The 103,060-nt window shown below is 53.3% G+C and overlaps 1 protein-coding gene across 6 annotated transcripts; it reads left to right on the top strand.

Annotated features, from left to right (window-relative positions):
* The first annotated feature begins 6,715 nt into the window (after window positions 1-6,715).
* Window positions 6,716-80,730, top strand: MGAT5B (alpha-1,6-mannosylglycoprotein 6-beta-N-acetylglucosaminyltransferase B). Of its 6 annotated transcripts, none has more exons than XM_049812785.1 (18): window positions 6,716-6,749; window positions 6,947-7,004; window positions 13,604-13,716; window positions 33,311-33,455; window positions 44,993-45,105; window positions 46,465-46,538; window positions 47,978-48,148; window positions 49,003-49,167; window positions 49,832-50,001; window positions 60,506-60,637; window positions 61,553-61,686; window positions 62,401-62,537; window positions 65,159-65,314; window positions 66,031-66,177; window positions 67,772-67,888; window positions 74,862-74,936; window positions 75,442-75,716; window positions 76,887-80,730. In XM_049812785.1, exons 2-18 carry the CDS (start codon window positions 6,967-6,969, stop codon window positions 77,083-77,085), a joined length of 2,361 nt encoding a protein of 786 aa, XP_049668742.1. In that variant the 5' UTR covers window positions 6,716-6,749; window positions 6,947-6,966; the 3' UTR covers window positions 77,086-80,730. The 6 variants fall into 6 exon arrangements, with proteins under 6 accessions (XP_049668742.1, XP_049668741.1, XP_049668740.1 ...); XM_049812784.1 differs by lacking the exon at window positions 6,716-6,749 and adding an exon at window positions 6,807-6,864; XM_049812783.1 differs by lacking the exon at window positions 6,716-6,749 and adding an exon at window positions 6,842-6,860.
* The last annotated feature ends 22,330 nt before the right edge of the window (window positions 80,731-103,060 follow it).

Here is a 103,060-nt window from a genome sequence, read left to right as displayed (position 1 = left end):
TCCTCAGTGGGATGGCTGGGGGGGCACTGGTGGCCCCTGGACACCCCCCATCTGGGGAGGCAGCACTTGCTGCAGGAGCTCAGTATAACATGCTAATAAGCCTGGGAGGCTCCTCCAGCCTATTTTTCTTGCGGACTTGCCTGCACGATGTTCTTTCGATACTAATTCAATGGCTGAGCAACAGAGTGTCCTCCCAGGACCGCACCGGACTGGAAAACGCTGCTCAGCTGAGTGTGACAGCAAGGCAGAGGAGGAGGCAAACCTGAACTGGCAGCTCTGAGAAGTCTGCCCAGCAAAGGGACAGATCCAGCCCTCGGGTCTGACTTTTTTTTTTTTTTTGGAGGTGTCTGGATCCAACTCTGAATGTGCCGCCTTGTCCCTTTCCCGGTGGGGGATCTCTGGGGAGGGTGCGGGGGCGGGGGGGGAGTTAGCCTCAAATAACCTCACTCAAAGGGAGGATGCTTTCTTCCCCTTGGGAGCTGTGTTCAGCATCTTTCACCCTGCCCTGCTGCTCCCATTTACCCTGGGCTTGGTCCCTTCTTTGTGTCCTCTTCCCTGCCTGGACTTGAGCTGGGCAGAGCTGCCTGCAGCTGGGTTCCCCAAGGGTGTCGGGAGTTTCCCCCACGGGAATGGCAGCCCCGTTAATGCACTGCACCGATACAAACACATCTCAGTAATCTGCTGTACAGCTCTCCCTCGCTCTTTAATTTTTAATTGCTGCTCTTGTTTCCTCTGGGCATCTCCCTTTGCAGCAGGGCAGTCGGGAAACCTTTCTGACTGATAAAGCTGGTTCAGGCTTTCCTCTTACCTCTTGCATTTTCTTCTTGGTGAAGCCAGGGTTGTTGCTGGTTTTAATTAACACAGCAAGAAAAATGCACTAATTTCTTTCTCCAAGAAGCGAAAGGGAAATTCAGCTTCCCTTCTGCTCTCAAAACACATAATCCTATTGGGAGCTGAGAAGCGATCCTCACCTCTGTTATTTTTGCTTTGCCGTAAGTGAATTAGCAGCTAATGGAAGTGAAGGATTCACAGTGCTGACAGTCTTGCAAGGGCAGGAGCTTCCCAAATTCCCCATGCAAGGCTGTGCTGACACTGCCCCTTGCTGACGGGAGCTGTAGGATCCCATGTTTTACACCTGACCTGGCTGTGCACCTCCAGCAGGTACCCGAGCTCTATGTTTTGTGCTACGCTACCAGCACCATGGGCTGCATGCAGCACTCTGTGGCAATGGCAGCCGCAGCCTGGCAAGGGTTGCAATTCTCCTCCTGCTCCCTAAGAGTCACGGAGTGATCCGGCCAGCTGGGAGAGCCCCGCCTGACTGCTGAGGGCTGCAACCAGCCTCTAACCCTGCCCGATCTGTGCCCTGGGGATGCTGCTGGCTCTGACCTTTAAGCAGTGCAGAAGTGCTGTACATCACCGCGGGGCTCCCAGCTGCTGCCCCAGGGAACGAAGTGGGCAGAGATCAGCATCTGCCTGGGGTTACATCGCACCCCACGGAGACCTCAGCCATGCAGACAGCCCCAGGGACCTGAGAACAGCCCCAGGGACCCTTGCAGTGGGTAAACCCCACTCCGGGCTATCAGCAGGCACGCTCTCACAGCTGCCTTTTAGCTGAGCAGTGCTTCTGGTTTTCAAGCTTTGAAGGGAAACGTTGCATCCTCTGGAGGCTGCAGTCACAGAGACTCTAAGCCAGCAGATGAGTCTTCAACACCCGCGGCTTTGGCGCTCTGGCAGCCGCAAGGCCATCCGTGCTGCTTGCTGCTGGAGATGTCCCATCAGCCATGGTCCTTCCCAGTTTCCCTTGGTCCCTTTCAGCAGTCTTGGGGACTTGTGGGGCTCCTGAGCATCCTGTGCATGAGAATGCAAAGGTGGCTTTAGGACACTGCCATCCCCCCTCCAAACGCTGACATATGAGCAAATTTAGGGCTGATTTTGCTGCCGCTGGGAATAGGCAGAAAGCCTCGATGCACTGCAGGGGCAGAGCAGGGCTGCCTGCACGGGCATTGCAGCCCGACGGTGCCTGCGGGAGCCCCCGGTATGGTGAGAGCACATCGCGGTGCTGGCAGGCAGCTCTGTGTCGGCGAGGCGGCTGGTGATGCTCGCCGGCTTGAGAGATCGGTACCAGGCTCAAAGCCTTTCTGCCTTGTTGCTACAGAGATGGACAGAGGCGTGAATGCAGTAATTGAGGCTGAGCCAGTGATGGAGTTAAGTTGTTTTATATCAATAAAGAGCACTTTGTACCCAGCAATGTCGCTTGAGGGGGACGGAGAAGTTACTGTGACTAAGTGATCTTACGCCCAAAGCATTTGGGCATTGCGGCTCCTGCAATCAAATTATATTTCTTATCTCAAGGGCAAACTTGTATGCGGGGAGAACTTGAGAAAGTAGCTTGTCGTAGCACATTACAACTCGGTGGTTTGCTGTGATTCTCCTCCTCTGTGATCATTATTTTTCCATGAAGACCCAGTAGTTTGAGGCTTGAGAGGAGGCTCCAAGAAGGAACATGGCCAGAGTCTGAGCCTCAGGCTTTCGAAAGCATTGAAGAGGGGTCCTGGACTGGAGTGGGGACTCTCTGGAGGCTCCTGGGGTGGCTTTGGAGCCCCGGCAGCACTCAGGCATTGCTCACCAAAAGTCAACATAAACGCTGTCACTGTGACTTGTCTGGAGCTGCCCACGGCTACGCTGCCTGCAGCTGAGCAGTGATGACTGTCAGTCTGTGCCCTTTACAGGAATATGATATTTTAAGCTTTGTCTACAGTGGTTTACAGCCCACCTTGCATTTATAACCCCTTTTCTCCAGTTGTGGTGGTCTAAACCATCATGTTCTGCCCAGGGATGGCTGGGTTAGGGTAATATAGTTACTCAAGATCGATTGAAAATTCCTGAGGTCTTTTGCTGGGCCAGTGGTGCAGGGTGAGTCCTGGCTGCCGGAGGATGCGCCGGTGTCGGAGCTGGAACTGTGGCTCTGCCCTGGGTTATGGGCAGGACTGTGGAGGTGGCTGCCTGGAGCCCGTACCGGAGATGCTCCATGTCCACTTCTGGCTGGGCAGGGGCTCTAACTGGTGGAAAACTGGTTTCTTTCGCACCAGCCAGCTGCTGAGTTGGTTCTCTCCATTCCTGGCTGCCGCCTGAATTGTAGTAATAACAAACATACGTGTGTGTGTGTGTGTGTGTACACGTATAACTTCAGCATATTGATTTTTGGGGCCATTGCTTCTCAGCTGCCGAAGAAGATAATTCACCGCTTTATTACCATCCTTGGATTTTAGATCCATCCCTCTAAACAGACAGTGAACTGGTAGTTAATTAAGCTTTCGTTTTGAGCAGCAGCACAGGGGAGGGACTGTCTGCTGCAGCGCTTCTCCTGAGGGACGAGGGCCCCGGGGGACAGCGAACGCCACGTTCCCGTCCGTGGGGTGACGGATCCTGCACGGGACGGTATTGACAGGAGTTGAGAGCAGCAGAGGTAACAACCCTGCCTGGCTCCCCGGCCAGCACTGCGAGTGCAATCGCTGCTCCCAGCACCCTCCCAGGCTGTGCATATGGGACATGCCTTTCCCCATCTCCGGACAATCCCTCTCCCACGTGGCCTTGTGGATTTGGGATGAGGCTGGATGTTCTGTAACGAGAGGCAGGAGACCTGCAGCAAGGGGAGCAGCCGGCTCTGGTGGCCTCCCTCCCTGCCTCCCTCGCCTGGCCGTGGAAGTGTGCCTGCACGTCAGGGTTCCCCCACTAATTGCCGGGTTTATGGGGTTTTGCACATTGCTAATGGGGCTGTTACAACATCACTAATGCCTGTGTGCTGCCGTGCAGGGTAATGGAGAGTTGCTGGCTAATGTGCTGGCTGGAGCCAAAATAAAAGCTTATTGAATGGAGATTGCCAAAAGCAGATTTCTGCATTTGATTTTATTTTATATTTTTTGCTGGCTGGTGCTGCAGCGGGCACTTGGAGGAAGCCAAGGTGACTGAGCTGCCTTCTGCCTGCTTGAGAAATGGCCAGGCCCCTGGGGGGCTGTTTCCAGCCCGGGGTCAGCCCTGAAAGGAGGCATGGGGGGCACCACCTCCTCCCCGCTCCCTTCTCCCCCCGATGACCCTCACCCCTAAGTCATACAAAATTAATGTGTCGTGCCTCACCATACCCCAGCCTTTTTTCTGCTGTGATGCTGCTGCCATTGGCCTCAGGGAAGAGCTGCCACTTGGCACGACCCAGAGCTTGTGGGATGCGCAGAGGGACCTCGGCACTACCCTTACGGAGGTGAGAGATGGGGTCTCATCCCACAGCAAAATTCACCCCACGCTGGAACTCTTGTAGCCCCCTGCTCTGCACTCCCCACGATGGGATGCTCCGTTTTCCTCCCAACCTCTTGGGAAGGCACAGCCGGCTCCCGACATGCGGGAGGCAGTGATTTGGCTGCTCCGTTGGCCACTTCGTGTTGTGTGTTTACATGCATCAGGAAGGTTTCCAGCCCCATCGTGCTGAGGTGGTCTGAGAGCGAAAGGCTCTCCCTCCCACTGCCGGCTGGAGCGGTGCTCTGGAGAGAGGCAAGTGGGGAAACACCAGGTTTGAAGGTGGTTTTACAGCTTAGATGGGGACTAAGGCTCTCCTGTCAGAGGAGCAGGAGCTGGGAATGGAGGGAGCAGGCAGGAGCAAGGAGATCAGGGTGGCAGGATCCTCACAGCGCTTTCATTAGTCTGCTGCTTCCCTCCTTGCCCAAAGGCCAAGTTAAGAAAACCGGGTTGTTTTTCCAGAGAAAGCCACACCAGAAGACTCCCAACTGCACCTAAAATGGCAAGGACCGAGGCACCCCAGGTGGCATTAGGTGTCTGTCCCACCCAGGGGGTCCGCATGGTCGTGTCCATAAGGTCCCCACAGGACGGGCTTCGGGGAAGGGTGTCCTTGCCAAGATGTTTGGGCTGCCTGTACTGAAGATCAGGGAGAGCTGATCTAAGGGTTTGAATTTGGCTTGACAGCGCTGACTGCTGGTTCTGAGGCACGCTTTCTGCAGGTCCTCAGTCTGTGTCCGTCTGCCTCAGCCCGGTATTACCCTGCTCAGACCTGGTGTGGCAATGACTCCTTCCCTGTCTCCTGCCCATGAAAAGTGTGGATGAACTCAAAAATCCTTTTGTATTTATGAAACCCTAAAGGATATGCTTTTTCTTCTCACTTCTTGGCAAAAAGTGCTGTTTCGTGGGGAGAAATTGCTGTTTTGTGGAAAATTTCCAGCTGTCTTTCGTCTCTGAGCCTGCCGGTGGCTGATGCTGTTGCAGCATATGCTACCTGGAGCTCTGCTGACCGAAGCCACCCCTGGTTCACATCAGGGAGAAGGAAGCAGAGTAAGTGCCTGGGATCCCTATGGAAATTGGAGTTACGGTATCACAACAGTCATAATACGGCATTTCCTCTTTGTCGGCCTCATGGGAAAACAGGATTCTGCACAAGCAAAGCAGCCCACAATTAGTTTATAAAAGAGGGAGTGCTTGGCTGCTTGGTGCTGGGAGGGCGTTGTAATTGCATAGCACTCGCGGAGGAGATGGTTGGGCCATGCTGGGTTGGTGGGGTTGGAGGAACGTTTCTCTCCTGGGAAGCAAGCAGGATGGAGAAGAGCTGAGAAAGACCATGGGAGGAGAGCATCCCACCATGGGGAAGGCAAAGGGGCAGCTTTCTCCCAGTGTCACCCTATGCTTTACGGTGCCCATGGTGGTATCAAAAGCAGAGAGGGATGGCCAGCCATGGGGCCAGCATGGCGTGAGGGGGCCATGTTTGCACAAGAGCCCCCCCCCCCAACAGCCTGGTCCTGTCCCGGAGCCTGGCCAAACTTGCACACCAAGGACGACGGTCTCCTTCCAGCTCTTTGCAATTTTGTGCTCGCCCCGCAGGGCGATGCATCCCCTCCCTCACCGCTGGTGGGGTGCACCCGTGCCGGCTGGGTGCCCTCGAGTGAGGGGCTGGAAATGGGGTGCCTCTGGGTACATTTGGCTCCTTTAATTCCCAGGCTCTGGGAGGCTTTTTGTGCCTGTCACCTTTCACACGTGAGCCGGGAACACCTCTGCTGAGCTTAGCAGCTTCTCCTCCTGCCCTCAGCTCTCACGGCCCCTTCTTTGTCTTCCCAAGGACGCTTCCCTGCCTCCCTGCCCCGGCCCCTCCAAGCCATCCCGGTCCTTTCGGCAGCACCCAGGGGTGCCTGGGGGCATTGGGAAGCCACATGGTGAGCCTTGACCGTGACCCCCTGAAAGAAAACAGGGTGATGGCGAAGCAAAGCCGCAGGCTGGTGCTCTCAGAGCCAGACTCCAGCCCCCCCTTTTCCCCAGAAGCGAGGCATGCCCAGCTCCTCGCAGCCCCCCAAAACCAAACAGCACCCGCGGGGTGGCCTTTCGGGTTTAACACCCCCCCTTTTCCCAACAAGGGCCATCCCCGGCTCCCAAAGTCACCACGGCGGGGGACCCTCACCTACCCCGGGATGCGGCCGTCCTCCCCCCCCCAAATACCTCCCGACCTCCCCCACCTTCGGGGGCAACCCCCGGGAATAACGTGTTCGTGTCCCCCCCCCGCCGCTCCGGAGCCGGGTTGCCGCTAGATGGCACGCCGGGCCCGGCGCAGCCCCTCCGCGGGGCGGTGCGGGGCGGAGCTGCCTCCGCGGGGCTGCGCGGAGCGGCGCGGGGCAGGGCGCGGTGCGGGGCGCGGTGCGGTGCCCCCCGTACGGGCTGCGCGGGAGCGGAGCGGCGATGGGCTCGGCCGGCAGCGGGTTGGGGTAGGGGGTAGGGCGGGCGGGGAGGTGCTCCGCGCCCCCGCTCCGCACCCCCCGCCATGCGCCCCCGCGGAACCCCGCGCTCCGCCCGCTGAGCCCCCGCTCGCTGCCTCGGTGGGTGGGTGGGTGCGTGGGGAGGGGGGAGTGCGGGGGCCGCCCCCTCCCCGCTCCCCCCCCGTAACTTTGAACGATGATCACAGTCAACGCGGATGGGAAGATAATGGTCAGAAGATGCCTCGTCACCTTGAGACCCTTTAGGTAAAGTTGGCATTTTCTTGCCCCTCTTCCCCCCCCAGCCTTGCCTTGGCCCCTGCGGGGTGGGAAGCGGTTGTGGGAGCACAGTTTGCGGGGGGGGGGGGGGGGGGGGGGGCTGCAGCTCGCCGTGGAGGGGGATTGAGCCCGGATTAGGATGTCAGGGATCCAGGCAAGTTTGCCCGCAGGTCAGCGTGCCGGTTAATTATAGGGCTGTTGGCCGCTGTCTTTTTTAATACCTTTCTCCCAGATGTTGGTACTCGGGGGGGGGGTGGGGGGGGGGGGAATCAGTTCCTCTGGTTTAAATCTGCTGGTGCTGATGGGGATTTTGAAACCCACCCTGAACTGGCAGAGGGGCTGGGGTTGATATCCGAGCCTGAAACCCCCCGGCTCCAGCATGCCCGTGCCCACCTATCGCTTTTTTCCCCTTGGTGTAACTCTCCCCAATTTTGCCTCCATGCATTCCCTTCCCCTCTCCAGTCCTTGCTCTCCGGCTTCCTTATTTCACCGGAGATGCGCTTTGGTTGCTCCCAGGCTTGAGACACATGGGAGATGTCAGTAATTGCTTGTTTTTTCTACGGGCAGAGGGATCAAAAACCCACGGAAGGGGAAAGTGCCCGGGGCCAAAGCACAGCGTGGGGTGAGCCCAGCCCGGCGGTTGCCAGTGCTCCCCACTGTGGGGGCTGGGGATCACCTGGGATCATCGGACGGATCTGCCTTTTTGTTTAGCCCAGGCTACCGCCTGGACCTGGAAGGGAGGACGGGGCTCGTGCTTGCGCCGCTTGCTTGCGCTCAGGTTTGGAGATGTTGTCAGCCTCTCCCCGGGAGCTGCCTGGCTCTGCGCTGCTTGTCTGGAGGGATTCCTGCTGCTGGATCCCATGGCGGTGCCCTGGGGCTGGGGAACTTGGCCAAGGGGATGTCGGAAAGCGGTGGCGGAGCAGGGGCATGAGGGTGCCCACGGCTTGGGCTTTCTCCGAGCGTGGGACGGGGAATGACTGTGAGAGAGGTAGGAAGGACACGTGCACCCCAGGGGTATGCTCTTAGCTTGGCTATTCGCTTTCTTCAGTGGGTTTGAAGTCCGTAGTGAGGAAGTGACTGGCCTGAGCATCCCTGTCCCCGGTGCCTGGGGCATCACCCCTAGGGCAGGGGAAGCCCATCTTCAGCAGTGACCTGGGATCAGGCTGGGGGAGCACAGGGAGTGAGTCGCAGGGTGCTCACAAAGTCCCACTGGAGATAAGGATGTGTGCGGATGAGGGGTTTGTGGTGGCTGGAAGGTCCCTGGTGTCTGTAGCAGTGCACCTGCGCCGTCCTGTCTGTGTGCCTTGGGGTGGCTTCTGCTTTCAAACCAGTGCAGACCAGTACGGATGCCACTGGAACCAGCGGGGTTGCCCTGTTGTTAATCAGTCAGGCTTTCTCTCTGTAAGACGAGAATTTCCCAAGACCCTCTCCTAGCTGTCCCGCAGTGTCCAGCTCTGCATCCCCTCTACATTGGTGTCATGCTGAGCGTGACCCCTCCATGTCATGGTCCTGTGTCACCTTGCTCCCAGCCCAGTGTGGGCAAGCGTTGGCACTGCCCTGCTCCAGCCGTAACCTGGTGCAAATCGGCACTGCTCCCCTAAAATCGACACCCCGCATTCTCAGCTGATGTGAATCAGGGGTGATCTAGGGGAGTGGGAGAAGATACTGGCAATCAGGATGGGTCCTGTAAATCGGGTGCTCATTGCTGGCTGGGCAAAGCCTTGGTGCTCTAGGGAAGCCCATGTTGTGATCCCCTGCCTGGTGTAGACTCCTGGCAGCGGTGCCATCAGCAAACAGCGAGCAGGAAACCTGACCCTTTGCACCAAAACATTTCATTAACCACACTCCAGACATGCTTAGCAAAGCAATGCAAAGCCGTGAGCTGTGAAAGTGCCTGCAGCAAATGGGAAGGGGAGAGAGAACAAATCAGCGTAGAAATGATTTGTAGAAATGTCCAAGGATGGCTCTGACTTCATCTCAGTAGCAAAGGGTGTTTCATTTGTGACAGCACCGGATTCGGGCAAGAATTCACTGTGGAGCCCTGGTCCAGGTAGCCCAGCTCTTGGTTTTGCAGAACGTGGGGAGTTCAGGCAAGTTTGCCAGCTGGAAACCAAAGCCAGGCTTTCTGTGTGTCTCTAACATTGGCCTGTAAGAGAATTCACTCTGGTCCCCTTGATAGAGGACGGTTCCCATGGCTGAGCATCATTTCGACAGCGCCGTGATGGTGTTGGGCTCTGAGCAAAACAAGGTTTGAAGGAGAGGGAGCATTTTTTTATTAGCCCAACTGCTGCTGCTGTTAGAAATTGTGGCTCAGCTTTTGGGTTGAGGAGACTTGGGTGTTGAAAACTTGTCTAATAAAAGATGTTACCTGCCTCTGTAGCCCTTGGTTTCCCCATGCACCTGTGTAATATTCCCCCTGTGGCTCCCAGCTGGGTGATACAGCAGCACGGACAGACAGTCCCAGTGTCACAGCCCCGTCCCGCTGGGTGCTGCTGGCCTTCCTCCCCTCATCACTTCCCAACTCATCGCTCAGACCCCCCTGGCCACATCCAGCTTTAAGTTCCATGCGCCGAAGTCTGCAATGACTGGGGCATCACTTCCAATTTTCACTAAAGACTCGGAGAATTTGGCTTCCTTCTCTTTTGGGCACCAAGCCAGAACCCAGAACTGTGAACATTTCGGTTTGGGGAGGATGTGGAGAGGGACTTGGCACCAGAACCGTGCCCGGGCAATGAATTAAACGTGACGTTGGGTGACAGGCAAAGCCACCATGCAGAGTAGGTGCTACTTCATCATTGGAGCTCCATGGTCTTCAGTGAGTTAGACTTGATTTTGGGGGCAGAGGACCCACTGCATTTGATAGACAATTTGGAAGGTCGGGGGTCTGGTATGTTTTGCCTACTTCATGGTATTTGTTTTCTGCATAAGGAGTTTCTGCTCACTAAGGCTGGGCTAAGCATTTTTATTCACCTGGGGAAGGTTGGCACAAAGTAAAAGGGATGGGGTCCTCAGGTTGAGAGCTCCCTGCTCCCTGGAGCACTGCTGCTGGGCTGGATCCACTTCTCTCCTAAGCATATACATTCCAGTTAGGCTCTGATCCCTGTTTTTTAAGGGAAAAAGCATCCCGCGCCTCCCCTACTCTCTCTGTAATCCAGTCAAAATGAAGAAGATTTTGTCTCCTAATAAGATGCTAAAGCACAGATCACCTTTGTGTCTTTTTCCTTCCTTCCTCTTTTTCTTTCCTTCCTCTTTTTCTTTCTTCTCGGTGTTTAACCATCGCTCCTTGCCAGAGTATAATTATGAAGATTAAAATGCGTAAACAAGGTCTTGCATAGTGATGAAGATACTGACAATAGGAGGGGTGAGAAGGAAGAGCAGGATCAGATCTGATTATTTAATCAGGTGATGCTTTGTTAAAATGCCCCTTGCGGAAGGGGGCAGCTGGCAGCTGGGTGGGTTTTGTACCATGACGGGCTCCCAGGGAGGACCCTCCGTCACCGAGCATGGCTGGGCTTTGACCTCCTCCTCCAGCTTGTGCCTTCTCCGCTGTGCTGTTGTCCTCTCCTCCCAGGGAGGTGCCATGGCAGACAGTGGTTCCCCCCCCCCCCAAGGACAAGTTCAGCCCTCCGAGCTGCAGCTGGGTGCTGCAATCCCCTCTGTTGTGTTTCCGAGAGCCTCTTCCAGACCCACCGCTGCACTGTGTGGCTCAGCACGGGATGTGATAATGGGAACGGACTAATGTCCCTGAATCACCCTCTCTCCGAGCAATTTATGGGACACCACGTTGCTTCACAGCATCAGGGATGCTCTGCTGCCTCCACAATCACCTCCCTGCTGGAGCTGGACCACGGCTCTCTGGAAACCATTCTCTGAGGTCTGCTTTGGGAGAGGGGCTGAGGTCCGTAGTCATCTTTGCGTGCAAATGCGGCAGCTCAATGGTTCATCAGCATCTCCTGGGGAGGGAATGGCTGTGCTCTGCTGGTGGCTGTTTGTAGGGCACGCCAGCCATGCCTATAGCCAGGCCTTTAGGGGTGGGAGTCTGGATTAGCCAAGTGCACGACTCTTTTTAGAGCTTGTTTAAACTCCTTTCCACCCCCCAGGGCAGGCTTATTCAGAAATAAAAGGGACTTGAACTGCTTCACTCCCAGAGTACCTACACAAACTCAGGCAGTTTTATTGATGCACTTGAGCATCCCCTCTCCCAGGTGGGTCTGCTCTCCCAGCACCTGGCTGTGGGTCTCCAAAAGGGTTAGAGAGCTTTGTGCTGGTGTTCAGTGTTCTGCTGGCAGAGCTTGTTAATGCTAATGAGCCCAGGGTGTTGCTCTTTCTCTTGATTAGGCTGGAGATGGGAAGGGGATGGGGGAGCTGCACAGTGCTGCCGGTCCAGAGCTTGTGGCCAGGTGATGCTGATCTCCTGGAACCCAGCTGGGGATGGGGCAGGGCTGATCCGTGGGGGGGGGGGGATGGATGGGGGTTAGATGCCCCTCTGCGGTGGGTAGGGCTGATACTTCTCAGAGCAGGCAGAGGAAACCCTTTGCTCTTGAGCTGCCCGATGCTGAGAACAAATCTGCCCTGTGACTGGGGCTCAGGTGTGCATTGGCTGTGTGAGAGCAGTGTTGGACCTGGTGGGATGGAGGTAGGGAGCTCGTGGCGTCCTGTGAACGTGCCATGTCTTGCCTGGGAGCCTTTCCAGGCAGGGCAAGCCTGGCCGTGCCATGCTGGGACAGTGGAGATCTGCCCTGGGAGCTCCTCCAGTAGATCTCCCCAGGGAAGCCCAGTCCTTCTTGAGCTGCTTGACACCGTACTTCAGCTCTCCACAGCATCTCCTGTAGCTAACAAGTGCTTTGAAGCAAGTTACTTTATTTGCCAGCCCTTTCTAGCAACAGATAATTGCAATGCTGGCGTGTTGTAGCCCAGACTTAATGGCTGGTTCCTAATCCTCTGCCTCTTAACTACACAATAATGATTAGATGGAGGGCTGTGGTGTTCCTTTCCAAGTCTTTCTCTGGAAAAGCCTGGTTTTGGTGTTGGGTGGCTGTGCTGTGTTTCTGTGTGCAGCTCCTGAGCCCTGTGGATAATGGTGTGAACTTGTAAAGGAAAGTTACTGGTTCCTGTCCTCTGTGGTTTGCTTCCCTTCAGCTCGCGGATGCTGAGAGGCAGAAATGCCAGCGGGCACCACTAAGGGCTTGCTCAGCTCCCTATCCCACATAGGATTTGTCTGTTTGAAGACAAGCCTGTTGTTTCACAAGGCTGGCTGACAGTTGTCTTTTCTGCTTCTCCTCCTTGAAATTTTCCTTGGGTTTGGCCAGCTGAGATCCCCGGTACAGCCGTGGCTCTGGGAGCTGTCGTAAGCGGCATGCGGCAGCGGCTCTGCTGGGGCTTTGCCCGTGCATCTGTTGGAGGATGCTGCACCTCCACGGAGACTCGGAGGCGGTGGCAGCATCTCTGAGCGGTGGAAAGAGGTCAGGCGTCCGTCCCTTGGCGCAGCGTGCTCTGCTTGCACATTGGAGAGACGGGAAGGCTTGGCTTTATGCTGCCTGGTGCACAATAACCCTCCTGCTTGCACAGAGCTCCTGCCTTCAGCCTTTTTACCCCCCCCAAAAAAGTTACTGGCCTGAATAGGAGCAGCGCTGAGAGCTCCTGCCTCTCTCGCAGCTGCAGGTGACCACAAGCTCACTGGGAGCGACGTGCGGGTCGGCATCCTGCCCGGTGTGTCCCCGCGGGAGCTGCTTTCCTGCCAGTCTGGATGACCAAAGCGGCGATGGGATGGTCCCAGGCTACCGTGTGTGCCGCCAGCGTGGGTCCCTCCTCGTCCTGCTGTGCACAAGGCTGCCCGCACTGCACAGGCAATGCTGGACACAATGGCAAATACCGGTGGCCTAGTTACAGGGGGAACAAAAGACCTTTTTTTTTTTTTTAAAAAAAAAAAAAAAGGTGTTGGGGTTTTTTTTTGGGTTTTTTTGTTTTGTTTTTTTTTTTAGATCCTTTGGGAGGAAGGGAAGGTACAAGGTCTCTCTTTTCTCTGGACTCTCCCCTCTCTTTTCTCTGGACTCTCCCAGGAGGAAAATGGCTATTGTTTATTGTAGTGGTTCCTGCGGTCTGGGTTACTGGGTTGGATCTAGTGGAGCATCGTAAGGGCAGTTGTGGCCTGGCTCAGCTTTCTCACCGCAAGTCCTCTGCTCCCTCTCAAGGCCTGCCTGTCAAAGCAGGCTGTGGGGATTTCGGAGGGTGTTCTCAGGCAAAACCCACCTGCTCAGTGCCAGGGTTTGGGCAGAAGCATCTTGGGGCTCTTCATGAAGCACATGTGGGTCTGGCCGTGCTCGGGGTGAGGTACTGGTGTGCCCTCGCAGGGCTGGGGCTGCAGAGATGCTCCTTGCCCAGGCTGGATGGGGTGAGCCCTGGGGATGGAGCAGTTGGGAAGGAGGCAGGGGTTGTCCCAGCTGTCTCTTCCAGACATCCCAAAACAAAGTGGCTCCTGCTGCTGTGCAGAGGGGTTACCCCAGGGGTGGCGAAGGGTGGTGGGGCTTTCGCAGGAGTGAGCTGGTTCCTCGTCACACCTTGTTACAGCTCTGCTTTCCCTCCCGCAGGATATTTGTGCTGGGCATTGGATTTTTCACCTTGTGCTTCCTAATGACGTCGCTGGGAGGGCAGTTCTCAGCCAAGCGCCTGGGGGACTCGCCCTTCACCATCCGGACCGAAGGTAAGCACGGCTCTGTGCCCATCCTGTCCCTCGTGCTGCTTGATGGCCCCCAAACGTGTGGTCCAACCGAGCTGACAAGCGCCAGGGATGCAGGGAGGGTGGTGTTCGGATGCCTCCATTCCCAGGCTCCCTACTGACCTGTTTCAGGGACGTCAGGATGGCTCAGGAAAATATTGGCCCTTCTTGCTGTGGCATGGGGCACTTTGCAGCCATGTGGCTAAAACTTGGCTGTGCTATCTCTGATATCCAGAGGTGTACAGGCACAGTGGCGACGTGTGTGCTGGAGTGTGGATGCTGGCCCTGGCTCACAGCAGAGGGATGGGAAAATGCTGGTGACTGGGGCTGACGGGATTAGACCTTCAGCTGCTGGTGGTGGTGTGGGTTGCATGGGCTGCACCCAGTCTAATGCGCTGAGGATTTGGCTCAGGTGCTTGGAGGGCTCAGTCGTTTTGGGCAGTTTTGCTCTGCAGGGAGTGGAAATTGTTCCTTAGGGACAGGGAAATAAAAGGCCTTTGTGGTTTCGTGGAGGTACTGAAATGTAGGAGAGAAATATTGGATTTTTAGCAAACGTGCTTTATGTCACCTTTTTTAAAACACCTTTTTTGGCAACACGTGCAGTCAGCTCGGGAGACAGCTTCCATGGTGGGAGGGTCATATCCTGCTCTTGCTCTGGGAGGACACTGCTGCACTGAATTGAGCTTTGCCCTTACTTTTCCTCTACGATCCCAGCCTGGAACAGCACGACTGAATTGCACAGAGGGAAATGTCTAGCTTGAACTCTGGTGAGCAGGGTGAGATAGGCTTGGTCAGGCCACCTCCTCCATACCAAAGGCGTGGAGGGATTTGAGCTCCCCAGCCTCACCTGGAATGTGATTTTTGGGCATTAAATCCTTTTCTTGTGGTGCTGGAAGAAGTGCGAGTTGTTTTCCTACAGAAGGAGAGGACTAAATTGGTGGTTTCCAGAAGCTGGATGGTGCTTGTAAACTGCTTAGTTGACTTTCAGAGAGATTAATGGGCAGCCTGCAGCAGCTGGCTTTGTTTTCTCCCCCGTGGATGGAGCACATGGCGGCTGGCGTTTCTCCCCCTGTGCTCCCCTAATTGTTCCCATCATCAACTCCATTAAGCCCCTTCTCCAAGGGACTGGTGTTTGCCTGGCTGACCTCAGCCTGAGCCGGAGCAGGTTGCAGGATCACTGCCTTTTGGTATTTTCTGCATGTTTTACCACGGTCAGGGTACCTGCCCCTGCAAGGAGGGTGGGTGCTGTGGTCATGTCCCTGTCCCCATGCCAAGTGCAGCTCCCAGGATGGCTGGTGAGTGAAGCCTGGTTATAGGGGACTTCTTTCTTCTCGGGATGAGAAGCGGCATGTGAGAAGTGCGGGCAGAAGCCCCTGGACCACCGCTTTCTCCAAACTTGGCTTTTGAGGAGGTGGGTCCCAAAAAGGTTTGGAATAAAAAGTGTCACTTGTTACAGCTGCTCCGTGTCCCGGGAGAGTCCCAGTGTCCCCTGGGTGCTTGCAGAGAGCTAGAAGAAAGGCAAAGAGGGAGTAATTAATTGTGGGACCAGCCTGAGCTGAGAGGTGGCACAGGTTGTGCTGCAAACAGCAGCGAAGGTTTCCAGAAACCTGCAGAAGCCCTTGGTCCCACCCCAAAGGGCTCTCTAAAGTTGTGTTGAAACGATGGCAAAAAGACAATTATCCAGCTTCTTTATCCCCTTTCTGGATGCCTTGGAGTGGAATAGCTTTCCTCATCCTTATTCTTGTCATCAATTTAACCCAAATCTGTAAGTCCATGGATTCCCATCCTTGCGTGTCTCTTGTTTACTGGGCACAATGTCAGTGCAGTCCTGGAGCTGGATCAAAAAACCCCTCCTTTTTCAGGCTCTTGTACCTCTCAGTCCTCCATGCTTACTGCTTTAGGCGATCAAATCGAGATGTGTAAATGGGTTCACCTTCCTGCATCTGAGCTCGTGGTGGGTGCCCTTGGCTGAGCAAGCGCCTGCCTTGCTGGCTGGGAGCGATGCCCGCTGCTTCGCTCCGAGGGTCTGGATGTTGCTTCTGGTAATGGCTGGTTGGTCTCATTTAAAGAAGAAAAAAGATTTATGACCTAGGTCCTCTAATTTCACAAGCTTTTGGTCTCTTAGGTCTGTAACTGGCTAAGGCAAGTCCTGCTTTGTTAGAAAGCTCAGAAATGCAATGTAAAACCATTCTATTCTTTTTTTATTTATTAGATGGATTTGCCAAACAACATATTGCTTCCAGATGAATTGCTGCCGATTTGGCTGTTGTGTTTCTTGTTGGGGAAGATTTGGTTCATTCGTGGTCTCGCACACCGTTTTGAAACATGAAGCATCCTCTTCTGTTTCTGGAGGAAGGATGCTGTTTTGGAAGAGGGTTATATTCTTTGTCCCCCAGACTTGGCAGGCATGACACGAGAGGCATTTTCTAGCTCTTTAACACTGGTTTCAGCCTGTTGGGATTCAGCCTTTCCTGTGATATTGGTACGTAGGGACTGGCAGTCCTGCCTGGTGATGTAGCTGTTCTCAGCAGGGCTCCCTGCACACAGCTACACGGGGTGAGAAACCCTGAAAGCAGAGTGGGACCAAGACCTCAGGGCATGTACAAGACTGGAGCTGGAGAGGAGCTGGCCAATGTCACTGCAGAGCCCTCTGTCACCTTTGAGAAGTTGTGGCTCTTGGGAGAGGCTCTGATGGCTGGTAAGCCCAACTATCGCACCCATGGAAGAAAGCAGGAGGGACGATGCATGCTGGGCAACCTCACTGGTGCCACTGGGAGATGGGGAGCCAAAGCCTCCAGGAAGCTGGCGAGGTGGGGAAACTCCATCCTTGGAAACTTTCAAAACATATCTGGCTGACTGTGGCAGTGGGCAGCTCGGTCTGACCCCCAGGTCTGCTCTGCTTGGAGCAGGAGGTTGGGGAAGGGACTCCAGAGGTCCCTCCTGGCTGGGGTGATGCTGAGCTCCCGTGGAGGAGCGCTGGATGCACGTCGAAGCTGGTGTGGGTTGGTGGGAGCAGCAGTGGATATGCTTCTTAATAGTGCTGCATCGTCTCAATAGGTCTGTTTGAATAACAAACTGGTGTCTAATTAACATGCGTTATGGATCCTGAGGAAACCCGAGAAATATCGCTGGTCGTTATCATTGCTGTTAAGTGCACAATGCTGGTCTGAAGACAAGCTCAAAGGAGCAGGTTAATTTTGCTGGGCTGATTAGCTCTTGACGTGAGTAATGGTGGGAATCGGGCCAGTATTCACACAAAGCTGGACAGGTTCAGGGCCATTGGCTTTGGAGGAGTTATTGGGTGCATGGCTTCAGGTTTGCCGTGCATGAAAGCCTGGGCTTGAATATCTCCCTGGACCGGGCTCCCAGCATGAAACCCTCTGGAGCACACTGGTGATCCCGCCTGGGGAAGGAGCCTGGTCCCTGCTGCTGCCCCCTCTCTGCATAGGCTCATCGAAGTGTTGGGTTTAATGGGCCCTTTTGAGCATTATTCATTAATTGATTAATTTTGCATTGCAAGCTGGCAGCATCCTCTCTCCGTACGCTCTGGGTGTGGGCTGCTTTACCAGCATAGCCGGTATATTTAGTTGGGTACGTTTGTGGCTAGCGAGTGTCCGCTCCTGCGGTCCTTCCTGGGGGTGATCCTGGTTTTTGTGGCTGTTTGCTCTGGTCCTTGTTTCCACGTGTGCCACCAGGCTCAGCAGCGATGCTGTGCAAGTGAAGCTGCCCGTGCACTCAAATGCCTGCAGGGTTGGGGTGGCCGCAAAGAGCCAGGGAGCATCAAGCCCAGCACCCGAGCACTTACAAATCATTTGCATTGGAGAAATCCTGTCGGGTTGTGAATAAGTGGTAAAACTCACAGTTTGTGGTCCAGTCTAGGCTGGGGTTGTTCCTCTTTCTCCCTGGGTGTGCTGACCAGCCCAGCATTGAACCTCGGATATTGCAATCCAAGGGGAAGCTTATGAAAATGCCCAAGACTTGCCCAGAGCTTTCTTGGCTTCTGAACTGTGCTAGCAGCTGATCAAAACCAAAATGAAGATAGATGTGAGGCAGGAGCATGAAAAGGAGAAATGGATAATGTCACAGTCCAAAAGTTAATCCCATTTTTAATTTTATTTTTGTATGTGAATCCTCTTCTCAGAGGCTCTCTCCAAAAGCCAAATTTCTCGGTGTGTGCCAGAAATCATTCCTCAGATGGATTCTCTGCTTGGTGATTCGATGCAGCAGAGGCTTTGCGTCTTAACAATAAATAAAAAAAAAACCTTCTGAAATGCAAGTTATTTTATCCTAATCCGCTGCTGTCAAGTAAACACAGACAAAGGTTCCTTTGTTTTGAAATGGCCACCGCGAGAATTTGTTCTACACACAAAGATCTAGATAAAAAAAGAGAACAGACAAGTCTATAAATTTTGAATGTGGGAGACGTTTTGGGAAGGGCTCTAGAGTTGAGAGATTGAGTTTTCTGTGCCCACTTCTCTCCTTCTTAGAATTTAAACTGTTTGGATTTTTTTTCCAAGCATCCTTCTTTCAGTTTTGTTTTAGTGCTGGAGTCAAGCTCTCTTGGGGCAGGGGGCTGATCCTGAAAAAGCACCAGAATCTTTAATTGTGGTGGTGGTGGTGGTGTGGCTATGGAGGGATTTGGCAGCAGTCCCTCTGCCTGCAGCTGTGCCCCAGTCCGGTTTCGGCGGTGATGTACATCCCACTGGTGGAGCTTGCTGCTGCAGGGGATTAGTGGAGGAAAATAGGTTATTAAGTGTTAAAACGTGATTAGATGTGGCTGGAATATTGCCTGCAACTGCTGTAGCTAGTTTAAAAAATGGCAAGACTTCTCATTTCTCCTGCTGTTGATTCCTGTCTGGTAGGGTACGAGGTGCTGGAAGAATTTGCTGCAGTCTCAGGGGATGTGTAGGACAGGTCCTGATGTCCCAAAATGGCTGGAGCTGAGCTCTGCCCTTGCTGCGGGCTTCTGATCCTTGCAAGAGGGCTCTGATTTAATTTCAGCTGACCTTGGTGGTACTTTGATACAAGTGCTTTGAGTGGTTCATCTAGATAGAGGTATCTCGGTGCTTGGGGTCTGTCTGCTGCAACAGCAGTTCTCGTGCTGAGGTCCTTCAATCTCGACGCCTTTGGGAAGTGGGGGTTTGCTGAGCACTGGAGTTGTGTGTTTACTGTTCCCATAACTGTCTTTTCAACCCGTTTTCAAGTGTTTCCTGCCTGGATTGGTGCTCAGCTTGAGAGCTCAACACCTGCCTTTTTCCACCCCAAAATGAGCTCCCAGCAGCATCTCCAGCTGGTTTCCTGTTGGTGACCACAATCCTGTGTTGTTCCCTCAGCTGCTTTGGAAACAGGATCAGTGGAGACAGGGGACAAAGGAAAGACAAAAGTGGGGGAGAGCTGATTTTAGAGCACAAGCTGGAAAATGCAAGGAAGCAGGGGTGAAACGTCCTCGGCAAGGCTGTTGCACCTTGTCCTAGGTGTTTTGGGGTCTGATCTCCTCGGGGCTGCAGGCTATGAACCCTTGTGGTGGGTTGACCCTGGCTGGATGCCAGGTGCCCACCAAAGCCATTCTATCACTCCCCCCTCCTCAGCTGGACAGGGAAGAGAAAATATAACAAAGGGCTCGTGGGTTGAGATAAGGACGGGAGAGATCACTCGCCAATTACCGTCACGGGCAAAACAGACTCAGCTTGGGGAAAATTAACTCAATTTATTACAAATCAACCAGAGTAGGGTAATGAGAAATAAAACCAAATCTCAGAACACCTGCCCTCCACCCCTCCCTTCTTCCCCGGCATGACTTCACTCCCGGATTCTCTACCAACCTTCCCACCCCCCCCAGCGGCGCAGGGGGACAGGGAATAGGGTTTACGGTCAGTTCATCACACGTTATTTCTGCTACTTCATCCTCCTCAGGGGCAGGACTCATCGCACTCTTCCCCTGCTCCAGCGTGGGGTCCCTCCCACGGAGACAGTCCTCCACGAACTTCTCCAACGTGGGTCCTTCCCACGGGCTGAAGTTCTTCACGAACTGCTCCAGCATGGGTCCCTTCTGCGGGCTGCAGTCCTTCAGGCACAGACTGCTCCAGCGTGGGTCCCCCACGGGGTCACAAGTCCTGCCAGAAAACCTGCTCTGTGGGCTCCTTTCTCCACAGATCCGCAGGTCCTGCCAGGAGCCTGCTCCAGCGCGGGGTTCCCATGGGGTCACAGCCTCCTTTGGGAACCCACCTGCTCCGGCGTGGGGTCCTCCCCGGGCTGCAGGTGGAGATCTGCTCCACCATGGTCCTCCATGGGCTGCCGGGGGACAGCCTGCCTCACCATGGTCTTCCTCACGGGCTGCAGGGGAATCTCTGCTCCGGCGCCTGGAGCATCTCCTCCCCCTCCTTCTTCACTGACCTTGGGGTCTGCAGGGCTGTTTCTTTTACATGTTCTCACTCTCCAGCTGCTGTTTCTGTCTGTCCCACAACTTTTTTTCCTTCTTAAAAATGTTATCACAGAGGCGTTACCACTATCTCTGATGGGCTCGTCCTTGGCCGGCGGCGGGTCCGTCTCAGAGCCGGCTGGTATGGGCTCGCTCTCTCTCGAACACAGGGGAAGCTTCCAGCAGCTTCTTACAGAAGGCACCCCTATAATCCCACCCCGCTACCAAAAGCTTGCCACAAAAAGCCAATACAACCCTGGTGGGATATTAAACAGCTTGTGGGCTGGGGTAGGGGGTTTCCCAGTCCCGGGATTTTCTGCAGCTGGGCAATGGTAACTGCGTTGACCTGGAATCTGTCTGGAGGTGGGCAGTGCACCAGCGCCTGCGGGGACTTTCCTCGGTCTGGCACAGCAGAAGTGCAGGTGGCCAGAGAACAGTTTCTGCAGCAAAAGCCTCTGAGATTTGGTCATTCACTTTCATTTTGCAGGGAAAGAAAAATAATTGTGGAAAAGTTATGGAGAAAGCCTGCTGGGGAAGCCCCACTTGGTGGCTTGGGGCATCTTGTCCTGGATGCCGGCTGTGGGTGAAGCAGAGCACCGCTGCTTTCTTGGGGTGTCAGGATGGCTCTGGTTTGCTGTGTTGGGGTATGGGACTCTCTGGAGAGGTCCAGCAGACAACAGCCAAGGCATGTTGCACTGGAAATTGTGTTTAACATCACCTAGCAGAAATCCCGCCCTGTTCTCCCCAAACCCAGCATCCCTCCTGTGTTCCAGCTACTGGAGTGCTCTTCCTCTCCTGCGGCTGTTGTTTGCTCCAGTTCCTGGAGTCTCACCTGCTTAAAGCAATTTCTTCCATCAGTGAACACAGGAGAGGGGAGAGAGGGAGATTCTTTAGGGCTGTGCAGCACAGCTGAATACTTTGGTGTTTGTGGCTTCTGTTTCTTTCCAGAGCATGGATGTTGGTGGAGGGGGTGGAGGGGTGGGAATTGTGCTGCAGAAGATAATGTTGAAGGTTGCTCGGGGTTTTGTAGGGCATCTTTGCCGTTCCAGAGTCATAGTACCGTGAAGTGATGGGATCTCATGTTATTTCAATCCCCTGAATTGCTCCCCGAGGAGCGGAGCAAAAAGGCCAAATAGAAACGTGAGAACCTACATGATCTCCTCGGAGGGGTCCTTTGCTCCCGCTCCTGTCTCTGCTGGTTTTCTTTCTGCTCCAGCAGCAGCCCAGCTGGGTTAGCATGGCCAGGTGCCATCGCCGTTTGTTCTCACAGAAGATGCAGAGAGGTCAAGCTTGGATTTGCTAACGATCAGAGTGAGCTTGAATAACTCTGTCGTCCTCCCTCACAGTCATCTGTGCTGGGAGGGGAGGAGGAGGTCTGCGGGCATGATCCTGACCTGCCGCGTACCCTCTGCGTGCAGCTCATCGCAAGGGAGGACAGCAGAGGAGGGGACGGCTCTGCCTGCGAGGTCCTGGCTGCAGTGAGATGCTGCTCAGCCCGAAGGAGCTTTAAAGGAAAAACACAGACGTGTTCATCCTCACACCCCCATTCCCTCTCTCTTGGGAAAGGTAATTTCTGGACTGGTGTGCAACCTGGGGTCGCTGCTGCTTGTGACAGATCCCAGTCTACTCCTCAGTTATTTCTTCTCAGCAAAGCACGTAGTTCTTCTGACAGGAGCTTGAGTTGGGCAAAATATCTGAAAGTTGCTTTGTGGCTTTGACGATCCCTTTTCTTACCTGACATTGCTGGAGAGAGCACCCAGGAGTGAGGACTTGGGCTGCTGCCTCCTTGAGACGTGATGCACAGATGCATGGTTCCAGGGATGCTCCTGTTCCTTTCACTTTCAAAAAGTCACACATGTTATAAATTTATATCTTGATGCCTTTAATGCATGGTGAAGGTGACAGGAGAACCAGTTGCAAAGACTCGTGTAACCGAGTGACGGTGACGGGGAGGGCATGGGCAGAGCGAGGGAGGGAGCCGAGCAGACTCTGCTGTGCAAACTCAGCTAATTATTCCCACTTTCTTCCCGAGTGAGTTACAACCCTCTCCTGGGCTGCTTGTGTTATGTTTTGATGTCGTCTGCTGAGCAGCTCTGGGTAAGTGTCTGCAGCGGCTTGTAAGCAGCTTGTCAGGATCCGCTGCTTGAGCGTGTCTCACCGGATGGCGCCGGCAGTGGCCGGGATGCTTGTCCAGGCAGAGGGATGAGGCTGTTCTCATGATCTGAATCCAGAATTTGCTTATGCCAAACCCCCTCGAAAGGCAGCAGGAGGTTCCCCTCCTCCCCCAGTGCCTGTGGGGGCGTTAGCTGGAGCATTTCCCCGGGACCCCACGGAGAGGGTGTGGGTAAGCGGGTGTGTGTCACCTCCATGACAACTGGGACGTGCGGATCCCGCACGTCCCCAACGCTTAATTTTTCTGCTGCTGCATCCAGAGCTGGATTAAGAGTCTCCTGGAGCGTGTGAGCCGCTGGAGGGGTGCCAGCCAGGGGAGACCCATGGGAAGGAGCGTGCTATGCAGCTCTTCAGTGCCTGGGGCTCGTTTCCAGCCTCGCTGCGTCCGTCCCATCCAAAGCTGCTCCAAGCACCCTCGGGGGCCAGAGCAGCCAGCTGATGCTGTAAGAAGTTGCCTGGTCGGAGCCAAGCCGAGGTGGTTGGTACTGGGAACACCTCCTTGGTGAGGAGCTGTGCTGGGGAAGATGGGCTTTTGATTTTTCCTCCCCTAGAAAAAAGCTGGGGCGGTGGGACTGGCTCTCCAGCTGGGCCAGAGATGCCGTGCTCTGGCAGCTCCTCTTGCTCAGGAACGTTCTCTCGCTTCCTCGTTGTCCAAGCATCGGTGGGGAGAAGGGGGTTAATGGAGACCCCAAAGCAGGGCAGAGCCCAGATGTAGGGTGAGGGCTTTCTGCTTCCCCCTCGGCCCCGCTCCCTGCCAGCTCCTGCCAGATGCTCGGTTGCTCCAGGGGCTCTTTTAAGAGGATAACGCCGCACGCGGCAGCAGTAACAACTTACTCTGCTCTTGCTGTTGAGTATGGGAAGGCTTCTTTAATTATGGGTTAAAGTGGTGCTCTGTGCTGAGGAATAGCTGTTGGTGATGGACGCTGCTGGGAGCGACTGTGGGCATCAGCTGCCCCCCCTGCACCCCACGCAGCACCCTGGGGTGCGAGTGCTGTTGGGTCCGCCGTGCCGCAGCGGGAGGCTGCTGCTGGTGCCGGGCTCGCACCCCCACGGGCAGCACAAGGGTGTCCTTAATCTGCTTTTTTTTGGAGCAGACCATTGCTTTGCCCAGGTGGAGAAAGTAGGGGTGAATTCCTCTCCTGTGCCTGCTGCTTCTGGTGTCCCCGTGGGCCATCCCACGTTGGTCCCAGCACACTGCATCTCTCGTTGAGCCGGTGAACGTGCACCGTGCTCCCATCTCCAGCCCACGCTTGGAAAGGGAGTTTAAAGTGGAATTGTAAAACTTTACTGCTCTTATTAAATTGCTATTGCAGTCAGGGAAACGAGTGCTGTTAAAATGAGGAAAATAAAGGCATCCGTGGGGTCTCCACATGATACTGGGGTTACTGCCGACTTCTGCGGGGATGTGCCGGGGGAGTAAAATGCAGATCAGTGCTTTGCAGGGCACAGAGGGGTAAGAAACGTAAGGGCCGCTGTAGTAGTGGTTAAGGCTTAATCCACCCTGGGAACGCGTCTCTTACTGAAGAAGTGCCTGTTTGATACAATTGCTGCTCAGAATTGGATGCCTGCAGGCTTAAAAGAAAAAAAAAAAAAAAAGCCACCAAACTTACTGGAAGATGGAAGTGTGAATTCATGAGTCTTAAACTGGTGGAGCAGAGATGAAGATCTCTGTGCAGTGATGTGTGCTGGTCCCTTCCCTGCCGCTGCCGTGTCGGAGGAGGGAGGAGCAGCATCCCACTGGCCCCAGCGCTCTGTTATCTCCATAAGCAGGGACTCCCAGGGAATGATTAAATCAATTAATTGATTTTCTATAGCTCATAAGGAAGTCAAATGCTATTTCCATCAATGTGTGATGAGCAAACACCCCACCACGGCCAGAAGGAATGTTAATGGCTCTTTATGCTTTTATTACCCCTTTTCACTCCTAAATCAAAATTCATCCTGAGCCCGGGAGGCAGCAGGTACTTCAGAAAATAAAACTAGCACAGTGGGAACCATAGCAGCCTCTGTAAAAGCTGGTTTTTCCCACTGATTTATTTGTTTCTCTGGCCTAAATGAGAGACCGGGGCTCGGTTCAGCTCGGGCAGAGATTAGCTGAGGCTCGTCCCGTGGCTCTGCCAGTGCCCCCATGGCTCTGCTTTGGGCTGCCACCCCACTCTGCTGCTGCTGGAAGGATCTGGCTGCTGGGCTCAGCGGATGCTGATGGGTTTGGAAGAAGGGGATGATTTATTCGCCCCGGGAAACAGAGTGGCAGGATGCCCGGCACTGTTTGGCCAATATCTTTGGCTGAAAGAGAAATGGTAATCATTTTGGAAATGTTAAATTAGTGAGTTCTGCTGTTTCTGAAACATAATGTTTTGGGGCAGCTGTAAATAAGGCTGTGGCCTCGAGCGCTGGACGTGCAGAGCCAGCGGAGCGATGGTGGTGCTGAGCCTCCCGAAGCCCTCCTGGCTGATCTTGGGGTGTGCAAATGCTGGGTCGAATCCTTCCTCTGCCTGAGGGGTTTGGGCTGATTTCCTGCAATCCTTGGGGCATCAGCTTCTGATAATTTAATTTTCCCCGGGTCAGCAACATGGGCTGTTAGGAGAAGAACCAGGTGAGTTAAATTCCGATGCCCTTGGAGGGATACCTCTCTTGTAAAGGCCAAAAACTGAAATGAGGATTGGTGATGGAGGTGGTCCCTGGCTCGTGGGTCTGTGGAGCCGCTCTGGGGCTGCCCCTGTGCCGTGGGACTGGTGGGTGCTCCTTATCGCCTGGAGCTGGGGGTCCCAGCTGCAAAACCGGGATCCAGCTTTGCCTCTGGTGCCGACAGCATCCAGCCATGCCCCGGGAGCCCTGGTGCCCTCTGGGCTTTGCTACTGGCAACTGCCCTTGAGAAAGCCCTGTGCTGGAGCCCTTGTGTTTTAGGAAGCAATTTAAAATCGATGTTAATCTTGTAGTTTGAAAGCCTTGCCTGCAGTGTGAGGTGTTTGGAGCACTGCAGAACAGCTTAAAATGCAATTTAAAATAGTGCTGGCTGGCAATAGAGGAGCAACTAAAAATATCCTGCTGGTACTTTTTCAAAAAAAGTGAAAGGGGGATGAGAAGGGGGGAAAGATGGGGTTAAAAAAATAAACTAAGTGAAAAGTGAACTGCAGCTTGTGCTGGGGTTGTGCATATTGGTCTCTTCCCAGCTGCCTGCCTTCCCCAGCCCATCTCCTGGGACTGCTGGGGAGAGGAAGAGACAACCGAGTTCATTTTGCCTGGCGAATGATGGCTTGTGGCAGGACTTGTGGGACCATCCCCATGTCCCATCGGGAACACCAGGCGTCTGGTGTGTGTGCGGGGGTAAGGAGTAATAAAAGTTGGGGGGGGAAACAGCCCTGCGCTCTCCCTTGCAGTAAGGAAATGCTCCTGTCTGTGAATGTAAATGTCTATTTGTATTGCTCAGCTTCCTGCCTTTTCTTATTTATATGGAAATGGGGAGTGAACATGTGTTAGGGTGGAGATAGAGAGCTGCAGTCTGCTCTTACAGGCGTTGCCTTTAGGGGGGTGTGGGCAGGGGGAGCTGGTTGGGGTAGAGAAGTGGCAGGACCCCCTTCCGCAGGCTCAGCTCAAGGTCCCGCAGCCGAAGGGCTGCCCAGAGGGAGGGAGCGGAGACCCCAAACCCAGCGGGGTTGGTAGGGGGACACTGGGCTGGCACCCCCCCCTCCATGCTGTATGCAGCAGCAGGCTGGAGGAGGACTGGTGGGACCTTGGGTGGAGGCTGAGGTTTGCTCAGAACCTCTCCGTGGCCTCTCTCTAACCAACCTTCTCCGTGAAACCTACTCCAGCATCACCCTCCTGGGGGGGGCATCAGCCTCCCATGGGGCATCAGCCTCCCGGGGGAGGACCTGCAGTGTGCTGGGGCGCGGGGCTGCAGAAGGAAAGTGGGGGTACGGATCGTCGCTCGTGACGCTGTTGGCAGCGTGGGAGAGCGGAACCCAAGGATGTGGCTTTGCCGTGGCTGTCCGGGAGCAGGGTGGGCAGAGCGGTGCCTGGCCATAGGGGTGGCATGGGGCTTGCGGGAGTGATTTATGGGGCCAAACGGGATTGCTTCCCATCTGCTGGTGCTGTTTCGGGCAGCGTGCATGCCATGGCACACCCCGCTCTTGCTTTCAGACGGGGTACTTCTGCAGCAGATCGGTCCCTCCGCTGTGGTGTCTTGCCCCCCAGGCACTGCCGGCGTGTGTAGGGGGGCTGTCGGAAAGCCGGGGGGGTCTTTCAAGCCCGCAGCAGGGTTGCGATTGCTGCTATCGCATGGCTGCGTTAGCAGAGCCCTGGGGTGGCTCCTGCCTGGCTCAGCCACGGCACGTGGCTGCCAGTGGGACCTGGTGGTCTCTGCCCACCCGTGGATGCGGCAAGAAGGAGCGAAAACACCCCCGAAGCTGCACGCTTGCCGTTGATTGCACAGGAGTGGATGAGGGGATGGATAAATCCAGGGGGTAGATGATAGCAGGCAGGTGGGATATAATCTGCTTTACCAGCTGGTGACTTAAGGCTGCTTAATTTGGCTGATTGCCAGGGAACCACTTCCTTGCCGGCCATTTCCAGCGGCTCAGCAGCAGATCAATGGTGCAGCTGGAGCCGTACCGAAGCGTCTGCTTCACTGGCAGCCCCCAAGCTGCTTCGTGGGCACCTCCAGGTGCAAATTGCTGCTGCTGGCGTGACGGCTCCCTGTGTGGCTGCTTGTGCTTTTTGCGTTGGGGCACTGGCTAAGCAGGTCCGTATTTTCTTTGTATAACTTCAAATAATAAATCCGTAGCAGTCTGACGGCAAACGTGGGTGGGTTTGCTGGAGGCAACAACTGGCTGGGTGCCCATGCTGGTGAGTGGGTGCCCTCAAGGGGTGCAGCTATGGACCTCGTCCATCCCTGGAGCAGCTTCATCCCAGGGTGGGTGCCGAAGGGATGGAGGCGGGAGGTGACCGTCGCTGCCGGGCTGACCCTCGCCTTGGGCTTTCTTGTTGCCGGTTAGTGCTGGGTCTCTGGGCTGTGATTGTAATGGATTATGTGTCAGGGTTAGCTGGAGCCCTTGGCTAGTTGGCCTTTTGAGGGGTTTAAGTAGCCTGGAGTTGTCCTTTAAAGGAGAAAAACAAAGCAAAGCAAATGATGCTTTGGATTGAAATTAATTCAGCTGGTATTTTCAGTGGACGTAAGTAATATCTTACCATCTCTGAGCAAATTCCCTTCTTGTACTGGAGCGTTCAGCTGTTGCGAGACAGCCAGGCAGGGATATAACTTATGTCTGAGAAGTGTGTGCGGGGGGGAATCAACAACAAATCAGCCATGTTATGAACAGCAGAGATATATTGTGGAATTGCATTTTAAATGTCAGGGGGATGTTTCAGCACTGTTCACACTGGTGTGGGTTGAGGCTGTGCCTTGGTCTCCCCCTGGAAGATGGACTCTTGTGGCTGCTGGGTTAGGGACGCTTTTGGTCTCATTGAAACTGGACTGGGTTTTGGGTGGAAAAGCTCCCTGTAAGCGACCAATGCCACCTCTCCACCCACGGGGTGGTACTGGGGTCCTGCATTCACAAGCAGGAAAATGCAAGGGATGTGTTGGGCTGAGTGCTGGTGTGCAGCTCGAACATCATTTCCCCTACGTGTTTCTCTTTGCCCATCTTCTTGGCATGAAGCTGATGCTGAGCAGCGTGCGACCCCCCCCACCCTGAGCAGGATGGGCCCGAGTGACCCAGGGACAGGTGGCTAAAGGGAACATGCCCTCAAAGTGCTTTTTTTTTTTTTTTTTTTTCTCATGAGGGGTTTTAGCTCCTTTTGAAAACCTCAGCCCAAGCATCCAAGAACTGCACATAAACCCATGTGACAGGGTGACATCCTGCGCGCTCCATCCGTGCTTGTGAAGTGCTGGGTGGAGATGGCTCCCAGCGTGAGCAGTGGTGGGGTGGCATGGGGAGGATGCTCAGATTCCCAAAACACGATGCCTGAGCATGGAAACTCCTCCTCATCTGCTCTTTCCCCTGTGGCTCAACCTGGGCTTTGCCAGTGCCACTTCACATCATCTCCACTGGTCCCAGCCCCATACTGGGCTGCCCGGCAGGGAGTCCCTCGTGCCGTGGCCACACTGGAGATGCTCCATGAAATGGTGCTTTTTCAGCTGCTCTCTGCTCCTGCACGGTCACCCCGAGGCATCTGGCATTGAACTTCACCCTTGTGTCCAGGTCTGCACATGCAGCAAAACTCATCTGTGCGCCTGTCCTGGCTCCCGTTCCTGGAGGTTTCGGTGACAGGTAATGGCAGGGGGTGGGACGCCTGCCCAGGGAGGTATTCACTCCAAGAAGGTATTTTAAAGACAAGTGTATCATTAGTGAATTCCCTAGGGTTTTGACCCATCCAAATTTGAGCATATTGGCTGTTGACTATTCCACTGGTTTCGCAGAAAAACTATTTCTTCTTCCACTAGACATCACCCTTAGGGGATGCTTTCTTTTTTTCCCCTGATTTCATCCAATTACTTAGCTGTATGCTCTTCTGAAGCACCATAAATAATTCTCCTCCCTCTGCTGTGTTTACCAGCATGTCTCATGAAATCCAGTAAGATATGATTGATTGCAATCATTATTTCCTAGTGCTGCTATGAAAACCTCTGTCAGGTTCAGTGATTGCCTTTAAAGAGTGGCTGCCACTCAGGAAAACTGTCAAAAACCTGTCATACTTTAGCAAACTCCAATTAATCTGTTGAGCAGTTTTACTTGTGTTTTCTTTCCCATCATTGCTGATTATCAAGGGTAATTAGAATATTTTTCCTTTGTAATTAGCAGCTTGCTTGCTTTTTTTTAAAAAAAAAGTGGCTTGCAAGACTATTTTACTGGGTTTTCATACTATCGAGTTGGGTTTGGGTTTATCCTGTCTGCCTGCAGTGCTGTTTGCAAGTGTCTCGGGGATCTTCATCACTGGTTTAAGGGGAGAAGCTGGGGGTACTGTCTGGGCTCGCCTCCATCCTCCGAATCCCTGTCGCTGGCACGCACTGTCAGGCAGCCGAGCAGCCGTTCGGCGGGTGTCTGGGTCTCCGCTTCAGGTTAACAAATTAATCCTGGCTCTTGCATTTTTAAAAGAGTCGCTTCAGCACTTTTCCACCTTTCTTTTGGTTTTAATGAGACACACTTTCCAAGAGATGTAATAATCATTGCCAAAAATGTCAGATCGTTCTTGTTATCCTCCTTAAGCTTCTGGAACATCAACAACAACAACAACAAAAAAGGCCAAGAACAGAAAAAGGTGTTGATGAGGAAGAGCTTCGACTTCATCTCCAAGAGCCAGGGGAGGGCTGCGGGGAGATGTGCCCCACGACAGCTCTGCTTTCTGGCAGGGTGCCCGAAAAGATAACCCAGTGAAGGCTGAGATTTGTTTTTTATTACTATTTTTACTTAGAATATGAGGTGTTTCTTTATTTCTTTATTGGAGATGGAATATCTCCGCTCACTGTTGACAGCAAAGCTCAGAGCTTTGCTGTTGAAAAGCATCCTGGAATCATTCAAAACTAGCTGGGAAATTGGATGGTGGCAGCGACACGATGGGAAATCTCGGCAAAGCTAGCGGGAAAGCTGGCGGGGGGCTGGGCTGGTGCTGGGGGCTTGGCGGTGGGACCGGGGCTTGTGGCTCTGCTCGCTGCCAGCTTCTCCGGGATCCAGGGGGAAACAACTTCATTCTGCGGTTTGAATATCCTCGTCCCTCCTTAGTGAGTTGGGAGCAGAGCTGTCTTGTCAGCTGTGCTTCTGCGGTGAGGAGTCAGAGCAGGCGCTCTCGGCGGGACTGCCTGGGGTGTGGATGTGGCCCGAGCAGCAGGAAAGCTCCGTCTCCTGCTCCTGCTTGAGCAATGGGGCGATCCCTGGGGACCTTTGCCTGGGCGGTGGGGATGCGGTGTTGAGCACCCCTGGGTGCCTGGCACGAACATCGGCTCACTGCTGCCTGCTGGAAATGTGAGCCCTGTATAGCTCTGTGCCTCAGTTTCCCTTTTCTGCCTTGCCCACGGCAGGATTAGGCTCCCTTTGCAGGGCTGGAGAGGTTCCCGGGACCCATCCCAACCCTCTCAGGAAAGGGCTTTTCCCAGGTCTCTTCTGCGGGGACAAGCTCTGTACGTGTATCTTGGTTTTAATCAGGGGCCAGAGCTGTTTCTCTGCCCGGGCTTTGCGAGCAGCCATTTAAATTTCAAATGAGCTGCACCACTAAACAGGCCTTAGTAATTAAATGAATGCAGCCTGGCTACAAACTGGGGTGACAGCCCAGCCCTGAGTGGCAAAGGCAGCAATGGCTCTCAGTCATCTCTGTTGCCTTCCCAGACGTGATCCTTGCATCTTCCCAGCGAACGAGCGTGACCTGACCCCCTCAAAACAAGCCGGGACCCAAATCCTTGGGCCAGGGGCACCGCTCCATCCATGGAAATGTGGAGATTGTGGTTTAAGCTCTTCTGGCCAGCTGTAGGGGTTGTATCAGGTCCTTCCCCTGACCTCCAGATTCACCCACTGCAGTCTCCGTCTCGCTCAAAAACTGAGTTCAAGGTCTAAGCTCCGACCCGCTGGCAGTGCCGGGATGTCAGAGCAGGAGCAAATCCTGAGCAGAAATCCCCATTCGGGGGGCGGTCAGTCCTGGAAGCCACCTGGGGCAGGCGGGCAGTGGGTGCCGGGAGCTGTGAGCCGTGAACACAGCCCAGCCGTGGTAAGGATGTCACCAGAGTGGACTCAGTCCAGTGAGGAAATAACTAATGTGGATTTTCTGACTTAAGGCCATCTCAGAGCTTTTCTGTTTTTCTTGGCCATGTCTTTGCCAGTTTGCTCAGCTGTGTTTGGGGAGGCCCCTGTACAAACTGAGCTCCAGTGTCCAAATTTCCACTTTTCCCCCCCATAGCATCTTTTAATTGTGAGTTCATTAGCACTTCTGCCCTTTAATGGGACAGGCTGTGACTTGTGTCCCACCCAGGAGATTGGGAGACCTTCCTGGTGGGATGGGCAAAGGTGGCTCCTGCATTCCCAGACCCATCCAGGGAGGTCTTGGGGCTGCACAGGACTTTGGGCACCCACCAATTCAAGCAGAAGTCACCAATTTCTTGCTGTGGGAGTGCAGGGAGCATTTGGGGAAAAGCTTGGTTTCAATCTCCATGAATGTTTTTGGTTGGTTGGTGGTTTGTTTTGGTTTTTTTTTTTTTAGAGGAATTGCTTTTGCTCTCAATTTTTCTTCTGTTTTATTAGATAGTATCAGGAAAAAATAACGTGTTGCTGATAATCTCAGCCAAGCATGGAACACAGCCTTTGGCGAGGTCTGGCTGGCCCGGTGTCAGCTTCTCACAGGGGTTAAGGGTTGGCTTGTAACCCTGTGTTCATGTGCCGCGCGTCTGACAGCGACAGGCGGCCGCAGCGGTACGATGCTTTCACAGTGCCTGCTGGGGTGAGAGCCTGGCAGGGCTCGTGCGAGTGCCGAAGCCCCTGGTTGAGCTGCGGTGCCGATGCAGCCCTCCTCCCTCAGAGAGAAGAGAGACCCCCGGCAGCCGTGGCTCCAGTGCTGCAGCATCTGGAGCTGGAGTTAGAGGGTGATTTACTGGGAGCGTGGTGAGGGAGCCAGTTCCCACCACGGCCATATGCACCGCTCTCATCTGAATACCAAAACCAGCTAGACCTCACGTTCAGGCTGGTCTCTGCGCTGTTTGATGTGCGCAGCGGCTTGAATCAGCTCCTGCAGTGAGGAGAAGCCCGTGCCAGGTCTGCCCCTGGCACATGATGCCATTGGGATGCCCCACTCCTTCCCAGCGCCGGGGCTGAGCTGGGTGCAGGGTGCTGTGCCGGGGTGGGGGACCCAGGGGATGCGCCAGCACAGCCACCCTCTGGCTTTACAAGACCCGGTTTTGCATCTGTTTGGAGTTGCGTTAGATGCCCGTAAATCCTGATAGCCACCTGGGATGTCCAGCAGCCGCTCGCTTTCCCAGCACTGCCTGCCCAGCTCCTGCTGCTCCCTAAATTAAATATGTACTGCCTCTTGAAAAGCACATGTGAGTGGAACAGCAGAGATAAGCTAAACGGGAGAAGTTCAGGGGATTATGCACTGATTAAGTTATTACTAACGTGAAATGAGCCGCGCTGAGATGAAACAGGAGCTTTATTTTCTGTTCCCTGGCTTCGGGCTCGGGGCTGCCTGTCACTAGACAGCAGATCAAACTGGGAGCCAGGAGCTCATGTATCCCCCGGCGCTTTCAACACAGCAGCAGGTCGGTGCTGTGCAAATCCGTAGGAAGCAGAATGTTAAATGGGGCTGGGAATCGGGTCCTTCCCTGCTGGGGAGGGTTTGCTGAGATGCAGCGCTTGAGACAGAGCTATTTGCAGTGCTGGGGCACCCACCCCGTAGCAGATTTGGGTAGAAAAGAAATTCTCTGCAACAGGAAAATCCGGCGCCGTTAGGAGGATGTGTTGGGGGAGGACCACCTATTTGCTCAATTTCCCATGCTTTTCCTTATGCATCCCTTGCAGGCTGCTATCAGAGGCAGGATGCTGGGCTAGATGGGTCTTGGAGAGTGAAAAATAGAAATGCAGAATGAAACGCTGTTTGGTTAGTGTTTGAGAATCAAATTGGTTTCCCATAAGCACTCAGGACAGGCTGGATCGGGTGGACAAGTCAGGAGTTTATGCCTGGAGAGGCAGGTGAAGAATCCTGGATCCAGGGCTGGTATAACTGCTGGCTGTGGGGAGCTGCAGCAGCCCAGCTGGATTTGGGCAGGCAGGGATTAACTCATGCTTGGGCAAGACGATGGGGGTGTGGGTCTGTTGCCAGAGCCAGGGAGGGGGGATATCAGGGACAGAAGGGCACCGAGATGGTCCATAAACCACTGAGCCCATCAGTGGGGCTGGGGAGTGTGGGACTGCAGGCAGCTTTGGGGCTGAAGCCGTGGGGAGGGGGATTTTCTCGGTCTGACGCGGCAGCGCCCAGCCCGTGACGGTGTCTCGCTTGCTCTTTGTGTGCCTGCAGTGATGGGTGCGCTGGAGTCCCGAGGGGTGCTGCGGCGAATGAGCGACATGCTGGAGATGCTGATGAAGAGGATGGACATCCTGGCCAGGCTGGAGAATAGCACTGACTTCCACAAAGGGGATGAAGCGCGATTCCCTCTGGACAGGTCAGTCGGCCGCACCAATGCCCCATGCAGACCCCATGGAGCGGTGCCGGGCTCGGGTGGGGTTTGCAGGAGCAAAAAAAAACCCCAATGTGCTCTGCGGTGTCAGGCTGAGCCGCTGCGTGGGCATGGTGGAACCCACCGGGGCATGAGGCTTGGGCAGGTCTGTCGTTGTCTTGTTGTTTGCCATTTCTGGAACCGTTTTCTTTGGGATTTCTGAAATTACTATCATTTTGGGGGTTACTTGTGGCACCCGTCCCAGCTGCTAGCGTTGCAGCGTGGGAGGGCGTCTCTTCGCCGCCGTGCCGTGGTGGAGCTGGAGGTGGGACTCGCCGACAGCCGGAGCCGTACCTGGTGCGTGGGCTGTGCTCCCTCTGCCAGTAAATCCCAGAGCGAGCTCAGGCCAGTTTCTTTGTGCCCATATTCCTCAGGTAGCTGTCAAAATGATTGTTGTTTGAAAGCCAGGGCTGGTGTGTTCAGCCTTGGAGTTGAGCAAGGCTTAAAATGAAATAGGAGCAAACTGTCGGGCCCCGCAACGCTCGCTGCACAGAGCTGGCATCCTGGCTGCCCGTGATGCACGCACCGCTTCTGTCCTGGCCGGCAGCTTGAGAGATGCCGTCAGACCTTCCCATCATGATTTTTTACTAAAGAGACATCTTCCTTTGCTTTAGGGAGCCTTTAAACACTTATTAATGCTAACTTGGCTGTCACGCCAAGGCCTGCAAAAATGGTAACTAAAGCAACTTGGATGTGGAGGGGCAGTGATGGAAAAACCAAGGGGCAGCGCTTGGGACAAACGTTGCAATGCAAACCCAAAATGCCAGCGTAGATTTTGCTCAGCGGTGGGTGGCAGGGATGTGACATGCAACGGTCAGCGCTGCCCTGCACCAGGCCACCGGAGCCGGCACGGGAGCTGTGGTGCATCCAAATGGAACCTGCCTGGTATTCCCACCTCTGCCTCCTGCCGTGGCTGCGCTCGACAGCCAGCGGGGGTTCCTGTGCCTCCCTGTTTCCATCATCATTTCCATTTCTCTCCCTCGCTTTCCTTACAAGTCTCTTTTGCACCTATAATGGAAAATAGAGTAAGTGAGCCTGTAATTAAAGGCTGCGCCGTACTGCGTGCACACATGAATTAAAGCTGCACAGGCAGCCTTGGAGTGCATGGTCTTGCCTTTTAAGTAACATAATTTCAACCGCTGAAAAATATAATTTACCTTGGTAATGGCAGGTGCTGGGGATTTTGTTGTTACGAGGCTGGCTGGTACCCAAGCGTACAAGGAGGACAACAGTAATCCCAGAGAGGAATGGACAGGACTATTACAGCCAGCGATTGGAAGGCGCTCGCTCACATTTGATGATTTTCTTGGCCAATCTCATGTTAAAAGAACCAGTAATTTCAGGTGATGGTAATTTCTGTACACCAGCAGCCAAGAGAAAAACTTAAAAGCGTTTATGTGAACTGGTAGCAATCGCTGCAAATGGGGATCTTGTGTTTCAGATCTGCTGTGTGGCTGGTGACTCCAGGGCCATCGCTTGGAGAGACCAGAGAGGATGGGAGCTTATGGACCCAGCACATCAAAACAGCCTCGGCTTTTGTGTGTGTGCTGAGATGAGCTTGAGCAGTTGAGATTACAGATGTCTTAATTTTCAGGAATAGAAAATCAGGGACAACTAGTTTATCACCTTTTGCTCCTTATAAATTACCCCTTAAGTGCATTCAAGTCCCTTCACTTGATCCTGCATCAAAACCGATCTGTGTCATCTCCTTGTTCTCACCTAGCCTCTGAAGGTCAGGTTTTGGTCATGGGGCAGAGCATCTCCAGATGAAGCAATCATCGTGGCGGGGTTTCTTGTGGATGGATTATCGGTGTGATGATCTGTAATGAAGCACTAGCAGCATTTTCAAACGCTTGTGAAGTGTTTCCCAAGCACTCCCCTCTTTCCCTGCAGCCCCTTGGCTGAGGTCTGTGGTCAGAGGAGATGTGTTGGAAGTGTTACAGCTGTGCTGGGTCTCAGCGGGTTTGAGCAGCTCTGTCTCTGCTGCCACACATGCTCCCTTGTCCGTAGTGCCCTTTCCTGGCTTGTCCCGGTCCCTGCCCTCCTTTGCGGGGTGCACGAGGCAGCTGGGAGGCTGCAGAGCCAATAGACCCCATCTGCTGCCCTGCTCCGAGCAAAGCCTGGCTCTAGGCTGACCCTGCTGCTCTGACGGATGCTCTCCAGAGCTGCGTGGAGCATCCCCGGGGGGGAATCAAATAGTGGCTGGTGTGAAGCCTGGGCTGAGACCCTGTGGAGTGGGTGGGCTGAGCTCCATGTCCTTTGGGGGTAACCAGCTGAAGCCCCTGGGAAGCTCCTGTGCCGAGGGGGAACGGGCACTGCCAACTGCACCCGGACCGAGGGGTGCCTCCTGAATCCAGATCAGCCCCATGGCCGCGGAGACGCCTTGGTTCTATTCGTTATTAGGACACCGGGACTCCACCGAGGGCTTGTTTCTGCCTTCCCTCCCTGTCTCTTTGATCACCAGCGACTGACTTGAAGCTGTCAGTGAAAGATAATACAATTAAAGGGTGCTAATTTCAAAGGGATTTTATTCTTTACAACACCTTCGGTTAGCACGGCGGCTGCCTTCATCTCCTTCCCTGCTCAGCAAAGCCGCGAGCGTGGGCTTTGCAATTCCACCTGTGCAGAAGTGGATTAATTCTTGTTTTTACTAAGTGCTCTCCTGCTTAACACTGGATCTCCGATAAAATTGGGAGGGCTTGGATTTGCAGAGCCCCAGTGAAGAGGAAGGAGGTGAAGGCTTCAGTGGGCTTTACGGAATAGCCTGTGAGCACTGTCCCCCTCCAGCAAAGCTCCAGCAGAGGGCAAGGATGGCTTTTCCCCTTGGAAAGTGCAAGGAGGAATTTAAATATACAGGGTGTAATTAATGACCTGCCTTGGAAAGCCTCCCAGCTGCCAGGGCAGGCAGCTTTACGTGGCTGAAAGTTGCTCCAAGATCTTTCTTGCTCTGTAGGTGCTGTCCGATGGAATGCTCTACGGGTGCCTCTCTATGTAGTCCACCAGCTCTTGCAATGCTTCAGATAAAACTCCTGGCAAACCCAAATGTCCAACACCCTCCTTAGAAGAGCTGCCCAGGGCTTTTGTGGTATGTTATGCTGGGATAAGGGGACACAGGCTGCACCCGTGAACCAGCCTGCCGTGCCCCTGGGTGTTGGATCCCTTCTCCAGTCCTCCCCAGGCTCCCCCCTGCCCATGCTGGGAAGGTAAGTGATGGGTTCCCTAACGAGGGCAAGCAGTCTGCCAGTCAGCTGCAGAAAAAAATCAATACCGCTGTTAATTGAATGCAACCCTCATAAATCATCAGGGGGGAGGGAAATTAGAAGTACTTATGGAAGCCTCCTGGAGAGCTATTTACTGGGCAAGGGAAATATTAGTTTGCAGTGGAAGTGTTGGTCCCCTGCTGGAAAGCGCTTGGGAGGGAGGGAGGGGGTCCGAAGTGGCTGACCCCAGCTGGCATCGTAACCCGACAGATTTGGGGCTCGGAGAAGCCCTTCTCTGGGGGCCGGGCTGCCCCCGACCTGCCCCGTGCCTGTGGGGAGGTGGCGGCAGGGAAGACTGGGGTCTGCAGCGCCGGCATCCCCAGTCATCCCTCTCCCCCACATAGTGGTTAGCCTGCAAAGGGTGTTATTTGCTAACGACTGATTAATCTTCAAGCTTAATTACTGCCAAGGCTCAGTTAATTTCCACACACTTTAAGTATTTGTTCTTGTAATCATTACATGACTCCATATTCTCCCAGTAATTAAAAGTCTCACAATATGACACTAAATGGGTGATGTTCCTGCATCCTGCCAGCCTGGCTCTATTAATTCCTGAATTGTCGCCACTGATTAGCTGGCTTTAGAGAAATCGCTGCCAGATGCCACGGTCTCCTGCTATCCAGGTGAGCCCGGAGCAGTCTTTGACCCCTCCATGCACCGTTCCCCGTCTCCTCGGCACGTTGCAGGGCTCAGCGAGGGCATCTGCAAGGTGAAAGGTGGTGCTAGGTGGTGTGAAAGCTGTCTGGAGCTGGGAGAGCCCCGAAGCAGCCTGCAGGGAAGGTTAGACCCATCCTTTGATCCAGCCCAGCTTTGCTGGGTAATTGTTTTGGTGAGCAGAGCTTGGCTGCCGGAGCAGCATCAGGGGTGCAGCTGGGCAGGAGAGCCCAGCAGCCAGCGCTGTGGGAGCCTTCCTCCCTGGCGGTCTCCTTCCTCACAGGTTCCTCAACCCATTTCATCCTGGCAGAGGCGGTGAGTTGTTTGTCGCCAGCTCCTGAGGATGTCTCCAGCCCAGTCGTGGATGCTGTCAGTGTTAGCTTGGAGGGGATGGGCACAAGCGCAGGGGGTCGCTGAGGACCCCTCAGTGTGGGGTCCCCATCAGGGGCAGGGGAGGGGATGCCATGGGGAAATTCATGCCTGGGCAGCTGAAATAAATCGCTGTTCCCGTTAAGGCAGAGCGGAGAGGTGGCTGTGTACCACTAGCAGGGTGGCCAGGGGAGCAGGGTCCATCCATGTGCCCCCCCCCTTGCTCCGAGGGGCTCTGGGCTCGCTGGGAGAGACCCACAGCCGGAGGGCGATGGGCATCGCCAACGCGGTGGGCGTACAGGTGCCCACGTGTGCCCAGGTCACTCACACCCTCCCCTCCTGCTCCCAGGCTTGTACCTCCTCCAGCACCTCCAGCTCAATTTGCTGAACCTAATTCTGCAATAGGCTTTGCTTTCTGTTTATTTTATGCCTTTCCATCCCAAAGCATTGATACGGGGGGCTTTATCGCAGGGCTTTGCAAAGGCTTCTTGATTCATCAACACGTGGAGGCAAAGTGCCATTGCTGGCGGGTTTGTGCCGTGGTCGTTTGTGTTGCCTCGGGTGGATTACGCAGGGAAAACCCTCAGCAGCCGGTCCCTGGGGGCGAGCGGAGCCCAGGGTTTTGGGGCGGTGCTGGGGGGGTGCGGAGGAGCATGGCACCAGTGTGCCTTTTCCCAGGCTGTGTGTCTCATTTGCCCTATGAGGAAAATCAGATCCCGTTAACCCTCCATCAGATGTCCCTGGTTTCGGAGCAGCTGAGAGCAAGCAAGCCCCCTCCAAAGGGATGGGCTCGGGGGCTTCCCAGCTGGGGGGCATGGGCACGATGGAGGTGGGCATCCAGGGAGGCTGTAGTGCTGATGGTGGAAACATAGGCTACCAAAATAACCCTTCCGAAATGAAGCGGAGCGTGCCGACGAAACGCATAGCTGGCAAAGAAAATGGGGGGCTGAGGGCTGTAGAAAAGCATGGGCTTGGGAAAGCATCTCACCCAGCAGATCCCCTGCCCCAGGGTTCGTGAGCAAAACTGCGTATTTTTGGTCTAACTTTTGGGCAGGTCTCTCTTAGTTGAGGCTGGCAATGTCTTCACAGCTCACCAAAGGCAGTTTCTTGCAGCCTGCATCAGGCTACTCAAGCATGTAGAGAAATATATCTGATTTATACCCCAATCAAGTGACGATTAACATACATCAAAGTGATGATCCCATAACCCTCCTGTCTGTGATCCCTCATGTTCACATAAATAAAATCTGCTGCTGCCCAGTCATATGGCTCAGCTCGGTTCTGCTCTGGGAGTCAGGAGGAAAGCGAAGGTTTGGGCTTGTGGCTTCAGCTTTGTGTTCTGTTTGGGAAGGATCTCGGAGCACTTCATAGCATTCATAAAATAGTTTAATTAATGATCTTGGTTATACTTTGCTGGCAAGTTCTCCCTATGTTGGCAAGTTACTGTCTTTGATTGGAAAGTTGCTTTTCATCATATTTTTTCATGAAATTTATTGCCAGCTTGCTCAAATGGCAGTGTCCTCCGCTGGGCTTTGCAGCCGTGGGCTTTGGGTTAGCTCAGGGTCTGGTCCTCTAAATGCATTTGTATGAGAAGCATCACCCACAGTAAACTGAAATGAAAATAAATGGAAGTATTTCAGTGAGTTAAATACTCCGGTATTTATTAGGCAATTTATTGTGTAACTTGGTGTTGAGGAGTTCAGGCAGGGCTCTGCCCGTGCATCATCCGCTACTTGCTTTGGATGAGTTTCCAAGGAATGTTCCCATCCTGAAACACATTCTCTGGAATATTTGCCCAGGGTGGATTCCCAATGAGCACAAACATGGCCAGAGCAAACTCAGGTCTTTATTCAGGTGTTCATGGAGGGGAGACTGAGCTGTTTGTCTCAACCCTGAGGTGTAATGGAAAAGATTGCAGTATACAGAGATACCAGAAATTGTATTGGAAGCATATGCTGTTCTGTGATATATTTTTTTTTTGTAATATTTTTATTTCTTTTTAAGTTTTTATCCAGTTGACTGGCTGGAGCTGCCTGTGAAGAATAAACCCACTTATCAGTGGTATGGGCCCTCTTGTATGTGGCTCTCAGGGAGGCTGCAAAGCTGGGTGCAGCATCCCTGTCCTTGGTTGATGTTAGGAAAGGCACTGAAGAGCTGAATGACCTGGCAGAGCCCGTGCTGGGGATAGCAAAGCGACAAGTCCTGTGCCTCATCCCCAACCCTTCCCCCCTCCCCGCCGCCTTTAATCTTGCTATCAATTCCTGCCAAGCTAATAGCAACCAGGGCTTTGGGCTTTTGCTCTGCTCCCTGGGGTCTGAGCCTTTCCTGAGTGGAGCAGGGCACGGGACCCTCCCCGCACTCCCCATCACAGCACCCCGCATGCTTGGCCCCCCACCGCATGGGCCACCAGCTCAAACCAAGCCAAGGTGATTAATCCAAGCTTAGGGGAACAGCTCCAGCACCAGAGTTATGAGGATTAAACCCAGGATTACAAGTCAAACAAACAGAAAACGCACAGCTGAGCCTCACGAGCAGGGCACTTGCCCAGCCACTGCTGCCTCTCCTGGTACACCCCAGCCTTGGGACCGTCAGTGTCAGGGGACCGTGACCCAAATTTTAGGGAGAGCATCAGCTGCCTGGTAATCCTCTTGTGTCCGTGTTTGTGTTCTTGCTTTCTCTCCCGCGGGCAACCCTAGCTCTCGGCCGCTCGGGTGCAAGCCACCTCGGAGAGGATGCAGAGATGCACACAAGGGCACGGATCCCTGAAAAAAGTTTTGCCTCCGGCATCGATGAGGTTTACTTGGATTCTCTTAGGCCAGAGGAGCAAAGGTCTTAATTGCTTCATCTTCTTGGAGATTTAAATCACCTTTATTAGTTACCCAGCACTTGGATGAGGGTTTTTCTGCACTTCCTTGGGGACGCCTCAGCTTTCCTCGGCTCATCCCCCACCAGCTGTTGGGTGACTCTGAGCTCGTCCCACCAGGATGGATGGATGAGGAGAGGAGCTGGAGCCCACACGGTGACCCGCTGGAGATGCCCGAGGGGTTCGTTTGTCCAGGAAATACCCCAGCTATTCTAATGGGCAGCACCTCAAAAGCTGCAGTAGGAGCCAGGAGGGTGGGAAAGGCCCTTTTCCCATTGCTGGGAAGGGTTATCCATGAGTGCCGCCTCTGGGATTTCAGGTCCCTGTCCTGGAGAGCGAGGCTGTTGTGGGGCTGGATGTCAGGGGGTGATTTGTGTCCCCAGAGGAGGGAAGCAGTGAGAGCGCAGCACCAGCCCTGGGCACCCTTCCCAGCTGCTTTCGGCTCTGCCTTGGGTCTTCGGGGAGGGGAGGAAAAAAAAAATCTTTAAAGAGGCAAATGGCAGTGCAGACATTGTAATGAGCAAGTTGAAATCCTTTGGTAAACTGCTCTGTGTGAACGTTGCATTTGTTGTGTATTATCTTCAAAACATCTGCTTTTCTCCATCTGTATCGGTCTTCCCAAAGTCACTGCTTTCACCAGTTAATAGCAAGAAATATCGGATGAGCAAGCAAATATGTTTAGGCCTTGTATTATGAAGACAACACACAAATAGAAAGAGATTCATCTTTTCATAATGCCACTTTTATAAAAGGCAATAAAAATACAGTGCCTTGTAAAGGGATAAACAGGCTGAATCTGAGCTGCTGCTGCGGGGATGGGGACAAGAGACAAAGTGAAGGGAACCAAATTAATGCATAAAAAAGTAAAGGAAAACTCAACCTCCGGCTATATTATATGGCAAATGATCTGCCAGTGGGGAAAGATACATCTTAATAGCAGTTTTTGAAACGAGATGAATACTGTATACAATGCATTATAAGGCACAGTGTGATCTGAATCTTAATCAACATGGGGAAATATAAATCTGAAAATAATAAAGATGAAATCAATATTGATGGTTAGAAGTAAAAGTACTGTATTTGCTGTAGTAAACGGTTTTAAGGTCCCAGGGAAAAATTTGTTCTAGAAAACCCATAGTAATTTACTATAGTTTCAATAGCTGGCACAGCCCCAGCGCGTTTTGGTGGCATTTATATTGTCGCTATAGAAGAATTTAAAAAGCAACAAGGAAAAAAAAAAAGCCCGTCGCTGCTCCCTGTGCAGTGGTAGTGCTGGAAGTGCGTTCTTTCCGCTGGGCTGATGGAAGCTGCGCTGGCATCCCAGCTCGGATGGAGACACGTGGTGGGATATTCCCCTTCTGCTTAGCTGTCACTGAGCAGAAAAAGCCACTTACCTTGTCCTTCCCACTGTCTCCAGTTACTAAGAATAAGGCATCAAATTCTGATGAGCTACAGAAAACCTTTTTGCGTTTGAGGTTTTGCTTTAAGTGTCTTATTTTCTTGTCCTCTGCCCAGGTGACAAATCACTGTAATGATAGGTGATGTAACTTATGCTTAACCTTCTCGTCATCTCTTTAATAGGTTAAACGAAATTTGCTGCTCAAGTGATAGCCTTGTTGCCCAGCAGATAAAATCACCGAGGCGGCTGACAGTGCTGCCTGTGTTAGTGTTAACACCGAGGCCCATCAGCGCTCCCAACGTGGGAGCGTGGCTCTTTGCCCCAAGCATGAAATCCCTCACTCAAAATCATGGGGATTTGGAGTTTGGTACAATGAGTTTGGGTGATGAGCATGCAAGTGGTGGGAGGTTTGAGCCTGGCTCCTTATTTTGGAGGGACGTTTTCTACCGTTTTGTCCATCTTCTTAATATAGACCAAGAACCATGACAGGCGTTTTTTGTGTCACTTTGCAGTAACCCTCTGCGTTTTGGGGAAAGCCTCACGGAGCCCATGCGAGACAGCTGTCTTGTTTGCGAGAACTGGAAGTCCTGTCTGAGTGTGATGATGAGACATACATTTTACATCAAAGGGCTCTGAGTTGAAATCTTTGTTTTTGGGGAGCAGTTTTAGCTTCTGAGAACTGGGCAAGCTGACGTAGGTGGTGGGCCAGATCCACCACCTGGTGGAAACCGCTGCTGCGGCCGGAGGTCCAGCATGACTTAGGCTGGAAGAAAGCCATTTATTTAGGATAGTGATCCTGATTTTTGTTTGAACGTGTTCGTGGGTGCCCAGTGCTCAGCCCTGGCTGAGCTGAGGTCTGGAGGTCATCAGAGCAGAAAAGGGGACCCAGGTTGCTGTTGACTTTTGAGATTTGCCTAATTGCTTGGGTGTTTGGGAGCGGGTTCTGACCCAAGTGAGAGTTGGGGTAGCTTCTGGGAGAAGGCAGAATTTGGATCATGGGCTAATCTAGGTGCTCTGAAGCATAGGAGCAGAGCTTCCACAGCTGTGCTCATCCTCTCTCCTTGTCGTGAGTGATGGAGAAACCTGAGGAACATCTCCACCAAGCCAACGTCCCTCTCCTGTTGCTGGAGCAGGAGGTTGGACTCGCTGGCTCTGAATTCACTGCATCCTTGTGACATTTGCTCCTAAACTGCTCATGCCAGCTGTTCCCTGTTTACTGAGCGCCTATGAATCACCTCCGTGGTCTGATGGCTGCTTGCCAGTGGAAAAAGGGTTGCAGAAATGGGGGGTTTGTGAGCTTTCAGGGCTGGCTGAGCTGTGTAGCCCTCAGACAGGGAGCGTTTTATCTCCTTGGAACCATGCTGACAAGCAGAACTTATCACAGGTCATTTTTGTGCCCATATTTTACCAGGGCCTCATGAGCAACCTCGCTGCTGCAGCGGTTACAGTAGCTGGCAGGGTACCTGGGGTTTATTCTTTGCAAAGGTTGGAAGTTACTTGGGGGCAATGGTGTCCTCTGCATTTAATTATTATTTCTTAAAAGCCTAAGATATGTGGCTCCCAGTGGAGGTATACGGGCTGAATATTGATGGTCATAAACCATGCCAGAAGGAAAAATGTGGGCAGTTCGCTGCTAGCGAATGGACTTTAAATCAACAACTGAAGCAGTATCGGTTCATAAAACTAGGATTTTTTTAGCCTTGAGGACAGAGGTACTTTAAATCCCAGCCTTCGGGTTCACTGATCTGGAGAACAAACATAAAACTTCACCAGGAAGGACCTGACATCAGCACATATTTTTTGCGCCAAGAGTATTCAAGGTAGCCCTTTTGGTTTTGCTCACTGCTTATGACATTTCCTTGTATTATAATGATCTCAGCAGCCGTAGGAGGAAAAACTTATGACCCAGGTGCTGCAGAAGGGGAAATTATTTACTGTGATAACCGCGCTCGTCGAGACGCGGTTGTTGTTTGCGGTGGAAGTGGCAGGCGAGGTGCTGGAGGTGGAGAGCTTGCTCCTTGTCAAGCCTGGCAGGGCACTGCTGCTGATGGATTGAGTTCTCTTGCCCTTTTATATATTACACCAAGTTTTAATTGACACCCGGCCTCTTTACAGTGCTCTGTCGCTCTGTCTACGCAATGTGTTATGTAGATGAGTTTAATGGTGCTGTTTACCCAGGACGGTATTGATTGCAAGGTTTAATTCGATAGATGGAATATGCAGCTATTCAAACTGCTGGAATCTGATCTCGAGCCTTGATGGGAAGGTGCCTGCAGGCTTTGCTGGGGCTGCAATACCCAGCTCAACCCCGGCTCACGCAGTGCTGCAGCCATTCACGCCGGCACCCTGTCCCCACACAGCCCTCGCTGCTGCTCCTCGCTGGGAGATCTGGAAATTTGCTCACCTAAATCTTTGGTGGATGGGCTGGCTGAGGCCATCCACGTGTCCTGCGTGTTTTGCATCTGTCTGCAGTCTGCTCCAGGCCCACAGACTTCCTCAGCCCTGCTCTGGTTTTGCCTTCCTTTCTCTGTATTTTTGGGGTTTTTTCTCCCTTTTTCCCCAGCACAGCTTCTTACATGCACCGCAAGGCCAATAATCACAGCAGAGGGTTTTCAAACATAGCACGTCTGAAATAAGAAAACCAATTTTTTCCAGCCTATTTAATGTTCCCCCTGTAAAATGCACAGATATATCCGTGTTTATCAGCGCACTGCAAAAAATGGCAGAATACTGATTTACATAGGTTTTTAATCAAACCTTTTGGAAAGCTATGACCTCTTTGCCTGGTACACGCTGGGCTAGGCATTCCCATGTTGCATCCTGGAGCTAAGTTCAACCTGCTGGCAGCTTCCAAGGATGGCAAATTTGCTATAAGCACCCCTGGGTGTCACCACTGGGAGACTTCAAGTTTTCAGGGTCTATTTGGTTTTTTTCCCAGGTTCCAGCCAGCAGCTGGGTTGATGGAGAGGATCCAAGCTATAGCTCAAAACGTCTCGGACATCGCAATAAAAGTAGATCAGATTCTCCGGAACAGCCTCCTGAACGGGAAAGGTGAGTGTCCCCGGGGGTCCCCATGCTCCAAAACTCCTATGTGTTATATGGTTGCAATATGGAGATCCAGCCAAGCCTACCACGAAAAATTTGGTGAAAATGCAGGGGAATGGATGCTGATCTGAGGTTACCCAACTCAGTCCTGTCTGCAGGACTAAGTAGGGCACCTGGAGCTCTTCGGCAGACCTCCTAGGGCTGTTTGTGTCCAAATCTGTGCAGATGCAGCGCGTAGTCACACCATCTCTTTGAGGGAGAGGAGGTCCTGAGTGTGGTCTGAGCCTTCTCGGAAGTTTCCAGGACTCTCACCTTGCTATTACAGCCAGGAAAGCTGGAAAAGGAGGCTGCATAGGGAACTATCCTCTGTGGTCTCTGACAGCAGTAATGATCTCCTAAAATTGTTGTCTTGCTTGGCCCAGGAGGACTCGAGAGCAAGGAGATGAATCTGCAGAGGAGCAAGACCTGGGAAAACCCATGCCTGCAAGGGGGAGGAATGCTGACAAATTGAATTGCTGTCAGAAATAAATGCCACAGAATTAAATGCAGAACTAAAGATGAGGAGCAGTGCCAGCACAAACACCTGGATAGAAAAATGTGGTGGTTTGGATCGAAAGCCCAGGGGCTGGGATCCAGCACCAGCAGAGATGTTCCCATCCCACTCCGTTAGTGCTGGGAGGGCAGCTGGGCTCTCCAGATGTTTCTCCACATGGTTGCATGGTTCCTGGCATCTGGGCTGGCATCATCAAGTAGAAGATGCTTCCATTGCCTCTTCCACCTCATGCTTTTTCAGTTATAGGCAAAGGAGGGCTTATAGGAGGGGTGGTGTCTTTTATTAATCCAATGACAGAGGAAGAAAAGATCCTATTACTTTTTTAGCCACTTTTGTGCCTTATTCCAGGGCTGACCCTGGGGGCTGAGTCTTCTCTCGACAGCTTAGCAGGGCAATTTTTATTGCAAGTTTACAGCGTAAAGACTGTCAAGTGCTTCCTTAGGTACTGCAGCCTGCTTATGGCTAATTAACAGGAGCATAGATAGGTGGGACCTGGGGTCTGGACCAGGCTGAGAGCAGCAGGGAGGTGCTATGAAGAGACGTGCTGAGATTTTCGGAAAGGGGACCATGCTCTTGGCATTAAAGCAGGGCTGGGGGGATTCCTCTGTATCTGCCTTGACCTCGGGGAAGAGGCTTCACATCTCCGTGTCCTGCTCCATCAATTGGGATGGGGCTGTCTGCTGGCCTAGCTGCGGTGCTAATGAACGTGCTTGGGGGCTGGCAGCCCCATCCCATTCCTTCCCCTCCCAGCATTTCTAGCTGCTCCGCTAGCATGTCCTGGCTCTCCCCATGCCAAAATTGTCTTTCTGCAGTGCTGGAAGGCAGGAGGGACCAGTGCGAGGTGCCCAGGGACCCCAAGTACCCTGACTGCGCTGGGAAAGTGGAGGTGAGTTGGGGTTCTCTGTCTGGGAGAAGGTCTCAACCTGGGTGGAAGCTGCTGGGAAGGGCACAAAGCAATGACCCCAGGGGTTAAACTGGGAAGGGAAGTGGGGAGGGGGATGCTTTCCAGAATGAAACAGTTTGCTTTAAAATGGGGAAGATATAGCCTGTTGCAGAAGATGGAACCGAGCCAAAGATGTGGAAAGCAAAGCACAGCTGTGTTCCAAGGAGAAAACACAAGGGAGGTGTCTGACGTCCTCTGGGAACCTTTGCTATACGAATGTAACTGTTTTCCCCCAATAATAGGGCATATACCTTCAGTTTCAGTCGTATGGATCACTGAAGCCATGGTGCCTAGAGGTGTGCAGGCAGTAGCAGAATTAGCTTTGTGAGACCACCTCTGCCTGCAGCCCTCCCTGCCTGTAATTTCTGTTTAATGACAGAAGCGCGGTGAGGAGAAAGCACTGTCACATCGCCTTTAAATATCTGGAGCGTTAGCTAGTGTCTGGGGAATAATCTCAGCATTGCAAAGAAGAGCATCTGGTTGAGGTGGCCAGGACCTCCATCTCAAGTAGGATGTCCTGCTTGACCCAACCTGCTCTTTACACCTGAATGCAGCCTGGCATTTGGCCTGGAGCATGATTGCTTTGTCAGGGAGCATATTTACATGAACTAATTAAAAGCATCTCCCTCTTCCCTCCCCTTCCCAGCTTCCTGCTTTGAGCTCAGGCTTCTGCAGGGCCCAGTCTCCCTGGAAAGATGTTGAGAGGTATATTAAAATGATACCGGGGGATTGTATTTTCCTCTTCCCCTGGTACTAGGCATCCTTTCCTTCCATGATTTGAGTAAATTCGTAATGTAATTTAATTGTGGAAGTCTGTAATTCGATCTTCTGTCCGGGTGATTGCTGCATTTTACATATTGGGCGCAGCGACCTGTCTCCTGAGTAGATTTGTTTTTGTAGTTGAATTAGGGAGAGGCTGGCAAGAGCCGTTGCGGGGGATGATAAATCGCTGCTGTGGTCGCTGGTTATTCTCCTTCATGTGAAATCATCCTCGGGGACCACCGGCGGATCTGTCTCCTTGCCCTGCTGCACCCAGGGCGATGAGATCAGCAGCTCGGCTCGCTCCCCAGCAAACCTAATGAGAAGAAAACCCTGTGGCGTATCACTTCCTAGGGATAAATGGCTGTGTCCCTGGGGTCCATCTGTCTCCTGTAGTGAGGAATCCGGGATGTCACGAGATGCTCTGGGTGCAGCGGGGCCCCTGGGATTTGGCGTATTAAGTGGAGGAGCTCTGGTGTCAGGTCTGGTGGCACCAGGGGAAGCTGTGCTAGAGCAAGGTGATGGAGAATAGAGGTTGTCCATAGCAGGGGCAGCTTGCAGGGCTGCTGCATCCTCTCACCGGCCAGGGGACGAGCTCCGCTTGTTTCTTTGCCCCCTTGCAGTGGATGAGGGCCAGGTGGACCTCCGACCCTTGCTATGCGTTTTTTGGTGTGGACGGCACCGAGTGCTCATTCCTCATCTACCTCAGCGAAGTCGAGTGGTTCTGCCCTCCCCTGCCGTGGCGAAACCGGACGGCGGCTTTGCCTTCTCCCCCATCGCTGCCTCGGGTGCAGGTAAGGTGGGGGCAGCCTGAGTCCTGCCGGTCCCGGGGGGCTTGGGGAGACACAATGGCTTCAAGGCTGCTGGAAATCAATGTTCCCAGAGCCAGCAGTGTCAGCAGGGCCATGATGCCTCATGTGGGTTTTCATAGAATCATAGAATGGTTTGGGTTGGAAGGGACCTTTAAAGGTCATCTACTGCAACCCCCCTGCTATGGGCAGGGACATCTTCAACTAGATCAGGTTGCTCAGAGCCCCGTCCAACCTGACCCTGAATGTTTTCAGGGATGGAACATCCACCACCTCTCTGGGCAACCTGTGCCAGTGTCTCACCACCCTCAGTATAACAGATTTCTTGCTTGTGTCTAGTCTGAATCTACCCTCTTTTAGTGTTAAACCATTACCCCCCTGCCCTATTGCTACAGACCCTACTAAAAAGTCTGTCCCCATCTTTCTTATAAGCCCCCTTTAAGTACTGAAAGGCCACAAGAAGGTCTCCCTGGAGCCTTCTCTTCCCCAGGCTGAACAACCCCAACTGCCTCAGCCTTTGCTCATAGGAGGGGTGTTCCTCTGATCATTTTCGTGGCCTCCTCTGGACCCGCTCCAACAGGTCCATGTGTCTCCTGTAGTGAGGAATCCGGGATGTCACGAGATGTTCTGGGTGCAGCGGGGCCCCTGGGATTTGGTGCATTAAGTGGAGGAGCTCTGGTGTCAGGTCTGATGGCACCAGGGGAAGCTGTCCATGCAGGAAGGACCCACAGCACCTCAGCTGCAATGGGCAAACCTCCACCAGCCCCCGCGGCCGCCCAGGGGCTCCTCTCATGGCTGCTTTCCCTACACTCAAAATGCAGAGCGTGCTCCTTTCCTAGGCAGCTTTCCAGAGTGACCTGGCTCACCTCCTGGAGCTGATCGGCACAGGCAAGGAGTCCCTCAGCTTCATGAAGAAGAGGATCCGGCATTTGGCCCAGCAGTGGCTGCGGGCGGCTCGGCGCCTTGAGCAGAAGCTGAAGGGCCGGCAAAGGGACCAGAAACACGTATGAGCAAATTGGATGGAGGGGGGGTTGTGGTGGGAAGATGGAAAAGCTGAGCCTTTGGGAACGTGGGGAGCGGAGACAGCTGGGATTGAGCAAGCTGGGAGGAAAATTCGTTTATGGAAGCACATGGGTCTACAGGGTCGGTCTGTGGTCCACTGCTCTGCATGCATTTGGGATATCGCAGGACTGGTGTTGCTGAACAAGGGGCTGAATTTTGGGTCCTGGTGGGTTGGAGGCAGTGTCCAGCTGGCAGAGAGCCATCAGCAGCAAGCAGGGAGACTGGCACGTCTCTTCTGCTGAGGTGCCGAGGTCGCTGGCCCTCCCGTTCGTGTTTTTGCGGTGCTCTGCCCTTTGGTGCCTGTGTGCCGGCAGATCCGGGTTAGGTCCGTGAGCCGGACTGCAGTGTACATCGGGAACGTGAATCTGGTCCCAAGATACAGAGCGTCTGTCGACGGGAGCTGGTAAACTCTGACTATTGGGTCTTTGCTAATTGGACATAGATCACTTGTCTTTACACTCGACTGATTTCCCTGAGTAATTACAGCGTGCAAAAACAGCTGGAGGGAATCAGGGACTGTAAGTCATTTTGGGCTGGAAAACTCAAATTGTCCCTTTCTCCCAGCACCGCCCATCCCAGCACTGACCCCTCTCCTTGTCTCTCCAGATCTTGATCCATATCGGCTTCCTGACGGAGGAGTCGGGGGATGTTTTCAGTCCGCGGGTGCTGAAGGGGGGCCCGCTGGGCGAGATGGTGCAGTGGGCTGACATCCTGGCTGCCCTCTTCCTCCTGGGACACAGCCTGAGGGTCACAGTCTCCCTGAAGGAGCTGCAGAGGTGGGTGCTGCGGTGCTGTGGGTGCACAGTCCCCCCAAGAGGGTCTAACCCCTGCACGTGTGGTTGCATTGAGGTCTTGCATGAAAGCACGAAGTCTGCAAAGGCTCAGGGGCGGCTTTTCCACCACGTGCATCTTGGGCAGCGCTGGTGCTGTACTGGTGCAAGCATTCGGTGGGTGCAGACCACCAGCGTCACGGCTAGGATCAATCCCATCCCTTTTGCGTTCCAGGAAAGTGGGAAGGACTGGTACAAAGTGAGACTTTGTATGGGGCTGATGTGGAGATATCTGGGGCAGGGATCTGCCCTTTGGTCCTGGATCTGAGCAGCTTTAATCCCCTGCTGCCAGCACACAGCATCACCCGTGTCCCCCGACGCCTGCCTAGAGCTGGGTATGGGAAAGGCTTCCTTTTACCCCCCCATTCCCCGGGGATGCTCTCTGCAGGGCTGGTGGCCATGTGGCTGCAGGGTGCAGGTGTCCCGCAGGTCGCTGGCTCTTCCCAGCGTGCATGCCTGCACTCAATCCCCATGGATTCGCCTGCGTTGTTTGAGCAGCGACTGTGCTCTCTTCCTTCCTTCCCTCCCTCCCTCCCTTCCTGCTCTGCCACAAGGCAGGCAGCTGGGGTGGCTGCCAAAAATAACCTGCATCCTTTGCAGGGGGGCGGCAGCCACCAAGGAGTCCCTCCTCAGGAGGTGCTGGTGGTGGCTTGGGGACTTGCGGGGGAATTTGCTGCCGGTGGGGCACTTCCCACAGAGGGATGGGTTTTTTCTGCTGAGGGATTATGGGGCGATGCAGGGTGAGAGTGTGCAAACAGCTACGCCAGGCCACCCTACAAGTGTCTCTAGACAGCACCCTGCCTCCCAGAGGGATCACTATTAGATGGAAGAAGTGAGAGGGAAAAGATAACCATGTGCTGCGTTCCTCTCTGCCGCTGCAGTTCTGTTATTACCGGGCTGACGCTGCTGCCTCCTGTAACCTCGCAAGTTTTTCTCGCCTCCTATGAGACATCTTGAGTGGAGGGCAAGTGCCAGGGAAAATGCAAATTAGGTGGGTTATAAATCAAGAAAAGCCTGAAGCTGCCTTGAGGACTGGGCAGGTTTTGGGTGATGCTAAGCCAGCATCGGCCGCATAATGAGCCATGCTGAAAAGGGAGTGAAAAAACCCAACAATCCTGAAAAAGAACAACAAAAAAACCCAACCCAGCCCCTGCGGCATTCAGAATTAATGAACGGAATTAGCTCCCAACTAATTAACTCAACAAAATAATCCTGGTCCTAATGCAAAAGGCAGCAGCTTCTCAAAGAGGTGGGCATGCATCACGGCGATCTCCGCGTGCCGTGCTGAGCTAAATTGACATGCTAAATAATATCCATGTACTCAAGGACGAAAGAAGTTAATGGTTGGGAGGGTTGTGTTGTTGTTGTGTGGTTCTTGTTTGTGTTTTTTAATGAAGAGCCTCACGGTGGTCATTTAATGAGGGGAAGGAGCTGGCTGAGTCTTACGGGAGGTTTTGCAGCGTTCGTTTCCTTCTGCGAGTGACTCTGGATAGAGCTGCGTTGCTGCCTGTAGTATTTCGCCTTTCTTGGAAGCACAGGAGCTTCAATATTGGTTGGCAGTGATGAGACCTCCTCTTGGACGTGGATTTGGACGTGTCCCCGGACGTGTCCCCTGGGACGCCTGGGAGCAGCAGCTCCATCTCTTCCCCTTCGTAGCTGTGACGGGGAGTGAGCGAGCTGGGCTGGGGCTGCACATCTTGCACTTCTCTGTCCCAGTGATAGAAACCATCTCCACCTCCCTGAGCGTGTGTCTTGTGCCTGGCTTTGATGACATTTTAAATGCTGGACACTCACGTCGTGTGTTCACCTCCTCGTTGATGGGGCTGGGGTGAACAGAGGCAGGACCTGCGGCTGTAGCCTGGTCCCCTCTGTCCCTTTGCAGACTGAGCCCAGTGTTCACTGGGACCCTCCTGCAGCCCATCAAGAGATGGTTTAGCATGGGTGTCAGAGGGGGAGCAGAGGTCCCCCCCAAGGAGAGGACCAAGCGGTACCAGCAATCCTGCTCCGTGTTTGCAGATTTCTCAGCGACGTCCCTGCTATCAGGCTGGTATGGCACTAGAGGTGGCTTTAAGGACTGCTGAGATAAGCCTTCACCTGAGCACAAGTGAGCAGGAGGCTTAGTAGAACATGTGTAATTAATCCTGAGTTGTGCTAATAGTTAATCTTGGGTTCTTCATTAAAGCCTGGAGGGGACTTTACCTGTAGCCGCAGCTTTGGGCAAGGGTTGGTATGCAGAGAGCTGGGGGATGCGTGAGGGGCTGGAGCTGGGGTGCAGGGATGAAACAAAGCTAAAACCATGTCACCATGGAAGGCTCAGCCCAAATACTCTGATGTCTTTTCCCTCCTGTCCCTGTGCAACCTCCTGAAGCAGCAAGCTTTGCTCTGCTGTAGACCGGTGCTAAATTTGTCCTTTCCCATCCCGGGTGGCTCTTGCTGACCTTGCAGCAGGGCAGGCACCGGTGTTGGGGTGGGTTTGAGGATATTTTGCTTCAGCAATGTGAAATATTGAGTCCACTTGTTTATTTTTCTTTGGCAACCCATGCTCCTTTCCTGGCTCGGAGCTGTAGCTGTTCCTGCTCAGCATGGCCTTCATGGAGCAAAAGCTGGTGCCCATAAATTATTCAGCACGGAATAACCTCTCTCCTGGTTTGTTTTTTGTCTCTTCAAATTTCTGAGCTGATTTTTCTACATGTATTGATCATTGGCAAGGGATCACTGGAAGGTCTGCGTGTGTACACTTCAGCTGGTAGTTATCTGAGAGCTGTTCATTATTAGCATCTATATTGATTGCAATGCAGCAGTGCCTGGAGGCCGTGGTCAGGATTGGGACTGAAATGCTGGGGATCAGGCAAACAAGAAGGAAAAGTAAGTCCCTGGTCCAAAAAACTGGTGGTGGAGGGATGGGGGTGAAAACAGGTCAGGAGCGTGGCTGTGTTGTGCTGGGCACCTCTCCATGGTGGGGGGCTCTGGTGGGGAGAGCAGCAGATGCCAAGCGTTGAATGGCAGGGATTTGGGGTAACCAATGCTAATCTGGAGCGAAGCCAAGGAGCTCTGGGAATCTGCAGCTTGCTCCACGGTTTGGCTAGGCACCATCCAATGCCCCGCTGAGGTTTGAGACTGAAGCTGCTGAGCTCAGCCCTGGTTTTCCAGGGCTAGCTTATCTTTTGCACACCATAGACCTTAAAGACCTGTGAATTCTGCTGCTGTGTCCTACCAGAGGCTAATTTTTCTCTTGTAGTTGAACGAAGTGCAGGTGTTTGTCCTCTTTTGCATTTCCTGGTGAATTTGTGAGCTGCTTCTGATGTGTCTTGACAGGCAAGGGGTGAAACATGGGATTATCTGGTGGCTGGTGCAAAGCATTGCTGGGGATGTGCAGCTCCCCAGGAGGAAAGCAAAGCGTCAAGCTGGAGCAGGGAGTCAGGAGTTGGTTTCCATCAGTGGAAAACTGGGTGGGTAAGGGCAGCGGAGGGAGCCGGCAGCATTTTGAGCTCTGCCTTGAAGCAGGGGGGGAAGAAAGATCCCAAATCTAAATGCAAACACTTGATTCTTGCTGAAGACCCCTTGTGCTGCTTTGGAAGCCAAAATGTGCTTTCAGGGAAGTGAGAATCGGGGCTGGTGTGCGTGTGTGTTGCTTGGTAGGGGAGGAGTGGGAAGTGGCTGAAAGACCTGAGCGGGGTCCTTAGTGAGACAGCTTAGAAGTAGATGTTGGAAAATTACAAGCAGTGCTTCGAGCCCCTTCCCCTGGAGCACCTGCGCCCCCGGGGCAGGCGAGGAGGGATGCGCTCGGCCTTTCGCCCCAGGAGAAGGGGCACGACGGGCACTGCTGGGACCTCCAGCTCCTACCCCTGTCCTTAGGTCATGGGAACGGTCATGTTGGCATCTCCAGCTGCTTTTGTGAGGCTAAGGGAGATGCTCGGGGAGACGGGGGTGTGGTGCTGCGAGCTGCTGGAGCTGCGGGGAGTATTGATCTCAGCGACGCTGAAAGGTGCTTTTTGCAATGGGCCCCTTGAAATTAACTGCTCATAAGGCAGGACAGAAAGTCGAAGAAAACAGGATTTGATGCCTCGTGGGGTCAGGGCTTTACAAAGTGTTCTCGGCGCTTAATTGCTCCGGTGTCAAGTTCTGGACTCCTAATACCAGCCCTGGCAAGGCACTTAATTTTAAGCACATGCTTGTATCCCGTGCTGGCAGCCCTTTCTCTGCTGAGCAGTAGCTGTGGCCAGCGTGTGGTTTGGGCGACGAGCCACCCTCCACGTGCTGGGGTGGCGTGGATGGGCTGTGGCGGGGCCAGCACCACGGCAGGGCTGGCACCGCGGCGGGACGAGGCTCAGCGCCCGCTGCCACCGCTCTCCTCTCATTGCCTGGCTCATAATTATAGCTGCTATTTTCTTACGCTTTCCACAGTCACCAAGGTGTATTCAGGCTGCAAAAAGGGCCGTTCAAATGGAAACACGATGTCCAGACGAAGGCATTTCTAATTATTTTCTGGCAGATAAAAGCCATCTTTCTGCCTTGCATCTGTTCACATGAAAACCTGCGCAATGCCCATGCTCCAGGCTTCACCTTCCCTCCCCTGTTGCCAAATACAGTCCTGCCAGTGTGTGAGCAAGCCAGGAATTGCTTGTGGAAACAGCCAGAAGTGACCAGTTGTGTGCTGTCCTGATGGAGCTGCGTGGTGTGGCTGTGGGATTTATCAGCTCTGCACTGGTAGGGAGGAAACCTCAGCCTTTAATGTAGCATCAGATGCTCCCATTACTTGAGAGTGAGTGTTTCTGTAAGCTGTTAGGGTGATTAGATTGTTCTTTTTCTGGCCAGGCTTCGATGTTTGGGCTGGGACGTGGTTGTGTGTGGGATGTTGCAGGCTTTGGAAATGCTGGATGTTTGGCTAGAAGTCTCAGTGGGAGCTGAAGGTGATGCCCCTGGTTGTGGGTACTCGACGGCTGCAAACCCTTGCAAAGACAGAGGTGACGAAGGCTGACCCAAGAGGTTACACAAATGCTGGACACACCACTGTGTGTCTGAGCTTTATTGGATTCTCCAGTCCGTTGTTTAATGGGGACACATTTCCAGCAGACATATCTTAGGTGATGGGTTAGGCAGGGGTCCAGGACGTTAGTGAGTAGAAATTGCTGTAGTGGTACCCATGAAGATTCGGCTAAAACTGTCCTTTCATTTTGAGCTGCTGGAGCAGCTGGGACAGCAGGGAACAGCCGGTCTGTCCGAGGGTCTGCCCAGGCGCCGTGAGCATGCGAGTGCTCGGCTTCTGCTGCTCCCCAGAGGAGACCAAATATTTATTTCCCTTTCCTTGGAAGTTTCTGCATTATTTGCTGAATTCCTGACCAGAAAGAGCGGTTTGCTCTGGCACCCTCCTGTGCATCTCTAGGGTCTGACTGCCCGGCCGGGAGGACGGCTCTTGCTGGAGGATGGTGGATCCCATCACCACCTCCCCTGCTTCTCCTCCTCTCTTCAGCCGGCTACAGCTGCTTGCAGAGTTGCAGCCATGTAGCTCCGCAATTAAAAGCCGGGTATGTCGAAACGAGACTGCAAAAGCTGCTCCCTTTAATTACAGCAGCTTCCCGGCACCTCTGAGGAGGCGGCTCGGAGCTTTGCCGGCAGCAGCTACATGAGGAGCGGGGATGAGCCGCCCTGCCGTGGTGAGGAGTGGCGGAGAGGGATTTCTTCCACCTTTGAGGGCTTCATTTTGTAGGAGAGGAAGGTGCATAAATTAGCAGGAATTACTGAGCTGTTAAATTGTGCTCCTTTGTGAAATATGTTTATTTTGTAGCCAAATGACGACTCGCTTGCTGGCTTCTTTGCCATTGCGGAAACCTCTGCTTCATCACATAAAGGTTATCATAACCTTATTAATTGCTGGGTAATTTATATAGGTGAGAGGAGGTTACACCTGGCATGTGGGGAGGGTTGATCCTCCCTGTGCGATCCAGAGCCCCTCCAGGCTGGCGAGGTCAGGGAGGGTGGAGGTTTCAGCACACCCAGAGATGGTCTAGCTGTGAGCCCCTGGATCGAACCCAGCCTCCCGCCCCACAAGACCATTGACTCCCCATTTCTGGAGGCTTTCAGTCCCCTTATAAGATGCAAAGCATCTGGCAATCTTCACTCCTTATGGCTTATCTTTGCAGCCCAGAAAAAATGCCTTCCTGGGGAACTCCCAGCAGAGGGGATCTCCTGGCAGAGCCCTGCCTGGACCTCCTGCTGCTCAGAGGAGCAGCAAAATCTCGGCATTAGCTGTCTTCTGGGGGTGTGCTGCAAAGGTTTCTAGCAAGGGCTGCGTCCTGCCGTGACATAAAAACAGGGTTTTGTTGAACCTCAGAAATAAATAAATAAATCGATTGCCAAACCTCACTACCCAGATGGATAGGGCTGTGTCGCGCGGGATCGATGATGGGCCAGAGAAGCAGTCCAGATGCATGTTGCAAAAGTAAAACCTTTGCAGGTGGCTTAAAAAGCATACTGTAATTGCTTGAAAAACCTCACTTTTGAGGTCATCGTGTCCCTTCTAGCAGGAGGAAGAGCTGGGAGCAGAGGCCAGGCAGTGGGGCATTCATGTCGTGGGCTCCAATTTGCAATTTAAATTGCTCGTGATGGGCTTGTCGCAGACCCCTGGGAGCTGCTCAGGCTTGGCTCCGGCACTTTTCATCCCCCAGATAACAGCCCTGTGCTTGCTAGGCTCTTGCAGACAGGGAGAAGCCAAGGGAGCAGAAAGGACAGAAGCCCTCCTCCATTTCCCCTGCTGCAGTCTGCCTTGCTGATGACAGCAGATGCGGGCAGAGAAGACGCAATTAAATATAATATAGGATATTGGCCCAGCCTGCCAGCAGATGCCCACGAGATCCATTTAGTGCTGGACTTTTCAGCCCCAGGAGTGATACCGTGGAAGGAAACATGGGGTTAATTTGAAAATAGGTCAATGGGATGTAAAGATAACCCTGCAGTCATCTGATTTCAGAGAGCCTGCACCACGCTCGGGAAGGGAATGCGTCCCCTTGTTGATTAAAGTACCTATAAGGGGAAAATAGCAGGACAAGAAGCTGCTGTAGATTTATTCTGGAGTAGGCACAGCTGGTGGAGGCAGCTGGCGGAGAGGCGAGCTCGGCGCTTGCATCCGCTTGGATTGAAGACGCTTCGGCTGCTCTCTCCCGAAGAGGAGTGAGGGCTGAGTTGATGCACTAATCCTGGATGTCAGGATGAGACAAGCCACCAGGTCATCTGCCGGGGCTCCGGAGGTGCTGAGCCTGAGGATGAGCTGGTCACCATCCTTGGCTGGTCTGGGAGGGGAGGTTTCTCCAGGAGCTGGGATCAAGCGATTTTTCAAAAACAAATCTCTTGGCTGCGCTGGCTGGGAAGAAGGCATTTGCGCTCATCAATTTTATTTGCGTAATTTCAAGCGCCATTAATAGTACATGGCACGAGGAAAAATCAGGGAAATTTCACTCCAACCATGAGTGAAATTGGTTTTAGTAGAAAATTAGTTGACTTAACTGGCAAATGATGAAAGCTTGAATAAAGAATGTTTAAATAAGGAGGAATGAAAAAAAATATCCCCACCATCTCAGAGGTGCAGCCTAGATTTGCATGATTGGAATATTAAAATCAGTGGTTATAAAGTGTTTAGGATGGATAAGGGGGGTAAATGAGAGAGATGCTCTGCTTCAAAGACACCATTCCTGCTTTTAGATCTGTTCCTGCCTTGCAGCCTTGGTGCTGGGAGTATAAATGGACGTGGCGAGTCCTGAGCACCCGGAGAGGGGATGTATGGCAGATCGCAGTGACAAGGAAGAGCTGGGGAGCCTGACCTGCTCTACCTAAGCAGTGGAAAGTTGTTTGGAGGCTTCGGTATGAGATATACTAATTGCTGTCTCCCACAGCCCCTTGTCAAGCTTGGTTAGGGCTTTTTAAAATTGCAGATGATTTTGTAATGCAGCGGCTTGTGTGATGTGTACCAGCTAGAGGATGGGGTATGCTGCAAGAGAAATGTTAAGGTTTGGGGATTTTTAGTTAAATACAAGGTTTATGGATCAGCTGAGTTGCTCCACCGCTGTGCCAGGTCAGTGTAAATCAGCATTGCCGTTTGGCTGATGACTGAGGAAAAAAGCAGCATGTATGTGAGCGAATATGATATTTAGTATTGCATCCCTACAAAATCCTAGGGGTTTTTTACTGGCTTAACAACTCCCCTTCCCCTTCAGCCTCCCCAGGAGGGGCTGATCTCCTCATTGCCCTATTTATTGTACTGAGGTGGCTGTTGGAGGTGAGAGCCTTTCTATTCCTGCTATCTTCCCAATCAGCCATATTGTGTAAAATTGTGCACAGAAGCGATAAAACTGCAACCTGTTTCCCCTGCGGCTGACCCGGCCAGGCTGCCCTGAGCTGAGGCTTATATTCCTTGTGACAAGAGCAATGAAGCACCTGCAAACACAGCTCTTTGCCTTAAATTGAAATTCTTTTTTTCCTGGCTTTGGCAAGCGATGTGGCTCCTGGTTTACTCGCTCTCTGGAGTCACGGTCATGGTCAGGATTTTGGGATGACCCTTCACCGGTCTCAGGTTGGGATGGAGCTGGAAGAAGGATCTGGGTGCCCAATGCTCAAGGGCTTGCAAGCCATATCAGAAGAAGATATCACTGTATCACTTGGCTATTCCCGGGGTGGGAGAGCCATCGATTTCCTCTGCAAGCAGCCATGGGATCAATAGATAAAGTGCTGTGCATAGTCGTAGGTCTGGGCAAGGGACGAGGACCTTATGGAAGTGCTCCTCAGAGGATGGACCCTTGAACTGTAGGTTCATTCAAGCTTCAGCTGAGCAACAGGTAAAACCCAGGTAGGGCTGGAAAGAGGATTCTCAGGTTCAGAAGGGGAAATGCAGAGAAATTAGGAGAACCAGTAAGAGAGATCACATAGAGGGAAAGCTTCAAAGCCTGGGAGTGTAAAACCTGGCTGGACTTTTTATTCCTAAGAAAATGGAAAATACAGGGATGGCTGGGATAAATTCCCATCTCCAAACAGGTGCTAGTAGTAAGTGAAGAGCCCAGAAGAAAACAAAGACAGACATCTTGGCAGGCAGGAGCGAAGGGTGAGATTTCACACTGTCTGAGCTCAGACTTGCAAAATAAAACAGAAGTTCCTCAGCCCTGTTAGAAGGACTGAGAACAAAACGGGGTGACTGCATGGTGGGAGTGGGGCAGAGCCCGGGCGGACTTAATCAGCTCAACATTTTCGTTTTCCCTGAGGATGTTGCTGTTGCTCTTTGGGTGTGAGCGGAGTTGTGAGTGTGAGGATGAGGAATTATTGTCTTTAGGAGGAAAAAAATGCAAGAGCATTGAAAGTGAGGGGTGGATCATTTGTATTTCTGAGCAAACTGGCACTCAGATATCACAAGTACATGTAACAAGGATTTCTGAGAAACCTGCTGAAGCTGGAAGATGTCACAGGTTTTTTTTTTTTTTTCTGAGAAGGAGGAAATGTAGTCCAGACAAGCAGATGGGCTGTCAGGCTGACATCAGTGGTACACTTAGTGGAACGGCTTTGGAGAGAGGGATTCATCAGTTCACAGAGGTAATTGAAAATGGAAGGAGACATGCCGCAGGTTTACCAGCCTTGTATCATGCCAGATTAATCGCATATCACCCTGGCAGCAAGGTAACTGATGATCTTGATAAAGAGATTGCAGTTGTTCTAGTTTATCTGGATTTTCATAATGCATTTTATCCACTGGAGGAGGAGGAAAGAGGGGCTGAGTACGGCTGTTATAAGAAACTGGCTGAAAATCCACTGAGCAAGACCCAAGGTTCAGCTGTCTCGGCTTTATTGAGCTATTTCATAAATGGGACAAAAAGTGAGAAATATTAGTGAAATGTGCACAACATCCAAGGACAGGCAGTGCCACCAGAGTCACAGAGAAGCTGAGAGTGCTCTGGGATGTAGTGGGTACCTGTAAGGACTGGAGTAAGAGAAATGGTACGTGGTGTGTGCTGGGAGGGATATGGGGCTGGAACAAGGAGATTTAGGCTAAGCTGGAAGCCTTGCAGGCAGGGAGGAGGGGAAAGATGAGTACAAGTCCATCACTGATGTGATTGCAATGAAAGCGAACGAAACTGGGTGTCTTCGACAAGAGAGGTCCGGGGAAGTGTGTGCGTCGAATGAGATGCTGGTGAGCCCTGGCTGGGAATGCTGTGCAAAAGCCCCATCCACGTAGGAGGAGCAGGAAGTTGGCTGGAGCAGGTGCAAAGATGGGGAGGGACCAGAACTCCCCAAACCCTCAGATTTTTGGCCCAGGAAATAAAGACTGGGGAGAGGAGAACCATCTGCCTCCCCCTCCATCAACTAGGGAGCTGTTTGATGGCCTCTGTTAAACGCCCAGCAGGGAAATGAGTGTTTGTGTTGCAGGACTTTCGTGGTGTTGGGGGGCTGATCAGTCCCTCCTGCTTCTCCCCAGTCACTTAGGGGTGCCTCCAGGACGGGGAAACTGCCCCTTGACCAATCCTTTGCCTTTCGACCTGATTTACACCGACTACCACGGTCTCCAACAGATGAAGCAGCACATGGGGCTCTCCTTTAAGAAATACAGGTAAGTAAAGCCACTGCCTTCTCTTACTCTCCATTTCACTAATTAGCGAGCAAAGACTAATGCCAATGACCTCGAAGGATAGCCTCCACATCCAAGGAGTTGGACCTTTTGGTCGCACCTTTGATTTTTGCCTGGCTCTGGCAGCTGCTGCCGTGCTGTGTCCCCCGCTGCCGCGGCATGAGGCAGTCTGCTCGCTCCAGAGCCTCACGTGTTTAAGATAAAACCTCATTAGAAGAAACTGAATTGGGAAAAAAAAACCCCAACCCTGCGTGTGCCTGTGGTGTGTGTGTGCTTCCAAGTACCATGCCTGCAGACAGGGGTGGCCACACCATGGAGGGAAGCGTGAGCCTTTTCTATTTGCAAGAAGCAGAGCCTTATCCCTGGCTCCTTCGGCATCAAGACAAATGTCATCATCCCCTGGCACATCACCAGCCAGGAAAATATGCGATTTAATTTAGTGCTGATAGTCCTGCTATTTATTATGTTTTCTCCCATCTCTTCCACTATGCTACACAATTTTATTAGAGAGAAAAATGACAAGCGGTGTTATTGCTTTTATTATAAATGCGTTTGCTCTCGCATTCAGCTTGTTTTGCTCTTCCCTTGCTTGATGCTTCCCTTCTCTCCTCAGTCTTCTGCTGGTAATGCCTGCCTCAGCATTCCCGGGATATTGGGAAAAGCATTAACAAGTCTTCAGGAGATACATCATTCTCAAAACCATCAGGGAGATGAAAGCCCTGCAAGGGGAAATTGCTTATTACAGGAGGGAGCAGTGGGTTGCGAAAGGCTACCTGGGATGTTCCTGCACCCTCTGCTCGGGGAGCAGACAAGGGACGAGCTGCCTGGGGACACCAGATGTCCCTGTCAGTGGGACTTTCTCCAACCGAGGTCCTTGGGTCCTGTCTCCTCTCCCAGGTGCCGCGTCCGGGTCATCGATACCTTTGGGACTGAGCCGGCGTACAACCATGAGGAGTATGCCACGCTGCGCGGCTACCGCACCAACTGGGGCTACTGGAACCTGCAGCCCACCCAGTTCATGACCATGTTCCGTAAGTGGGGGACGGGGGCACGGTGGGGTGGTTTTGGGGGCTCGCAGGCACCACAGAAGCAGGTCTGACCTCCTTCAGGAGGTGATGCATGGGCAGTGCTGTCCTCCTCGGCTCCACTCCTCCATCCCCCTGCCTACCTGCTGCCTGCAAGGAGCTCCCAAATCTGCTTGGCCATCTCCTGGGTTATAGAAATGCTCTGGAGAGAGAGACTTGACTCCTTCCTCCGCAATGGGTTGCTGGCTCCAGCACAGTCAGGGCCAAACACAGGGCACAGCCAGGAGCTTCCAGAAACACGGGACGGTCTTGGTTGCAAAGCCTGGTTTTATTTCAGCTGGGGTTGTAAAGGTGAGAGGCAGCTCAGTGATTTGGATTTGCCTGTGGCACGGAAAGAAGATATGCTTGTCTGAAAGGAGCCCGGTGACCCACTAGGCACTGGCTGACTCAAATGTTGCTTCTTCCTGGCTGGGTAAAGCCCGTTTGGCAGCCTTAAAAATGCCTTACTTTTTAAAGAGTTGCTCAAGCGAGTTCGAAAGCCTGTATTTTATGAGCTGCTTGGGTGGGGATTCGTGCCATTTTCCCTCCAAGCTCCAGCAAGACTCTGGAGCTGGGCTCATCTCAGCGCCTGTGCTGCAATGGGGCCGCATCCTCAACCCTGCTGAGGTCCCAGAAAACATCTCTCCAGCCACGTGTCTTCTCCCCCCTCGGTGTCCACAGCTCACACCCCCGACAACTCCTTCATGGGCTTCGTGTCAGAGGAGCTCAACAAGACGGAGAGGCAATTCATCAAGTCCAACAAAGTGAGCAGCATGGCGGTGGTGTACGGGAAGGAGGCCAGCATCTGGAAGGTGGGTGTCCTCGGCGCTGCGGGGAGCACCCCGGCGGGCAGGGGCGGTGGAAGGCAGAGCTGCGAGGTAGCAGCAGCCTCTGGCTCTCGCACCGAGCTTTTGAGGCACGGATCTTGGTGTGTTTGTGGAGAAACATCCTTGTCCCCTTCGTAGAGGGGAAGCTGAGGCTGCTGCGGTAATGTGACAGGTCCAGCATCTCTGAGCAAATAGGGCAGAGGCTGGTGAGACCCCATCCCCTGCTCTTTGCTCTAGGCGATGCTTCCTCCTGACAAGCGGGATTTCATTTCAATGATTTTATATAATTAATTACAATGATTGCCGTTACGTGATTTCCTGTGTTACGATAGGGATCGTTTGTCTCTGCTTTCAAGTACCCTGTGGAAGGGGCTTGTGCTGCCCCACTGCCTGCCCGTGCCTGTAATGCCTGAGGGAGAGGGGTGGGCAGCTGCATGGGGGCAATAACCCCAGCCCCCCAAAACATCCCTTCTGCATCTTCTGTAGCGGCCAGGGGATGTGTGTACTCCTCCATGTCTTATCCAGAGCTAGCCAGCTGGTTATCCTTCCAGGGCTTAAAAAGAGCAGCTAATTCTCATTGTCTCTTGATTTATGTCTATTTTTTTTTTCCCTTTGTGCACCACCTGGGGCTGCTCCAGTTGCAGGTACTGTACCGCACCAGCTGCTGCTGGGCTTTACCTCTGTGCATCTTCTCGTGGGAGAAAAGGTTTTGCCGGAGTCAACTTTGCCTCATCATGGGCTCAGTCCTCCTGAGCTGCCCGGATCGATGCGGTTTGATGCAGCCAGAATCTGTATCCCTTCCCTGTCCCCAACTTTCCTGATTTAGTGGCTCTGCCTTCATGGGGATGCCTGTGGTGGGCCAGGATCCGGCCATGCCACGCTATCTCCTCCTGTTCATGGGTGTTTGTGACTTTTCCATCACCCCCCACATCTGAGAGCAAACCCCCCCAGCATCCATGTAGCTCGGGGGCTCCACAAAACCCCACTGAAACCCACTACATCTCATTTTAGGGAAACTGTAACATTTTTTCATCTTTTTCTACCATTTCCTTGCCCTTTCTTATCCAGAAGTTTCATTTAAACTTAGTTAAGTTAATTTGGGAGGGCACTAAAGAGAGTTAAAACCTCAAAACAGACATTTTCCTCCACCCTTAACGCTATGAACATTTGCTGCTTTTAGCCAGAATTCACAAACAACATCAGTTTCCCCAAAATTGCATATTTGGGGTAATTTATTACTGGGTGAAGGGGCTGGGGTTTGTTCTTCCTGGTGGCTGTTTCTCAAGGCCAGGCTGCCTGGGCATTGCTTCGTGTCTTGTGCCACCCCATGTAATAAAATAAGGAGGAAGAGGAGTTTTCCTTATTTTGAGTAATTTTGAGGTCTAGGAAGGAAAAGAGCACCTCCATCTCCTGAAGCCGAGTGCTTATTTACAAGCCTTGGACCAAGCACCGTCTCCAGAGCAGGATCTTTTTGACATATAGAAACATTTCATTAAACCTACCTTCCTGTTATTTCTCATTTCCTACCCCTCCAAACTTCTCGCCTCCGGCTCGCCAACAGGAGCTGAAGTTTTAATAAGCTGGGAAAGGCCATTTTCATCAGGCTGCTGCCCAACTTCCATGGGTCGAAGCAGCTCACGGTGCTCGGATGCAGTGGTGGAGGGGGTCTCCCATGCCAGCCTCCACACCGTGCAGGGGGATCAGTCCCCCCCACCAGTGATGCTCGGTGATGCCAGGCACTGCCCAGGGACTATAAGCTGTGTTTCACTCCTATCTCTGCAAGCTCTTTGCATTAGGGAATTGATTTGGTACTGATCTGGGTGTTAGTGCCACTGTGGCCAGGATTTCAGCCTCATCCCACCAAAAGCACTTGGGTTTAGCCTTAGAGAAGCCCAGAGATACGTGGCTGAGGGAAGAAATACTGTGTTCAGAGAGGCTTTAAGGCAACAGATGGACTTTTCTCAAATTCCCCATTTATCCCTCCTTATTCCCTCCTGGTCTCTACTCTTTTGGGGCCTATTGCAGCACTGGAACAAGCTGAAAATGCAGCATCCAAAGGATGGTCCCTTTGTGTTTTTTCCCAAGCAAAAAAATTCTGCAGTAGAGAAATTGTTAAAATGGAAGGCTGCTTTGGAGAGCCAAAGGAGAAAAGCCTCCAGAAGAAGAAAACTAATGACCCCCTTGATTTTTCCATTTAGTAAAACAGGATTAAACCCAAGTGAGAAAATCCTGGGGACTTGTTCTTGGAATAAGATGCCATTAGCAAACTCTGGTCTTTGCAAACTTCCCTGTGAATCCCCTGAAACCTTGAATTCAGGAGCTCCAGCATGGAAGTTGCCCACGGAGGCAGCAGGGAAGGCAGAGGCTCGAGGTGCTGATGTTCAAGGTGCCAGATCCTGCGGCCGTCCAGGCTCACTGGGAGCCTGGAGTGGTCCAGGATGTGTGTCTGAGGGATGTGGAGCGGGGAGGGTGGCAGTTTTGCACGGCTGCAGGTTGGGCTGAAGCATCGCAGGTGCTCTGGGATGGCAGTTTGAGAGTTAAATCTCCTCCCACAACCGTGGTGGGGTCAGCCCCATCTTCTGGTGCAGTTCACCCTCTACTTTCCTCCCTAGGGCAAGGAGAAGTTCCTGGCCATCCTCAACAAGTACATGGAGATCCACGGCACAGTTTATTACGAGACGCAGCGGCCGCCCGAGGTCCCGGCATTTGTGAAGAACCATGGGCTGCTGCCGCAGCACGAGTTTCAGCAGCTGCTGAGGAAGGCGAAGGTGGGAGAGAACCAGCCGAGGTGTCCGTGGGACCCCGTCCCCCGTTAACCAGCCAGCAGTGAGGACTCAGTTGCCTTGAGAAAGAAAACCTAATTAAAGGAGGAGGCGGGGGGAGGCCGTTATCTGCGCTCCTCCCAGGCTTGCAGGCGCTATCAGCAGGGCTAATTAGCTGGGAGCTGAGCAGAGCACATAATTTCAAATCAAGATGTGTCTGATGAGTTTCTCCTTGCAGACCGTCCACAGACAGAGCGCAAAGTTTCCTGATTAATTTATTTGTTGCTAAGTGGGGTGGATTTTTTTTCTCCTCATGGCAGTGATAAAAATAAATGGGATTCTCAGAGGGAGTGTGTGGGGTTCGGGCACATCCCAGTCACCTTCAGCCAGTGTCTGGGGGGAAATGTTGTCGATTCACCAGCCCAAATGGCTTTGACAAATCAGTATTTCTCCATACAGGGCCAGTATGATGGTCTTGGCCACCATGGGGGAACTTGCAGCTCCTGAACACCCCATTGCCTTGCACAAGTGGGCTGTGAGCCATGGAGCAGGGGGAGTTTTTAGCACATTTAAGCTATGGGGTGTTGAACCACATGGAGCTGCCTTAGAGGCTTGGTGTGCAGGACCAGAGCAGCGGAGAGGGATGCTGGCGGGTTACCTGGGAGACTTTCCTATGGGGTTGGCTACGTTTGCTCACCAGCACATGGGTTTCTCTCTTGCAGCTCTTCATTGGCTTTGGGTTCCCCTACGAGGGTCCTGCCCCGCTGGAGGCAATCGCCAATGGCTGCGTTTTCCTGCAGGCGCGTTTCAACCCCCCGCACAGCTCCCTCAACCACGAGTTCTTCCGCGGGAAGCCGACGTCGAGAGAGGCGAGTCTGGCAGGAGGCGAGCGGATGGGCTGGATGGAGCCACCTCCTTTACGCCAGGGTTTGGGCTAGCCTGGGAAAAGCAGTTGCTAAAAGGAGATTTTTTTTTTTTTAATTTTTTAATATTTTTTTTCTTTGCAATATTTCCTCCAAATGCAGAAATCCACGTGGATACCTGCAGGTGGGGTCCCCTCTCCCATCCTTGCATCGTCTCCATCCAGAGCACTTGGATGCAAGGGGCCCTGCTGTGGGTTTGGGGTTGCAAAGGAGAAGGTGGTGCAGGAGACTTCTGCAGACCACAGACCCCATCAGCCCAGATCCAGGCACACCCCACACCCTGCTCCCAAACCGGGGTGATGCTCCCCCATTCATCCTTTTGTACACCCAGAGGGACACTGGGACCTCCGTGGTGTTACAGGGGTACGAAATCCCTCCCAGGCTTGTCTGTCACTGGGAATTCAATCCAAGTGAAGCAGGAACTCTTTAAAAGTTAAAGGGTTGAGAAAATTGCCTCTTTAATTATTCATAAAGCGGATAATGCAGTACAATGCTCACTCCAGCCGAGAAGGCCTTTGCTGGGGGGCCGTGTGGCTCAGCCCTGCTGCAGCCCGGCTCACCAGCACCCATCATGGGGTGGGGGGCACTGGGCTGTCCTGGACCCCCATGTCTGTCCATGCACCCCTACTAATTAGCTGCCGGTGTTAGCATCCATCCTGGGTAGGTGCTGTAATTGTGCTTCAGCCCAGAGCTGGGAGGGCACCCGGGGGTGAGGGCTGTGAAATGTCCCAGGGTGTTTATATGCCAGAGGGGAAGGAGGTGATCAGTCTGTTGGCAAAAAAATGGGAAAGGACAGCAAGCTGGAGAGTAAAACACAGAGCATGCACTGCTCTCTTCCTCCAGCTGGCAGGTTTTCAGGCCCCTCTGCAATGATTCACAGAGCCCCCAAAATACCTCTGCTCATCATCGTCCGCTCTCCTCCCTTCCCAAGAGGAGATCTGGGCTCTTGCTGCCTCCCACCAGCGCTGGGCTGAAAAGGCAGCTCAGGGCTGAAACAAAAGAGGTAGATCCCCCCAAATTGCCTGGTGAGAGGCGGGGGGCTGTGGGATACCAGTGTGGCATCGGGGCAATGCAGCTCCCAGCATCGCTTTCTCCCAGTGCCAGACTTCCCTGGCCTTTGGTGGAGATGGATTGTTCTCTCCGCCTTGTTTCTGGAGCTGGCAAACCTGGGAGACGTGGTGCCCTCACAGACCTGTTTACGTCTATTTTTGCCACTCCAGACCCACAAATGGCTCAGGTCAAGGTTAAATTGTACCCGTATTACAGAGGTGGAGGTATTCAGGGTTGCAGAGGCAATTTCAGTGTTGATGGAAATAGGGCATCCCAACCCAGCGGGAATTTTAGAGCATTGGCCTGATGTTGGGGTGGCAGGTGGGTTCAGAGGAAAGCTTTTTCCAGCACAGCTCTATGTGCAATGGGTTAAAACCCAACATGTCTGTGCCTGAGCCTGCTGTTCCTCTCTGCCGTCGCGGCTGTGAGTGGTAGACAGCAGCCGTTCTGGCAGGGATTGCAAAAACCGGCTCACGCTGCTGTGTTTTAGGTGTCCTCCCAACACCCATATGCCGAAGACTTCATCGGGAAGCCGCATGTGTGGACTGTCGACTACAATAACTCCGAAGAGTTTGAAGCTGCTGTCAAAACCATTGTGAGGACCCAGGTATGGCTCGGAGGAGGTGGCGGGGTGATCTCCCTGCTGCTGGGTTCGCAGGGACAGATAGCAGCAGCAGTTCCTGGTGCCTGGCTTTCCCTTTTGAGCGTTAATTGCTTTTCCTTCCTTGTTTCCCCTTTGAAATTATTTACACGTGCAAGGTAGAAATCCTCCTCTCCTGCAGCTTCAGGGGGACTTGTGCCTTTGCCCTGCTTTTGTACCAAGTTTGAGGGATCCCCTGGGAATCCTCCGGGCAGAGCCAGAGCAAGGGGAAGCTGAGATAAGGGAGATGAGGTTTGGGACCAGGAGGTTGAGGTTGCTGGAGATGTGTGGCAGTGCTGGGACCTGGCGGGAAGCAAAGATAAACCCAGAGAGCAGCTCCCTGCGAGTATCCAGAGAGCTACTGATGTCTGCGCCTGCTGTTCCCCCATTTCACTGTTCACCGTTATTGTTCAGATCGAGCAAATCAATGGGAATAGCTCTAGGAGTTGCCTCTGTGAAGGATGAAGGGATGTAAGGAAGCGGGGGAATGCAGAGACCCCCCGGGAAGGCAGAGCTCCCCCTGTGCCTGCCCTGGAAATGCTCCCTCATGAATATTTACCTCCTGCCCTGTGGCAGGAGCCTTTCAAGTTGTCCAAATTATTAAAGTCAATTTTCCTGGAGGGGAGAAAAGTGCTGATCTCCATTTTGCTTGCAATTTGCTTTGCTCTCGTGAGGACAGCGATGCAGTGTGAAACCGGGGCGCTGCGTTGGGGGTCCGGGGCTCAGTGCTGGGTGGGATTTTTGGGGGGACAAGGGTGATGCTAGCCGGAGAGGTGTCATCCTTGCTTTTCCTTGCATTAGAGGCTGCAGAGGCAGATGTCTGTGACAAGTCTGGGGACTTTATTCAGCTGATGTGGCCCCACCGTCTGCCCAGGTCTTGCATCTTACTGTGGGTGATGGCTGCAGCTCTTCACCTCGCGCTGATTTTCTCTACAAGTTTGCAAAGACCGAACAAACCTGACTTAGGAAGACAGTTGTTGTTTTGCACATTCATTCCCGTATCTCGATTAAAATTAAATTAAAAATAATTACATTCCTGCTGCTGTGCTATCGGGCCAGCTGTCAGTGCTTGACCCTCCACCATCTGGACTGGAGAGACGGCCCCGAAGCGAAGGCAACGCTGTGGGCTGGCGGCCGGGAGCTGCTGGTCTCCATTTCAGGAGAGAGAAGGAAATTTTCAGGTTTTCCGGAAAGGAGAAAGCAAATAGCGAAGCCTGGTGCTGCCATGCTATTAAAATAATTAAAAAATGATTGGAGAATTAAGTGGAGGGGGGAAAGGGCTCTGCTGGCTGCTGAGCAGCTGTGTTGCACTGCAGCGTCGACTGGATGTGCACCAGGTCATTTAGAAGCTTAATGATAATCTCTGGTTAAAAATAAAGGAAGAAAAAAGGATTTTAGGAAAGGATTTGGTGGTGTGATGGGCACCGAGCAGGAGGAGCCGGTGCAGAGACCCGCTGGCTCCGGCACCGGGTGCTTACCGGGATCGTGCCGCTGCCGTGCCGATCCCAGTTTTGCCCAAAGATGCGCTCCCGTCTTGGCTTTTCTCCTCGTTCCCACTCTTCATGTAAATGCAGTTGCAGTGCAGTCACAACACGTCCTGCCTCCCTCCCTTAATTAACAATTCTTCAGTTGCTAAACAGCTGACGGAGGGCAGGGGAAGCAGAGCTGGAACAAGGGTGCCTGTCGTGCCGGCACGGCGTGCGGGCAGTGTCGGCAGCTGCCCGGGCGGGCAGGCAGCTGTGGTCAGGCATCCCGGGGCGGCCGCTCTCTCCTTTCCATCCCAGCGTGACGCCACGTAGAGTCAGATAAACTCGGTCTCCTGTGGGACCATGGGGCAGCTAAAGCCGCCTCTCAAAAGCCTTATTTCGGAGGGATCTGACTGCACCCGTCTCAGCGGGACCAGGGACCCCCACCCTGAGGTCCCCTCCTACAAAGCATCCAAACCACTGTAATTACTCTCGACTGCCGGGAGGTTGAAGTCCTAAATTTGCCTCAAATGAGTAAAACCAGCTGCTGACATTCCACTTGCACTGAAAACGTGCAGTCGCTCGGGAGGGAAATTATTCCTTCCCACCAAGAAGCGCACTGGGTTAATCCCACAACTCGCCTCTCTGGGTTTTTTAAAGATACTGTATAAATCCTCCCAAAGCAGAGCAGGGAGTGAGCGTGAATAACTTACAGCAACTTCCTTTTCCCCCGCTTTTTTTTTTTCCTTTTTGTCTTTTAAATAGAAAGGTCTGCTTTATTAGAGATGCTGTCAAGGCAATTAAGCCTAAAAATTGACCTACCTTACAAGTTTAAAAGCCTTATTATGGGATTTGGCTTCAGGATTCCCTTGGTATCTTGTCTTTAAAATACTGTTTGTTACAGCAGGAATTGAAAACAAGGGCATTAGCAGGAGGAGCGGCAGAAAGCCGGTGGCTGGGCAGTTCAGTTTTACTGTTCCCAGCAAAGTACTGGAGCTCAGAGAAACTTTTACTGACTCCTTTTTTTCCCCAAAGGCAAAATGGGATGTTATGTTACAAAAATATCTAACAAATTTGTCTGTGTTTCAGAATAACAACCATCAATTTATTTTTTCAGCCAAAACATTTCATTTCAATGTTACTGGAATGAAATAGTATGTTTTTGTTTCCCATCTGCCCGCCTTTGTTTGAAAATACCCTGCCAGTTTATTGAAAGGAAGGCTTGTGTCTGAAATGAAGCATTTCCCTTTGCTTCACCAACCCAAACAGATTGCTGAACCTGAAACACAGCATTTTTCCCCTCCTTGATGGGTGGAAACATTGGAAATTGAAATCTGACATGAAACAGATTTTCTTTTTCTTTTATTTTTTTTTTTGTTGTATGACGGAAAAATCACTTATCCCACAGCTTTAGTGTTGCATCTTCCAGGCAAAACTCAGTAAAACATTTTTGGGGATATGGGCTGTTTTGGGAAGCTGTGAGATGTCTCCTTTGCTCTGCCTCTGCCGTCAGCTTTTCCCGGCGGCAGCCGTGCCGTGCCATTCTGGGTGCTGGGAGAACCAGGGGGCCGGGAACTGGGAACCAGGGTGCTGGGAACCCCTCAAGGGCTTTGGGAGCTATTTTTATGAACCTGGTAGTAATTCCAATGCGGTCAAGCTAACAAACAAGCTTGCCCCGGTTTAGAGCATCGTGGCTGGCTCTGGGGGATTTGCTGATTCTTCAGCAATATTTTAGCATTACTTTGCGGCTTCTCCAGCCTGCCCATGGCTCTCCGGCCAGATCACTGCTGGCATGGCTGTACAGCCGTCCCGATTTATATTGCAGACACCTGGAGCTGCAGCTCGGGATGGGATGTGCCGTCCTTGCAGCTACAGCCCTGCCCCGGCTCCAGCCGGGCTGGCAGAGGTTCCTTTGGTGTGTTTGGAGCCGGCTGGGTCTGCTGGCAGGGCTGGCTGCTGTATTTGTGCAAATAAAGCAGTTGAGATGCAGCGGGCGTCTTTCACCAACCTAGATTTGCTTGAAAGAAACTTCTTCCTTCTGCAGAGAGATCTGAATCGTGGCTTGGACGCGGCTTGGGTTTGCAATATGGGGGTTTTTTTCCCCCATGAAAAGCCCTTGTGCCCTCCCTCGTCCTTTCGGAGGTGGCACCCGCTCCAGGTCACCCTGCAACTGCTGGGGAAGGTTTTCAGCAAGCTGTGCCTCTGTCATTCCTCCCCCCCTTGGAGTAGTGTTGGGTATTCCTGATGGCTCGCATCCCTGACCTATTTATAAGGAGAATTGAAGTCATGGAAGCACCAAATTCCTCTACCCCAGAGAACAAATCCTAGCACAGTCACACGGGGCCAAGAGACAGATCGTGTCCCCCTGGGAAAGGCGATGCTGGGAGGCTTGTCCTGGTGATGGATTACAGCCGTTAGCCAGAGGTTAGAGGCAGAAGAAGGAGAGAGGTTTGCAGGCACCACCATTTTCTTGGCCTTCAGCTTTTTCCATTGTCAAAAATAGTCCTCGCACAAGCAATTTAATAGACCCAATATTCTGGTGTAGTGAAGGGAGAAGGCTTCATTATATTAAAGTCAAACATACAGGAATATAATGGAAAATTATACATTTCAGACTATGCTTGAACGAGTGGCATATTAAACATCACAGTCAAAATAGCTGGTTAAAGTGTTCCCAGCCTGCTGTTACGTGCCGGCAGAGAATTGCATTATTTTTCTACTTATTTGTCTCATGACGTTTGGATTTTATTTTTTTTTTCTCTTCCTTTTAAGCGAGGGAGACTTGCTGCTCTCTTCAGCTCCAGGATTCCTGCTGGAGACTATAAAACCAGGGCTCTCATGGTGGTATCCCCGTGGGGCACCAGTAACTCCCCATTTGGCTAGTGGAGAGCACTGGGGCTGGAGAGTTCTGGCCCTGTGTTCCCCACCGATACCTGGGGGAAAGGATGGCAGAGTCCATCTTCACTGACCCCTCTGCTCCCTCCCGTGGTATCCCATGCATCGCTCTGCCGGGCAGCGGGATGCAGTGGTCCCCAGCTCGGAGCCCCCCTCCTCCTCCTCCTCCCTCCCAGGGCTCTGGGGAGACCCTGAGCTCCCGGCACAGGGAGTGGCATTAACGATGTGGCTGTCAAGAGGAGGCCAAGCCTGTCAGATTTTAATTAAACAATTATCTTCTCCAAATTGGCATTTTTCTATCAGTCCTGGGCGCATGAGCTGAATCCTAATGAGACCGGGAGGGGGGGAGCGAGAGCCTTGGGGGGAGCCCCTGGGGGGAGAGGGGCATGTGGGGGTGTTGGGGCTGGAGGAGTAGGGGCTGCAGCGGGCTCCAGCCACAGCATCCTGGTGCCCTTGGACATGATAGGGGTCCCGGGAGCCTGCGGGCAGGTGGGATTGCACCTGGAGCATTACCACTGAGTACATGTGCAGGCACAAGGAGGTTTTCTGCTTCCATCCCACTGTGGATGTGCTGCATCCCACCGGGTACCACGGTGGGGTTTTGGGGGAAAGAGACTGTTTTACAGAATTATATCTACACCATGCCTGCCCTAACGGGGTCCTGGGAAAAGCTCCCCAGCATTGCAGCCATGAAAGCAGTGATAAGGTGAGACTGAGCATTGGTGATGCTGAGCAAGGGGTGCTTTGTCTCCCCCGAATCGGTGCCAGGCAGCATCCGGCACCCAGCCCCGCTCAGGCTTTGTGTGACTGAGATAGGCAGTTTTGCTTTGTGGAGGACTCTGCCCCAGTTAACTGAGCGCCCATCAGCAATTCAGAGGCAAGATCGGTGCCTGTCATTGTGTCAGCCCTGATTAGCGTGCACATCTGTAATTAGATGGAGCAGCTGTGATTTCTAGCCTGGCTGAGAACTCAGGTGGGATATTTATGGCAGGGAGATGCTTAGAGGGATCTTCTCAGCAGACTGAGCCTTTGAGCTTGGGTTTGACGGGTACTTCAAAAGGAGATAGCTATTTTGGAGGTGTGGAGCTCAGAAAATAGACAAAACAGTGTTTTCCAGATGAATTATCTTTGGGGTGTTTTTGCTTATAATCTTTCTTTTGCATGAAGCTCTGCAGAGATGCACAGGGGAAAGGGGGGTCCCTGCACCAGTCCCTTCTATACACCAACGTCCTGCAGCTCATGTAACGTCTCTCTGAAAAAAATAAGGGAGCGTGGAAAAATCTGTTTTCCCAGGACAGAAAGTTCCTTAAAAAAAAAAATTTGTTCCAGAGGAAAGGGGTACATCAGTGACGCAGCCCTCGTGGCAATGCTTTTCCCACTGGGAAAATCACCGCTGACCCTGTGGCAATGGCCACGCTGGAGGGCAGCGAGCCCGGTCTGCCTGCTTCTGCCTGCTTTCCCCGGAACCTGTGCCACCGCTGTGCCAGGGACATCCTTGTTTGGGGGATGCTATGTGATGTTTGAGTTGCTGTGGAGAGGAGGGGGTTTCCTGTGCCAGGACCCACGGGTGACTCGGGACAGAGAGCTGTGATGTTGGGAAGCGAGTGCAGGCAGAAGTCTCCCCAAGACTGGCAGCGTTTCGTAACCCACGCTAAAAATACACTGTGGTTTAAGCGCTGCTGGCTCTGTATAAATAGCAGTTATCAACATGGGGGTGCAGAGACAGCATCGGCATCAACATGGGCATCAATGTTTGCTCCGTCCCAGCGTGCAGCCGGCTGCTGCCTCCCTGCCCCATCCCAGCCCACGCCGGTGGCAGCAGGGAGCTCCGAGCCTCTGGGAATGGGAGAGACGCCAGCTTCCACCCCATCACAGCCATCTGCACTGGGCAGCAAACCCTCAGTGAAGCGGCAGTGGGAAAAGAGAGGTTTGGGGTTTTTTTCCTGTATTGTGCACAGCGAGTTCCAGCCCTGGGCTTTTCACGGACCGGTTTGGTGGGTCGTAGTGCCGGGGCAGCGAAGCCTGGACCTTCCTCTCTGAGCCGGCAGAGCTGTGCTGAGGTCGGAGCACACAAGAGCAGAGGAACAGAGGATGCTAGATCAGACCCAGGGCACCACCCCGGATGCTCTTGCTCTGGATTAGCTTGGCATCTTTACCAGTTCTGATTCCTTCCCTGTATTTTAAAATTACTCCTGCCTTTGCCTGCAGCTGCAGAGTGTTTCCTGGGCTGAAACAGTTCATAGTTTAATTAGAAGTGACCTATTGTATGAAAACTGTTTTTATTTTATAACTTATCAAAAATGAAGAAAAGTATAGAACAGGGTGACTTTATTTTCACCAATACATGGCTTGAACCCAAATTAGTCCTTCACCCTCTTTCTCTAGCTCTTTACAGCTTGTGAAGTTTTTTCAGTCCTAGTTTTCTGCCCTGCTTGCTTTGGTGGACAGACACGAGCCATGGGCTTCAGCGGGTGGGGAAAGCCATTGCCCAGGGCACTGCTGCGCCAGGTCACCGGGCCCAGGGCGAGGGCAAGGCTGTCCCCGCTTGCTGCCTGTGCTCTGCTCTTCCCCCTTCACAGGTGGACCCTTACCTGCCTTACGAGTACACCTGCGAGGGGATGCTGGAGCGGATTCATGCCTACATTCAGCACCAGGTTGGGGAGCATCCCTGTTCTCCCTGGGGGAGTATCCCTGTTCTCCTGGCCACCCATGTTCTCCCTGGGGAACCATCCCTGCTCTCCCATCTTCCTCTGGGCAAGCAACTGCTGACCCAGTGCAGCTCCCCAGCGAGGGACCCCAGGTCCCAGCCCTGTGCGGCCAGTGGCCTAATTGCAGAGGGCACCAGGAGATGGGGGCTGGGGGAGAGTTGTCATGAACCAAAGATGCTGGGGGGGTTGTGGAAGGTGGGGGGGGGGATGCTGGGGCTGGGTCAAGGCCTTTCTGCTGCAGAGAATAAGGCAGCATTGGGAGAAAAAGAGGTGGCCGATGCCTTCACCTCCCACAGCAGGAGATGCCATCTATGCATGCAGGTGACCTCAACCTGAGGAGCAAACTCAGCAGCCCAAGTGTCCTCCTGTCCCACCAGCAGCCTCCTTTCCCCATCTCCAACATCTCACCCTGTCCCTCTGGCCACTAACCCATTGTCTTCTCTCCCACTAGGATTTCTGCACCACGTCGTCTCCTCCTCTGCCTCCCAAGGCCAAGAGTCCTGCTATGCAAAGCCCTCCGAGCCCGCTGGCCCTGTCCCCCAATGCCACTCACCTGGTGTGGTCCCCCAGCGCCAGTCGGGACCCCCACGCCTGGCCCCCGGTGGACTCGCTGCAGGTGTGGGTGTCGGAGACCCGGCACGCCTGCACCGAGACGTGCCGGCGGCGCGGGCTGGTCTGTGAGCCCACCTTCTTCAGGTTCCTCAACAAGAAGGAGGTGTTTCTCCAGTGAGTTGTGACCTTCTCGGCAAGGTGGTGGTGGGGGCCATCAGCCAGATGATGTTCCCTTTGCTCCCCCCATCCCCAGCACCCATTTTCCTCGTGTCCTCCCTGCTGAAATCCCATTGAGGTGCCTTTGTGCCCAAGGCGATGTAGGCAGGGTGCTGCCTGCAGAGCAGCCCGTTGCTAGCACGTGTTGGCGTTGATCAGCTTCACACTTCAGAAGGCAATGATAGCCTTTCCAGGCACGTTTCTGCCTCTCTCCCACCCCATTCCTCTCCACCTCCTCCATGCTCTCTCTCTTCCTCTCTTTTTTTATGTCTTTCTCTATAAAACTGCATTTTGAACACACAGCAGTGAAGTTTTAATAGAGTATAAATCTGCCACTGGGCTCCGTGCTGCTCTGTGGGCAATTAAAATGCGAGCATTACCATTGCTGTCATGCTGGTCAGGCAGGCGCTGTGACTCCCGGTGACATTTTTACATGATAAATTAGAGCTGGGGCTTGGATTTCACTCTCTCCCCTCCATGCCCCCCTCCAGACCTTAAAACGAGCTGGCTCAGGGACTCGCCAGTTGAAAGGGGTTGGTGGGAGGGCAATGCCGGTGCTGCTGCTCCATCTGCAGATGCGGGCACGGGTGGGAGGAGAAGGATGCTGAGATCTGCACTGGGCATTTCTGCTGCCCCTCAGCGTGTTTGCTGATGCCCAGCCTGGTTTTGCTGGCTAATTCTGGCTATCAGGGGACACACGGGCATCTGTTGAACTCATGTGCCTTTCCAGGGGACATTAGCTGCTGTGGGAACATGGTGTGGACACCATGGAGAGTGGACAGACCTGTTGGTCAGCAGGGGGATATAGAAGATTTGGGTGGATTTTTGTGCCTAATTTCCTGAGTCATCCATGTCCCACGCAAGAGTTGGGGTGGTCTCTGGGCTGCAGGGTTGAGTTGCAAGTGTCACCCCTTCCTGCATGGGGTGTTGGGCTGGTGACAAGCATTCACCTCTAGCCAAGGGGTGCCAAACATAGCGCTTATGGTTCCTGGTGCAACCAGCAAAGATTTGGCCCAACACTTAGCGAAGGAACCTCCCTGGGAAGGACAGAACAGCACTAAAAACCCTTCAACGAAACCCCAGGCAGCCTCCTCACCTGACCTGACCCACCTTTGTCTTTCTTCCCAGGCTCAGCATCACCTGCGACAGCACCGAGTATGAGATGAACCATCTTTACCCAGCGGTGGCCGAGAACGTCCACGAGTGCTACCTCCAGAAGGAGCCGCTGCTCTTCAGCTGCGCAGGCTACAACACTAAGTACCGGCGGCTCTGCCCCTGCCGCGACTACCGCAAAGGACAAGTGGCTCTGTGCAGGGACTGCTTGTGACTTGGTGTGTCCCCCCCTGTGTTTGCGACATGCAACGTGCAACGAGTGGCTTTTTCTCAAAGCTTCTGCAATAGCCGAGGGAGGTGGGACGGGTCCCTCCTGGCGGGTGAGCCGGGGGTGTCAGACTCTGGGGGTTGTTTCGTCCGCCAGTCAACTGTGAATGACCATGTCCTGACCTTTGGTTTCATTTTCTTCTTGAGGAGCATCGTCCGACTGCATCCGAACCCACCTGGACCTGGTGGCGCTGAGACAGGGTGGTGGGGTGAGGGGGACTAGGGACACCCTTCCCTTCCTCTGGCACTGGGACAAGCCACCAGCAGACTGCAGTTTCAGGGGTTTCATCCTCTTCAAGCATCCTAGGTTGTTTTATTTATTGATTTATTTTTTTTTTTTTAACCCTCCCCCCTGACAAGTGATAAATTAAAGGGAAGCGACACCCAGCCCTTCTGTGGGAGTTATTGGGCAGAGCTGTGTTGGGGGGCACAGGGGGGCTGCCGGTGCCTGCCTTGGCTGCGGAGCTGGGGGAGGGCAAAGCCCAAGGAGAGCAACTGGGTTGGATAGACACAGCGGGGTCTGCACCCACGGTGCCCCCAGGAAGAGCCAGCGAGGGCTGGATGGTCCCCAGGCTGTCCTTGGGAAGTGAGGGGCAGGATGCGGCCCGGGAGTGCTCCTGGGAAGGAGGCTGGTCCCTGGGGCGATGCTGCTGGCAGGGTGGAGGTGCTTGAAGCGAGTCCCCCCCCCAGCCCCTGGGCTGTTCTCTGCCCCGCTGGGCCACGCACGGAGCTGCACGTCCCTCCAGGGACTGAGGCATCGGAAGCGGTGGCGGGAGCACGGGGGCTGCTCGGGGTTCGAGTGAGCAGGCAGAAAGGAGGAGGTGCTGCAGCGGCCAAAAGGATTTGCCGGCGGGCACAGACCGAGGCCGGGGGACAGGGGGCCGCTCAGCAGCTGCAAAAGCAACGTCGTGTCTCTGTGTGCCCCAGATGTTGCAGCCACGGGAAGAGGTGAGCTCCAAGCAACCATCTTCCATGCATGGTCTTCGCTTCTTTAGCTTTTCTTCGTGCATTCGTCTCACTTTAGGGGAGTTTTCACCGCTGCCGGTATTTCCCCTCCTGGCATGTCCCCTTGCTTGGTTAGTGCTGCCTGGGGTGACCTGGTTTGTTTTTGTAGGGTTGCTCGCTGGTGCAAGGCTGTGAGTGTGTTGCTGTAAGGTTGGTGCTCAGCCCTCCTGTTGCTTGGAAGCATTTGATGGCAAGACTCCTGCATCTCATAAAACACGTGGCTGGAAAGTTATGGACTGGAAAATCCCTCCCAGCCCTTCCCTGCATGGAAGATCTCCTGGCCCGGCTGCCGAGGGAGACTGGTGGTGTGGCAGCCTGTCCTGGCAGTGTCCCTGCAGGGTCCCAGGCCCTGGCAGACTTGTTCCCCCCAACTCGAGGTGGCTGATGGAGAGCAGTGGCACGGCAGGATGAATGCATGAGGTCTCCCCTGTGACCCAGCTGCTCGCTGGAGCTTTGCCGTGTGGCCCCGGCACCTCCAGCCCATCCTCCCCGCGGCTCGGTGGCTTGCAGCCAGATTTTGGGAGAAAATCCCATTCCTTCAGCTGTGCAACAGCATTGGGCAGACCCCAGCTCCCCTCGCCATCTCCCTGCTTTGGCCCTGGGAAGGGGAACAGCGTACGGTGCTCATGTGCTCCAGGCATCCCTTCAGCTGAGCCCGCTGTGGTGACACCGGCCGCATCCTGCGCAGGATGAGGCAGGAGCTGGAGACACTGCTGTTAACCTGGAGCAATTTGTCATCTTCAGCGCAGAATTGCGTAGGCAGCCTCCATCCTGCCTGCAACACCAGACAAGGGGAAGGATTGATTAAGTAATTTTTGTGTCTTGCAGCCAGCATGTGTATAAATAAAAGCAGCGCAAACCTCTCTTTGCAGAGCTGAACAACACTACCTTGTGCCTTTCTACGGCACCTTTCATCTCAGTCTCAAAGCATCGCCTGGCAAAGGCTCCCGTGCCGCTTGCTCCAGCTGCTGTGAGCACTGGGTGGGCAGGAGCTGACCCGGGAGAAGCACAGGGCATTTGCAAGCAGGAACCACCAGCGATTCACTTCCCAGGGTTGTAAGGACCAAATAAAGCCTAGCTTTATAGGGGATCTAAGCGAACTTTAAAGACCAAGAGTCTCGGGATGCCTCTCAAGGCAGCGCTCGTTGCACATCAGCTCTCCAGGCAGCTTTCTCCACCAGTTCTGCTCAGCTGCTTTTAAAATAGCCTTCACCTTCCAGCAGCCCAGCACCTGCCTCCCACTGCAGAGAGTCCCAATTATCCCCTGGCAGGAGCATTTTTCTCCAAGCTGAAATAAAAGGCGGCTGGCTCACCTTCGCTGCTGTCATGGGGAATAATGATCTGTCTGGAACCTTGTTGGATCTCAAGCCAGCCTGTAAATTTGGGTGATGGGGCTGAGTAATGCTCTGGTATTACCTGTCATGTCTGTGCCCCATCAGCTGGCACCAAGTCCTGCTCTCAGTGCTGCCTGGAGGATGGATGCTGCCTGGGGAAAAGCCTCTCTTGTTGGCCCATCGGTGATGGCACATCGCTCGCGGATGCTGGATGTAACGGGGACCAGAATGTGGGTGCTCGGGGCAGCCCGTCCTGCCTCGTCCCGTGTGGAGCCCCAGCTGCTGGGAGCAGGGAGATGCCTTGGTCTGTAAAATCCCACGTAGGAGCAAGGTGGGGGTCTTGGCTGGTTCAGTAACACCAATGTCGGGTATTAACGGCAGCTTTGGGTGCAGAATTGGCACCAAATTGTTTGTTATGTGGGGAGGGGCGTGCCAGGGCTCCTGCAGTGCTCCTGCTCCCAGGCACCCCGACACGGAGGTGGTAGCAAGGGACGGAGCTGCTGGGTCAGCAGCAGCTCCCAGGCGAGTTGGTGTAAGAGAGAAGGGACTTTGTTACCGGGAAATGCTTTTTCTCTGCCTGTTTCTGGTCCTGGCTGTGCCCAAGTGATCGCTGGAACATCCCACTGCCTTCCTGAGCTCTTGCCCAAGCAGGTGTCCAGCACTTGTCCTGGTCTCCCCAGCTAGGACACATTTCTATCTGGAAAGGAGATCTGAGGATGATACAGACATTAAATTCACTTTTTATTAAGTAGGAGCATGGAAGAGATTTAAAGGGAAGCCGAGGCGCTGCTGTATGAAAGAGATTCTAATTACCACAGCTAATTACAAAGAATAAATCCCCAGTTGGGAGGGCGAAAAGAGGGGAAAACAGTGTCAAAACTACAAATAAAATCAAACAATTAAAAATCAAATGAGCTATCAGCTACACCTTCCATTGCTGGTGGATGGGACAGTTTATTTGACAACCAGAGCATGTGGGTGGGGAGCCCCTGGGGCGGGGGTGGACCTTTTGATGGCATTGCTGGTGGCATTGCAGTGGGCAGAGCCTCCTAGAAGGTTTTTTTTTAACCTGTTTTCATCTTCTGGCAGCCGTGAAACCAGGACGGGCATGTCGAAAGAATGATACTGTTCTGGAAATCCATTTTCCGTACCTAGAAATGGAGCCAGGGGCGATTTTTGTTCCCGAGCTTCACTCTTCTTAGTAATTCCACTCTGAACTTCTTTTCTGGAGTTTTTTTTTTTTCCCTCTGGTTTTGATGTTGATGGCATCAAAACCTTCCCTTGCCAGTGCAGACGGGGCAGTGGGGGGGTCTGGCAAGAGGGCGGGTGGTCCCTGCCCCGGCATCCCCTCGCAGCATCCCGCTGCCGGCTGGGCGCCTCTCCCGGCACCAGCATCCTCCCCTGCAGAGGCTGAGCCACCGTTAGCTCCCACAGAGCAGCAATCTGGGCTGTAAATCACAGCCAGAGGGAGGTAATAGTGCTGCTCCACTCTTATCTGGGGCTTTATTAGGAAATCGTTAAGCGGCTTTTCCCTCCTGATCCCCTGCTTATCAGCAGCCGGGTAAAATGGCAAATTGCATCCATGATGTGGACAGTCCAGGCAAGAGAAACCCATTTATTTCCCCTAACGGGTTTATCGCTAGATCAAGGAGCTGCTGAAGATGTAAGCACCGGTGGTTATTTCCCCAGGTGATGGATCTAGCTGCCACACAGCCTCGGGTAACCAAAGCACACCGCCTGACAGGGATGTCTAATGGACCCCCGGTCGGGTCTACTGGCTCATGTATTTCAAGGTCTTGCTTTAATTGAGTCCTGTCTCCCTGGTGTCACGCTTTTTTTTGCTTTTTTTTTTCCTGCTTTAGAAAGTCTTCCCAAAATAAACTAATGCATTTAATCTCCTGTCCCCTTCCCTCATCCCTCCCTCCCTTTGGAAAAGCCAGAGCCATAAAGAAAGTTAACAAACTGAAAATCTGTCCTCAGACTTAGTAAGTGAAGAGAGCAGTGAAATCTTTTGCCTCTTTTCTTTCTTTTTCTTTTTTCTTCTTTCTTTTTCTTTTCTTCTGGTAGAAAGGACTTGGCGGGGGGGAGGTGAAACCCTCTTTCAAAGCTGCGGGTCTGAGTGTTCCCTTTCTTATCAGCTCAAGCAGTGATGCCCAATGACACTCATTGTGGCTCGTTAGCAGAAAGCCATTAAAACCCTGGATCGATATTTTCTCAGGAGAGATAGGGCCCATTCAATATTATTCCGCAGGCAGGCAGAGAAATACCAACAAGCCATCCATAAAGCAGAGCAAAACTGCTGAGGATGCAGCTTCTCCTGCCAGCACCCATGGCAGGGACGGGATGTCCCCCAGCCCAGGCAGTGTGGGAGCCGAGCCAGGATCCGGCCCTCGGATCCAGGTCTTCTGGACAGGGGGAAAAATTAAAGGATGGGCAGGGGCGTGTTTGGGGGGGGGTTAGGTGCCTCTCCGGGGCTTGACCTCCAGCTGGGGCCCTGGGGTGCAGGTGCCACCACTGCCTGCAAAGGGCCTCAGGAGGGCAAAAATATATTACTGATGCGGCCATTCCCAACATTTGGCTGTTGGCTCTGGAAAGCCAGGAGAAAAGGGGCTGGCGGGGTGTGCAACCCCCCTTCTTGCCATCTCTCGGAGGGCTCCCACTGCCTCTCACCTTCTGGAACTCAGCTCCCAGTAGAGACCAGTTGGAGACAGGACAGAGGTTTGCTTTTAGTTTTAGTGTGAGCTACCAGACGTATCAGCTTTTCTATAAATATAAAACAGAAAACAGGAAATAACGATCTGCCCTAATTTAGTTCTTTTCATCTAAGGATTCAAAGCATCTGACAGCATCTCTAAGAAATAAGGAAAGGCTTTGCAACCTGCATGGAAATGCAGCTGTTTCAGAGGTGTGAATGCAACTTTTTGCTGAACGTTGCATTGCAACCCCCACTCGCCAGCCTCAATTCCTTCCCAAATTACCCCAATTTCATGCCACTGAACCAGGACCCAGCAAATCAGCCCGGGAGTGGGTGATGTTCTTGCAGCTTGACATGGTGCACAGCTGGCTCAGTGCCGCCGAGCGTGGAGGATTGTTTATTTAATCAATTAATTGAATTAATTAATTTTCAGGGGAGTGTTGAGAAAAATAATAGGAAGCACCAGCAGCCCTGCCAGCTGTCTCGCTGTGTGCAGCGGTGGGAACAGGGGCATGATCTGTACATGCGGCTCAGGGGAGCGAGGTGAGCCCAGCTGTGCAGTGCTGGGCCAGATGTGAATCATAGAATCATGGAATGGTTTGGGCTGGAAGGGACCTTTAAAGGTCATCTAGTCCAACCCCCCTGCAATGAGCAGGGACATCTTCAACTAGATCAGGTTGCTCAGAACCCTGTCCAACCTGACCTTGAATGTTTCCAGGGATGGTGCATCTACCACCTCTCTGGGCAACCTGTGCCAGTGTCGCACCACCCCCAGCGTAACAAATTTCTTCCTTATATCTAGTCTGAATTTACTTAAAACCATTACCCCTTGTCCTATTGCAACAGTCCTTACTAAAAAGTCTGTCTCCTTCTTTCTTATAAGCCCCCTTTAAGTACTGAAAGGCAGCAAGAAGGTCTCCCTGGAGCCTTCTCTTCCCCAGGCTGAACAACCCCAACTCTCACAGCCTTTGCTCATAGGAGGGGTGTTGCAGCCCTCTGATCATTTTCGTGGCCTCCTCTGGACCCGCTCCAACAGGTCCATCTCTTTCTTGTACAACGGTTGCAGCCAGGGAGAGCCCAGTCCACATCCTTCCAGCAATGCTTTCCTCAGGGAAAGGTACACCCAGCCGGTTTGGTGTTGAGGTTTGAGCCACCATGATTCCTGTCCCCAAATCTTGCCATCTCTCCATCTAGGTCAAATGAAGCGACTGGGTGTTAAAGTGGAGCCCAGCTGGCTGTCACCAGCAGTGGCAGTGCCACAGCAATCTCTACTTCGTCACACAATAGCGACCAGTTCTCTGCCCTGCCAGCTGTGGCCAGATGTGGCCAGGCAAGGACTAGGCTTGGGAGCAAGAAGTTCATAAAAGAAGTCTGGGAGGCAATGGATTTCCACACTTAATTAACTCAACAAATTAATCCCAATTAGAAGCTGTAATTAGGATTATAGTGGTTAATCATCTTTCCCCCCCCAAGCAACAACTGCGCTATCTGCCTTAACTTTATTCTAAAAGCAGAGGACATGGAGTTACGCGTCTGTGACACCAGAGCTGCCACAGCCACCACCTAGGCACACCCCGGGGGGATCGGATCAGGTCTCTTCCCCTTGACATGCTGCTGCCCAGGATGGGGGACAGGCGGGGGGACAGCACTGCGTGACCCAGTGACCCCCCTGCAACTGCCAGGGTGTGATGCACTGGATTGCATCGTCGCCACTTTTCCAAGAACACTGCGAATTTGGCTGTTCATGCCGCTCTTTGAGCAGTTTCCTACCAGAAAACTAAACTGTGGGGAGATCTCATCTTTTTGTGCTTCTCCACTGCTTTTTTATGCTAAAAAGAGCCTGAATGAAAACATCTGCTTGTTCTTCTTTTTCTGAGCACGTTAATTAAGCAGTGCTCTCCCGTGACTGGTTGGTCAGCAGGAATATGGAGCAGTCCTTTCCTCCTGCATTGCTCTTGATCACATTTGTTGTCCCACGGGTGCCGGTGGGGTCTGGACCCCTCAGAGTCCCAGTGGCAGCCCAGGACTGAGCCCAGCCCCGGCTCCAAACCCCCCCTGCTGCCCCCCAGTGCTCCCTAAAGCCCACCCAGCAAAACCCCAATGCCTCTTCCCTGCACCCCTCTCCTGCTCCTGGGAGCTTCTGTGGGAGCATCCCAGCACAGCTTTGCTATTACCTTGGGGAATTTGCTTTTGGGGCCGTGGGGTGAGAATCATGCTCAGTCGCCACAACCCCCCCACCTGCCTGCCTCCCGCCTGGGCACTGGGGAAGGTGCTGCCAGTGCCAGTTCGCTTTCGGGTCCTTTCCTCCCCTACTGAAGACCAGCTGGGGGGCTGAAAAGGGAACTCTTGGAGAGGCCTCACCCCAAGGGCTGGCTCCCAGCATGGCCCCAGAGGGGACATTGGATGCCCAGTGTCCAGAACACATCAAAGCAGTTGGGCAAAGCCCTATTAAATGCCCCAGAGAGGACAAACTCGCTGCAGCAGCCCACAGAATTGTTATTGCCAATATTTAGCAGCAGAGAAAATACAGGATTATGGTCCTTCTTACATTTGGCTCAGCTTTATTCAAAGCTGCAGAGAACTTGTGCACCGCAGATCTCGGGGGTTATCTTCAATGAAAGCGTGTTTTGCTGCAGAGGAAGGGCGATGCTGTTTCCATCCTCCTCCGGCCGCCCGCGCACAGCCGGTGCCTTCACACCTCCCCACCTCCAGCTCCTGCCATCGCCTGCAAGGGGCTCGGTCCGGTTTTGTAGATGCTATTTTGGTTTGGTGTTTTTGTTATAAATGTCGTTGAACGGGAAAAATAAAAATTCAAGGACCCCAGTGGTATTTTTAGTCCCGTATCGGTGACTAGCTCGAAATTCTCAACAGGACTGTAAAATAAAATTAATCTGATCTGCTGTGCATCATTTTTAAGAAGCTTGTCTCCTTCTACCAGAGGGATGGTTTACAACCCTGCTTGTCTCCGTTTGAGAGAGCGCCAAGTACCTGCCAGGCAGCCCCAGCTACAACAGACAGCAGGAGAAAACCCTCCGGGATGGTGATGAGGGGGGGCGCAAGGAAGAGAAATTGATGTTGTCTCTCATTGAGTTTGCAGCAAGCTCGTGCCCCATCCGGCTACGCAGGTACCTGGGCAAACGCTGCCTGTGCAGGTGTAGCGAGCTGCACTGGTTGTACTGGTTTGCTTGCAGGGCATAGCTGCTGGGGGGAAACTAGGGGAGCTGCTGGGGACCCAAGGGATGCTCTCAAGCAGGGGGGGGCTGCTGTGGGAACCCCTGAGCAATGCCCCACCACCCTGAATGGGGAGGCAGAAGTCTTATTGCCATGGAGACCGATGAGACAGTTGAAAACTGGCTGCCATGGAAACCAGTTTGGGAGTCTGTGGGGCCATCCCAATGGGCTGGTCCCTGGGTCATGGCAACAGTGCTGGTCCATGAGGGCATGGGATGGCTGGGACAGTTGGATGTTCCAGAGCAGGGCTGAGCCCCATTGAATTCCCCAAATGGGCTACCAGGGGGCCAAACTGGAGTAACACAGCCCCAAACTGGGGGACTGAGCATCCCAAACTGGAGTAATGCAGGCTGGTGGGGAAAGAGCTAACAGATATTTCTGGGCTCTCGGCCACACAGCCTGCCAACACTCAGGACTGTGAATTCCACAGAAATACAAATATTAAAGCGGCTGAGGGTGGAAATGCAGCACGAGCCACATCTCCCGAGAGAATTTCATGGCGGCTGGGAGGGAAAAGCAGGACTAGGACAAGGGGACGGCAGCGGGAGGGACGGGGGATGCTCTCAGCTTGGCAGCAGTGAGGTGACGTGAATAGCGCTGAATAGCTCTTCCTCCCCACCCAGAACCAATAAAGTATCTCCTGTTTGGGTTTGTGTTTGTTTTGCTTCCTAAAATAGGACTTTGGGAAAACAAGGGAGGCCTTGTCACCCCTGGGCTGAGCCTTTCCTTTGCAAGAGAGGGGTGTACTCAGTGGGGACCGAGGTGGCTTTTGTCACCCTTCCCACAGGCTATGCTCACTGTGCCATGCAGCAGCATTCCAAACATCCCGGGACACCTCTGTGCCCTTCCAGCCTTGCTCCTGGCACAGACTGGGCTGGCACGTGTGGGCTGGCAGGGTCTGAGGATAACCTCCCCGAATCCCGTGGCAGAGGAGAAGCAGCTCTGCCTTCTCCCACCGTGTCCCCTCCCCACCTTTCCCCTGCACCCAGCAGCATCTTCCCCCCGTCAGCTGGCAGAGGCATCCTCCACGTGCGGGTGATGAGCACCTCGCCACGAGCTGGTAATTCTCCAACCTGCCCACTCACATTTTAGCATGCACAAAAACACCCGCTGACATTTCCAGCCATTTATTGTCTGCCGTGAAGCTGCCCGGTCGGACACGGCACACCGGCTGTTCCCCCTTGCTCCGGGACAGGAGAAGCCAGCCCATGTCAGGACACCTTCCCACCCCAGACATGTCCCAGACCCACAGGGCCAGCAGATGCTCTGCCTGCAAATTCCAAGACTGAATATCTCCACTTGTGACGGGATGAAGTGATGGTGAAGGGATGGGAGCACACAAGACCTGGAGCAGGGGGAGGATGAGGGTTTCTTGCAGTTGTGGTCTTAAAAGCACCTTTCTGCCCTTGCTTTCTATTCCCAGGGGTCCAGACGCAGCAGCCTGGAGCCAGCCTGACCTCCAGTGAGCCCACCCCGTGGTGGGTGTGAGAGGGTGGGAGCAGCTGGAGCCTATAAAGGGCTGTTAGAGGTGATTTGGGTTGTGCTGCTGCGGGTGGGGGGTTCTGAGCTGGTCCCAGAGCCTGGCTGTGGGACGAAGGATGGTTGGGGGCCCCAAGGTGAGTTGGTACCCCCTCCCCTGTGTCCTGCGGGGAGGGTTGGGGTGGTGTTGGCAGTCACACGGGTGATGGTTTGGGAGTTGTCAGGGGTCCCCCCCATCTGGAGATAGGCAGCCTGAGTCTCAGGAGCCAGGCTGAGCTGGGCAGGGTTTCTGGCCAGGACCCCCAGGGTTGGGAGATTTGCTCATCCTGTAGCTGCTGATCCCCAAAACCTGCTTTCTGTACCAGGGGGAGGGATGGAGAAGCCGTGCCCCCCCACTGCTGGGCTGGTGCCTGAGAGTTTGGCTTCCTCTTAGGGCCAAACACAGCTCTCACACTAACTGCAACCTCAGGATGCCCTTTAATTTTTAATGCTTCAATAAAACAGTAATTATAAACACTGCAATTTGAGTTTTTAAGCAGAAAGTATTAACTTCCCAGGGTTTAATTATTCAAGAGAAATTAATGAAAGCAGGGCTGGATCCTGCTGGCTGTCTTGGCTTTTCCTAGCAGGGCCAACATCGATCCGCTTTGCAGGGGGGATGAAGCCCATCGCCGGTGCCTCAGGGCTGTCTGGGAACGGCGGGGTGTGCTTAGCAGCCAGGGCAGAGGTGTGGGGGAGCCTGGCTGGGGGACCACCAGTGTGCTGGGCTGGATCGGAGTGAGGAGAGGTCTGGGGGGCCAGCGGGACCCCCAGTAAACGGCTCCTTCTTTGCTCCCTGCAGGATTTCCAGCCAAGGCAGTGCAGGATCCCGGCTGCGGGCACAGCTCTCTCTGGGAGGTCAGTGACTGCTGTGATCTGAATCAATGACGCAGGAGACCGTGCATTAACCAGGGTGGGGAAACTGAGGCAGGTGCCACCCCAGGAGGTAGAGCAACCCTGCGGCTGCACCCGTCCCCTGCCTGGGAGGGGACTCGGGAGCTCCGAGTCTTTGTTTTCTAGAGCTTTCTGCAGCTTTAATTGTGCTCTGAGTTCCCTGGAAAGATTTCAGGCTTGCTTTTAATTACTCTGCTATGGCACGGTGTAGCTCCAAAGCACCTTTGGTGAGGAATGGGTCTATTGAGACTGGGAGTGCTCTCAGGGCTGTTTAAATATAGCAAAATAGTTGGTGTCTTGGCAAAGCTTGTGGATTTGGGCTGGCTCGTGTTGGACCTCCACCCTGCATAGGGTAGTGGTGGGGTTGGGAAAGCCTTGGTGGAGGAGGGCAAGGGATGGGGAAACAGAGGGATAAAGTATTCCCTGCCAGGAGTGAGTGGTGGGGCTGCAGGAGTGGGGGCTCAGGGGGAGCATCGTGCTGAGATGGGGCCTGTCGGGGTTCTCCAGCTCATTGTACCCCCATGTCAGACCCTTTTGCCACATCCACAAAGCTCCTTTCCCATCTAGGCACCAGCCTGTTGCATCATCCCATCCTAAGCAGCATATCCGTACGGCAATGGCCTTTAGCAATTGGCATCGGAGAAGGTGTCAGGGAACCATGTTTGCTAGAAAAGCAAGTTGCTGTTATTAATACTTAACTGTCATAACTTCGTTAATAAGCAAACCCGCCCCATCAACCGTCTGCAACAAGACAGTAAGAACACAGAGACAGCCGGGGCTCCTCACGAAATGGAAGTGGCTGTTTGTCGGGGCTGGGTGAACAAAATGAAGTGAGTGGAGGAGGCGGTGAGGGCTGGTGGGGAGTGGGGGGGAGTTGACGGCTCTGCTGATGAGGTGCAGGGCCGGGGAAGGAACGGGGCCTCATTTGCAAGGGAAATGAAATTATTGCCTGTTCTGTCTGCAGTCCTCGCACCGCAGAGCCTGATGAGCTGTGCGAGGAGGGTGCTGGAGAGGGTGGCCCTGGGAGCACCCGGCATCCCGGCGCGGCAGCGCAGCCCGCTCGAGCTTGGGCAGGGCCCTTGTGCGGATGGGGCTGGGGGTGATCTGCTGCCCGTGGGGTGGGCGCATTATCTCCTTCGCCACTTCTCTGCTCATCAAAGCCTCGTTTTACGCTGTTTGGGCTGTATTTAGGGAAGGTCACCGCAGTGAATGTTGGTCGGTCGCTCCTGAAATAGGAATGGTGGGGTAAGGAGAGAAGATGATGCTGACCAGGACGAGATCTCCGCTGAAGCAGGTGAATCCTGGTGCGGTGGCACGCAGGGCACTCATGCTGGGATGCTGCTGTCACCCAGATTCATGTCCCCAAGTGGGTCTCATCACATGTGGGATGGCAGTTTCGGCCCACCCGCGTGTGATGGGAGGCTGGGGGGGGCTTTGCAGGCAGCTTCTGCCTGTGGCTGGGCAGTGAGACTGTCCCTTGGGGCATGGGACAGTACCTGCAGCCTGCATTAAGGACAGGGTATGAGCAGCTCCATCCCTGCGCTGGGGATGCTCTTCTTCTGTAATGTGAATATTTTCTCATTCCCATCCTGTAAACAGGGCATCACTGGTTCCCGGATGGGAACACAACTCTCTGGTCTCTGTCCCCCAGGGTCATGTCTGCTGGGCTGGAAATATGAGGGAAGTGGGCTTAAATGAGGAGCATCAGTGAGACAGGAGTGATTTAACTGACTCAGTTAATCAGTTGTGGCAGTGCTGGTCTGGGTGAGAGACCTGGCTGCTCCCTGCCAGCTCCGCGGGGAGAGTTTACATAGCTCTGTCACCAATCATTCAGGGCGTTTTATTTGGGTCTTAACTTTGATTTAACTTCAGTAGATTATAAAGACAAAAAGTCATTGCAAGGCACTTTATTCAGGGAAAAAACAGAAAAAAAGCCAAAATGGGGTAGTTTGAAGTTGTCAAAATGATTTTCCACTCCTTCAAAATAATCTCACAAAACTGACCCAGATTTTACAAGGCACTCTGGCTTTCAAAGAGCTGCCTGTCTGTGCAGAAGATGGGTCTGTAAAATATATATATATAATTTTTTTTCCCCTTTAGTGGTTTTACAAAACTTGTGCCTTGCCTCATTCCTGTGGGATCTGTAAGGGCACGATGCTTTGCAGGAAACACTGTTCCGGGATGAGCTGCAAGGCTGGATTGTAAAGCTGCTGCGATGCTCCCAGGAAGCAGGCAAGGTGTTTCGGTGAGAGGCAGCAGCGTGTCTCCGTGTGTGGGAAGAAAGGAGAACCCCAGGTCGCAGCTAAGTGTGACAGCAACACCCTGCCCCAACCGCCTTGCAGAACAGCCTGCCCTTGGTTTTTGGGGAAGCTCAGGCTGACATGGGGTGTGGGTGGAAGGAGCAGCCTCCCCCGGCACGTGTCTGTGCCAGTGAAGAAGGGCTGCCCTGATGCCACGAGTGATGGGCGAGCTGGAGACACACAGGGATGGGGCGGACATCCAGATAATGGAGTTGAGCAATAGGATCAGGGGCAGAGACTGCTGGAATGCTGACAGATTTGGCTGAAAGGGGGACCTGGCTCTGCCCCAGCGGTGCTCAGACACGCTGCCAGCCCCCTGCAACCTGAGAAGAAGTGGGGGGTGTTTTTAGAGTGGGGGCTGGCAAATAGGGCAGAGCTAGGGGGGTTGCCCCCAGCTGAGCTGCTGTAGGGCTGGGCTGCCCCATGGTGACTTAAGACCCGTGAAATACTGGATGCCTGGATGAGGCACTGATCAAGACTGGGGATGCCCTGGCCTGGCTGGGGACTCGGCTCTAGTTGTAGTGAAGAAAGGAAACAGCAGCTGTCTCTTGATCTGAGACTAAATGCTCTGAAACTCAAGCCCAGGGTGACCAAAAGGTCTCATCAGACCCCAGCAAACACCAAGCCTGTCCAGGGCTGGATGGGAAAACAGATCCCACTGCCCAGCTCACCCGGCTCTGCTGGCTTTGGGTTTCACATGCATCCGTGTGTTCCCGGTCTTCCAGATATGCACTAACCCCTTGCCCCTGCACTCCCCTGCCCAGCATCGCTCAAGCTAACGCCGACTCCCAGACTTTGGGGGTGCCCAGTGCTGCCCGTGCAGTCCCTCCTGGGCCACGTGCCATGGGAGCCGTGGTGGGGAACCGCACGTGGGGTCTCGGCCAGCTCTTAAGATGCACAAGATGCACCCATAGGCTCTTGCATTTGCAAATCTTCCAAGGCCAAGGGGCTGAGATGTGCTGGGCCAAGCAAAGCTCTTCAGGCCTGATTTCACTTAAAAGGCATTTGCTGGGTGCGTTTCAGCGAGGGGAGCAGGCTGGAGGGGCTGGGAACTGCAGAACAGATGGGATGCTGGAGGGGGGCAGGGGATGAAAAATTATGGCTGAATTTGTGCCCTCAAGCTGTCTGGAGTGGCAGGGAAATCTGTTAGCTTTCCTTCAAGGGAGGATTGCTAGCAGGGTGCTGGAGAGGCCAACGCCAGGTTAATTGCTGCTTCCTTGTTTATTTAGTTAATTGATTGGGTGATGGAGAAGAAGAAAAAGGCAACCCTGGGCTGCGTATCCAGAGAACGAGCATGACTGGCTGGCACTGCGCTCCTGGCCATCGGCTGATGGACCTGTGCTGGTCGCTAGCTTGGCTTGCCACAGTTGTGCCCGTTTTCTGATAGCAGCTATGAGTTAATGATGATCGTGAATTAATCTTGCTGATCGTCCAGGGACCTTACCAGCTGTGGGGGCTGGAGGTGGGGATGGCTATGGGAGCAATTGCAATAGTTCCCATACTTGGATGCCCAGGGGTAGATGAGCGGGGAGAAGAGCTCTTGGATCAGCACAATCCAGTGCCTGTGGGGAGCCTGGGGTGCTGCTCGGGGCCATTCCTGCCAGATCTGGGTTTGCATCTGGCAAAAGGCAATTCTGGGTTTACATCCTGGTTGTGGGATGCTCATGGTCCGCACGAGAGGACCAGCCGTGCTGGTTGCAGGTGGGCTTGCTCAGACAAAGCCCAGCGGTGAACATGCTCCAAGATGCGCACCAGGAGCTGGTCCTGTGCTGAGCAGAGGGGAGCAGGATCCATATGGATGTTTTCATGCTCTGTAGAGCCCTCATCTTCTCTTCTTACTCATTCTCCGGAGCTGAGCCATGCATGAATTGTTGATGGGAGAAACTAGATTTGAATCTGGGATATTTTTTTTTTAAACGTAATTTTTCATCTGACCTGATTAAAGCACTGTTCATGCTGGCTGCCTTGCATTTTGTTTGTTCATTTCACCATATTCTGCTGGGGCACCACATTGCCTTTGTTTAGCAGCAGAGCTGTTTGCCCACAACTGCAAGCCAGGCAGCCTGGCTGCAGGGGAGCAGGATCCCAGCACTGGTCCTGTTCTTTGCGAGGGTCAGACCCTGCTCTCATTTTCTTTAAAACCTACAAAGGTCTGAGCCCTGTTTTTATTACTAGTGTGGGTGAGGGAATAGCATGTTACCGTCTTGCAGAAAGTGCCAAGCTCGGGATGGGGTTTGCAAAGGTGCTGGGGGCCAAAAGACGCATGGAGGAATGGTAGGTTTGATATTTTATTATGGGGGAGGAAAAGAAAAGAGAAGGAAAGATCAGGTTCAGGCAGGATAAACGCCAGACCCAGATGATACTGGCTCGCAGCTGTGGCAGGGAGCTGAAGGAAGATGCTCACAGCGCTGCCTGCTTCTGCCTGTCGAGATGTAACAGCAAAGGGGAAGCACTGTGAAATCTTTTCTCTGGGACACTCCTGGCCTTCCTTCCCCATGGCTTTTGGGGTAGGACCCCCCTGAACTGTGCAGCCACATCAGGGACTGCTCAAGGGCAGAGCGAGCAGCACTCACCTTCTGACCACCAAAAAGCCCCAGGAGAGAGAAATGGGGTGACAGGCGATGCTCATGGCATGGGCTGTGTCTCCCCAAATCCACAGCTGCCCTGTCCAGAGCCTTTGCAACTGGGAAGAGGCAAGAAGTCTGGTTTAGCCGCTGTTTGGGGGTGTTTGATCTCCTATAAAAAAATTTTTTTTTTCTTTTCCCTATTGAGGCATAATGCAGAAAAATATTTGCTGCTTCCTTAGATGGGTAATTAATGACATGGCAAAATGGGTCCATCTGAGAGAAGGACCCTGCGCTGCCCTGGTTGTTATTAGTTCTTCATTCATGTTCTCCTCAAAGTTTAACAGCTTTGCGATCTACCAAATATAAAAGCATCGGTACGGTTTCCTTAGCTGGCCAGGCAAAGAAAATGGTCCAAGGAACAAGGCGGGTAGTCTCAGTGTCTGTCTAACATAGCTTGGGGGGGGTACCAGGCACCCATCCAAGGCCAGACCAGCTCTTGGAGAATCCCACACTGCTGCTTCAGGGTGGCATCATTAAAACCCAAGACAGGGAGAGGCTTTTTTCATGGAGTTTTGCTCAGGCACTTCTGGTGTAAGATGCTGTAGTACTTACCTGCACTGCTGTAGGAAGAAACCTGTAGCTCTCCCTAGGGGAAGGCTTGGGAGGTGGAAGAGCAGGGGGGGAAGATTGTTGCAAAAGCCTTTAGATTCCCAGTCCTGTTTCCAGATTGTTTCTTAGGGGTTTGTGCTTCTGCAGAAGTGCACCCATGCATGCAGTTGCTCTGAGAACCCATAAAAGGAGGTTGAGGGCATATTCAGAGCAAAATTTGATGTCGCAGTTGTCTTCAAGAGTGCAATGACTTAAACTATGAGCTCACTTGTTACAGAAATATACACTTTATTTGACCCTCTACAGCCCAGCTTGGCCTGGAAACACGAAGCCTGTAGGTGCATGGTGAAAAAAGCATAGCTGTAAGTATTTGTTAAATGAGTGCAGTAATGACTTTGGGTGCATCTCGCAGGCTGCAGCAGCTCCGTGCACCGTGCTCGCCCACCACAGCCGTGCCCTGCTGATGCTGACCCGAGCGCTGGCTGGGTGCATTCCCTCGGCCGGAGATGGAGCCCAGGAGCATCAAGGGGCTGTTCTGCCTTTAGCAAAAAAAAGATACATGGCTATTTCCAAAGGAGGTTGCTGTAGGCAGGCTGCCTGGAAAGCAGGCAGTTACCTTCCAAAAATGGGGAGGTGGGGGAGAGAGGAAGAGAAAAATAAGGCAGATGAAAGCAGGGACTGTGCCAAAAGTGCCTTCTATTTATGATTTCACAAGGTCAACAATAATCCCCACAGCTACAAGCACATAAAAATTGATTCTTTCCTGAAGAGATTGATGGATTCGTGGTCAGGGCATTTTCTCTGATCCTGCTGCCCTCTGGACATTGCCGAAATTTATGGAGATGCCGTGCGTTCCTCTGTAGAGGACTAAATAGCTTCTCGAAAAGCGAGCAAATGCTTTCAATCCAGACCTGGGGTCCTGGGAAGTTGCTGTAAATAAGGGAAATGCTTCCTCCAGCTGCTGGGCTGTATTTCCACAGGTGAGCGGCTTTTGCTTTGCAGTCTGCCTGCTTGGGTCAGAGGCTCTTTGTCCTGCCCCATCCCTCGGTGTGGGGCGAGCGGGGCTCATGCTCACCCTGCAGCACATACACCTTTGTTCCTGCAAGAAATCTCACCTCCCGGCACCCCGGCGGTAATATCCCACCCCAGCCCAGCAGAGTGCTGAGAAGCGAGGCGGTGCGATGCAGACCCCATGAGGCTGAAGGCTCTTTTGGTTTGTCCTAATACTGTCACGGAAGGGAAGAAGGGGCGAACATTTCTAAAGCCTCAAGCTGCTTCTCCAACACTTCCCAGACAAGCTCATCTCGCTGCTCAGATGTTGGCTGGAAATTTCCTTCAATTTTTTTTTAATTTATTTAAAAAATACTCAGCTTTAAAGTCCCAGTATTTGAAAGCACTTTGTTTTCCACAAGTGGCAGGAAGCTACCAAACAAAGCACATTTATTTTTCACAGCTTCATCCCCACGGCTATTAAATCCTCGGCGCTATTGAATTCCTGAGAAGTTTGCCGGGTAGCGATGGGGCTTGTGCTCAAGCAGCACGCGCAAGCTGTAATATCCCAGTAAGTAGTTTGTGCTCTTTGTATTTCCCTTCTGGTTAACAAGCAGCTTTAGGTGTGCTCAAAAGACATTTCTGTGAGTCCTACTGCATAGCTTCATCATATTGAGTGCATTATATAAAATGCTGCCATACAAAGGGATCCTAGCGCTGAAGAAGCGGCAGGGTTTGGGAGGTCGGGGAGGGATGGGCTGGGGGGGATGTGCAGGGAGAATCAATGCTGGGCTTTTTAACAACCACATGTGTATTGAACAAAGCTTTTTTAAAGCCTTTCAGACAGCAGTGGGTTCCCTCCTTATAATGTGCCAGGGTTTATCATGTCAGAAATAGGGACACATGGAAATGCTGCATGCCACACTCAAAAGGCACTTGGTGTTTGTCCTTTCCGTGTCAGTGGCGGTTCTCCAAATTGCAGTGTGAGGTTGGCTTGTGGCACTGGCAAAGCTGCTCTTAGCTGGGGCCGTACAACCTGCGATCCTGCACACCCTTCCCCGCCGATGGCTCTGCCGTGGCCGTGGCCATAGAGGGACCCGGTGGGTGTCCTTCATCTCTGGTGTCCGTGCTGCCTCCAGCCATCCCCTTGTGCTGCTGAAGAGAGAGGCACGTCCCACCCCTGGTAAAAGGACGGGGTAGGCAGTAAATTGAGAGAGGAGCCCCAGGTCAATTGGAAAGGATCGGAGCAGCTCGCAGCCAGGAGAGATGAAAAATGAAGTAGCCTGGGCATAGGCAGAAATTCCATGTTCAGAAATCTCCATGGGAAACGTTGGTGTTGCTTTGATGTAGGCTGCTGACAGTGCCGGAGCGGTGCCACTCGCCTGCCAGCTCAGCGTGGGCTCCTGGGGTCTGCTCTTCTGGAGCTCGAGGAGTTGGATGGGAGCAGCTCCCATGATGTCCCCCAGGCTGCCCTGGAGCAAGGGTCCCTCCCCATGCCCAAGGACCCCGCAAACATGCCTTCAGGTGGAGGGAAGGAAAACAGTCGATTCCACCCCTTCCTTGATCCAAATTTCAGCCTCTTTGGAGCAGTGCTGACCTTCCTCTGTGAGGGCCTTGCAGCAGCGCTTGCTCTGCAACTCGCACGCAAACAGTTGCTTGGAGGCAGTTACCTTTTTGCCAGCTTTCCCGGCTGGCAAACGCTGCCTTGGGGTTTGCTGCTGTCTTCTTCCTCGCGGCAGCGCTGAGCAGTCCTGACGGTGCCGAGCCCTGCAGAGCGTCCCTTGGAATCGGACCACCTCCTCCACGCAGCAGACTGCCCTTTTGCTTCGTGCTTCTGGCCCTCGGCTTGTGACCTGCTGGGAGGCTGGGAAGCGCAAACCAGGATTACAAAGCAGCAGCTAGAGGGAAAGGCCACCGAGCCCCAGCCAGCCTTGGGCATTAAAATGCAGCGGTTTTTCATCCCCTGGTATCCTCCCCGCGGCACCTTTGCTCGTAACAAACCCTTCCGCTGCTGAACAGCAATCCCACACAAATCCTTTGGTATAAAGCTGCTTCCCAGAGGGGTTTTGATCAATGTTAGACAAGCCTGGTGATGTCTGCTCTGGTTCCTAGTGCATCCCAGCACCAAACCCCCCCCCATGTATTGTCATCTGCCTTCCAGGACAAGCTCTTGCAGCAGTGAGCAGAGGTCACGAATGTGGCTCTGCGCTCCCTGCCAGGCTTGTAAACCAGCTCTTGGTCCCAGTTTAACCTCCTCTTCCTTCCTACAAGTGGGTAAACAGAAAAGCTATTTTCTCCTTCACCTCTAGCCCTGGTTCCCTGGACTCTGCCTGCCAGATGGCAGCAAGCGAAGGCTTTTCTGCCTGTCTCTCCTGCCAGCGTGTCACAACCGTGTGGCTGCAAACGGAGAAGAAGCTATTTCCCATCCATCTCTCGAGTGCTTTGTACCATCTGCAGCAGGAACCCACAGAGCTCGGCCAGTCGCTCAAGGTGCTGCCTGAATAAGCAGCATCCTTTGTAAGTGTAAAATCAGAAATGAGGAGTGCCAGATCAAAGGTGATAGGTGTGTCTAAGCGCGCTGCCTCCCCTGCGATGCAGCCAGGGTGCATCTCCGTAGCATTGCTTCTTTTGTTGATCCCCCTTCACTTTTTTTCAGTGTCTTTTGATGGGTGTTAAAAGCAGCCCAGCCTCAGAAGACGCACTGCACAGAGCTTTTATAGGTGGCTATAAGTTATCTGCTGAAGGAGCCCTAATATGAATGTTTGCTGCCTGCAAATGCTGTTTTTCTCATTTTCTTTGAGACTGTTGCAGCTTCACGGTATTTTGATTGACCGGGGAAAGCTCAGCCTGAGCCAAAGAGCAGCTGTGAGTCCTTGCAGGGGCAGCTTTTGGCCCTGACACCGCTGCCCTTGCTAGGGAAGGGGCACACACGGTGCTGCCCTCCCCCTTGGGGCTGAGCCCCACGGCCGTGGCCAGTTCTGCGGGGATGCTCGTGTGCGCTGTCACCCTGACTCGCACAGGGACATCGGGTCAGGAACTTCCGTGAACACCCAGGGTAGGGAAATCTGTAGCCCCATGGGGTTATTTCCAGAAGGAAATCATCTAATTTTCCCCCTGGGGCAAGGCCAGAGCCTGCTCTAGTGTTATTTGCTTTAGTTTTGAACATTTGTTTTCAAACTGCAAAATGGGGGAAAAGCATCCTGCTGCGTGAGGGGGTGATTAATAGACCCCAGACCAGGGGATGCTTAGGAACTACACTCTACATTGGGGTGACATCTGAGAGCTGGTGTACCTGGAGCGCAGCTCATGCTCTGCAAACAGTAAACGAGCTGGTCCCCGTGGTGCTGAGAGGGTGAGGGGCCCTTCCATGCTGTTTTTGCTCTTTTTAATGAAAGCTGGGATGCTACGGGAGACAGGGATAGTGCCCGTGGCCATAGGCAAGGTGTTGGTTAGACAGTTCCCATAGGATCCCCAGCCCGAGGGCAGGGACCCATCACAGGAGGAAAAACAAAATCACGTCTGTGTCAAAAGCAAGAGCTGAATCTGCTCCGCTGATTTCCCAGGTGAGATCTCTGCCAATGTTTAAAAAGGATAAATGAGATGACCTGGATAATTACAGGCCTGTCAGCTCCAGTTCGATCCCGGGCAAACTGATGGAGTGGCCGATGTGGGAATTGATTAATAAAGAATTAAAAGAGAATAACATCAGTAAATGAAAGTAAAGGCGTTAATGTCTATCAACAGGTTAAGGGCAGTAGATTTGGCAGAAGCAGCTTTTTGCGGCAAAGATGGCTGGTTTGGAGAGAGTGGGTTTGTGCAAGGCATTTTACTTGGAGGACAGACAGAGTCAGAAACCGGAGCAAGACTAGCCCAGCAGGGCAGAGGGTTTTGTGCCACCCAGCTGGATGTCATCGTGGGACGTGAGACCCCTGCACCGCGCCGGCTGCGCTCACTGTGCTCCCTTAGACGGCGGGTGGGCTTTGGTGGATGGGCAGCACTGCGGGTACCCGGGTGACCTGGGGCAGATGATATCCACATATGTCCCCGCGGATAAATCCATGTCCTACCGCCCACTGAGCGCCTGTTGTATCCATCCCACCCCAGCTTCAAGCGCAGCACGCTGTGCCCCTCTGCAACAAGCAAAGCACCATCCAGCAGCCCAGCTGGAAGTCTTCCTGGCCATGCACAGACCCAGCACAGAGCTGCTACGAGATGCCCAAGGCACAGAAAATACCAGGAAGATGTGTTTCTGCCCCACTCATCCCAGCATTGCGTATCTCCCCATGTTCTTCTGACCTCCTCGCAGCCTCCCAGGTGGGAGGGAGGTGTCAGCATCTGTGCAGGATCCGTCCCCACACTGGCTTCAGTGCTTGCCTCTTTTTCCAGTTGCCATAGGAACAGACGAAGGCCTCTAAAGCATCGCAGTGGGGTGCGCGTCTAGGTCATGCTGTGGAGCAGGCAACCATTTTATAGCGATAATAAATTCAGGGAATTGGGAATTTGGCCGAAGTAGCACGCAAGAAAAGGACTTGAAAAGGCAGAATGGAGATAAATGAACAAAAAATAATTTTATGACAAATGACCATATGTTGTGCTAGACCTAACTGAAATCCTTCTCTGGAGTTCAGGTGAAAGGGTCCGGGAACACAGATTGTAAGGAATGATTCGTCCCTGAAGCATGAAGATAGAAAGGCAAAGGCAGCACCTGAAAGTGTTTAGGGACTATTGGATTTCAAAAACCTTCATTAACTTCAGTGCCCGCGATGTCTAGATGTGAATTACTGCTGGCCAAAGATTTACCATCCCTCCATTTGCATGACAGGAACCGGAGAGGCACCAAATCATTGGAGATGAGAGCTGGCCGGGCAGAGACAACCCTTTGAAGGTCATTGAAAATCCGCTGGAAATATCTGTACCTGGGGATGAAGACAGATGGCTTGGCAGAGGTCTGCAGATCCATGCTGACACAGAGACCCCAAAGGTCTTCCAAAGTAGTGTAAGGCTGAGGGGTCTGGGAGCTGCCTCGGGATCTTGGGAACTCCTGGGTCAGCTGGTGTTGGCAGAGGGATGATTTCTGGAGCTCTCACCCATGTGTTCGTGCTTGGCTGATCCTCTGCTGCATCGTGGCATGAAGATGCTCTCCTGCTCCAGCAGCTGAGGACACCAACCCGAGACACTGCTCAGGTGCTTCTCACCAACATGGCAACCTCCCTTCGTTTGCTGCCAGACCTATGCACTCTGCATCTTTCTTGCTCATTTTCCCCTGACTGGTGAAGCAAAAGCAAACCCTTTGCCGAAACACTCTTTGCTAACAGAGGCCATCCTGGAGGAGTGTGTCTGTGTTAACATCGGCTTTAACGCGGCGAGTTTCTACAGCAAGAGTTTGGTGGCAGGAAAACACGTGGGCAGTAGGTGTGGGAGATGGTGGCTGGTGGCTGACTAGAGCTGACACCCATTGCAGCAGTGTCCATGCAAGCCCTCATGGGCTTAGGGGGGGCTGAAAAATGGGTGAAACCAGGCATATTAGACAATCTGTGTTTTCCCAGCCCCCAGAGCACTAACGAAGGATGTAGGGCTGCGCGTTGATGCAGAGCTCCTGTTTGCCTTGGCCTGGTGCTGCTGGCACGGTGCAGCAAGTTCAATGAAGCCCCCACGGATTTCACCCTCCCCGAGCCGTGCTCCGTCCTTTTGCTAATTGTACTGGGATTTGAAACGCAATTTATCTCGCCGTGTCCTCTTGGCTTCAAAAGCAGAATTTCTCATGCTGATTTAATCACCTCATTACGTCAAACAAGTTAGAGTTATTTTGAGGATGGCTATTAGGTGCCAATTTATACCCTTTGGCAGCGCAAGGCCCGTGCTTAGCCTTAGCGCTTGTTTTTTGGCAAGACAAAGAAAGCCTCGAGCCGGTGCTTTTTACGGTAGACAAGGCTCACCCGGGACCTGGGACATCTGGTGCCAGCGCTTTGCAAACACTTTTCTTGCCACGGCTTGCTTTCAGCTTACGCCTAGTTTGGTTTAACAAGGTGGTGGTAGGAACTCAGCAATTACTGAGCTGGGATGTGGCCAGAGCTCAAGTCAGGCAGGCACCAAAAATCATGGCAGCTTGGTCCCTGCTGCCTGTTCCTCAGGCAGGGACCTGGCCGTGGGGTCTGCACCCTCCTGGGGCTGAGCCCTTCTCAAGGCTGGGTGGTGCAAAGGTGCCTCTCGCCCCTCCCGGAGACCAAATCTTTGCTTGCGTGCTCCAGCAGAAGGAATTACACTCTCCTAGTCCTTCCATCATCCCATCCCCAGCAAAGAGCAAGTCCCGTGGCCCTGGCTACGGGGCACCTTCCCCCGTGGTGGTTTGAGGCATCTCCTCTCTTTTCCAAGGGCACGAGGATGATGGGGAGAGGGGATGAAGGCCTAGAGTGTTCGATGAAGAGTACGAAGCTCAGATGCTCAGGTCTCGTATTGGAGGCATGGCAGGGGACCAATGGTGGGGACCAGGCAGGCGCAGCTCGGTGCGGTCCCACCTGCAGGCAACGGGCTTCAAGTGGCGGCTTCAAACCGGCCACGCTTTCGCTGGCTGCCCTGCGCCCTGGCAGTCAGCGCAGCACCCTGCGGGCACGCGGTGGGTGCCGTGGGGGGGTGGCCCTGTCCCTCTTGCGGTCCCCAAGCAGGGAGGGTCTGGCGCAGTGCAGCCGGGTCTGCTCCTCCTTTGCCAGCCACGTACAGCAGATGCTCATCTCCTGGAGCCAAGCTGGCTATTGGCATGTGGGCGCTCCTCCCAAAGGAGACGGTGGCATTTTTAGGATTTCTGTCTCCGGCAAGGGCTCAGAAGGAGCCCCTGGGTGATACGCTCAGGGATTGCCTCTCCTTCAGAGCCAGCACTCTGCCAATGCCCTTTTTGGTTTCACTCCAAAACCATCAGATGCTGGAGGGTGTCAGAGTGCCGGTGGGACCATGGGGCCGCGCTGGCCAGGCACCGGCATGGCACTGCACAGCGGTCCCCTGCCGAGGTGAGAGGTGCCTGTTCCATGGACGGAGCAATTGATGCCAAGACACGGGGTTGGGCAACATGTTGGTAGGGGAGCAGGAGTGAACACGGCTTCCAAAGCAGACGTGACCAGGGAGTCCCAGCCCTGGGGTGTCACAGCTGGATGGTGACGGTAGATGCCCCTTTGAAGCCTCCCACCTCTTCCAAGTGGATGCTGCTAGCTATTCCCAACCAAGCGAAAGCATAGGGTGTTTCATGCCACTCGCATCCAAGCCCTTTCCTTAGGACAGGAATGGGAAAGGGGAATGTTTGCTCTATTCCGGGTTTTTCTTTGTTCCGGAAAGCTTCTCCAGCTGCACAGAAAGTCTGCCGCTATTTTGAGGTCCCTTTCCTTCCCTGCCATCCCCAGAGGCTCCTCGCTGAGCAGTGGAATAGAAAACGACAGATTATTGCTACATCTTGCTGAGCTTCTCTCTTTCATATGAAAGAAAGATGGTCTGGTATTCTCGAGAGTGGGGGTGTGCTTTGGAAGCGAGTCAGAGCGAGAGATGCCAGGAAGGAATTGAAATTTTTTGTCTGAGTATCTTCCCAGGATGCTGCCATAGTCAGTGGGAAGCTGCGCCGCCATGTCCCTGCACGTCCTCTGGGCCACCCCAGGCCGTGCTAAAATCCAAAATCATCTCCTCAGTCATTTCCCCATGCACTCCAAAAAAATATGCTTCCTCAAGAGCAGTGCAAAGGACCACTGGAGCCTGACATGGAGGGATGTGAAGCCCTCGCTGCTCCCCAGTGGTAGGAAACCTGCAGGTGGTGGCATGGCCACGCGTGGGGGGGGGTCCTGGCGTAGGTGCTGCCGCAGGGCTTTGCAAACACAGCGCATCCCCGGGCTCCCTGCAGCACCCTAACAGCGACGGCAGCAGCAAGGTGGTTCCCGTCTCCCATCGAGGTGGATGGGTTGGCAGATGAGACACTACTGTGGGGCTGGCACACATCTGCTGCCTCGTCTCACCCCATCTGGCTTGTAGGATGCCTACCTGGGAGGATCCCTGTTAACGCTTTCCTAGAAAACTCGCATATTCTACCCATATAAAACTTGGGATGGGATGCATTTGGTGGCTGCTGGGTGCCAGGACCCCATCTCCCTGCTCCGTGGCTCTGGGCCACCCATCATTTCCTGAACATCACGGGATGTGCATCAAAACGGAGCATCAACCGTCACTCCGCTTCTTTTCTAATAGCCCTGGCTCTCCCCAAATTCCCATCTTCTTTTCTTGACCCATGGAGTCAGGAACAGCTGTGGAACAAGCGCCTTGCCAAGTGTCCGGCATTTGACGGAGCCGGTGCTGGGAAGGATTTAACAACCCTGGGCAGCTCTTGGCACTTGTAATTTAGTTTTTTTAATCCATGAGAGCTCAGCACCAGCCTGAGAGCTGTGGGGAGGGGGAGACCCAGCAGATCCCCTGCCACTGTCCCATCAGGTCCCACCACATCCCCAGCACGCCAGGGTTGCCCCCCCCCCCCTTCCCCAGCCCTTCCCGGGATGGAAGGAGCTTTAAAGCTGAAGACTTTGGAGACGGTTGATTTCAGCCACCCATTTTAATCATGATTTAAATTAGCAAAGCAGAAAATTTGGTTTAAATGATCAACTTTAAGCTTGTTTCTCATTTGTACGTTTTATTTATTTTCTTAACTCGATTCTTCTTAGTTGGTAACCACTAATCTGCAGGTTTACTTCTTTTACAACTCCTTTTTTGCTAAACAGAAGAAAACACTTTATGTATGTAAGGTTACTTAAGCAAT

The sequence above is a fragment of the Accipiter gentilis genome, chromosome 10, assembly GCF_929443795.1.
Source record: "Accipiter gentilis chromosome 10, bAccGen1.1, whole genome shotgun sequence".
NCBI classification, from domain to species: domain Eukaryota; kingdom Metazoa; phylum Chordata; class Aves; order Accipitriformes; family Accipitridae; genus Astur; species Astur gentilis.
The sequence above is the reverse complement of the archived record's forward strand: the minus strand, read 5'-3'. Positions and strand labels throughout refer to the sequence as shown.

Bases quoted from the DNA above. Each gene is read 5' to 3' on its own strand.
- MGAT5B (XM_049812778.1), top strand. From the start codon at position 6,937: ATGATCACAGTCAACGCGGATGGGAAGATAATGGTCAGAAGATGCCTC. The intron at 48,149-49,002 runs GTAAGGTGGGGG...CTCCTTTCCTAG, and splicing joins CATCGCTGCCTCGGGTGCAG to GCAGCTTTCCAGAGTGACCT. The intron at 60,638-61,552 runs GTAAGTAAAGCC...CTCCTCTCCCAG, and splicing joins CTCTCCTTTAAGAAATACAG to GTGCCGCGTCCGGGTCATCG.